Raw genomic sequence first — 131,305 nt, 5'->3', positions numbered from 1 at the left:
TTTTCTATATGTTCTCTGACATTTATCCTAACGATATGAGGCGGTCTTTGTGGAGAAAAAGCTTGTTTAGTGGACTAACTTTGCACTTGAAGGTATGCCCGTTCACTTACGTTTTAACAGGTCTGACGCTACGGCTGTATCTAGGCTAACGGCTAACATGCTAACTATTATTTCTATGCAAATAGTGACTTGAAACAAATTTAGGACGATAGGAGACGGGTTGAAATAAACCGAAATTTCCCTTTAAGGCTGGCTCCAAAACAGAGTCATTCCCCACAGAGCGCTCCAGCGATGATGTTTATCTGTAGGCCGAAACAGCAGTTAGTGTAGTCCTGGCTCCCTCATTTTTTCCATTGGATTTTAGATTATTGCAGAAAATAAACTCAGCAAGATAATCTTCACAAATGACCACAATTTTCTATGATTTTTAAAGCCTGCAATTGCTAGAGAATGAAAAGGCTAGCATTAGGCTATAAACAAACAACACCGCGGTCGCATGATTTAACATCCCTATCACAGCAAGGCTGTCCAGCCGTGTTCGAATTGATTGTAGTCTCATTTAGCCACTTGTTAGCAGCCACCTTTTTGGGACACATAAAAGCATCACAATTCACATGTGGGATATTTACTGACATACTTTGTGTTGTGGAACAAAATGTGAAAGTTTCTTAAGCTTGTGTTAACCACAGATATTTCAGGCATCTAACCAAAAACTCATTAAAAAACCCCATTGACTTTAAGAAGAGGGAACCGAGAGTTCTACAATGCTAACTCATTTCCAGGTGTTAGAAATCATTCCTGGGACACTCTGTAGACCCCCATGTTAACATGCCCAACTCCAGAGATAAACGTGTTTACATTCTGGTATAAAAAAAACTGTTTTGATCTTTCTAATTAATTTCCCCATTCATGACATCTGTTTGGGTGAATTTTTATAGAATAAAACTTACCCATTAAACATGTATTAAGGATTAAAGTTATGGATAATTAGAGCATGGCTGCTGACTTGCCAAGTCGCTAACACAGCTACAACATTGGTTAGGTAATGTAACCACAGCATACACCCAGATTCACAGAGTATGGGTATAGCCTAGCCATAGCTTCTGGTATGGTAACATGGTAACATTTTGTTAACAAAAAGGCCCTCTCAGGAGTCACATGTTCAGTTTTTCTGCTAAGTACATTTTGTTGTAATAGGTCAAAGCCTGTTTTTAACTAGCAATGGCTAGCATTAGCATTAGCACAGTTAATATACTGACCAAGCTAGCAGTTACCATTACTGTTATCTCTACCCTCTCGTCCAAATATGGTCACAAAAAATCCAAGATGGCCATGGCCAAAATGCCAAACTCGAGCCTTCAAAATGTTGTGTTAGAAATGGTATGTCTGAAATGAAGTAATAGATCACTGTTAAAAATGTAATAAGTAATGTAACTTTTTTAATTGCTTCGACAAAGTAATGTAACTTATTGCGTTTGATTACTTTTCTAACTAGTGTTTTAAACCAGGCAAAACAGCTGAAAAGCGCCTGGAATAAATGTTATGTTCTACATACTTTTTATTGAAAACAGTACATTCGGATATAAAACCTTTAATCACCAGCAGTTTGATTTGTGGGCCTAACAGATTAAAACAGGTTATAATTACATTTATTTTGTAATTAATCAGCTTACGTGTAACTTGTTATCCCCCAATACTGTTAAAATGGGAGCCTGCACACCAATGGGTTACATCACAGTGGCTACGTCCATACATACAATTTATATGTATGTATATGTACATATTACATCACATGAAGCATATTTCAGCATTTATCCTAACCAACATTACATCTTCAACAAAACATTTCAGGTCATGCAGATTCAGTGAATTAAAAAGTCGTCTTTAGTAGACAGGGCTGCTCATTGACAAATGGACAGACAGACTTCGGCAAAGGTACTGAGCTTTGAAAAAGAAAAGTGTAGTTTTCCCCAGCGGACCTCTGGAATCGTTTCATCAGGAACCTCCCTCACATTCTCATCTTCTCCAAGATAAATTGGCTGCCAGCCAGCTGGTCTGGATCATTCGGGTCTAAATGAAGAGTGAGACAGAATGGACAGCCTTGTCAATTTGTTCCCAATATCCTGGCTCACAGTGCTCCCCAACCTGCCCACTTCAATCCTCAACACTATTAAGAGCATCTCAATCCATGCAGAAGGAGTGGAGCTATTAAAGCAAAGTTGTGTCAAGACATTCAGCTTTAATTATTAGCATATAAAAATTAAAAGCTGATATTCTGCACCAGTGATGTCAGGTGAGAGGCATTTATTAGATGCGAGGGGGTGACTTTATTATGCGGCAAACTGTGATGCGTGGTTTACTACACAGAGGCTTTGGCATATACCTGTCAGGAGGCTTTCCATTTCATTCAGATAAATGCTCCTGCAGCTCCTCCAGCAGCCTGTCTTCATCACTTTACTCTCCTTTTGGAGAGTTTATGGCAGCTTAGCAAATGGAGGCAGTGGCCAGACAGGGTTTAGAGCAGGAGAAATGAGCGCCATTTCACCAACAACAACTGATATAAATGCTGACATTGTAATTTAAAGGCTTGTGTAACCTTTGACAAAACAGTTTGGTAAGACAACTGGTCTCCAAATAGCTTTGCTGACATTAGGAAAAAACAATCTGCATTTACCTTGATTTGTGTAAACCCATTTCCGTGGACAAACCGCCTGTACCAAGAGATTAATGAGTTAATCCAAGCCATTCTCTTGTCCTCTCTGTGAATAAAGGAAGTAAATAATCATGGATGTGGGTGTCATTGTGCACTTGGGGTCTTTAGTTCTCCTGGACGCTGAGTAAAATGAGAGAACTTTATCTCAATTGTGGCTGATAAACACAAAACTGTTTGTGGAAACAAGGAAAAATGCCTCAATGAATCAGGCTGAGAAGACGATTGGATTACAGAGTGTGTCAGTGGCTCACTTACAGTAGCCACTTAGAGTTTGTTGATGTTTCACAGGGAGCTGGGTAATACTTCATCATAATGTGCTGCTCATTTTTAACAAATAATGTTGTTGCTTTGTTGTCCGTTGTATAATTATGATTACGTAACCAAACTGAAAATGCAGATCAGCAACTGCATTAGTTTTTTATATGGAAAAAGTGATATATCATGATATAACTCAAAAACTGAATGTGAAATATGTGAACAACAGCTGCCATTATTAAAACGTTCACTTCCCATTTCATTTTCCTGTCAAAAAATACTTTAGGGTTTTAGTTTATTATCATAGTCCCATGATCCCATGATGAAATATAAACCTTATTCAGCCCCTTTTACATGATTACATTTGCATGGCTGTTAAACTATCCTGAAAAAAAAAATTCAAATTCAAATGAAATTCTCCTTTTGCTTCCTTATTTTCAAACAGGCTTGTAAATCAAGCTGTGTAGGCGGAGACGAGCAGAAAAGGCTGTTCAGTTCTTATTTATCCCAGTCAAGTAAGCCTGAGAAGCTCTACATGAACTGATGCAAAGAGCCAAACGAGCAGAAAGATCAGAGAGAGGAGAGAATACAAGGAAGACAATGACAGAAAGCAGTGAGTAGTGTTCATTCTGACACCCGTATTTGGATTTAGTCTCAGTTTAGACTTTTTCACATAAGGATATAGTAAGAGACGAAATCGGTTGTCATACTAGTCTGCTCTGCCATTTTAATTCAGTCATATGTTCCTTACTAATATGAAAAATACCGTCAATCTGAACCAACCAAACCTAAAGTGGGATCGTGCGTCAGCTCTATGCAAAGCCTACACCATAGCCTACGCATGCGACGCCATTGTGAGCACACTTTTGCTGGACGCATTTTTCCCACAAATACAACATGCTAATGTTATTAGCACAAGCCTATGGCATTGTACACATTGTACAAATTAGCCTAGCAACTAGCGGAGATTTCCTCTACTCATATGAAGCCAGGATAATTCCCACACAAGACTTATAATGCTATGTGCTGGAAGCTTTATTGTCATCACAATTGATTGTTTCTTAACTGTGAAATTTAAAGTAGCTAAGTAAAAGTTTCCATTGAGGGAAAAATATTTCAGATTACAAAAGTAGACAGGAGGTCTGCATTGCTGCAATGTGTAGTTACATTTCTGGGGAGATACATGTCAGGCTACGTCGATGCAGAGCCTACACCGTAGGTAGCATACGCCGTCGACTTGACGCAGAAGTATAAGCGAGTAATAACGAAGACAAATCACTTACAAGTTAGACAATGTGAAGGTTTATGTTAATACATTGGCAAACAGTCAGTAACAGTGCAGAAATATTATGATGTCCACATAGCTATCTATAATTAGCAACTGAAGCTGTTTGTCATTATTATATTCAAGGACACATCATGCTGTTCTCTGGGAAAGTATTAGTTTCATATAACAGCAAAGGTTGCTGATTGCAACCAATTCAAATTTCTCCTGTGTGCCAAGCGTGTAGGAGAACTACAGGAAAACATAAATGGCCCTACATAGAGCTGGTGTTTGGTTTGTCCAGTCTAGGCTACTGTAGAACATGGTGGACTCTGTGGAAGAGGGCCCGCTCCATATGTGGAAATAAACGGCTCATTCTAAGGTAACGAAAACACAGCGATTCTTCATTTTAGCTGATTATATACTAATAAAAATATGGTAGAAAATTATACTTAATTTCTGCCAGTATATGTAACTATAAAGCAAGGGATCTCTGTCTGTGAGTGTTAGTCCTCTGCATATTTCAAGCACTGTTCATCTGAATTTTACTTCACATGAACATGTGAATGTGCATTCATGTGCATTTTTAAAATTCGGACACGGTTAATGTGAACAAAGTTTGAGGTGGGGTGGCAGTTTAAGGGCTCTGTGGACAGCAGTGCATGTCTCCCTGTGTGTATTTCATTGTGTTTCTGACAGCGAGTTGTGGTGATCGCTGGTATATTTCTTTGCCATATTAACTTATAACCACACTAAAAGATTTAGTGTCGGTGTGCAAGGCGACAGCTGCTGCCTCCTTACAGCAGTCCAGTTAAGTTGGAAAGATAAACACGGATTTCAACTTCCCGGATCAAAGTGAAACGTTGTTCAAACACAAACGCTTCTTTCAAACTGAGACAGCAAGCCACATTTCAGCAAAATAAGCCGTCCTCTGAGCTAGACAGATCACATTGCCCTCTGTGTGCAACAGGGACAGGGTCTACACACCGAGAAGAGAAACTACAAAAACATTCAGTAACTTCAATCTTATTAAGTGTAGTGTCACCAAAATCACGTCGCACATCAATGGTGTCTCCTGTTGATTATACTACAATACTTAGTCAGGAGACGTATACTTTAACATAATTTTGGGAAATTTCACTAGAAAAAAAACTTCAATAAATTCACTCTTACAGCGTGTAGTGTCCCCAGATATTCAGTGACTTCACTCTTTGAAAATCGACAACAGACAAACTGATGCTGATGAATTTAGTTGTAACAATCTTCTAATTTAAAACAAGACAAATTAAATTCAATAGTTTTCTGAATGTGATGTCAAGTGTTTCTGATTTCTTTCTATGCCATACAGGCTCAAAAAATTTAAATGCATTTGTTCAAGGATGCATGAAGCATGGGGCAGGAGGAGAATAATATGAAGTGATGAAGGCACAATGTGCTTAAATTTAGTTAACGTCTATTTAAGGTTTAGCTTTCAATCCTAATATAATGCTGGTTGGTTTATTGAATAATAATGCATCATATTTTTAATTATTATATTTTGCAAGTAAAATCTTAATCTGCAGTGTAACCGGTGACATGTCTCTGTCAGGTTAAATGAAGTAATACAATGTTTTCCTCTGAAGTACAAGTAAGTACACAGTTAGTAGTGTAACGTTGCATTGCATTTTTTTTTAAAGTGTTTTGAGGCCCTTTAGTTATTTTGGGGTACAATTAGTTAGAATAGCAACAGAATTACATATTTTTTATATCTGAACATCATCATAAATCTGTAGCTGTTTGGGTCCAGGTGTGTTGCTCAGGACCCAGACAAGTGCAGTGTGAAGCTGTTTGAATGAGTGTTCTCAAGAAAGCTGCAAGCAGCAATACCACAGGCCAAGCAATCAGCCTGTTCCAAATGGGCATGTTTTGAACGGGTATGACACTAGTCCTCCTAAATGCTACACACTGGACCTTTAAACTGAGAGGGGAAAAAAATTCAGTGCAGGCAGCATCATGCACTTGTACTCTGATGACATTCTACATTAAAGGGTAAATTTACCTGCAGTCTTCATTTATCAGTTTATTCACCATCTGTCTCTGACATCTTTCACTCCAGTGCAATGGAGGTGGACTTAATATTATTTTTGATGCTTGTCACATTAAAAAAATCAAGTTTTAAAAATTCAGCAGCACATCTCTTTCCAGAAACAATGTCTTTTACTCTGGATAATTCAAATGACAACAATTGTCATAGGTAATATTTCTTCAGTACAAACTATTCTCTGAGTATAACAGAGAAAAACGTTTTAAAATTTAATGACCAACTTTTTTTTTAGTTTGCATACCCTGGTCTTGAAGAAACAATAGGACGTGGCAAAGAGCAAGTTTGCTGTTCTCGAACTGGAACTGGAGACTGCACCTAAAAATCACTGTGCTGTGGTGTGGATGAATGATTTGTCTGTTTAAATAGCTCCGAAAATAAACTTGACTGCATTATTTATAGTTATTCCTCTCATTTCAAAATTCATGTATCATGGGTAATGTAATTCAAACAATGAACACCTGTGTATTATTCAAAGGCGCATGATGCGCTGGATGCAATGGACTGTATGGTGCACTGCACATAATTGATTTTAAAGCTTTTAATGTTAGTTGTCAGTTGTGCCTTGAGATGCAATAGCGATTCCATGTAGCATCCAGTCTGCCCTCAGTCCAACATGAAAGGACAAAGAATAGAGCTACAGCATAGGTTCGTGCCACAGTAAACCCAACATACGACAACAAAAAGCGACATGTAAAGAAGCAAAACAAGAGTAAACACTGCTGTAGGTTTCCACCCCTGGAGACACCTCCTGATGGGTAAAGAGATGAAGTTTGATGCTGAACCTGCAACATGTCTTTTAGACTGGATATTACCATCAAATGTTGGCTATTTTGCAAAGGTGAAGATTATAAGACAGCAGCGTTATTTTAAGCAGCTGTCAGAGTTTCAGCAGTTTGGTTGAAAATTGTGTATTTTTGCTCTGGAGTTGGCTTTTCTTTTATGACTGCCGACTGTAAATTTAGATAATATGGACCCAGTAGTAGACTGGTGATATGCTGCCCCACATTTCTCAGATTGGTCTCAAGACCACCTTTTGAAGGTCTCTGTCTCATTTCGGACTCAACTACATTTTTACTCGGTCTTGTCTTGGTCTCAGACAAAGAGGACTCTGGATTTCATTTCAAGACCTATCAAGACCAAAACTGTGGAGTGATCTATAAACTGCCTGCCCAAATAAATAAGTTTTGAAGTTGATTTCAGCTCCTTAGTGTTTGCTTGCTCATAAAAAACAAGGAAATTTTCCACAGACATTTCTCATGATACACTTCTACATACACACATATATACAATATGGCAATAAACGAGGCGAATGAAAAAGAATCTTTATCTCTTTTCTGTGGGTGTTTTTTATGGGAATGTAGACCTTTCAGATAAACTTAAGGAGTCTCTATGGTTTACATCATCCCCATTTCATCATACAGTAAATGCATCATGCAGTGTGGGACTCACGCAGGTCTGGTCTTGACTTTCTCTCGACCCCTCAAAGTTGTAATCTTGTCTCGGTCTCGATACACTCTGATCTTGGTCATGACTTTTTCTTGGTGAAGGTGGTCTTGACTACAACAGTGCTGCTAATTTGAAGCATGTGGCCAGGCATTAGTCATGGACAAAAATGAATGAACAAATATTACTGAAAGACTCTTTTTAGGGCACTGCTCATGCTCAATGGTGCATTCATGTGCTCCGCTTATGGTTGTTTTTCTGACATAGGTGTGTTCATGAACTTTAGGTTGTAATGTGTAAACAACATGGGTGCTACATATAAGAAGTGTTGTATTTTATTGCTCAGAGCATAGAAACTTGCCAACAAGAAACAAAGAAAATGGATCAGGCGGGCCATAAAATTTGATCGGGAATTCATTCTTCCGATTATTCTGACACCACATTAATGCTGCTACGCGCCCCTCAGAGAACAACAGATTGATGGTCAGTGACATTTCTGTAACATAGCCTACCTACATACAAGTGGCATGTTAAACCAATGCATTAATATGACTATTTTAAATGTATTCATGTAAATTTATACATGATGATGACTAATAATGCATTGAGAGAATTTTTGCGGGGTGGCCAGCACTAGTTTCTGCATGTGCATGTACTTTAACAAAGCGTCATGGAGACACTGACTCCATATTTTGCACTGAGTTTCAAAACTTGAAAGGTGCGATACATTTACATGTGTCAACTCGAAGGAACTAATACTGTGAGAAGAAATGGTCCACCAATCACTACCAGACATTACACAAGCACCCGCAAATGTGTAATGTTCGTAATTAAAATGCTTGTGTAAAAGTCCATGCCTTTATTTCAACATTTTTAAACAATATAAGGCTCAAAATAACAGCAGTAAGTATTATTGTACAGCCATCTTTAAACCGTCACTCTGTTGCTCCGTCTGCTGCTCTTTAATTGTGTGTTAGATCTGTGTATTGTAATCAAAGTGGTCCACCAAGGACACAACCTCTCGCCAACAGCCACTTTCTGAATTGTGTGGCAGGCAGTTTGACAGACCCTCTATCAGCTGCACATAACAGGACTCAGGACTTTGGTTTTTTTTCTCAGTTTGATATTGTGCCCACAAGAGAGTGGTAATTAGGCCATCAATGGCAGCCATCCAAACCAATCACTTCATATTCATCTTAAAGCCTCATTTATTTCCAATAAACACTTAAAAACCATTATCCCATTTAAATTTGAGTGGAAATTATTGGACTCAATGGACAAAAATGGACTCAGTGACAACAACAACAACAACAACAAAAGACTATTTTCCCACTGCAGAATAGTTCATCTGTCGCTTTTTACTAAACAATCACTGATTCACAAAGGGGGTAATCTGATATAATGAATGACTACATTAAACAGCCATCCACATGGAACTGCGTAGAGAAAGTGAAATAAGTGAGTGTGAAGCTGTAATCTGTGGGAGAATCCATCTGTGTAATGGCGCACGTATTTCCACTAGATGGCCCTTGCACCCAGCTGTGTTGCCTCTTCAGGAGTCATGTTTCATTAGTACTTGAGCTGATTGCTACTTAATACTTGCCTCAGAAAAGGTGAACAACGGAAAATAGCATGTAAATGTTCTATGAAGAGACCCAGAGCCCACATTTTGACTTAAAAGCAGATGTTTTAGTTTAAAATAATGGTATTTTTAGACCCAGGCTTTACTGATGTAAACAATTACAAGTTAAATTTATTCATCCTATAGTGTTATTTCTCATTATTATGTCAAAGTTTGTTGTATAGTCGATGCTTTTATCCTGCTTCATGCATGAAAGCATCACAAACTACGTAGTAAGTCAGAAATAGCCCTCCTCATTGAAAAACAAGAACACTGTTGTGTACAGTACAATATGTTCTCCTCATTTGAGGAAGTGGTTTGCTCACCAGACTGTGTCACACGCAATCCTCATTTGACGCCAGATATTCAAAGCATTTCACTAAGCAACTTGTTATCATCTGCTCGTGAGCTAAATAACCAAGTGCACTTGTCTGCCCAAATGAGCAATGGCCTGTGCAGTGGCTGACAAATTCAACGCACTAAAGCCAAGAAAGTCTCTTTGTGGGATGGGAGATGTCAGTCACTATCTCATGTTAGACATAAATTGCTCTCTCCGCAATGATGGATTTCCCTCCCAAGGCCTCTCATAAACATCTCAGAGCTGAACGGCTTTTTTTCAGCCTGTGGGCTCTCACTCACAATATTACAAGGTTTCTTTTGTTTCTTCTGGCAGCATGGTACCCTGGGATCCATCCACACTGGCCCACATGGGGATACTGGGTGTCAGAGGACTGCTCAGCCTTGACGTGGCTTCGAGGCACAAGCTGAGCTGTACTGGTGGAGCTGGAACCGTTCCTCTTGGTGATTTATGGTCCGGAGACGATGATAAAATAACGTGGAGGCCCGGATAATTCTTCTAAAGGAAACAGTAGACAGCTCTGTGAGTGAGAGAGGGAGAGGTGGGAGTGTTTTGTCCAAAGTCAAAAAGTCATCGACCGGAGGGCAGGGCGTGAGTGGGTGTGTGTGCAGGTGGTGTGTGTGGCCTGTCCAGCCTTCATCCTCCCTGGGTCAGTTTACCTCTCTGTCTCAACACACTGACCCTTAAATATGGGATATACCTCCTCTCCTTTCACCCTGGCTTTTATGGCCCCATGTAAATCTCTCTCCGGTAACACAAGCTTGTCAGTCCTCCTCTCGCCCCTTTCTTTTCAACACATTTATCCTCATGGAGAATTCAAAGCGGCGCTGCGGCAGGGAGGTGGTATGCAGGCCTACTCGACTTGAAATAGATTGAAAAAGGCCGGGGGATGATCAAAAAGGAGAAAGTCTGGGGCGAAACCTTAGACATGGGAACGGCTGGACACTCGAGTGGGCAAGAAAGCCCCACTCAGATGAAAGGCAGTCGTCCATCAATAAGTCATTAAAGCAGACATGTGGACCCAGAAACAAGAACGCTGACAATCACGTTCGTCTCCACTCCGAGTGTGAGCTCGCATGCAGGGGGGTTTGCAAGGTGAGACTAATGCTTGCCCTGAAATTAATAAAAGATTACATGAAAACTGAGAATGAGTCAAATGAGGAAGTGATGAGCACCATCTGGTGGATTTTGTTTTTATGGCCTTAAATGCCTTTTATTCGCTCTGCATGTGGTGAGGAAAAAAACCTGCAAACTCCAGGGGCTTTCTATTTGTAATCAGGCTCTATTGCAACAGTGGAAAGTCAGCGCGAGGAGGTCACTAACTGCTCAGACAGGCCTCCCTTTAACAACATGATGCTCTGCAATAAAATACCACCCAGAGCTGTCTGTCAGCTTTACGTCTTCAGGGCTGTTTGTGCTCTATGTATAGAAAAGGAGAAATACATGGATGGCAGAACAAACAAAAACACTCAACTTATGACAAACAGCTTTCTCCAGCTGGTGAGGGCATATGTTGTTTATAAATGTGCATGTATTTGTGTAAGTGATCATGCGGTCCTGCTGGGGTAATGTAAGGCAGCAACCTTTAAAGGCCTTTAATTTTATCACTGGGGATCCAAACAAGCCTCTCTGACCCTGATCTGTCTTAGTTAACCCACACGAGATATAATAGTCTGACAGGGGTCACACTGACACTTAGTCATGCTGCAAATGTCACATGTTGAAACCAGGAAGCTTCTGGGGAGAAGCACATAACAAAATTTACTGGGCAGTAAATTCAGCTGCTTTAGCTGGTATAGTGACAGCACAATGTTGGGTTTAATGCCATAAACTCGGAGCGCTGGGAGGGTGAAACCGTAGCAAAGGCGCGGCAGTTGCTACCATCCAAACATATTTTATGATGACTCTCACCTGATATGATTGCATTTTTCCCAACTATTTCAGTAAAAATGTGCGATATCAACCTGAGGACGCCTTAATAATTTAGAAAGTGCTGTAGCAGCTAAGTGTTGTTCATATCACTTCTCCAGATTGCTTTGTATTTTCTCAGTGAGACTGCCGTGAGGTGTTATATGCATGACTTCAAAATTACACAGGAATAACTGCGCTCAACAGGGCTGTGCACCGAATCCTAATCATCTGATAGACTTCAGCTCTAAGCCAGGTAACGATTTGGAATGGCTTTGTTGCACTGATTGTGTGAAAGACTCATGACCAAACGAAGTCATTGTACAAATGTCTCCCCCCCTTTCAGCCATTACTTGTGTGTCACTTAAACTACTTACTATCAGGTCTTTCATGGCTCTGTGCTTGTTAGGGCTTTAATGACTTGAAATTCCCTGAACAAACACAGAGTCAGGGAGGAGGTCACAATGCTCTCCTTTCATTCTTTCACTGCAGGTCAGGTTTGTTTGTTTGTTTGAAGGGCTCTTCCCAATTTGACACAGAAACACTGGCAGAACTCTGGATTAGGGACCTCAATTAACCCTAAGGTCCCAAAATGTAATGCTATTACTGCCAAATCTGTGAAAGTCTGCGTAAATACCTTCATAGGGAAAAGTGGAGCAATAAGTGATGAGATGCAGGATATAATTTGATCCATACTACTGTATTTGGTCATCATGAGAATTTATATGATGCAGATGACCAGACCAAGCTTGAAGTCCAGGTAAAGAGAAAATAAATATGTGTAATTAATTTGTCACACCACCAAATTTGAATTAGGTTTCAAAATCCTGAAAAAATAAGCAGTATACTGTGAGACACTGGGGGCATGTCCACTGAGGAGGCTGAAACGAAGATCTGTGAAGCGACAGACTCTTGTAAGCAGCTAACTCAGTAGCACAAAGCAAACGCACATCCCTAGGTCGAAGAACAAGCCACTGCGCAGCAACAGCCTCTTGTTCAGCAGCTAACATTAGCACAAAGCACACACCCGCAGCAGTGAGCAATTACCGAGCAACTAATTCAGGCTGGAAGACTGAAAAGTACATTAATGATAGCAATTTTTTTAGCATTTTTAATATGATTGTGGCATTTAACAAATCTGTTTTTATGTATCTATTAGAGCTTGTTGAATGTACTGAACTCACCACTCACACACAGGGGGTGAACAAAACGACACTGACGCTACAAGCTCTTTGTAGTAATATCATTTTTATGTAATAAGGGATGTTAAGGATGGCTCCAGTGCATCATCGAGCATGCTTTCAAGGCCCCAACACACCAAGCCAATGGTCAGTGTTTGGCCGTGAGCATCTGTCGCCAAGTAGCCCTGCTGTGTCCATCACCATTGCCCCTCATTGGCCACGGTGACAGCACCGAACGAGCCTGTTGCTGAATGACATCACTCAGTTCAGCTCAGTGCACAAGAAGAGAAACGAAAGTGAGGAAAGTAAACAAACAGAAAAAGTCAAATGGGAGTGAGAGCAAAAGAAATTTGATACATAAGGTTAGATTTCTTTAGCCATTTAACTCTTTAGCATAAATGTTAACTGATGGTTCTCTGGTGCACGGTAAATATGCTCTAATTTTTTGTTTTGTGTTGTTAATGTGCTAACAAGCTAACTAGCTAACTAACATCAAGATGGTCCTCTGGTTTCCCCTTTTGAATGACAAATACAGACTTATGCAATCTGCTGGTGTGTAGAGTTATTTCCTCTCATACGGGCACAGAACACATGTGCTGGCTGCCATAGGCTGTAGTCTTTGCAGTGTGTTCATGTGCAATTTTTTGGCTGAGGCACAGGCAATGTGAGGGGACACAACAGTCAATTCTTTGAAGACAGTTCGGTGTGTCTGGGCTTTAAGGCCTGCCCAAAAATTCCTGGATGGTCAAAACTGTTTAATGGTCGGACTCTACAATGCAGCACTACACAGTTTCCAGTCCTTTCACGTGTCTTTAACAATTTTTTTCTAACATCTATAATGTGTTTTGAAAGAAATCACTGATTTTGTTTTACCCAGACTTTAAATAAATACATTTGAATGCCCAAGTCAATGACCTTTAACCTGGGCTTTAAGGTGAACAAAATGGGTTTTAGTGCCGTTTTGTTGAGAGAAAACTCTTCTTTGTTCATGAAATAGCACCATTCAGCATGCTCTAAACTCTTCAGTACTGAGGATTGCAATGACAGTGGCAATTATAGTGCAAGAACAGAAAAACAGTCAAACTAAGCAATGGTGAAATGATCGCGTCATTGTCAAGAAAGGGAATAGTAATGTATACTGCACTCTGTGTTGTGACAACCGAACTGTGGAAACATATTTAGCTTTTGTTGTTGGTCTTTCAAAATAGCTGCAAGAAGGTGTAAGAAGTTCCAACCTTCAAATGCAACTCTTTTTTAGGAAATGCTTCAGATTGGCCACTATTTTTTTGTCGTGTTGTGAGCTCAGTCATCTCGATAGTTGCATGGTCTGTTTTTAAGAATCTGGCACGCAATCTGTTCTTCTGCTTCCGGTCTAAATGAGACTTCCTGGATTACTAAAGCTGAAATAAAAAACAAACTACAAAGGATGGCGCCTTGATGTAAAGGGCCATTTTTTCCAACTGGCCAGTCGAAGAATTACATCCTGCAGTTTTGTCATTTTAATGATGATGGCAAACTCTCAGAGAACGAGATGCTAACTGTGGACAGGAAACATTCAACATGGATACAGTTCTTTCATCCACATCGGTGTGGACGTGGGCTGAGTGTGTTAAGTGATGCATCATGAATGACTGGCAGTAGGACAGCGCTGGTCTTTTCCTGCCTAGTGAGCAGCTAATGGTGCAGAGAGCATATCCCAGTGGGGGAGACAAACCCTGTGGCCCTGCTATGATGCCAGATGTGCTGTCAACTCAGTATTGTCTGCAGCAACAAAGCACACACACCGGGCTCACGCTCGTAGGGTATTCAGAGTCAGAATGAAATAACTGCCTATTAACGTTTATGCTGCTTGCGCCTGCCTGCCTACTCTGAGCACTACAAAACTGTAATGTATTCTCATTTTCACCATTTAAGACTCATTTTTCTCAAAACAAGATAAAAAAATCTGTCAGTGGAGTGACATAATTCCACATTTCCTGGTGCAGTTTCCTTCATTTCAGAAATTTACAGGATGTGAGTGCAACAGCCTTGACAGAATATGGCGGATCAGTGCATTGCTATCAAGAAAATGACACTTAATTTGAGAAATGTCTCAAAGAAAGCAGATTTGTGTTGAAAACAGGTGGAATTATCTGAATTTTTTCCACCTGTTTTTGATCTTAGGACTCAGTAATTGGGCAAATGACTTGTTGCGGTTGGAGATTTGTTTCTGCAATAAACTGAAGTGACCACACACACACATAATGGGAATATCTTATGAGACATACACACAGAGAAAGGGGAACACACCATATACACACAGACATGACACACCCAAGGACACACAGATACAGACACACAAAGAAAACATAAATACTGACACACATACACCCTCCCCCATTACTGAGGGAGGGGCGGCCATCTGCCCTCAGCAGCAGCAGCAGTACAATGACCAGATCAGAGGAATCCACTAATGAGCAAAACTTTTCTGCTGTTAAAAATTCATTATGCCTCTTGCTGTCAAACAACCTGCAGCCTCTGCAACCACACTACACATTACATTCCACATTTATCTGAGGAGGCTGCTCTGTTTGTCTCCCTAAGCACCGGCTCAGCCACTATAGTACTGATGACTAAATCACCTGTGGCTCTTTTTTAAGCAACACATCACAAAGGTCACCTCAGCGCCGGCTAAGACTTGAAATTGTTTGTTGCGTAAGATTTCATGACTAAACACTCCGTAGCCGTGTCGACAAGAGAGAGCTGGTGTTTTGACACAGTCTGACGCCAGCGCGGCAGCACAAGGAGAGAAAAACAAGCCTCTCTGCAGCAGTCGATAGTTCATCTTCCCAAACCCTCTCACGCAATCTGAGATGAGGGAAGTGCGACTCGGGCAGACCATGGCTGCTGTATTGTCCCGTGATCTGTGGCAGAGCTGGGGGGTGGAGGTTTGGGAGGGTATTGATCTCACTGTGGACATCTGTGGCATCTATCAGGAGGGTTGTCAGTCTTCAGAGAGAGGATGTGAGGGCAGAGCGGAGTGGTTTTATGTGTGTGCGTGTGATGAAGCAGGCAGACGACACCAGCAAGACAAACAGGTTCACCCTGAGTTCACAGTGTTTCTCTACCAGTCTGACATAAGCAACTTGTTTTTGTTTCTCACTGTCCTATTTCAGTTTATTTCCCCTTCTTTCTGCCCGCAGCCCTCCCTCTCTACCCTCCAGTCTCCACTGCTGTGAACTGAATGTTTGTATGAGAGTGTTAAAGTGTTTACTTGCATGCAAAGAGTTAACAAGATGTGTCTGAGTTGTATTTTTTAAAAAAGCAGCAGTAAGAGAGATAAGCGGACTATCTGCAGCTTGTATTTAATTATCAAGGCAGTGAAAAATGTGCTTGCTTGGGCCAAACTTCATAGATGGTGCCAACAAAATACTGGGTTGATGCTTCACATTCTTCGGAGATGCAGCCAAGCCGTCGGCTACATATGCGTTTATTTGTAAAAGATTTCGTCCAGACGTTTGCCTGAAGTTAGAGAGATTATCTGATTATCTGAACAGTAAAATGTTGCAACATCAGTAAACAGCCTTACTGACACTCAGAATATAGATTTAATAATTTCTCTCTTTGCTGTGCACAAGTTTGGGTTAGGTTTAGAGATGTTTTGGGAGCTTGGAATGAAAGCGTCTTATGTGAAACCACATCACATTATTAAAGGACAGAATGGAGACAGCTCGGAGATGGATCGAAAGCACTTCTCAGAGATATGCGTTATAAAAAACTTGATTTATGACATTTCACTGCCTCAGTCTTACAAAGCCGGTGTACTATCATTATCTATGAGGGAGAAATAGAAAAGCCCCGCAGATGATTTAGAAACCTGATGATGGAAGAAACTATCGTTCTCAACCTATTATGATGGCAGCCAGCCGCTGGGCATTCAAACACAGTAAATTTAATGAATCATGGGGGATGAGAAAAGGAGAGCCCATAAGGAAAAGTAGCTGTGCATGATGCCAGGAAGGGAAAAAGGTAAAATGCAGTGGGTGTTGCATGAGTCACCATCACTGGAGCCCTGTCAGAGACTACAGACAATGTTAGGTGAGTAAGACTAATAATAAGTCTGAACAACAGAAAGGTGAGCGAGATCAGGTTACAGGTGCAGGAGAAAGTCTGCTGCTTCATGTTTACCCTGGCGATACGTGCCTGTGAATACATGCAGGGAGTGAGGTCCTGTTTAAGCTGAACTTCTTGCATGATAAGGTGTGATTAAATTTCCATGTTAACATGAATAAAACCAGTTAATGACTCAGCCCAGACATAACACAGAAACGAACACCTTGTCTCTATTAATAATAGAGAAATCAACAAATAAATCAGGGTTGTATTCTTAAAGGAATACGGGGATTTACCATTTTGGGCAATGTGCTTATTCCCCTACGCTGAGAGCTAGATGAGAAGATCAATACCACTCTCACATTTATGTGTTAATTATGGAGCTGGAGCCAGGAGCAAGCAGATTTTATTTATTTAGCACTCTTTAAAACAAAGTCACAAAGTTCTTCACAGGATAAAGTTGCAGAGAAGGAAGACACATACATATACATACATTTACTAATACAGAGGACACACATACATCACAGCCATTATGAAGGGAAGGCAAGTTGGTAGAGATGGGTTTTAAGAAGTAGTTTGAAGCAGTTTAAAGATTCAGATGATCTAACAGAGGGAGGAGAGACAGTTTAAGAGGGACAAGGCCCTGATGGCAAAAGCCCAATCACCCCTGGATTTACAAGGGGAGCAGGGTATAAATAAGAGACCTTGGTCAGATGATATGAGTGGCCTAGAAATGGTTTAGGGATGCAAGGGCCCTGACACACCAAGCTGACAGTCGGCCATTGGTCATTGTCGGTGAGTGTCTGTTACGGTGTGTCCTACACCAGTGGCACTAGTTCGCCCTTGACAGCTTTTTTGGGGGGCCGAACCAGTACTTTGAATGAAGCCCATTAGTGAATGAAATCACTCTGATTGGCAGTTCAGCTCAGTGCTGGAAAGGAGAAACAGAAGTGGGGAAGGTGAACAAACGGCTTCAGTCAAAAGGGAGTGAGAAGGAAACAAACATGTTATATTAGGTAAGATTGTGCTTTTAGCCACTGGGCTCTTTAGCCGAAACAGTCCCTAAATTGTTTGTGTTATTGTTCGCAAGCACACAATAAATGTCATTTGTTCTTTCAACATCGGGGTGTGTTGTTAATATGCTAACTGGCTAACTAGCATCTTGAATTCATCCTGTCAGTCCCAGTCAGTTTCCCTTTTAATAGACAAATACAGACTGTTACGCCTGCTGGTATGGCAAGTTATTTCCTCTGATGCAGGCGCAGAACATACATAACAAGGATGGGACCAAGAATTGAGCCCTGCAGAGCTCCACAGTATAAGTAGACTATGAATGCCTCAAACTGTCTCTCTGACAGGATGAGAAGAATGAGAACCAGTTGAGAGCCTGAGATATCAATCCACTTCTGGAGCTGTTCAGCCAGGACGGAGTCATCGATAATATCAAATGCATCAGGACCAAGATGTTCGCTATTGTCAACATGCATGAGGATGTTATTTGTCACTCTTCAGTAGTGCCGTTTCTTTGCTATGTTGGTGACAAAAACTGGATCAGAATTATTGAAATATTGGGACCCTTAATGAGCGCAAGGAGCTTTCAAGAATTTTGTTGATGAATGGCAGTTAAGCTTAGCATAAGGACTGGAAGCAGGGGGAAACAGCCTAGTTCTGTCCACACGTACAAGGCTGTTGCCGCAGCGGCCCGGGTTCGAATCCAGCCTGTCGCCCTTTGCTGCATGTCATCCCCCCCCTCTTTCTCCCCCTTTCACACTCACCTGTCCTGTCCATTAAAGGCAAAATGCCCCCCCCAAAAAATATCTTTAAAAAAATTCTGCTTTATTCTGTTATAACTCACTAATCAACTGACCATATCATTCTTGTTTAATGCAAACGAAAACCAAAGCATAAAGCGGGATTTATACTTCTACATCCAATTGGGCTACTTTATACAATGTAAAATGCTATAGGTTTGTGCCTGTAACAGTAGTATGTTGTATTTGTGGGGAAAATGTGTCCAAATTGTTGCTATACAGCACTTGACAGAAACCCCACCGCTGACCAGTGTTCTGGGGGTGTAACTGCAGAGTGACACAGACACGCCACAAGTATAAATGCTCACAACGGTGTAGGCTATGTGTGTAACTGCACAACTGTGTGCACAAGTTTTACAACGGTAATCTATCTCTTGACAGAGCACATTAACTTCCTGGAGTCCCCCGCTTGTTGCCTTGTAAGCTAACTCTTTCCTTTTGCTCAGAGAATGAGCGTATAACCCAAAAATGTTAAACTACTAAGATTTTGTTTTTAATTGTTTTGTTTGTTGATTTGATTTATTGTTGGAGTTTTTTGCTACTTGGGGGCTGTGAAAACACGTTAATTTAAAAATGATATAACTTAGCTGCTGTTAGTTTTTAAATAGAGTAAACACAGGAAAAGTGAAAGTCTTTACTGATTGAATGGTACGCAACTGATTGAGTTGTTTTGGTAAGAGCTGATCAAATTTAGATATGCCACAAAAATGAGCTTCAGGGCTTCCCTACCTGTCTCCTTTAGCTAAGGACACATAAAACTCTCTTATGACAGGGAAAGTAATTTTAACTGTGCCAAAATTCTTTGGTTCAGCAACCCACAGCCTCATAAAGCAGGTGTTCCTGATTGACGAAGTAATGCTGTGAATTTTTAAACAAGGATTTTGGTTTTGATACAGTACATGTGTTTTGTGTTACTTGTTTGTGAAACTTTCGATGGAAAACCCTGCCTGTATTAAAAGTAAACACAGGACCTAACTCCATAAGCTATGTGATTTTACTTTGTCAGATTTTTCAGAAAATGATGATGTGTATGTTTTTATTGGGCTTATATGTGTGGCTTAAGATAACAACAGGAGAAACTTGGATATAAAAAATTCTAACTGCTGTCACATGCCATTTCATCTCATGACATTCTCTATTTACATGGAAAAGTGGTGATGAAAGGAAACAGGAACTTGTGTTTTTGATTACGCAGATCAAATGTTTCATAGTTGGGTGTGAGTGAAGTGCCTTGTCTACAGTTTTCTCAACAAGAGAAGCTGTGAACAGTAGGAAACCAAAAGTCACAGGACATGAGGGGTGGTACAAAAACGAAATCATGATCTCTAATGTTCAGCTATGAAGTTACTTCTCTTTGTACCCCAGAATACGACAAGTCCCTAGACATTTATTTCCCCTAAGATGCTCAGGATATTAAAAGAAGCCTCATCTCCAGAGCATCCTGTCTTAACATCTGCTAATGTATATATATCAAAGTCTCCTAATTTTGTCAGATAACATATAAAACCAGATGGAAAGCTCCCAAGGGGGACAGGGGCCCTCTTTAATTCAATTACTCTGTGCACACACACACAGGCTCACGCACTCAAACACACACATCAGTCCAAGACATAAGCAGCGAGTGGATACCACAGAGAGTAGTTCTTACAGATCCAAAGCTGCCCTGAAGGCAAGAGGCCCATGATGGATCAGACATTGATTTGATTTGAAGTGAGTGTGAAAGCCGCCGTCCGTGCCCTCTGCCAGAGAGGTGAACCATGATTGAGCAATGGCTGTCTGGAGGGTTCACTCAGGAAACTGTAAGTGGACAGGCTGGACCTGCTGCTAACAATCACCTTTTGTACAAATCGCCTGGAAATGAATTGTTGATTCACAGGGTGGAAACAAGAAACGAGTCCCAGCTGCCAGCTATCCCACCTCTCCATCTCTAAGCTGTTGCTTCTTGGACACACAAATAGACACACTGTAATACATATGTGGAAAAAATATTTTAGCACAGCAGTCATTAAAGTTGTATTAAACAAGAGTTTAATTTTAAAGTACAAAATCTTTTTACAGTCTTTTCACATGAGAGGAGAGGCCCCCATACCTGAGATTCTCCTGTTTGCCAATAATAAAGTCATCTTGGTTACTCGTCTGAAATCTTCTCCACCTACACAAAGTGATGAATCACAAGTTCTGAGTAAAATAGAGAAGTGTCTGCTAAACAGCACCAAGCAGTTACAAACAAAACTGTAACCACCACAGTTAGGGCTGTTGCCTCTCTTGTTTGTCTTTTCACATAAAGCATCACAGAATAAATTGGGTCAGCAACATCCTGTATGCACTGGTGAAAGAAGTACTCACATCACTTATTTAACAAAAGCACCAACACCATACCATAAAATGCTTCCTGCAATAAAACATGCAACACTTACATGTTTTTGTTGGTAGAGGTTGAGATACCCAGCACCCTATCACGGGCCAGATTTGGCCCAGGAGCCAAAAATTGAGTATCACTGGTCTAGTGTGTAGGATTTATTGCAATAATACTCGACTTACTGCCCACAGACCAGTTTGGGTGACATTTTCTAATTCACAATTTTTATAAAAAACATATTCACATTGAAGATTTTTTTGTACTTTGAATGTAAATAATAATACCAGAGTGCATAAAAAAACATTAAAATAGAGCTTGTTTATGTATTTAAATAAATAAAAGGTGTCAAGGAAGGATTTCCCGGGGCCTCCCAACAGAGGTTGGGTTTAAAAATGTATAAATTAGTTATTATATTATTAGTTTATTAACTGGCCTCCTGTCATTTTGCAAAGAAGCTCCCGAGCAAAGGAAATTTGGTACCCCTAATTTAGTGGCATCTAGTGGTGAGATTGCAGGTTGCAACCAACTGAAACTTGCCCCATGTGCCAAGTGATCAGGAAAAGGACCCATTATGTAGATATATATGGCCCGTTCTAATGTAGCAAAAGCACAACAATTCTTAGTTTCAGGTGATTATACATTAATGAAAATATGGTTGTGATGATGTTTAAGGTGACAAACACTGAGTATTTAAACTATGAAACGTAAAATTTACTGATTGTTCCTGACACTGTGGACTGGTGTTAGGTGTTTGTCAGAGTGATGGCCATGTCTGAAATCTGAATCTGAAAACTAACTGGTAATTAAATTGTCAGATAAATATAATGGAGTAAAAAGTGCAACAGGTAAAGAAGAAGTGAACAGTAAAGCAGTAAGTAGCAGTAAAATGAAAATACTCTGGTATCTAAAAATGCTACCAAAGTACAGTAGTTGAGTAAATGTCCTGAGTTGCATTCAACCACGGCCTGAGTTTCTTGACGTCATGTAACTAGCAAATTAGACTTTTACTGACTGCATCTTATTTGACTGCAGAAACCTACTTTGCATTTTCCTGCTACAAATGAATCAGTTTATTGTTGATCTCAGTTGTCACAACAATGATTCAATACGCAACTGCAGTTCACAAAAGCTTTTACATGTACTGTTTTGGTTACCTCAGGAAACCCCCTGTGATGCACAGGAAATGTGCTTTGCACCTGCAATTTGTCTGAAATAAACAGAAGAACAGAAACTAAAACTAAATATTTTATCAAAAGAAAATTCGAAACAAGAAAAATCCCGGTACTATCCGCATACATTTGACTGACAGGTAAACTCTGGGACAGAGTGGAAACTCTATAGCAGAACAATGATGGAGACAAAATAAGGTAGGGATTTTAAGGACTAGCAGGTGGAGGAAGTAGGGCATGGAGGTTACTAGTTAGTGTGCAATAAACACTTCAAAATACACAAAGTTTATCTCGGTACAAGAGCAAAGTAAACAGAGAATCACAGCAGAGCATGGAGCTAACTGAAACACAAACACCACTCTCGCTGTCATACAGATGTTATTGATGATAACCCAGAAGCTTTGTTGACACTCCTGATAATGACACATTCTGCCAGCTGCCTCAGGGCCGTCCTCTCTGGCCACCACAGCTCAAAGCAAATATCCAAGTGTCTCGCTGCTTGACAGATAATAATCAGTCTAAACAATATGAGTTCATAGGAGCTTGCTCCCACCTGAGGCCTGAAAAACCTCTGTCTGTCCCCCAGAAAGGCAACACTCTATCACATCCTGCTCTTCAAACGCACAGTGTTGATAAGTCGTGTGCACTCGCCGCTAATAATTCATTAATGGATTTTTCCTGCCTCATTGTTTGTCACAAAAAGAGCGTGTTTTGACCTGTTCGGCCTGCTGAGGCTGAAGGGAGACCATTATAATTTCCAACTGCATAATGAGAACAAACAGCACAGCAGAAACAAGACTCAAAACAAACAATGAAACAAACAACACCTGTCATATCCTGATCAATAGCCTTCCTGTGGGAATACAGTGGCATGCTGACAGAGTGACCATCGCCCATCCTATTTCCTGTCATAAACAACTCTAAAGCACGGGCCTGCTAAATAATCAAAAAGTCAGAAAACCGGATGCTGGTGTAGCACAGCAAATCCAAATGTATTATTTACCCCACATCTTTGTTTACACAAAAACACAATAATCCTCACAGATTTGGGGCAGTGGGGGGTAGGAAAGGCAACACTCTGTATCAGCGGAGGGATCTACAGTCATTGCAGTCTTTAGAAAAGAAAAGAATTCAATTGTGCCGAGAAAATAAACCCAAAGGCAGCCGAATACAAAGGGCCCACGGGTCCCAAGTGAGCGCCTTTAGGATCTGACCGAAGAGCTGGCTCGAGGAGGAAACTCTATCATAGGGTTGAGGGAGCACAGAGGGTTGGTTTGTTTAGCTATAAATCCTGGTATTTTTTTATTCACAGGGGGTCTCCCTGTCTGCCTCGATACAAACATGAGGACAAACAATACGAGACTCCTTTCATTGGCATTATGATGTTCTGCTTTTTGAAATAATACGCATTTCAGACTGAGAGTTTCCTTTTGTTTCCACATTCTCAGTTCAGATCAGCTGAAGAGCTCCGACATCACTGGCAAACAAAAGACACTCAGCAAAACAGTGAGTGTACCTGTGTTTACTCCAGGAAAAATAGAAAGTTGGCACTTGATTTGAATTGCTTCATAAGAGGCTCCAGTTTGATGAGTAGACGATGATTAACTCATGTGACTCATCAGCTGAGAATGGGACGAAAACAAAATTTCTTGTGCTAAAAGACAGTGATGGTTTTACTACCCACTGCCCTTTCCTGATGACTGTAGGAAGAGGAAAATAAAACAACTATTTGTTTTCTTTTAGCTTCAGGCATTCAGTGTAGACGGTGTCATCTTTCAGACAAGGAGGCACCACAGGGGCGGTGAAGCGTCCCTCTGGCCAAGGCTGATAGATGTTCCTCCACTGATGCTTTGTTCTGGTCTGGTGGTGGACACTTGCCCACCTCGCACCAGGCCAGAGCCTTATGTCACTCGTCAAAGGAAGCTCCGTCCATCGCCGAGGATGCTCATGTGCACAAATCAAGCTAGTCGGTTTTCCATCATAGGGTTTAAATAATGAATGAAGCCCATCTTCTTGGGCTGAGTGGTGCTATAAATCAGCACTGAAGGCAAAGTGCCGAAGGGGACAGTTTTGTACGCACAGAGCCTCTCTGGAAAGGTTAAAATGTTTAGGTTTACTTGAATAATCTGACACCAAGAGGCGATGCTCAGTGCCCCCATGTTTACTCTGGTGCTGCTGAAAAAAAGATGCTGAGTAAGAGAATAGTAAGAACTTCTTTGCCCTTTTCTGCCACAGTGTCCTATGAAACAGTCTTCGATATCACAGTGGGATTTATAAAAGAACAGTTAAGCCCATAATCAAAAATACACATTTTTCCTGTTACCTATAGTGATTCTTATTAATCCAGATTGTTTTGCTGTGAGTTGGCGAGTGGAGATATCGGCTGTAGAGATGTCTGTCTTCTCTCCAATATAATGGAACTAGATGACACTCGAATTGTGGTGCTCAAAGTGCTAAAAATAATAATAATCCACAGACCTTGTTGTGAGCAGTTTCATTTCTTTCTTCCAAACTGCACCGCTAACTGTATTATTGGGCAGACGGAGGTGTGCAATAATTTGATACTGCTAGCTCACCTAGCACCACAGCGCTAGCTAACATTTCAGCTCAGCCGAGGAGGACACCATTGATGTTTACATCTAACACTGTCACAAGTAAGAGCCTCTCATCCACGAGTAGATGCACTCTTCCTTCTATGAAGCGATACGGTTGCCACTACTGTTTTAAAAGCCACCACTCTTGCAAACTAAATCCAAAGTGAAACTAAAGTTCATTATTCAAAGATATATCTTAGCTAAATTGGTCCTTTGCAGACTGAAATACAACCATACACATGCCTGATTTCAAATAATATTTATGATGATCAATAAAAGTGTAAGAAGCTGAAAAATAAAGCGCTGAAAAATAAAGCGCCTGTGAGACAAACTGCTGCTGACATGTAATTTTAAAAGATTTTCCGTCAAGACCCTCGACAGTAGAAGTAATGAGGCAGTCTGACTTGGCAGCAGGTTTATTCCCTCTCTCCCTCCTCTGGTCACTCGACTCTTGAAAGCTTATCTGTTGTCATCTGGCCTATTGTCCCTGTTATCTGAGGTGATCAGGGCTGAGCTGAGCCTCTGTTCGCATTTTCAGTCTCCTCCACTGTCCAAACAGGCCAGATGGAGGACCTCCACCTGCAGAGATCCCTGAAAGAACACTGGCTGTGATCTTCTGTCGAACACAAATGCAGCAGAGGGATCTCCCAGTGTCTGGAGAAAAAGTAACTCGAGGAGCTCATTCAAAATGTGATTGAAATTCTTACTACAACAGGTCTGTGATATGCTGAGGTGGTGACAGTTATATAGCCTAACCTTGTTTCTTTCGAGAAAAAAAAACTGAAAAGGATAGGCTCTTAATTTAACATCTAAACTGTCATGCAAATGAATACATTCAAAGCATCTAAGCAGGATGGTTTGCATTGCTTTGTATAGTGCATACACATGACAGATGAACCTCTGTGGGGCACTGGAGGCCGTTTGCCAGAGTTTTAATACTGTTGCAAGGCAAAACCACAATGGAGACGTTGGTGAAAAAGGAAAGGGAACCCCGGTTGCATTTATCATGGACCTACTGAAAACACACTTCCTATGCAACAACAAGCTGCATTTCTCAGTTGGCTTGTGGCTTGCTTTGGATCTGTGCCACACGTGGAGATACTATATTTCTGCTCCAGGGCAGTGTCACCCATTTCAGTTTTTATTGGTTCATGCTCCGTTGTCTAATTCTGCAGGGACTCCGTGTCAGGACAGGCAGGAGCAGGATTCGGGGTAATCAGCATGGAAATGTTTTAGAGTAAAAAAATCTCCTTCTTCTAGTTGTTGGCCACCAACGTTGTCAGAGTCAGACTAGTGGCGGAGTGAGCTTGCTCATATTCCAGTTAGACAAAATGAAAATAAATCACTTGTGTGTTGCTACTGTGACCCCAAATATTTGCATTTGTCTCCCAAAATAAAACATGAAAGCAGCAGAGGACTTTTATTTTGACAGAATTAAAGACATTAAATCGATACAGAAAAGGCAAAATTTGTGTATAAAACCTCGAAAGAATGCAGAAAATTAAGTGCTTAATGCTCAGAATTTTCTGGCAGAGGACTCACCTCCCGCCCATCCCACCAACCCCCCTTTAAATCTTACTATGGACCCTCAGAAACAGATATCAACACCTCCATTAATATCCACTAAAGTTAGATACCCCAGACTCTTTCTGTAATTTAAGACTCCAATAAGTTTTCGCTCAGATGAGTTCAAACAAAACCATTGCAAAGACTTTGCTCAGTGGACTGTGCCAGGTTATGCCTCTTACAGACAAATTAGAAGTCAGATTTTCTCCAGGGAAGTAACTCATGCATCCATCCAACTTCCAATACAATTTGAATAATTTGTCATGGAAAAAAATCACTGAAAAGCTAAATGATTATTACTTCATACTATGTCAGCAATATTAATGTAATTTCAGTTGGGCAGACAGGCTGTTTCTGCACACCCCTCTGCATGTCATATTAAATTCACTGGGCCATTGTGACCTTGATCGAGGTCGAGGAAAGAGTTTTAAAAAGGGCAGCAACGCAGCACAGTAGGAAGTTTAAGTGGGTGCCTTCCAAAGATAAGCAGCAAGCTTTGTCCTTTAAGTGGGTCTATTGTTCACATTAAGCTCCTTTTTCAAACACAAACATTTAAGCAAGCAAGCAAACCGGATGCTTTTACAAATATTTCTTTCTGTGTGGGAATATAATCATTAATATTTGTCTGTGCCAACTTTGTGGGGGAAAAAAGTTTCCACTAGTACTGACAGCTTCTACATGTCTCTCAAACCAGGCCTCATTGAGAGATTATGGTCACTTCTCCACAATATTTGCATTCAGTATTTAAGTCCTGTGATAAGTTGTGTATTAGAGCATCATATTTCTGGTGTCATGTTTTTACTCGCTGAGGCTTGATGCATCTCGTCTTGACAGAAGACAAAACCCAAACAAAGGATCGGAGAGAATGAAGGATGAATCTCTCACCTCGGCCCCCCCGAGACTTCACAAACCAGCCATGTAGAGACGGGAAAATGAAAACACCCTGATAGAGCCTCGGCTGATAGATAGATAAAGAAGTTATGCATTCCGGTGTGAATAATGAACATGCGTCATGCACAAAAATGCAGAGACATTCAGATCATCCTGAGGCATTTAAAAACAACAAAATCCATGATTCAGACCCCCTACTGACATTATGAAGGTCATAGCTTTCCATTGAGATGCAAAAATACACAATATACACCACCATGTAGATCTGATACTTACATTACTACAGAGGCAGAGTAAATAATAGTGTGGGGGCTGCAATGTGAGACAAAAACAAACACCATTTTAATAAGTAGAGGATGTTTCTGGTGCAGTAAATCAAACTGCTGGTGAAAAGGAGCACTACAAATATCCCTAGAACAAAAAAAAGAGTTGCACTCCTACAAATATGTCTGCCTACAATGCATTGGCAAGCACACACTTCTTCTGAACATGTATTGAGCTGAAATACACAAGCCACTTTTCAGTGCTCAGACAAGAGATTAAAGGTATTTGAGTTACCCAAAAACCTTTTGTGCATTTATGGGCAACACCCAAAGTCAGCTTCAACAACAAAGGGTTGGATGTATTTTGTATGTGGTGATTGTAAAAAAAAAAAAAAAAAAAAAAAGAAAAGAAGTGAAGGTGATATTTGAACAGAGGTATCATTATGAAAAATTATCCCGTGCCGACTTGTTGAGGGGGCCGGGATGAGTTGGAACTGGAGGGCTTGGTGTTGACTGAACAGCGCTGCTCATTCTTCTCTTTATCTCTCTGGCATTCTTCTGCCTCATTTCAATAGCCATTCTTCACCGAAGAGCCCCCTTCGCTGCCGTTCACACTTCTTGTGATTTGTATTCTAAGTAGCTCACAGATCTTTTGTATTCCGGACCGATAGCTATCTGAATCCTCACACTGACAGTGGAGGCTGCAGATATCCTGCTGAAGCCATGAAGAAATAAAAAAGGTCTTATTTATTATGAGGAGTGAAATCTCCTTTGTTGAAATCCTACAAAACGATAAGCTCCATGTACACACAGACTCTGCAGATGATGAAAGGTAAATTGCAAAAGCAGATTGATTGCAGTGCACTGATTACACCTAAAAAGCTACAAGGCAGGGTGCCAATGTTGCACTGGAAATGGTTCTTTTTGACCTTTTCTCAAATGTAATGAAGGTATGTTGAATAAACCATCAAAATCATCAAAAATCATCAAAGATACTGCAAAACAGGTGAAAACATTAATAAGTTTGTGTCACCCATCCATTTATTTGTACCAAAGCTACAGTATTTTGATGAATCCAGGCCTGATTTTGTAATTCAACATCCAATTTCAGCATTTTCCTAAAATCCCTACACATGCCACTGAGTTTTGATTCATGCACTCTAAGGACTGTCTATAAAAAATAAATTACAACAATGAGTTTATAGTAAACGTTTCTCATTTAAGAAGGAAAAAAAATCCCATGACTGCTGCATTGTTGGTGGTGATGTGCTGTTTGTTGAGTTGTAAATATGAGAGACATTTCGCTTACAAATGTATGTTTCATGTAAGGATGCCAAAGTGATCCAATACCATGCAACTGCACCATTTCAAAGACCGCACAACTCTAAAAACATAGTACTGAATTTAAAAACAACCTTGGGGAATTCGAGTGAAATGTGTAGTTTTTAAAAACACATGAGCGCTTCAGGAAAAATACGACTGAAAATGAAAAAAAAAAAAAAAATTCAGAAACTGAGTTGGTGGAATTCCCCTCTGTGGTGAAAGGGATTTGGGGAATGTAAAAGACCAAAATACTATATGTGATTCAACACACAAATGAAAACCAGGAGTTCTGCTTGCAGACAGATAACAGAGAAACTGTCTGTGTGTCTGAATGACGTTGATAAGAGCATCATACCAATACAGTGGCCTTTCTCTGAGCTGCAGATTTCCCCTGTTCCTCTCCTCAGGAGTCCAACTGCAGGAGGATCTGAAGACGACACACACACAGGATTAGTCTACAACCATCTGCGGATTATCAGATTATTAATTCATTAATGTTTTGTTATTGTATTAAAGTAATAATCACCGAGCTCCTTATTTGTTCATTGTCTGCATTTTTTTCTACTCAGCACTGAAATTGGTGTGGTGTTGCAATGGACTGCTTGTAAATCAAACTCTGTAAGTGTTTCCTTGGGTTTTTGCAGATGTGTCCCATGCTAACTACCCTTATTTCAAAAGGAAAAGAAAAATGTATCCTCACACCAGGGGATTTTAGTTGTACCAGACACCAGGAGTTTGGAACAGCAAATCCTTCATGAAGTGCTGACAGATTTAATTGAGTGGAGCAAAAGAGCCTTTTTAAATTGTTCAGCTCAGTGTCAAAAATATTTTAATCGTATGAAACTACTTTGCATCAGAGATAATATCTTGGGCGAACACCATGTTAGTCATTTTCAGTGTTATTCTGTATAGTCACAACACAAATAGAAGTGGTTTTCCATGTTAATAATGGCAGGTTTTTTTTATGATTCAGCCATGACGGCAATCACTTGCTAAACTTCCTCATTTTTGTGAGCATAATACCATATAAACTGTTATCACAGGTCACTGCTGATGTTATGAACTCAGCTGTGAACTGAGGTGAGTTTTGGGGGCTTTCAGGCTATGAGGTTTTGTGACGTACTGCCTTTAACAGAGAGGTTTGAAGTTGCAAAACCTCAATCAACCAAATCAAAGGGACAATTCATCCCAGAATCAATAATACATGTTTTCTCCTACATGTAGTGCTATTTATCAATCCATTTTGGTGTGAGTTGCCGAATGTTAAAGATATTGGCTGTAGAGATGTCTGCCTTCTGTCCAGTATGAGGGAACTAGATGGCACTCAACTCTACCAAACTATACCCACCAACCGCATCACCATGCAGGAGGAAGCATGCATCTACTACTAGCTCAACTAGCAACACTGAGCTAGCTAACATTACATCGTCCATTAGTAGATGCACATGTCCTTCTGCATGCTGACACAGTTGGTGGGTGTAGTTCGGTAAAAAGAAAATAGTTCCCACATGAAACTGTTCACAGCAAAGAGTAACCGGGTCATGATTTTTGGAAAGAGACATCGCTGTTGAGTTTTTCAAATGTAATTTCTTGGCACTTTGAGCACCACAAGCTGAGTGCCATCTAGTTTCATAATACTGGAGTGAAGGCAGATGCCTCTATGGTCGATGTCTCCAACACTCAGCAACTCACACCACAAAAGTCTAGATTGATGAATAGCACTACAGGTAAGAGGAAATATGTATTTTTGATTTTGGGGTGAAATGTCCTTTTGACTAAGCTTGACAGGAACAGTATAGCCAGTGGAGAAATGTTTTCAGTGCTGATATACAAAAAGAAAAAAGCATTATCTGCTAATGCACCATAAATGCATATAAATGTCATCGAGACAAGAAAAAAATGTGTTTGTGCTATGAAAATGTGCTGACTTCCTGATGTTTCCAAAATGTTATGTTGTCATGCAGCTCTAAAAATCCCTCTTTATCACAAGCGGGGGACATCAATGAAATCAATGATGCCGACTGACTCATTGAATCTATCCTTGTTCTCATATATCAAAGACATGAGGCAGTATTTGCATGCCACATGCAGGAGATTCAGTTTCAGACAACTGTCAACTCAGTCTGAAAAGAGGGGCAGGGAGTTTCGTTTGGCCCAGCCCTGTCATCACTACCTTAACTGAAATCAGAGAGGGTCGGTAAAGCTGTGAGAAAATGAATGCTCTACACTCTGAGGCTCGATAGCCGTTTGATAGAAATCCCACATTACAGGGTGTGTGGTTTCTTTTCAAATCCACTGGGGGTCATTTAGCACTTGGTGGCGTAGACATAACAGCATTTGAGAAGAGACAGGGTGTGTATAAAGGTGAGGACGGATTCAGACCTCTGCTGATGAAAACTGTCATCAGACACAGTTATAAAGTGATTTGTAGGAAGAAATATGAGGCTGTGACAAGTCCCTGAACACCAATCTAAATGTCAGTCCTCGCTTCATGCAGAATGGGGAGGGAGGTGCAAAATGTTAGACTTCATCGCTGGTGATAAATTACAGAGAAGCATGTGTAATCCTAAAATTGCTTTAATTTTCCAATAACTCACCTGGATGGACAGCTGTAATACACAGTGGTGGAACGTAACTAAGTACATTTTCTCAAGTACTCTAATCAAGTGCAGTTTTGAAGTACTTGTACTTAAGTATCTTCATCTTATGCTGCTTTAAATGTCAGCTAGGATAGGCTCCAGCCCCCCCCATCACCCCTAACAAGATAAGTGGTTATGGTAAATGAATGTAAATGAATGAATTAATGAGTGTATACTTCTATAACACTACATTTGAGAGGGAAATATTATACTTCCCCCCCCACTACGTTTATTTGAAGTTACCTGTTACTTTGCAGATAAAGATTAATAATACAAACTACTAGTCCATACCCATTGAGTACAAAAAAACAAAAAACAACAGCATTGGTCCACAGGGGGAGCCACAGCGATCGGTCGCATTTTAGCGTGGTGATCGGTGAAACCCTTGAGATGTTATACACCTTTATGTGATGAGCCACGCCCTCCTGCAACAGACACACACACAGAGTTTTCGTCATTATATAGTAAGATAAATCAACAAGTAAATGATGATATATTATTATAGATTAAAGCTGCCCAGCAGTATATGAAGTAGTTGAAATCATCTATATATCATCATCTATTTTAAGTATGTTTTGATGCTGACCCTTTTGTACTTTTACTTAATGAGATTTTGAATGCAGGACTTTTACGTGTAACGGAGTATCCAACACTGTATTATTATTTTTAATTCAGTTAAAGATCTGAATACGTCGTCCACCACTGGTAATGTAGTATTAATAACAGTTAACATTTTGAACTTTGCAGCATGTTTTTCGACTGTAGTAACATGGCAAGACTCTTCAGTGCATAAGTTAATCATCATATTATCAATATGAATATTTCTTATTATAGTTATCAAATTCCTGTGTGATAGTGTATCTGTGATCCTGATGTGGTTTCTGACTCCAGTGGCATCTCTTTAACAGTTGTTGCAGTGTCATGTTGTTTGTCTATCAGGCGATTCTTCCCCAAATGTATCACAGGATTAGGACAGCTCTTGTTTGTCAAGATTTTGACTTCCTATTGCATGTAATAAGTTGATACAGAGGAGAGCAAAAATCACCAGAAATCAGTTCTAGAGAAATCTAATCCATTTGTCCTTAAATAATTGTCACAGTGGCCCTTGTAGACCTAATATAATGACTCACTCCTAAACAAACAGACCTTTCCACGCTGTCCCCAGAGACTTGGTTCAACTTTTCTTTTTTAGGTTGATGAAATAACAGACACGGGCTTTTTTGGGGCAAAAAGTTTCACAAACTGACGCCCACACCACAAGCAGAGTAGTTGGTTATATAGTGAACCCGTTTTTGGAGACGAGCGCGTGCTGCTCCTCCTCCTGTCGGGGGAGGGGTCAGGAGCACCGGTGGTATATAATGACTTCTTTTCTTACAGGCAACAAACTGATCACCCTGCTTCTTATCCGAGCCCACACTGGTCCGAGCATTAGAGTATGGACAGATTATTGAACATGACGGTGAGTTTCTTTGCTGCTACTTTTTGAACATGTGGTAGATTAATCTGTTTTTGCTTGAGGCTGTTGAAAGACAATTGATGTTTGATCTGTTTAAGCATCACATGTGCTAATAGTGGTGTTATTCATTGTGCTTTTTTATTTTAAATGAACACGTTTATTGATGAAATGATATGGAGAAAAGTACAATTGAAACTTTTTACACAATTGCAACTTTAGATACAGGTTAAAAGATGTTTTTAAGAGAAATTGGGTTTTGTAATGTGAACGACTGACCAGATCTCAACTTACGTCTAACTTTACCATTTCTTTTTCTTGCAGTTCAACTATTCATATGACTTTGATGACAACAGTACTGACAACATGTCAGAGGAGTCTGTAGACTACATCATGGACTATGAGGAGCCATGTAGCACAGCGCTCAGCAGCGAATTCAACAAGATTTTCCTGCCAGCAGTTTTCGGAATAATTTGTATTCTGGGAGTCTTTGGCAATGGATTAGTTGTTTTTGTCATGGGCTTCCAGAAAAAGGTTAAGACGATGACAGACAAGTACCGGCTCCATCTCTCTGTGGCTGATCTCCTCTTCGTCATCACGCTGCCCTTCTGGGCCGTGGATGCAGCCAGCAACTGGTGCTTTGGAGGTTTCCTCTGCAAGTTTGTGCACATGATCTACACATTGAACCTGTACAGCAGCGTACTGATCCTGGCCTTCATCAGTCTGGACAGATATTTGGCGGTTGTGCATGCCACCAACAGCCAAGCCACAAGGAAGCTGCTTGCGAACAGAGTGATCTATGTGGGTGTGTGGCTGCCTGCAGCTGTGCTCACTGTACCTGACCTGGTGTTTGCCACCACGCTGGACACAGGGTCTTTCTCAAACTTTCTCATCTTCGACGAGACCATGGAGACTGCAGACTCCCGGATCAGCTGCCAGCGCATCTATCCGCAAGAAACCAGTCAAAATTGGATAGTTGCCTTCAACTTCCAGCACATCCTGGTGGGCTTCATACTGCCCGGTCTGGTCATCCTCATCTGCTACTGCATCATCATCGCCAAGCTGTCGCGAGGTGCCAAGGGCCAGGCTCTGAAGAAGAAAGCGCTGAAGACCACGGTCATCCTCATTGTTTGTTTTTTCACCTGCTGGCTGCCCTACTGTGTTGGCATCTTCTTGAACAACCTGATAATTCTGAAAGTGATCTCTCCCTCTTGTGAACTTGAGCAAGCGCTGTCCAAGTGGATTTCAATCACAGAGGCGCTGGCCTTTTTTCACTGCTGCCTGAACCCCATCCTCTATGCTTTCCTGGGAGTTAAATTCAAGAAATCGGCCAGGAGTGCACTGACAGCGAGCAGCAGATCAAGTCAGAAAGTGACTCTCATGACAAAAAAGCGAGGGCCAATTTCATCTGTGTCAACAGAGTCCGAGTCCTCAAGTGTTTTGTCAAGTTAACAAACAGTCAAACTCAGTCTGTGACTTGATACTCTCAGGAGAGGAAGAAAAACTAAGCTTCAGTTTCAAAGAACTTACTACATTTTGTACAGATGTAAAAAGAAAGAGTTTTTATACTTTTTGATTTGTTTGCCTTGTTAACTGCGATTGTGTGTCTTGTGTTTTTATCGCAATTTGTGCAAGTTTTATGTTCCTCAAAGCAGATTGTGTCCTCAGGCAGTGCCTCATTTCCACTCGTTCAGCTTTACAATCAAGATTCATTTTCTGTGTTTTCATCTTTACAATCTGTGCTGCTGTATTAAAGCTCAGGCATACGGTGCCCTATTCTGTTTTTAGGGATAGTAGCTGCTCTTGGAAACCTGTATATAGTTTGTAGCATTTGTGTGTTCGCACTTAAGTTGTGTGACTATCTGAAAGCTATTATTTATTGCCGTCGTTCACACTGGAAGTTTTGTAAAAGAGAGAAAATGCATGCTGCTTTTTTTTTTTTTTTTTACCATTTTAAATTTGTTTTTTTATGGAAAAATAAAAAATTCAGTGCTTCTAATACGACTGTGTGGTGTGCATTTTCAACTAAAACCAGCTCCTCCTTCCCTCAGGGGGTGGGGGTGGGGGATGAGGTGTGTGTGTTGGAAGGGTGGGGTGGAGGGGGGGGGGGGGGGGGGGTCCTAACACAAATGTCTCCACCTGATCTGCCTAGAAAGCAGAAGGACGACTGAGCAGGCAGGCCCTGTAATTGCAGGAACATCTGTGCACTTTTACATCTTAAGCAGCCATGACACAAAAGCTAAAATCTTTGGTTATAATTAGCACCCATATGGCTCCTTAACAAAGAAAATAGCATGTTAAGTTCTCCTTTGACTCATTTTCTTTCTTTTCAGTTTGCAAGATATACTGCCTCCATTATATTTGGCTTGTAAACAAGTGTTATCCTCATTCACTGCACAGAGTGGGTCAGTGGGTCAACTTAGCTATCTCCCAGCTCACAAAACAAAAAATAATAGCATTCAGGACACTGGTTGTATATTCTGACAATGCATATAGGCAGACATAGTCTTTGTTGAGCACTCGTGCAATATATCATCAGCAATAAAGCTGCAGAATTCTCAAGTGACAAGATCCAACATAAAAATGACACGTTTTGCGCACACACATTGACATCAGTCTCACTGAAGGCTCTTCTATTCTCAGTACATAGTAAGGATTTAATCTGGGTTGACTGGTGACAGGGTGATGTTCAAGTTGGAGACCAAAGGAAGCTGGCAACAATAGATCCTGAGGAGAATGAAGTCTTCAAATGGCCGCCGTGCAATGCAATGCTGGCATCCATTCAAGACTCCAATGGAGCAACATTTCCATTTCTTTAAGTGTAAAAGAAGGTGTGAAGTGCCCCCTTCAAGCCACAAGGTTAATGGATAATTTGTGGCTCTGGTCTCTCACAGTGACACAGGATGAAACAAAAGGTGCTTTTTTTCAGTTGGAAATGTTCCCAGATGATTCGGAATTAGCATACGAGCTGCGCTGCCTCAGTCTGTGCAGAGACAGATATGTGATTAACCCTTCCAAGTGTTGAGATGAATCTGTCTTCATCTGCTTCTCCTTTTACTGTCACCCAGAAAGGTTGTGAGAGACTTTAGGGTCAGATCAACCACCATATATGCAGAACTGTACTTCATGTAAGCTGATATGTGAGGTTAATATTGACCTAAGACACACATCAGATATCCTAAGTACATGTTTTTAAATAAAAGTGCACAGATATAAAATATAATCAGAAAATCTTTACTGTTGCAAACTTCTGTCCAACAAAAGACTTTAAAAGAGATTAAACCATAAGCATGATTTGAACAGAGGCTATCTAGCTGGTCAAGACAACAAGATGAATGTGGTTTTACATTACTAACAGTTCACCATATTTTTTTAAAGAATTTTACTGATTATTCGGCTCCCATTGATGTACAACATGCCATTTTCTAAATACTTAACTGTTATCACCATAACAAACTATAATGCTTTTATCTTTATCATCCAAAGTGTCCACTTCAGTGCACAAACAGTACTCAGAGCCCATTTGGGAATAAACCCTTGGGTGCAATGAGGTGTCCTTTCATTCATAATTAAAGCTTTTGCTCGCTGTGTGTGATGAGAAAATATTCACGGTTCAGCAACATACACATCTAAATCTGTATACTGCCTCTTCAGTTCTATCAGCTTAAATATGTGTTTATTTTACATAGACCAGGCTCTTCTGGCATGATAATATTCTCATGATACTGTAGCCATCGCCTCCTGCAAAACATCAATATCACCTTCCTGTGTTATATTGCAAAAGTCCAACCTTTCTGACGTCTTATATATTATTCAAAACAAACTCATATGTGTATGTTGAAGTAGTGAGAAGTTTCTTGTTTGCATTATGGGTTAAAGGGCAAAGCTGTTGAAATGGACAGGAAATGTAGTCTTCTGGTGATTCATTATCAGTGTGCATCAAGTTCCTAACTGCAACTTGAGACCATGGTCCAGAATGTGCAGCGCCTCATTCAGGTTTTGCTGTTGAGATGTACTTAATTTATGAGAAGCAGTAAGTGCAGAGATTATTTTAAAGGGCTAATACAAACTGAGCATGAAAGGAACACAAATACCACAGGTTCCTTTTGGGCAGTGACATGCTCCACTAATGGTTACATTGTTTTGGTTGGAAAGTGAGCAGCAGGAAGGCTGTTTCCTGCACCGGGAGCTCCTGTGGCCAACAGCCTGAGAAAAGCTTTGATGACCCCCCACTGTATTCAAACCACAGTCACTAGCTGTGCTTGGCCGTTCCTGCAAAGGTCAATGGATACCTGGATGCACTGAGTGCACTCGACCGAGGGCGTGAAAGTAATTTCACGGAGGGTGTCAGTTTTAGTGTTCATGTGGATATGTTAAAACTAAGACATGGCCACACATGCTGGTGTTTGTGTACATGTTTTTTTTTCTTGTATACATCCAATGACAAAATAGTGTAACTAGTATGTAATTATAAGGTTCTTCAGCATTAGGGCACCTTCTTAACCAAATACTTTAGACCACAGACTACAATTTGCACAGGGTAGTTGGGTGCTAATATTCCTCCCTATTATTTTTTTGGCATCTGAAACAGAAACACCCAAACAATGCTGTACCTTGATAAACAATATACTCAGCTGTGTATGGAGGATACACGCAGGTACAGGGGGTACTCCCACCTCATTTTCTGGCTGTTTTCAGCACACCCGTCTATCAGCCAAAAAGCTGGAATATATCGGAGAATATACCCACTTTTCCCTCTGTTACCTATAGGTAACCTGTGGCTCCGGAGCCACATGTGGCTGTTGCGCCCCTCTCCAGTGGCTCCCTGTGGCCTTGACAAAAAAATGATGTGAAAATGAACAACATATTGATTAAAATAAAATGAAATGAAATTAAATAAAATAAAATAAAATAAAAATAATAATGATAATAATAATGTAGTTCAGATGTCTTTTTCTCTACATTTTGCCAAACCTCTGCAGCAGTGGCCAGTCTTGAGTCTCCCTATGGATTCCAAATCCACAAAAGGAAAAGTCTAAGAGGAAAATAAAAATGATAAAAGTGTGTGGACAAATTTGTTGTCTTCCACTGCCATAACTGCAAAGTTTAAGTACCAAATAATCAGAAATAGCCCACAGCAGAGTAGTAAAGGTTGATAGTAAAGGTTGCTGACCCCTGACCACACCATTCCACACCATTTATTTCCCTTTATTGCAGTTTTACACGATTATCAATTCACATTCAATCTGGTCCTTTTTTAAAGAAATGTCCATTTTCTAATGTTATTTGAAAATGTCCCTTTTCTAAAGCCATTCAGGTTTTTCCCATTATTTTGTCTATTTTGTCGCGCGCAGGAATAACAATATAAGTCAGCCGGAACTACCCGTCAGACACTCGTTTCTTGCCGGAACCCTCAGCATCCGCCATTTGGTGCTCCGCTGAAACAAGTCCTTCCTTCCTGTGCACGTCCATGCTGTGAACAGCTGATGTGGTGCTTCTCTCTGACAGACAGCCGTGAAACATTTCGTCCTCATTCTTCAAGAACATAACCCGACATGACTAAAGAGGAAGCTCAGGGGTAAGAATGAAGTGAAAGTTGTGTTATACGTCTCACAGCAGCTCCAGCACTCTGCGCTTTAACTAGCTTATGCTAACACTAACGTCGGTACAGTTAGCAACTAGCTAGCATTACCTACATAAGCAGCAGATTGCATCATCTGACAGTTCAAGTAGATGCATCTCAAAAGCTTACCTGTATGAACAGAAAGTTTAAATAGCAACAATATAAACACAAAATGAACCAGCATGCTGGCTGGTGTGTGTGCAGTCTCGGTTTTATGTGCTTCATCACCATATTACATTAAAGACATCTTGAATCACATCCATCTACACATGTTAGGTTGTGTTCAGCAGGCACATCCCCCTGCTGTAAAGTTACACCTGTCAGTTTCGCCTCTGGGTATGGACCACGTCCTTTCCAGTGTTAAAATCGTAGTTATAGACAAGGAATGTTTGAGGTGTCAGTAAAGCAGTGTGCCTTAAATAACTTCAATTTATTGCAGAAAATACACTGAGTGATTGCAAAAAGTAAATCCTGGGTGATGCAAGTCAATGCAACACTAGCCCTGCACTAAATACTACATTACTTAAAATGTTAAGATTTGGTTAATAACTACTTCTACTTGTGTGTTACCTCAATTTTATGGTACAAAACAGCATTATAACAAAAGCTGTTTCTAAAGTTTTGTATACCTCATTTACAAATAGTAAGGAGAAGTATAAGATCTTGTAGCACCTTACAGTATAATACAGATCAGTACGATAGTATTAAATAGTAGCTTCAATAATTACAAGTGATTTGAATCAAACCTTGTCAACAATCAGGGTGGGACGCACCAGATTGGCTACGATACTGATATGATACTTTAGTCACGAGATGATACAATTTCAATTTTCACCGTGTTGCGATATGCTGAGTATTGTGATGGAGGATAGGATAGTTGGCACCGTGTGTAGCCATGCAAAAATATCACAATAACATATTGTCCTTCCCCCCACACCCTTAATCAACGACTTATTTGTTTCACAAATGTAAGATTGTAGGGCTGCTGCACTGGATTACATTTCATCGTAAAGAACTTTAAATTGGAATTCTGTGTACTTTGGATGACTAAGCCTCAGACAAGGACTGATAGCAGAGATTTTTTTAATGTGCAACTGCTCTCTCCATTTATTGCCTTTTATGAATACACCTGTTTCCGTTATGATGTCTGTTATTCAGTAATGGCAGTTAACTGATTGTTGTGAGTTGCCAAATATCACTCGCCATTTATGTTTCACTTTGCAACATATATTCATTGGTCTGCAAGTACTTAAATATGCAAGGTAAAGAATGGAGAACCACAAAATTTGTTTTCATACTGATTTGATAGCAGATTGCAGACAGCTGCTCCAGAGAGTCAGCCCATCTCACTTGCCTCAGGGTGAAAAAGATTGTTAATCCAGTTTAACAAATCCAACCAGTTGGTGGAGCACATAAAGACCAGCCCAAGTGCTTTAATAATCTACGTCCTAAATTCACCTTCAGTTCAGGTTTGTAATGGCACTGCTGTAACAAAGGGTAGCAATAGGCGACTCATATGCGTTCCAAAAGAAATGTATCACCAAATTTAGTTACTTTCAGGTGTTACAAACAATTTTGTCTTCAACTTGTTGGAACAATGATAGTTTTAAATTTAGCCATAAGGGAAGTAAAAAACTTCGTGTGAAGTCCCCGCTCGGAAGAAAAGGATATCATGTTTTGTGATTTTTTTTGTGTCTTGTTTAGGCTTTATTGCTATGTATAGTTGGCCTTTGGTTCTTGTTATTTCCTGTGTCTACATAGGAGCAGCTCCCATTTTGCTCACAGGCTTCCCTCAGGTCCAGACACCTGGTCATAAGGAAAACCAAACAGCACTCACCCATTCACCTGCAGTCTTAGCACACATTTATAACTCTGCAAGTCGCATTTGGAGAAGTGTAAAGTCCACACTGTTTATAATATTAAGTCTGTGACTACTTGGTTTATTGCAGCTTATTTTATTTTACAACCTTTTGTTCTTTGACCTGAACTATTGGCATATCACTTAGTCATTGGGCCACAGCTGCTGCTTTAATGGTGCCCTGATAAAAACCAGCATGCATCACTTGAATGTTTTATTTCAGTTTGAAAGGCAGTGTTTTCATTTCACTAAATATGTGATTAAATATTATTATTAAAATCCACAAAAAATGTGACCTTGTGCTCTATTGTGTTTAACTACAGCCTGTTTATGGCTGTTTTCGAAGGTTTGTATTAGTTTAAATAATTAGATTCATGTGCATTTCTGCTGTGCTACCCGCTGTATTGTGATCTGTTATATCTCGATGAGTGTGTATTTAGTCTACTGTTCTGTTGCAGCCACAAAACAAACTTTACTTTATAGGCTAATGTCACGCATTTATCAGCACTGACACTGTTGTGCTGTGTTGCAAGGCAGTGACATTTAACAAATAAAGACACCTTTAGGTTCAGATAAGACTGAATGTTATCATAATCGGATAATCTGTATTCCTCACAAATTCTATACTAGATTAGAAAGTGCTGCTGAGACGACTGTCTCCTTAAAGCCTTATTGTTTATCTCGCTAATCTTACTTTCTGACAACTCTGCTTTTAGCCGTCCTCCAAACTCCCATCCCTAAATTCACACAGGCTACAGATGTTTTGTTTGAAACAACAATGGGGATGCAGGTAGCACAGACTTAAAAGCTGGAGGTGGTGATGGCTCTGAATGAATTTTCCCAGGCGGTCAACAACTTCCTCGTGGGATACAGGAGGAATAGAAGGTGGAAGTTGACTTAAATGTTTATGTTGTGTACCTCTTCCTGTTTCAGAGCGGTGGAGGAGGAGCAGCAGGCTCAGTCAAAGAAAGGCCTGAAGAAACAGCAGAAGGAAGCGGAGAAAGCTGCAAAGAAGGCTGAGAAGCAGGCCAAGCTGGTCAGTGTTGTTTTTTTTGTTTAGTTTTTTCTGTTTTGTTGTTTCACATCCGTCGCCCCCTCTTACAGCTGGTAGGGCTGTGACGTGCAACTCTGCAGGGCATTGTGGGTCCGGGAGGGTCGGTTAGCTGCAGGGGGGGCAAGAGTATCCATTGTTTAAGTATTCCTGTCATTTTGGTTTGTTTATGTCCACCCAAACAAAGTGCTATTTTTTCTACATGGAGTGCATGACATATAAGCAGCTCTGAACATGCAACTGCATGTTAAGATAGACATGGACATGTACACAGTACCCGGGTGCGGGAGCCCTTCTGAGTGGAGTTTGCATGTTCTCCCTGTGTCAGCGTGGGTTTTCTCCGGGTACTTCAGCTTCCTCCCACAGTCCAAAGACATGCAGGTTAATTGGTGACTCTAAATTGTCCGTAGGTGTGAATGTGAGTGTGAATGGTTGTCTGTCTCTATGTGTCAGCCGTGTGATAGTCTGGCGACCTGTCCAGGGTGTACCCTGCCTCTCGCCCAATGTCAGCTGGGATAAGCTCCAGCTCCCCCGCGACCCTCAAGAGGATAAGTGGTTAGAAAATGGATGGATGGATGTACACAGTAAGGGCCACTGTCACAACAACGTCCTTGCACTTCAGAAAGTCTTGTGGACAGGTGTGTCGGATCATAATCTCTGACTGTGATAGAACCAAATATCACACACACACCATCAAACACTGAATTATTAATGTCATTAATGAAGTCAGTAAAAGAAAAATTGTGTAGGATTTTTTTTTCTTTTTATACAGTAAAGATCTCAAAGAGTCGCTCATGACCCCATCTGTAATAGACTCAACAGAGTTATTGCCATCAGTGTTTGCAAACTGAGAACAGTGTTTCCTCAAATCCAACAAAGCATGAGGATCCATTGCCAGTGCCACATTTTTTTGTATCTCACAGACCTATCTGAAGTGACACAGTGCATATATCTCCACCTTATCACCACATATGTCAATGGTTTCGTGTATTTCTGAGCTTTTAAAAACTTCGGGATGCACCTGTCTGATTTTTCTCTGTCCTGATACTGACGCCGATATGCAGACTCAGGGTATCTTCTGATAACAGTGGTCTCTTTTCCTCAAATATCCAATCTGTGCAACACTTCCTTGCTGTATTTGTCATGCTTATAGGGCTGGTGCATATTTAAACTGTATTTTTTTTGAGACATTCAACATTGATCATACATATATTTTCGTGCTGTGGCATTACTTGGTGTTGTGTACAAACACAGACCTGACATTAGATCGGATGCTGCACTTGCTTCCTGTGTTTCGACATGACAGCTCAGGTAAAAGGTGCCAGCTTTCCACAGCTCATCTCATCACTTCACCTGTGTGTGTATCTGTCCTCTCTCTCTCTTTTTCCCCTCACAAATGAAAAGTGACCTGCAAATAACCAATCCAGTTGCCAAAAGTTGGTTGTTAATAAGATTTAATGCCAGTCCTATTTTTCTGAAGAAAACCGTATGAGCTTTATTAATCATTAATAATGTTAGTCAGATTTATCATGAATGTCCTTTGTCGATGCAGTGGTTCCAAACTACTTGCAGACAAAAAAAAATGTGCAGCATAATCACCACATCCGATGTCACAGTAATGGCCTACCGCTGCTTTCAAATTAAAGCACGGTTGGAAATTAGCACTGGCCACCAGCCAAATGCTGGTAAAATATGCAAGTGGTAGTTAGATTTGCTTCACTCACCAGCCAAAAAAACAATGGTAATCTATTCAGAACAGGGAACTGAAGCCGTTGTATCCATCCATTCTCTCCTCAAAGCCAGAACACAAGAGTTGCTGGTCTACAGCTGGCTGGATTTGTTAGTTTGTTTGGGTTATTTTGTGAATTTAGCGACTCTAAACTAGCCCTATAAACCGTCAAAGTCATTCTGTTACCAATCAGAGCAGCAAGTCCTGTTTTCTCTGAGGTAAAAGTACTGTATTTGTTAAAGATGTCTGGTGGCTTCTAAGAAAGCATAGATTCAGTTCCCCGTAGGAGAGGGCTGTCTGACGGCAAGGTAAAGCCATGAAAATATTCTCAATGTAGTGTACACTATAAACTGAAATTGATTTTTTTTTTTTTTCTTTTTCGGCAAGCCTCTTTCCGGATGTGCAGCAGTCTGTCTCTAAATTTTTCCTTAGGCAGTCCCTCAAAGCAAATGCATCATCTAGCTTGACACTGACTTATCCAAGACTAATTAGACACCCTGTGCATCAGTGTGTCATGATTCAATGGGCGTTTATAGGTGAAAGCAAGAAAGTCTGCTGAATTTGTCCAGTCAGTATGTCTCATGGAAGAAGCAGGTGTTGTCACTGTTTAATACCTTGGCTATTGCTGCCTTTATCAGTGCAGCCTAGGAAGCACTGCCTAGGGGGAGACCTGAAAGCTGAGTTGAATGTTCATTGAGTGAGTGTTAGCTTTGTTATTTGCCGCCGTGCACTTTTTGTGCTGACACTTGTCACTTTAGTGGCTCCGGTGTGGGTTGGTTGCTTCATGGCTATAGCAGGTCTATATCCAGTTGATCATAAGCTGCAATATCATCCATCATGTGAGTGGATTATCATATCAAGGATGGGCGATTCCAATTCACTCCACCGCCACCAGCCATTTCCATACACCAATATCAATTTGCATAGGAAATGGAATTGTAACTTTGCCAAGAGTCGATCTCATCGCACTGTGGGAGTCATTTGCCTAGGAGTCAGTGCAGAGATAAAGAATCTGTCCACTTATGCTGTTTCTATTACAAAGCAATATCTCCGCCTGCCATTACTCATTGTCTATGATGTGTTCGAGCAATGTGTAAAAGGGGCTGTGCATTCCAGGGATCTGAGGCTTGGCTCCAGGACTGAGCTATGATTTATTAATTTTATTCAAATCCCTGATAGCACAAGATGAAAACACAATTTACATGACTGCTGTAGCAAAACGGTTTAAGTTGCTCCATTTGAAGTCAAATGTTTTTGAACATTTTTAATGTTTTGAATTTAATAGATAGTCCTCTTGTTGTTGTTTCCCGGCTATTTGCAATGCCCTTTAAATCCCTGCTGCCTCTTTGTGTTTCAGGCTGCAGAACAGCAAGGTGCAGAGGAAGATGTAAGTATCCCCCACGGACCGCAGTACTCATCCTCTAAGACCAGTTCTCTGCCTTTCTGTCTGACTTTGATTCTACCTTTGCTTCCACACCTTTGCAAGAGTTTGTATGTAAATACCTGCATGCTGGAATCTCTCTGTTTCCTGTTCAATAATTTTCTCCTTAGCTCGTGATAAGCCTCATTATCTGTTATGTTGGTCTGTTATCTCAGATGTGGCAGACAGACTGACGCTTATGAAATCAAAGTGGCAGAGTTGCCTTTGAGAACAATAGAGAGATGATGTGCGCACGCCAAAAGTGGTGTGATGTTTTATTTAGCTGTTTGATGAAACGGCTGATGTCGGCTGCTAAGATGACGAGCTTTTATTCTTTCAGGACTTCGCCAAGGACAGATATGGTGTGTCAGCCATGGTCCAGTCCCAACAAAAACTGGGTTAGTATGAAAGTTACATCCTTCACTCATCAGTCACTCAAACACCCTTTCATTGTGCTTTTCAAGATTTTCAATGGAGCAAATGACGAAGGGTTGAAACCTTTGCTTGGCCTTGTTGTGACCACAAGGTTATTGACCATATAGACACATTTCTCTGTCACATACGGTGGTAAATTTGGTATTTTAGGTATAGTTTAATTAGATAGAATTAACATTTTGGCCTGCCCCTGTCTCAATTCATCACATTTGTCTGATCAGTCTCTTTAGATATTTTGTAATATATTTCATTATGTGCCGTCTGTCCTTGTTCCCACAAATGTGTCAGCACAGCGAATGAAAGATGTGCATTTCAGAAAAATGTACTCATCCATTGTCACACACAAATTCACAGAATCCGATTACACGGTAAAGACAATAAACAGAGAGACTTCCTTTGGTTTAAACAGACGTCTGTTTTACTATCATTTCCAGGTACCAGTGTTGAGTGCATTCGGTTATTTTTTTCATATCTGTGTGCTGCGTTATTCTCAATTTCCTGTCAATCATTTGACACTTAGCAGAAATGGAAGTCTCTTATAAACTCATAGCTCTAAAAGCTTTTTTTATTTTTATGTGTGTTGGCTCTGACTTACCTAGGAAAGTCTTTCATTTAAAGATTTGCTTGACAGTGTATTTTGAAATAGTTTAATGTCTGAAAAAAGTTATTTATGCAATTGTAAACTAGGCTGGGGTAACAAGGTCAATTCAAGATCACTTCTTCCTTCTTCTTGTCACAAGGACATTGCAAGTCATTCATATATCATCATACACGTGTCAGCCCCGTGTTAGGGAAACTTAGGATTAAATTGACACATTTCACCTCGACATCCCCTCTCGAGGTGAGGAAATTAACATGATGAAAAAAGACATGGCGTCCTGAAATGGAGAACTTGCAGCAACTGTCAAATTATGTTTTGATACAAGTCGACATCCTGATCCAGAACTTCTCAGATTACCTTAGTCTGGCTGTCAAAAGTTACAGATAACACGCTTACATCTGATAAACATCATGAAAAATGCTTCTGGTCCCTTCTCTCAACACGATTGCAGCGCTGATAATTGCAGCGGCTAATAGTGTATGTGATGGCTCCTGGATGAAAGAGGCAGCAGGCGGACCTGTCGAGGTCGTCCATCTGTCTGGATGCTCTTTCAGCTTCAGTGGCAGCAAACAAACTAGGGCCTCGCTCACCTGCATGCCAAGCTCAGCCATCGGGACAGGGTTGGAGGTGCGGGGGTGCGGAGGGTGAGGGCTTTCATGTGGGTTTGACGTAGAGTTTGCAGCCAAAAGGGCGGCTCTGTTACCTCTGGTGTAGCCTCGGTGTCTGCTTCTCCTGCTCGCTGATAATAAGGAGAAAGCATGCCTCTGAGTGACACAGGTGAAACTAGAGTCAATTTGTCATATAGCCCACAGAGAATGGGTGAGTTAGACAGCTTTTCAGCAGCCCTCCTAGTGTGTCTTATTTATTAGGCACGTCTGTAATTTGAGCAATTTATTGTGTGTATGTCTGCACACGCACATGCTTGCTTATTCACATTTCTTTCTGCCTTTGGGAGTGTGCAGAGGAGAGGAGGAGGGGGACTTGATTCTTTACACAGAGGGGGGGAATAGAGGCAGAAAAGTCCTTTGAAGTAATGAATTCTTTGTGTGTGTGTGTGTGTGTGTGTGTGTGTGTGTGTGTGTGTGTGTGTGTGTGTGTGTGTGTGTGTGTGTGTGTGTGAGCCAGACAGGGTGTTGGTGCGGATCCAAGACCTTACTCTTGAGAAAGCTGACCAGCTGATCTGGCTGCGTGCCCGAGTCCACACCAGCAGAGCCAAAGGTGAGCCCCCCCCCCCCCCCCCCTAATCTTTGTTCACCTTTTTTTTCCAGTTTAGAGTGACTTTGTTTTGTGCAAAAGACACAAACAGCCCATATTAGATGACCCCTGTGCTAATCCTAGGTGTACTATAGTGAAATGTCTGAAGCTTTTGCCCTCAGGCCAGTACGCCACGTCACCCCCTTGTTCTAAAGACCAAACGGCATCACCGGTTGCCTTTGACTTTCCTTTAGAGTTCCCATGACCTAGATGACTGATATTACTCTCTTCAGGCTGATCAACACTGAAGTTCAGAAGCTATAAAAGAATCAGGCGACTTTTATTGCAAAAATACATAGCAAACTGTATCTTATAATTAGTCAGGCTCACTAAATGTAGGCTGTGTGTTATCATTGTCAAAATCCCCATCACTGTGTGAAACTAGACGTAGCCAGACAAACATAGCCAGACCCATCTATACACTTTGTTTTAGCGCTGTGCATGAAACAACAGTAACAATCTCGGAGCTAGCAACCTATACACTTAAACACCTTTTAAAGTTTAATGTGGCATTTTCTTAGGGGGGAATTTAGCCATGTTTGTGTCGGTGCGCCACCTCCCACATGCAAATGTTCCACCAAAACAACTTCCCTCCAGACACTGTTTTGCAAGGGCACCGTGGCTGCATCCTGGACTCAGCACCTTGTTGTTGGTTTAAAGAAATACTAACAACCAAGAGAGTTTTTTTTCCCTTACGTGCATAATTATGATGGGTTCATCCAGACCTTTCTCCAGCGATGGCACAGTACAAGACAGGTCTAGCTATATAAACTAACTATTTGATAAGACACCCCCCCCCCCCCCCCCATTTTCCACAATATATTCCTCTGTGGGATTGTACAGACACTCGCATAGCAGTTTTTTCCCCCATTCCTTCCACGTTAAGCAGAGTTTGACAACCTCAGGGTGTTTTTGATATCATTGTCAGACGAGCATGTCGCTGCCAACTGGAAGCTCAGATAACCTCCATTTGTCGGGTTCCAGCTACTGGCAGCCATGGAGTTGCTCTAGTGGAATACAATGAACCCACTCAACCTTGCCAGGTTATTAAATCTCTGTATGAAACGCAGAGCCTTTTGGCTGCTTAGCTAAACGTGTGATTACAAATAAACTAAGGTCTCAATGATTATCTTTTTGCCATTTCCTTTCAAGATAACTTCCAGAGTCAAGAGTCACTTCCCCTCCACTCATGTCTCCATTCTCTCTGCTCGCTGTAAGGATGTCCGTGTGAGCAGAATAACATCCTGATTTGGTCTGGGATGAGGTGCATCTGTTGGTGGGATTTTGGCATTGCTGTTATCCCCACCACCCTCCCCCTTCTCACAGACAACAGACATCAAAGTACCTGGGTGGTCTGACTGTCTACTGCCCCAAGTTTTTGTTGGCTAACTTGTTTACACTCTTCCTAGGTGTGTGTGTGTGTGTTTGTTAGGAAGGTAGTAATCACCCTTTCTCCACACAGTGCTCTTCAAAGAGAAGCTCCGTTTACAAATGTTTGACACTTTACCTGTAGATGACAAGGCAGATCCTTACAGCTGGGGGAAACCTTCTTCATCTGGAGTCACACGTAGACATTTGACTGAACGATGAAGGCACATTGCTTCAGAGAGAGCGCCTGAGCTTTTATTGTGACAAGCTTGTTAAGCTTGCATAATAGAGATCTTAACAGCCTGGCACTACTCACTGTTGTTGTTGTTTTGTTTTCAGGGAAGCAATGCTTCTTGGTCCTGCGTCAACAGCAGTTCAACGTGCAGGCACTGGTCGCAGTGGGAGATCGTGCCAGCAAGCAGATGGTCAAGTTTGCCGCAAAGTGAGTACCGAGACTGCTCTTCCTGTCAGAGAGGGCACAAACAATGGTGGGAAAATCCGAGGCCCTAATCGTCCACCGATCCATTTTCACACATTCTTAGCAAGGTGGAGGGTGGGGGAATCAATCATTTTTCACTTGACAACAAAAGCTGGCTGTTAACAGGGCGGGATTACAGCAGTGTTTTAATGGAGCTGTTCCTGTCGAGATGGCAGATACAGCAGCTTGGATCAGAGGAGGAAGACAGTCTTAAGAGCCAAGCATCATTATTCATGTTAGCAGCCAAACTCCGGCCCATTACTGGTAGTCTATGAATGAACTCGTCTATCAGCGGATATGCACTTTATTAAAAGGGCTCAAGGGGAGGGGTTGATAATAATGCTGTGTTAGACTGACGTGATGAATTCTAAAACTGGACTTTAAAGAAATATTTCACCCACAAACTGACCATTTGTATGTCAGTAAGTCATGCCGTGTTACCTTGCATTTGTGAAGAAAACTTTGTTTTTCTCACATGCTGCCATGGAAAATGGCAAACTCTCACACAACTCGTGCATTATAATCCAAGTCTCATTTATCCCATCGTATGCTCAGTACTTACAAACATGCATTTTTGTTAAAAACCATAGTATTGGAGTCTGGCTGAGAAGAGTGTGGATGAGTTTCACTTTTAGTTCAGTTTGAATAATGTGTGTGTGGGAAGTACTGAACATACGACTGGATATATGAGACTTGGATTATACTGCACGAGTAGTATGAGAGTTTGTGAACAGATGTTTTAATATAGATATGTTGTTAAACGTATGTTTGCCGTTTTCCATGGAGGCGTGTGAGGAAAAAGTTTTCTCCATGAATTCAAGGCAACACTGCATGACTAATTAATACCAAAAGGACATTTTGAGGATGAAACATTTCTTCAAATATAACATTTATGACATCATTCATGTATTGTGTTGAAACAGTGCATTCATCAGATGTTTGGAAGCATCTGTTTTCCATTACTACCACTGTTTGATGACTTCAGTATATTTGTATATGGGGTAAACAATAATTATCATGTCTTACCTTGATGGTACCTCCTCAGATATTGCTAAATTAGTCAAAGGGCAACACCCACAAGTGTAATCTACCAGACCAAAATGGCAGTTAAGACATTGGATAATGAAGAACTTAAGCAATGCAGAGATTGCAGCTGTATTTGAAACACGCAGCTATCAAAGCCTTACAGCCTCTCAGAAACAGAACAGACAGACAGAACAAGTGTCTGCGGTTTCATCCTCCCAGAGAATCTTACAAAAAGTCGAAAGAAGTCAGTGTGATTAAAACTGTTAACTAAGCAGTGTCAAATGTGGGATGTGTCAGGCTCCCTTATTGTTCTAGACAGTTTGACCTTAGTGCTGAGACCACTGTGGTTTGACCATAGGAAGAGTGTCTCTTCTCAGCTTCTCACTTCCCATGATCATTTAGGACTGAGCCACAAAATAAGGATGTCTGCATGTCCTTAAAAAGTCTTAAAATATCTACATGCAAATCTACTTCCGTACGGGGCTACACATATACTACTTAACTTTATGCTTACTTGCAATGCTTAAATAAGAAAAGGATAGTTTTTCCAAAACCAGTCTTATATTTGGTTAAAATTATCTTAAAAAGGCCTTAAAAAGTGTTTAAGTGAAGTGTTTGATAGCTGTAGACACCCTGAAAACAGCAGCTGCAAAACTATCTGTATTACAGAATTTAAAAACGGGTATATTAGATAGCATTTACAACAAAATAAAAATAACTGTAATTCATGTAATACCTTGAGAAACATGGACATACATTCAGTAAAGCCAGATTAATTTCAAAACATGAAGAACTTAATAAAATAAGTAGCTGAGGAATGATGGAGTTTACGCACACACCTGCCTCAGTCATATGTAAACAAGTCGGCGCTACTAAATGTTTGATGAATACTCAAATATGCATAAATTACCATTTTTCACACATTCATTACTCTCATGTTTTGTAAATGAGACCCTTGGAGCCTCTTTGTGGTTTGTTTCAGTGTGTTGCGGTTTACAGGGAACTGAACCCAAGCACAAGAACATTTTTCTAACGAGGGCGAGGTCACCGCTGCACAGACCAGAGTTTTGACCTCTGCCGCATGAACACGCTGACCCCACTTTGTTAGAAGCGTCAGAATCCCCTAGTAGTTCCCCACGGTCACTCAGCTGACCTGCTCCCAGCCGTCTTTGAGATTCAGCTTCTGTTACGCCGCAGTGCTTTGCAGCTTCAGCACTGAACACCAGTGACGTCAAACTGCATGTTGTTTAATGTTGTGGAAAAGTTTGCTGAATGCCACAGGATATTGTGTTAATGATATTGTACACACATGTTGGTATATTTTTGTAACTGTCGCATGATTTATTTTATGCCTAGCAGTTTCTCAATCTGGTTCTGCAATGTTGTGGTAGGACAGTTAGGTTGTTATGTAATACATTGCCACCTAACAACGGAGCGAGTGAAAGTGATGACACGGTTGCCGAGACAACATGGTCTTACAACAACACCCAAAAATAGCGAAGTCATGCCACAGCGTAACAGTTTACCAAGAGTGTTTCGGATCACGCAGCAGGCATCGAAATGAGTGGTTTTGATATTTAAATCTTTAAGAACAGGTGGCACGATCGGTTGCTGTGGCTTTCTGGCCCACATGTGGTCTCACACACTTTGGTGCGATGATTGACAAGCCGAGTAAGACCCCGGATTACAAGTAAATCCTCTCATAATCATGCGGGGGGCAGTGATGACATTGCTGGGGTAGTCTCCTTTCACATATTGTATGTCCAAGTCATCCTCTCACTCACACAATTTAATAAGGTGATCTTCACACTCTGCTACCTTTACTCTGCTCAAGTACCTCAGGAGTACCAAGTGTAAAGCAGAAGGGAAGTTTGGCTGATATGGCTTTTAGAACTGGAATAACAGTAATCATGTCTGACTGTTGTGTACCGGGAAGTTTGTAGGTTTAATTCAATCCTGACTCACCTGATGCAGTCAGAGCTGATTCAGAGTCAGAGCAGAAGAATTGCTGATTTAGATGACATGTTATAATCTTAGCATGCCGTGTGTGTGTGTGTGTGTGTGTGTGTGTGTGTGTGTGTGTGTGTGAGACCTTCATTAGTCAGCAAGAGCAGTAGCCCTAACACTGTCTAAAATGCCAGCTATATGTAGGGTTGCAGCATATACTGGTGTCAAGGTATACCATGGTATGACAGTTTGTGGTTATCATACTGGGTACATTTGCCGATCTTCGGTACTGAACTATTTAAGTTGTTTTCAAAAGGAAACATTTCACGCAAACTTTCACTAAACAATGTTTCAAATTAAAATTATAGTAATAAAGCATTTCAACCAGAAGAAGTTGTCATTCCTTTAACCCTTTGAAACCTGAGTAAGTTGGTTTGATTTTATTTCAAAAACATGGGAAGAAGGCAATCGGCAACAAAAAGAAGAAATGACCCCCCAAAAATTTGCAAGAAATTAGTAAAAAAGAGAAAATTCAAAAATAGTTTTATAATTTTTTATTTGTTTTTTGGGGGGAATTTGTGGGACATTTCTCACCAGGTTTTTCCCCATGTTTCTGAAAGATTTGCTCATGGTTCAAAGGTTTTAATACTTGTGAAAGGCACCTGAATGAAGCACAAGAAAAGTGATGTCGCTCCAGACTTCAGAGGGTTAAGGGTCATTGTACCTGATAATAATAATTGAATAATTGTGCAGTACCATCTACAGTTATACCGTGAAACCACAATATTTTCTGAGACTGTTGTCATACTGTAAAAATCTCATACCATTGCAACCCTAGCTGTAAGTAGACTAAAGGGTTAGTTCACTCTTATTGAAAATGTTCTCACTTACTTCTACTGAGATGTAGCGGTGGAGATTTTTCTATTTTTTTGTGTGGAGATTTTTAGATATCTGTCACTGAGATTTCTTTGTTCCACTCCAACACAAAGGAGGTGAATACAATTTCATAGCAGCAGTTTTGGATGGAGTGTCTCCCCCCAAACTGGACGTAACAGGACATTAAACAGTAGTAGGTTTCCTGCATCAGACTGAGAAACCGTAATGTTGTTCTACTGCAGTTTGTTTTAAAGAAGGCTTGTTTTTACAGCAGTGGTTTCTTCTGAATCTTTAATCTTTGTCTGTCTTTTTATTCGCCTCAGCAATAAAGCAGTCAGAAGTCTTAGAGCATAATGAGAGTATAAGTGACATGTCAGGTTCTGAGGGTAACGTTTGGCACCGCTACTTGTTTGTGGGAGAGTGACAGGATCGATGTAAACATCCACTCTGTGTATGGTCTTTCACCTTTTGAAATTGGAAAGTCAGTCCAGTGAGCTCCCCTTGCCTATTACATTATTACCTCTGCCAGGGAGGTTATGTTTTCAGTTCGCCTTGTTTGTTTGTTCATCTGTCAGCAGGGTTGCAGAAAAACAACTGACCTGATTTTACGAAAACTTGGTAAAAGGATGTAGCATGGGCCAATGAAGGACCCATAAAATTTTGGTGCAGATCGGAATCACAGGGCAGAAACACGAGTTATTTTCACTTTTGTTAACACTGCGAGATAGGGCATTGGCCTTGGCTGAGGTCTGCACTCTCCAAGTGCCCTTCTGGTTTGGTGATGCATTAGCAGCTGAAGTAATTGGCCATATGTGTCTTTCATGGTCAGAGTGCTGTTGTGTTCCTGGGACACTGATTCAGTATAAAAGCAGCCTCTCCCCCTCTTTTTCTCTCCAAGTCATATATTTTTCGTCTCCGTGTGATATTGTCAACTCTCAGTAACTCTCAGTTAATCAGTCTGTTTCCCTCAGTGTGCTCTGAACGCGTTGCCGCCAGCCTCTGGGCCATGCAGCGGAGGTTATTAATGTGGGGGATTTATTTATCTAACTGATCTACGACTAGAGGGGAAGGACTATGGCGGCAGCTGTCGTGGGGCTGAAGGGACAGCGGTACCCCAGTGTTCAGTCCCTCATTACTGCTTTTTAATGAGGAGGAGTGAAGGATTACAGCGGGTTTCCCATCTGGCCTTGCGCTGCATGACAGTCACTGTTGTTCTTCATATCTTATGATGATGCTCTAGGTTTCAGTGAGAAGCCTGTATTGCAGCCTGAGATGCTGCATTGTTTTGAAAAGCCAAAAATTAGAAATCGGTTTCTCTTGACATGCTGTTGTTTACTTTATAAACTGTGATGGGGGAATTCTTACCGCTGTGGTCAGAATCAAACTGTTTTTGTAGTAGAGCTGGGTACTTCCCAGGAGCTGTGAAATGATGTAAGCTGCAACGCTTTTGCAACACCTTTTCTCAAAGCTCCACAATCCCCCTCCAACTTCTCTATTTATTTACTTCTCCTTTTTGATTGATTGGCTTTTGAACCGTGTGATCATGCACATTACTACGATACAGCCTATCATCTGCTGTGGAATTAGCTGGTGCTGGTTTAATTTAATAGTGCGCACCCCATTTGATAGCGGGGTTAAGTTAGGGCCTTTATACCGCTCAAAATTACAGTGTGATGCCACCAGATGCAGAAAATAAAATGGGCTTCTTTTTGAAAAAACAATATAGTGACAGGAATCATTTTAGGGTCCCAGAATTTGTTTTGAAGTTTGTAAAATTGTTGCGTAATGGCGTATTTTTTGAGCAATTCCATATCAGACTGCCAAATCTGTCTCAAATAAGATATGTGAAACATTTTCTTCCCTGTCGCAACCTGTTTATTTGAGCCTAACGTAAGTAGACACATGTTTGTGTTGAGCGTAGAAAGGAGGATAGCAGTTTTATTATGAAAGCCACAAGCCTGTGGCATCTCAACATGCCCCTCTCCCTCCGGTTAGCTAATGTCACCCCACCACCTAGCTCAAAAGCACTCAACCCTATCCCACTCCACCCCCCCCCCTGCACATCACACCATGAAAAATGAAAATGCTTGTCTGCATGCATCAGTCACACTTTAATGGAAATATTTTTCTCAGGCAGTTAGCTTCCCACACAGATGAGTTTGTTTTCTAAGTGCTATCTGTTGTTTACACTCCACCCTCCCAACTGTCTCCACCAGCATCACCAAGGAAAGCATAGTAGATGTGGAGGCGTCGGTGAGGAAAGTGGAGCAGAAGATCGAGAGCTGCTCCCAGCAGGACGTGGAGCTGCACATCGAGAGGGTGGGCATGCTATTCACTACAATCATCAAACACACACAGTTCTTAATACACAACACACTCTACGCTCAAACTGATCATTAGTTACTCCAAAACATCATGTGTGTTTATGTTGTAATTGCTACACTATACTAGCTGCATTTAAGGTAGCGAATACATAAAACTTCAGTGATGGAGAACAAATTATTCTCCAATATAATGCAATCCAATGCAACACCACAAACTCTTTTGATACTGTCTCTAAAATAGGAAAACCCAACATAAATGTGATGCAAGATGTACAGTACTGCAGGGCTCCGTGGATTGTATTAGATTCTACTGGGTTTTTTCTGTTTGTATTTGTTAGCAGCGTGGAAACTCACAACTTTCCCACACACAGTCCTTCACACGTAGATGAGGTTTTAACAGATGAGGCTGTCAGTGTCTTTCACTTTGACTTGTTTTGTCTCTGCATGGACTCCAGGTACTTTCCGTTGTCAGAACATCTTAATGGAAACGTTGGTGGTTTGACGCCTTCTGAATTTGAATGCTCTTCGTTTCTTCTCCCCTCCCAGATTTTTGTCATCAGCCCGGCAGAGCCTCGTCTCCCCCTGCAGTTGGAGGATGCCGTCAGGCCTGATGGAGAGGGGGAAGAGGTGAGGATGAGTGTACAGGTGGATGAGAGGGCATGGAAAGCGCATTTCACCTGATGCTATTTTCTCTGCTGTGCCTACTAATGTGAAGTATTGGCTGACAACCTTGATCTTATTCACTCTTATCAGTGGAGCAATACACCGCAGCTCACACTGATTGAATGACATTAGGTAGGTGATTAATGCCCTTTTAAGGATCCATTATGTGTTTTGGTTTGGCTGGAAAAGAGAAAATCCAACCAGCAACAATCTAGAAGTTTTCGATTGGAATAGACTGTGGTACATTCTCAAGGTGAAACTTTTTTTTTCTGTCAGGTGAAAAGAATCAGCATGTAATGCCAATAAGACAGCTCAGTCTCAGTCAGACAGAAAAAACATCTGTTACTCTGCTCCAGACTCTGCTTTAATTTAAAAAATTCTGACATCAGCCTCACCGTGCGAGACACAGGAACTGACTGTGTGAGAGCCCACTGTCTCACAATGTTCATGATTATCCATGACTATACGTGACAAAAACGTAATAGACAATTAAGCCTTAATGTATCTGTACACTTTATGTTACATTGTTGCATATCCATGTGCGACCTCACTTCGTCCTTCAGAGAGAAAAGGTGTCAGTCAGGACAATAGAGATTCCCGTTTTTGGCAGACTCAAAGATTGGGTAATTAAGCCTGGTTAAATTAAACAAGATCGAGAGCAGAATGGCTCGCGCTGATTAACATCACATTCAGTGAGTAATATCACCTTGTTTGACTCACCCCTTCTCCATGCAAACTGTGATTTCATCCCGCCGTGTTTATAAGAGCCAGCAGCCGAGGTTTAGGGAGCCTTCTGAATTCCAATTAAGGAGATTTGTGCATCAATGCCAGATCATTTAAGAGAATCGTGATGCATTCAAGAAGTCATTATATTTCCCACCCACAGTGTAGGTGGTCATAAATGGTCATTAAAGGGGATCTATTATGCTCATCTTCAGGTTGATACTTGTATATTGGGTTGCTACTGGAACATGTTTACATGCTTTAATGTTCAAAAACACCTGAATTCCCCCTCTGTGTGAAACACTCTTTTAGCACCTGTCGTTTTAAGTCCCCATTCCTTAAATATGCTCACTTTGATCTCATTGGTTAGCAGTTTTCAGTCTTTTGTATCTCTGCATATCTGCACCGTCATTGCAAGTGGGGAACGACTGTAACAACAGTATAGCAGCACATTCTACTGTGAAAAATCAACGATAGAAGCCTCTAAACACAACTGTGTATGTTCCAGCAGGAATATGATCTGAAATCTGGGATAAAGTAACACATCGGCAACCAGGATTATATGTTTCCCCGAGGTTAGCAAATGTAGCAGTGTATATAATGCAAACACTTGCAGTAGCATGCCTGGAGTAGATAGCCATATTAGAGATCCATCACGAGCTGACGCCATCTTGTAGCCAAAGTAGAAAAAATCTTGTTCAGAATCGTCTGAAGCCTGAGGTTTTTGCTTAAGGGATTACATTCACATATGTCTGCCTCATTATTTGAAACTTTGGCCACATTTGATATGAACATCCAACACTGTAACATTATATATGACAGAAAATAAGGAAAAGCATTATAGGTCCTCTTTAAACTTTGAGGCTGCTTTTTTTTTTGGAGCATGAATCACTGGCTTACCCGTGAGTCAGTTCAATTCAGGCGTGATTGGTTGGTGATTTGTATGGCTATTGATGTGTGCAAATACCGAAAAACTTCAATTAATAGCCCGGGCTATTGTTTGTGTAAATCCCTGAAATAAACAGGCTTATATTTGGGGCGGGCCTTTAATTCCTTTCACACCAAACTGTCGCTCAGCAAAGATCAGGAAATATGATCAGATTGTTCATTTAAACCCGTATGAAGACTGCTTGTTTAAAAATAAGGCTTCAGATAATATCAGTTATGAATACTTTTAATCTAGCTCCAACAGCACATCAGAGAGAGAATGAGTTACGGCACTCGAGGATTAGGCATACCGACACAACAACACTTTATCCTGTTAAAACAATACTAATTTTTACAAAAAACACGTTTGATTCTTTTGATCTGAGGCCCCTTACGGACTAGAGGAATTCAAATAAGTTACAGGGTAATTGAGGTATGGACGCATAATCCGAGGTAGCCAACAACCCGGTTTTATACATTCAAAGAACTGATATAAAAATGAACAGCTTGGCAACCAGACCAGGTGTCTGATTGAGACAGGAGATTATTTGTCAAAATGTGCAGCCACACCAAGCTAGTAAAAGGGACTGAGCTTCTAATTGACATTTTACAGCAGCTACTGCATTTGGCTCAGTGTGTTGTCAAAAAAGTTGAAAACATTAACTCTGGGCAGATTAGGAGAACCAGTTGGAGTCTTCAAAGTTGCTGTTGGAAATGCTGCATCACTTTAACAGGTGGATTGATGCTTTAGTAGTGCTCCTGCAGTACTTGAATGTAGTTTTGTGAAGTTTACATACAGCAGATATTTTATCAAGCTGTCCCATCTGTCTCTGGGAAACAGAAATGTTGCTATAATTCCAACTTGTGGTCGGAGAAATATCAAAAATGTGTGGTGGCTGTCTTTGGCTGGCATGTTTGTTTGTGAAGTGAAAATTGTGACCTTGAGAACCAAAATACCTGTTGGCAGAGACATTGAGCTGCATATCAGTGAAAACACATATTTTTCTGAAGAATCTTTCATAGCTCAATTCAAAGTTTTGTCGTGATTACCAATAATGTTGCAGCCACAGCTGTTGGATGCAAGCTTTCCTATTAAGAGATTAAAGCCGTCAGATCAACAACATTTGTAATGGATGCGGGTAAAAGTATTGCCACACCCCAATATTTGCTCTGATATCAAATTTTATATTATCATATTACTTTGTAAATGTATCACAAGGAAAACAATATATGGGTGTCACCATACCAGACACAGCTGAGAGCCGGCCCATGTTTATCCAGTAAGCCAATCTGTGCAGCTGCAGCAGCATCCCAGGTGCTTTCTGCTGGGGATTCAACATGTCAGTCACACACTTACAGCAGCACCTGCCTTCCCGAGAGACACGGGCCTTAACAGCCCTGTCTATCTGACTGTATGCCCATCTAACCTTTTGTCCCTCTGTGTGGGGCTGTTTGGAGCAGGATGTGGCTACACAGGCTATTAGCTCAAACCCCAGCGGGTCCTGAGGAAGCCTGACATCCATGACCCTGGAAGTAGAGGTTCCTCCCGTGATGAAACATTTATACTTTTATTTGTTTTTTTTATTCTTTTCTATTTTATTGCTGTGTTGTCCCACATTGTAGATGTATTTTGCTGCAGTTGACCCCGTAATAGTCACTACAAGGAAGAAAGTAACTGTATTTTTTGCTTGTTGGTGTTAAAGCTTTAGGAGCATGGTTGTTGTACAGTGTTTAAATCAGGAAAAATGGCATGTAGATTATTGTTTTTGCAGGCTGATAGTCTGCCAATAGCTGGTATGTGACCTAGGAATTTTCTACAGAAAATGACTTGTATCAGATGTTTCCTTGTAGTGCCCTCCTTGTGCGATTTGAAAAGCCTCTGAAACGCATTTACACATCACTGGCCACAAACACTCCTGTGAAAAGAGGAGAACAGAGTGGGAGCTGCTAGAACTGCGACATTGTTGAATATTTCATAGTCTGAGGATTTTTGGTGATGTGATAATGTTTTTGTTTGCCCTCAGGAAGGCAGAGCCACAGTCAACCAGGACACCAAGCTGGACAACAGGGTGATTGATCTCAGGGTAAGTTGCTACCAGAGCTGAGGAAAAAACAAGTGGAAAAACACTGAATTTTGTGACATAGCCCGCAGAGTGTCTGCCTCGATGTATCTAATCTCGCAAGTGACATGTTCACATTTGAGGCTTGAGTGGTTCAGGAGTGGTTGTCTGGTGAGATGAAAAAAGGTGTTGGTTTAGATATTTGAGGCAACACCTGTTTAAGTTAGCCTTTTCAGACCTGGTTATTCAGTGTTTCTGTTAAAGTTGTAAGTTTGATTATTCCTATTTAAATATACAAATGCAATAGTTATAATAAAGTTCTTAAATTTCATCTAGTAATATAGGAAGCTTAAAAAATTAAAACAATTAGAGGAGAAATGTTAAGTATTTTTTTTACAATAACAGGAAAGCAGACAACCTCATAAGCTTGTAAAGCAAAGCACTTCACCTTTAAAGTGAAAAAGACATGGCTGTGATTTTAGTGGGTTGATGCTATCAATCCCCTGCAGTGTGGGAGATGTGCTAAACCTATGCCAGCAGCAACAGAGACGGAGCCACAAAGCATCTCATTGTTTTGATCTGTGCCTCCCACGTGTATGATGCAGCAGGCAGGAAGGCACTCACACCACAGCACAGAGCCGCAAAGCTCACGAGCCTCAAAACAACACCTGTTTCTGTAACACTGTGCACTTTGAGCTCATGGACACGGGTCTGTCATCAGTTGGGCTTTTTAGAGCCTCGCGAAGCTGTAAAGTGGTTCCCACACTGGCAGACAGACGCTCCAAAAGGGAACCATAAACCTCCCCCAATAATAATTTAGCTCCTACGGAACTCCCCTTTTAACTTGACCATCCTTAAACATAAGGCGCTAAAACACAGTAGAAAAGTTAACTTCTATCCATTTTAATTTAGCTTATACAAGACAGTTGGAGTCACAGGTTGGCAGTATTTTGGGCAGTCACCCTGACTAGTTAGCTGGAGTTGAGTCGAGTCAAGTCAAAACCTCTGACACAATTACTGTCAACCAGTGGGTCTCAGATTCATTATAATTTAGAAATTACAAGTTTTGGTAGTTTAAAATTTTTCTTCACATAAATAAAAAATGTCCAATTATTATGCATAGTGTTAACGACCAGTTCTGTTTGAATATCACTGTGTCAATCAAGACACAATTGACCAACGTGCTTTGCCACTGTTATCCAGCTAGCTAATGTTCCCTTGGATGCAGTGACACAAAATAGATCCATTTCTAAAACTAAAAAGTGATGTGTGAGACAACCCTGTGCCAGTAAAAGCTCCAAAGCCTGTGATGAGGAACTATCACCTTGATTACAGAAAAAAATTGGATTAATCATTTGTTTTGGTCATAACAGCAGACAGTGGCATAACACATACTTAAAGCCCAGTTTGTTATGTTTCTGATTTATTTGGGAGGGTGTTCCTGAGATTTTTTTAACCGTAAGTAGTGGATCTTTACACACAAAAGGGTGATAAGCACTGCACTAACAGTAGTTCTGCCAGCACCTCAGCATCACAGACATGTAAGAAATACTCTAACTGTACACAAACATCAGCCCAAAGCACAAGAGAACCATGTGCTCAAATGTAAGGGCTTAAACTATCCATTTTTTATGAATCTGCCAGTGATGTTCTCGATTTGTTAGGTCTATAAAATGTGAGAGATTTTTGAAAATCCATACCATGAAGCCCAAGGTGATGTCTTCAAGTTGCTAGTTTTCTGTAAAAAGTCTAAAGAGTTTACTGTGACATGAGAAAAAGAAAAGCAGCAAGTGAATATGTGGCATTTCCCCCTTGGAGTATGGCGTGAGAAATTAATTACTGAAGTAGTTGATTCATGTCAAATTTCAGTGAACAAAGAGAATCCGTTCGTTCAACTGTTGTTAAAATAATTATCAGCCGGCTGACTTACTAGAGAGATGAATAAAGGTGAGCCCAGGAAAGAACTCAGGCGAATATTTGAACTCTGATTTTTGTACTTTGAAACCTGCCTGTGGTGGATCGTCACCACAGGCAGATTTCAAGCCGAGGTACGCCAGGTTTTATAAGTCCCTACTCCCCACACTGTTGGGACACCATCAGACGACGTGCCAGTTTCAGAGAACACTAACTGCCACCCCACACACCCAATTTAACACCTAGAGACATGCTGTAAACAGGAAGTGCTTTCTAATTTCTGAATGTGGTCCTGCACAGACTGGTTTTACATTGGGTTTCCCAGGTTTAACACGGGCCACAGCCCAACGTGTAACACGCAACACAAATGAGTCATACGAGGTTCACATGGTTAATTTGGTTCACTGCTTTTTTAAAGGGTTCTAAAAGTGTTTTTGAAGCCGGAAAGTTTTTCTCCACTTCTTCTTTTTGTCAAGTATTCAGATTGGGACTGAAGGAAAAGTTACAGCCAGACAGCCCTGAGGCATTGTCTGCAGATTAATGAGCATGCCAGTATTTGAACATTATCACCTTTCCATTCCGCAAACTGTTCGTCAGACAAGGCCTATTCAGGGCTGGACAGCCACTAGTAATGGAAAAAAGGGAGAAATGAAGCCTATTAATTAACACAGACCTGTGCATCCTGAATTGAACAGACCAGGGTTTGTCTTCAAGAAGGAGTATAATAACTGGAGTTGAAAGCCAGTCGGGCTAAATTGTAGAAATCTTAAGGTCATCTGAGATGAGTCAGTTGATGAAAGGGAGTGTCCTCTTTTGTTTTTGACATGAAGTTTTGGGGGGATTTTGGGCTTAGGTTTTTTTTACAATAATCTCTTGGTTTAGTTTGAGCTGTTTTTGTCCCCGCCTTGGTTTCAGCATTTACATTTATAATGATAGGTTTGAAGTACCTGGGGCTCTCGCTGGCTTTGAATGCATATCTCGCCCTTTGCCAGCAAATAAATATTTCACCCTTCATGTCGAGAGGAGTTGCATGAACAGAAACTGGCGGTCTTGTTTTCACACATCTGCTATAGTTGTGTAATAAATCCAATGAATCACGCAAAGTGTGGTAATGCCTCTGTGTGTGTGTGTGTGTGTGTGTGTGTGTGTGTGTGTGTGTGTGGCTGTGGCTGTGTGTGTCTGTGTGTGTGTGTGTGTGTGTGTGTCCTCCCAAAGACAACCACCAGCCAGGCCATCTTTCGCCTGCAGTCAGGAGTTTGCCAGCTCTTCAGAGACACCCTCACTAAAAAGGGCTTTGTGGAAATCCAGACCCCCAAAATCATATCAGGTACAAACACGCTCTCTGTCATGTTGATCCTGCCCCATGGTGAAAGTAAGACTAACATGCGTTGAATCATTTTTGATTAGATGCTTCAGTAGAGGCACGCTTGTTTCGATATCGCCACCCACAGGTGTCCCATGAGTCATCGTGTGACAGTTGTAAGGTTGACTTCCTGTATAAACTGTCCTTTTTTTCTCTAGACTGCAATTCATATCAAACTTGAAGCTCAGTTGAAGCTCAAAACAGAACTATTTCAATGAATAACGGAGAGTTTCTGAAGCCAAATACAGTCATGCACATCTGATGTGCAAGCAAACAAAATACAAGAAGGTATAAGAGAGAATTTTTATTGTTTTAGACCTATCAGGATTTTAATCCAGCCCACTGGGAATTCTGATGCATCGACCAACTCTCACATCAGCTCCTCAACTCACATTTCCACCCAGCGCCTTTCTAATTTGACAGGGGAGGCCTTCCTTTAAGCTGGCTCCCAAAAGACCTTATCCCACTTCACTGAAAGAAAAGAAGACTGGAAAGATACGACTTTAAGATTCAAACTGAAATCTTCCCTCTGACATTGAGAAAACACTGTTATTTTTGAGCTTTCCTCGTACAGTGTTTCTCTTATCCTGATATCACTTTCTCAACATCAGATGTGAGAGATGACTTGCTACTCTACATGTATACAATTAACCTTGTGGAAAACCTTTCCACTTTCCAGCTGTAGAGAATGAATTGTTAAAAGCCTTGAGAAAATGCTCAGTAAGGTGTATATGATGTATAATGAAAGTTGTATACTAGTGAATAGAACACGTAGACATAAACGTGTACACTAATCTCCAGCCCTCGGCCTCCCACCTGCCTCTCAGATTTGAAATGTGATGAAACTTGTGACACTCTTAGTTCCTCTTTTCTTCAAGAGCCAATGATATCGACTTAGCCTCACACGACTAAATTCAAAAGTGGCGCGCTTTTATTTTGGCGGCACTTGTAAATCAACACTGTGTGCCCCTTTTTTTTTTTTTTTTTTTTTGCGAAAACCGCATCTTCCTGCCTGCCAACACCCACAGTACACACAGTGAACATTTTGTGCCGTGTGAACCCCCACCCTGCTATTGACGACACGCTAATATCAGATTATAACCTCTGACGTGTGTGCCGAATATGGAACCGCAGATATGTTATGTAAGTTGGCCGGAGCAAGGCCTGTTTGTTTTGAAAAACGTGCGTGGTAGCTCTGTAGTTTTTTTTCTGATGAATAATTTGCATAGTTTTTTTAAATTGATTTTTAATAGAGGCCATTTCATTACAAAGAACTCAACGTGCTTTACATTTAAAAAGATGCATAAAAATATCAAGCAAGTGCAACATGATGGCATAACAATAGTGAAAAACAACACATATTTATACATACCCATAATACCCACATACACAGAGACACTAACAATGTTCATAGCTCTGAGAAAACAGGAAGGTTTTGAGCTTAACTTTAAATTTAGACACAGTTTTTACAGACTGCAGCTTATCGGTCAAAGCATTCTAGGGGACAGGTCCAACTGACTAAAAACATCTTTACCACCCCCTGATCTTATTCTGGGTACAACCTTAAGGCCACTGTCTGAAGACCTGAGAGGTCTGATGGGGGTACAGTGAGTGAGCAGGTCAGAAATGTACTGTGGAGCTGTTCCTGTTGGCCCGAAGCAGTCATAGAAATATTCTTATTTGCAAAAAAAGAGAGAAAAATGACTGTAAGCTTACTCATTAGAGTTCCAACTGAAACATCTACTGAACAGGTGACATATACATCATCATTAGGTGGAGGTGTCTGGGTTTGTGAAGTGAGAAACCTTCAGTTTCCTGCAAAGTGTGTCAGCCCCTGCAGTCAATGGTCATTTTGTGTCGTGGGGCTGTAAAAACCTCATTTCCATATCTAAAAGTTGTTTTTGTCCACTTTCAGCCGCCAGCGAAGGTGGAGCAAACGTCTTCACGGTGTCGTACTTCAAAACCAGCGCCTACCTGGCCCAGTCTCCCCAGCTCTACAAGCAGATGTGCATCTGTGCTGACTTTGACAAGGTCTTCTGTGTGGGTCCAGGTGAGAATGCCTCCCGACTGTCCACTCGCACTCTCATTCACTTATGGCACACGAAATGAAACGAGCGGCGAGAGTGTCGTGAAAAGCGCAGACCCTATTAACTGAGATGACAGTTTGAAAATGGCCGCAAATGCATTTAGATTGTTAAACTTTAACAGACCTCCCTCTGTTGCTCTCACTGTGGTCAGAGCTGCTGTAGGGTTTAGTGTGTTAGTGACACAATGGGACTTGTAAAAGACTTTATGGTGCTGTACTAAGTTTAAGAGACCCCCCCCCCCCAGCTCTTTAGGTAAGCAAACACTGCCCCCATCTGATTGAATACGTACGTAACGAAACAACATGCATGAATACAAAACATTACAAACCTTTCTTTTTGATTTTAAGGTGGAAACATGGATAAACAAGGATAAATAAAACATTTGAGAAAGGGGTGCTCATTCGGTATTCTACTGACTGGACCAAGGTCTTTGTTTGTTTCTTTGTAGCTCCACCGGAGAAATCAAAGGGCTTAAGGTCATCACTGCTTCAAAAGCAACAATGTACTCACCACTGTTGCCTTAGTTACGGTCGCACCTATTCGGCAAGTAAGGAGAATTGGGATCAACTTTCCTCGAAATCCCAGTGGCTAGAAGTACAGTGTTTTTAAATGTTGCTTTCACAGCTATGGTACCACCATCTGAAATCAGCTAAAGAGGTCCATCAGGGAACAAGCAGATGTAAACACAAGGCTGGTCTCATGAGCAGATGTCATATTAGTTATGTTTGGAGTTGTTTTACATTTGTAAATGTATGCTGAGGTCAGGTGCATAAAACTGTAGCTTCTACACTCTGTGTGCATACCAAAGCAGACATATACACAGACAGATTTATAAAGCCATACATATGCATGGCTGCGTTTTATAAATCTTAGTCACTGTGAATTTGTGTGCTTGTGCATGATCCCTTCAGCCATATGTGGGACGCAGACGCACCTTTAATCAACTGCTTGCATGCATATGTAGACACCGCTCCTCCCGTCTGAACACCGGTCAATTAAAAGAGCAAAAAGAAAGAAGCTCAGTTGCACATTAGTGAGACTCTCCAACGTTGCCACAGCACTCATTCCTCTGCACAACCATAATTCACAGCTCTGGCTAATTATATGTAGTGCTCATAATGTTAATTCATCATACAAGTACCTGCAATCAGTGCTCATGTAGTTTCTAGCACTTATCACTGGGAGTTAACGAAGTCCTTCACAATAAAGGAAACAACGAAACGAAGGATAACATTAAAGTTCCTACAGTAACAAATTCTTTGGTTTAAGAAGCATTAGTTTTTCGCCTACTTCTACTCTTCCTACAAGCCTCTCTCTGGTGAAAAAATACTTTTTGATGAAGCACAAAGTTGCATGTTAACACATTGTCCGAACTTTATGAGATTTTAATGCGATAGTGCTAAATTTAGTGGCCAGGTTGTTACCTTGGTGACCCTTTGTACATTTAAGGATTCAGTGCCCCCTGGATAAGATGACACTTAATAAAAGGCAATTTCATTAGAAGATGTATTGCAGCCTGTCATCTCTCCTCTAATTGTGCCTGCTTGGTTCAGACGTTTGATATTAAATCTGCATCATCTCAGTTTTCAGGGCGGAGGACTCCAACACCCACCGTCACTTGACTGAGTTCGTGGGTCTGGATATTGAGATGGCCTTCAGCTACCATTACCACGAAGTGATTGACTCCATCACTGACACCATGGTGCAGATCTTCAAGGGCCTGAGAGACAAGTAAGATTAGGATTCATATACAGCTCTGATTAATAGGTTGACATTTTTGTTTTGACTTTTGAAAAGGTTCTCTCGGTATTTGCTTTACTCGCATCTTCAAGAAGCTGAAGTGACGTTACACAAGAAATTGATGCAAATTTCACCCCATAGAGGCTCAAGTTTTATTTTCCTACTCAACACAAGAGGTGAATTTTGACAGGACCAATTCCTGGGTGGAAATTCAGATCGTGGCAACAAGTCAAAATATTGTATTTCATAACAAAACTACTATATCAACTGTTGAATACATATCAAGTGTCACCCACTGCCGTCAGCTCTGTCGCAAATCTGTTGATGTGGCTTTATTGCCTCCTAGTGGTGTGAACCAGTGCAGCATGTGGAGAGAGCTGTTAAAGTAGAATGAATGGGTAAATAAAAACAGTGGGTAAAGCTCTTTTGGTTTACCCAAAGTTGTTTCTTTCATCCCACTGTCATGGCAGCATGGCTCCGAGACAGCACTGACAGGAAATGACACAAGGAGAGCCTTCTTAGCTGACGCACAGGCTGAATGAATTGAAGATGAATTTTAAAACTTATTCTGCATTTTAGTGGCAGTTTATTTTAACCTATTGCTATTTTTATTTATTTATTTTTTGCTGACATGCTGGGGGTTCTGTAGCCATGCTTGTATTGTTGAAGATAAACATGTAGGGAGATTTGGCTGATGGGCTCAAACATTGAATGGATGGATACATCTCAATTTCTTCACCACTTCATATAAGAACATTTTGAATGCTGAACTAAATGTACGTGGGAAACATTGCTCCAGAGGTCATATTAGGTTTCATGTAGCTGCAGCAACAGCCCCCTTTATAGTGCAAAGGTCAGTCACAATTTGTCAGTTTCAACAACAGCCACTGTTCCTCTTTTTGTTTGTTTGCTTTTGTTCTCATGACTTTCCAGACTGTTCCTCCTTGACGTAATATGTAATTTTGCATGTGCGTCTGACTGATGTTCCAGTACTTCACGCAAAGTTGACTTGCTGTCCCTGGAGATCTGTTAGTTGTCTCATTTTACTTTGAAAATGTATCAAAATAGATGTCTATTTAAAATGTTCATGTTCAGCCCCTTTGTAGGGTGTGATTTAGTCAGCATTGTTTTTTTTACATTTAAATGGGGGTTTTTTTCGACCTCCATTAGCTCTGCTTTGCTCTGATTGTAGAGCATTTTATTGGCCAGCAGGGATGACGTTTGAAATTCAAACACTGTACAAACTGTAAGAGGCCTTTCTTCTAGTATTGCACAAAGTTACCAGCCAGCGTGGGCTGTGACCCTTGTTAGGCTAACTACCAAAGGCAGATTATTTTTCTGGCATCTAGCTGTGTGTGGGCAGGAATTCTGAACCTTGGGTTAGTAGATTTTAATGTGTGTCTGTCTGCATCAGCTTCCAGACAGAGATCCAGACGGTGAACAAGCAGTTCCCCAGTGAGCCTTTCAAATTCCTGGAGCCCACTCTGAGGCTGGAGTACACCGAGGCCTTGGCCATGCTGCGCGAGGCCGGGGTCGAGATGGGAGACGAGGAGGACCTCAGGTCAGAATACATCACACGCCCTGTGTCCCACATCCCACTCATTTTCGTGTCAGATATGAAAGCAGAAATGCATGTAGACACGAGTTTAAAGAGAGGAAATGAAACCTCAGACTAGTAACTCTGCAATATTTTAAATACAAGTCATTCTTGTGATCTTTTTTTTTTGTATTAAATTATTTACAGCACAGTTGAGAAGTGCATAAAAACTGTTTTTTGTTATGTTGTAAAAACACTAGAAGAGAATAAATAATTGTACAATATTTACTTTTAGGCATCACAGGTGGACATGTGACACAATAACACAAAGTTATCAAGTTAATTTCTTTTTGGTTGTTCTGTAGCACACCCAATGAAAAGCTGCTTGGACGTCTTGTCAAGGAAAAGGTATGTTCAAATGCGTTTCATTCATTTAATGTATAATTTAGTGTAAAGAAAAAATAATGAATATTAGTGGTTGGACACTCACTGTGGAAAAAAAAACAGCAATTTGCACCTGTGTGGATGGATATTAAAGTAGTATTAAAGTATTTAAGTATTAAAAGGTCATCTTTTGATGGGTTGCAGCATTAAAAGTCAGCACTTATCAGCTGCCTTCATCAGGTTGCTCCAAAAAACAAGATGATCTAATTATTGACAAAACAATTAATGGATTGATTGAGAAAATAATGGGCAGATTAATTGATGATGAAAACAATCGTTAGTTGCAGCCCTAAAACTGTAGTGGAAAAAAGGAGATACTATTGTCTTGATTCATCCACAGGTGTCTGGTCTATCCAGCAAATCTCATTTAAAACAACTATTAACTGTTTGTATCACCTCTTTCTTCCTCAGTATGATACTGACTTCTACGTGCTGGATAAGTACCCACTGGCTGTTAGACCCTTCTACACAATGCCAGATCCAAACAACCCTGTAAGTCTCTCACTCACTTATACATACACATGCAGTAAACACACGCACTGGCTTCATAGTAAGAAATGTGCAGTGACAAATGTTATGTAAATCTTTGCAAATGAGTGTTGTGGTTGACCTGCGGTAAACCTGCATTGCGGCCAGCGACAACTTTAGACTTGCAAAAGACTCTTTACCCGTCTGTCCTTTGCTGGATGTACTGGATGATAAAAAAGCACACTGGATTTTGTTGCATATGTAAAGCTCCTTGCAATGTAGCCATGAAGAATTTAACTTAAAGGGATAGTTTGGATTTTTTAAAGTGGGGTTGTACGAAGTGCTTATCCATAGTCAGTGTATTACCTACAGTAGATATCGGTCGACATGCCCCATGTTTGGAGAAGCAGACAGGAGTGCCATCACTGAAGCAAAGCATTGTACTGCTGTGGGAGGGGCAGCAGCAAAACATCTTTTAGCCGATTAAAAAAAATATATATATTGGTTTCATATTTTCAACACTTTGTTCTGCCATTAGACAGCTCTGTCCGACAGGGAATTGAAGCTGTTCTATTGTTCCCTTCAAAGCCAGACCCCTTTGACAAAATTGTTTTACCTTGCTGAACACTGGAGTTATTGGTCTACTGCTGCCTCGATCGGTTAGTTTGTTTTTGTTATTGTTCACTTTGATGTATCGAAACGAACAGCAGAGTCACACGAGGCAGCAGTAGACCAGCAGGTCCTGAGTTCAGCAAGCTAAAATTGCTGTTGGAATCTGGCTTTGAAGAGAGCATAGATAATTTCCTGTTTAGCTCCCCGTTGGAAAGGGCTGTCTGACAGCAAAGTAAAGCAGTGAATATATTCTAATAGTATAGCACATACTTAATCAGAGAGTTGTTTTTTTTTCAGGTGGTTGAAATATATTTTCCTGCTGCTTCTCAAAACTGGGGGTGTGCTGACCACAGTATATGTATGTATGTAAATGCCATGTATGTCATACACTGACGATGGATCAGAACCGCATACACCCCCACTTCAAAAATCCAGACTATCCCTTTAAGTACTGACAGAATTTTTTCATATCAGTGTCACAGAAAAGCCACTGCACTGCTAATCTATGTTGAAAATACTCCAAATTTGGCTTCTAGTTCCAGTTTGTCAACCAGTTTAGGACAGATTCTGGAGTTTTGTACTGATACACACCCTGACTGATGCAGACTGCACACTAAACTCCCAGTCCGTCTTTTAATGTCCAAGTCTTTATGTTTTGTCTGTTTGGTCTTTTCCTCTCCTTCCATTTAATTCCTGACCTCATAGGTGACGTTTGCTTTTTATTTTCTGTCTAGAAAAACTCCAACTCCTATGACATGTTCATGAGGGGAGAGGAGATCCTGTCTGGAGCTCAGAGAATCCACGATGCTCAGCTGCTGACTGAGAGAGCCACCCATCACCAGATTGGTAAGAGTACAGAGTGTGGAGATCGCTCTGATAAACTGAGGGGCATTGAGGGATTTACATATAGCTTCTGTCTCCCTCTGTTGGTGAGCAGCATGAATTGCAGCACCAGAAATTTAATTGGATGGATAGTTTGTTTTAAGTCCATTACAAGTTTTTAAGCAGCTTTTTTCCTTTCATGACAGATCTGGAGAAGATCAAGGCGTACATCGACTCCTTCCGCTATGGAGCTCCCCCACATGGTGGTGGAGGCATTGGTAAGAATGATCTTTTTTTTTGGAGGAGGAGGAGGAGTACACAGGAGACAGAGGTTTTACTAAAAACACATTACCTGTTTTAAAAGAATATTATCAGAACGTTTTTGTGGTGAACATCCTTTTTAATGAAAACAACAACCTTAAAAAGTCAGGCTTTTCAACTACTTGGAATGACATCATGTCTTTTGAGTTGAAATATGCCAGTGCATTTTTTGAGGTTGGTGTGAATGCAGCCTGTTTTTGCAGAGTCTTTTTATTGTCAGCTGCTCAGAAATCCCTTTGCTGGACACAATATTCACAGTTATTCCGATAATTGACATTCACAAAGAACTCATTGAATGTTTTTTTCATCGTGAGCCGCGATAAAATTGTCCCAGTCCAAGCTCCAGGTTGGTCTTTAATGGCAAAAGTTTTGCTAAGTGACTGAACTGTCATCTCTTCCAGGCCTGGAGAGAGTCTGCATGCTGTACCTGGGTCTCCACAACGTACGTCAGACCTCCATGTTCCCACGTGACCCCAAGCGCCTGACGCCTTGAACCCTCAACCACGTAGACAAAAGCAGACGCCGGTGATGGGAAACAATACTAATCCACAATGCAGAAAAGGGGGAGAGTATAGGAGCTCGTGCCACCCTGTGACTCTAATGTGCCACTATGATTAACCATTAAGATGACAGAATGAAGCATTTACAACAGTAGGGTGTACTTTATTGATTGCTGTACATTGTTGTCTAATAACAACAGATAATATACGTAACAGAGTGAAGGGGGTTGGCCAGTGATTTCAGGAAGTTTCTATGAAGCTGCACACACTTAATCCATCTTTCAATCCAGTCAGTGTTTGTCTAAGTTCTTTTCTATGGAGATGGTAACTACGTTAATACAGATCTGAGTCCCTCCTACTACCAGCACAGAAGACTAACGACTTATGATTGTGGTCTCCAGCAGTATGCCTGTAACATCAGGTGTTTTGTATGTCATTAGAGGACTAAAGACAAATAATTAAAAACTTCTAAAAACATTGATTACTTGGTTTCCATTTTCTGAATATGTTTTACGTGTGTACTGCTTCTGAATTCAGTAGCAGTAACGCTTGATGCAAGTAAGAATGCGTTGTTTAAGCATGCACATTTTATGCCCCTTTCAGTACAGGTTCAGTGTAATCTCTCATGGCTACATGAAGCCTGCATGACCTACTTAAGCAACACTTGCTGAAACAAAACGGAAAGACAGAATATTAAGTAGCAACCATACATATGTTTGAGTTTCTCTCCTCGTTCACAGTTAGGTAAGATGTCTTCATTCACTGCCCTGCTTCATACAGCACAAGAATAAATCAAAGTGCTCAAGTGTTACTGATGTAAAAAAAAAACTTAATACATAGCTAAATTAATAGTTTGGAAGTTGAACAGTGATGTAGCTAGTAATGAGACATCCTAACTGACACACTTTTGTACGTGTAGCATTATGTTTAACGTCAAACACAATATCCTGTAAGTCAAAGTAGATGTGCTCTTACTATGGGGCTTATTCAGTGGCAGCTCCACTGACTTGAAGGATGAAGAGGAAGATGTGAACAATGTCGATGTAGAGAGAGAGCGCTCCGAAGATGTACTCCTCTGGGCTGAGCGCCAACTCCCGATTTCCAATAAGAAGCTGGGTGTTGTATGTTAAAAACTAACACAGAGAAACAGAAGATGGGACAAAGTTAAGTAAAAACTAATAGACATTTTTCCCTGTTTACCTCAAATATAGCCACAAGCATTAAATTGCATTCAAAGATCATTGTGACAAATTATTTAAACAACAGCCAACTAAACTGCCATAACACTTTGATATTGATTTTCTTGTTCCCTATCTGAATGACTCCTAATGTCCATGTGACCCCTGGCACTTCCTTGAATGCTCCTACCAGGACAAAGTTTCCACCTGCACACAGTGAAGACAAAGGGTGCCTTTCCTTAATCCTACGTGTCTCCTCACTTCCCACTCCATATTGCCTTAGTTCCTCCAAGCGAAGATATGAGAAAGGGATGCGAGGAAGAGATTCATAGCATAGACCTTTGTTTTCTTGCTCTATGGTGCATTTAAGGGATTGGTACATTTTCCGGAGGAGAGAGGGCGCAAGGAAGTATGATGAAAAGCACCCTAAGAATCTAAAGCTACACTGGTGGCTCTGTGAGACTGGACTTACAGCACACCAGTGCTTTGAGCTGCCGACATGCTAATGTTTACTGAGTATATTAGCATGTTAACATTTGCCAGTACACCCAAGTACACCTGAGGCAGATGGGACTGTCATTATTTTTAAAGGTATTTGGTCATAAATTGTAGCATTGGACAAATTCAATTTCTGTCATGATAATGGTGCAAAATAAAAGTCTAAGCAAAGTTACTACATATCCTGATGATAACCTGAATGTCATGGCAACACATCCAGTACTTGATGACACAATTCACTCAAAAGCAACACTTATGTGAACCTCTTGGTTGGGCTAAAAAAACATGTCAATGTCAAAGCACCACCACGGCCATTTAGATACATCCTCTGGGAACTTTTAATGTGCAACATTTTGTTCCCACCCATGACTCTGTCAAAGTATTTTACTGGATAAAACTTTAAACAACTGGTGGTCCAAGAGGAAAGCCCTTTCCATTTCGCACCACTCTCAGGCCAAAACGAAGCACAGGAAGAGGGTTCCTGGTTTGAACCTGTGTGGAGTTTGCATGTTCTCCCTGTGTCAGCGTGGGTTTTCTCTGGGTACTCCAGCTTCCTCCCACAGTCCAAAGACATGCAGGTTAATTGGTGACTCTAAATTGGCCGTAGGTGTGTGTGTAGGAATGTGAGTGTGAATGGTTGTCTGTCTCTATGTGTCAGCCCTGTGATAGTCCGGTGACCTGTCCAGGGTGTACCCCGCCTGGGGTAGGCTCCAGCCCCCCTGCAACCCCTAACAGAATAAGTGGCTACGGAAAATGAATGATAGCATGTATAGGCAGATTGCTGTGAAAATTATTTATGGCCCCATGGCGATAAATCATATTGATGTTATATAGATATTACTGATAGATAGTTCTGATGGCCTTTTGCCTCAGCATCAAGACAAGCCAGATTAATCTAACGCGCTATCAAATTCTCAGCATGTTGTAAGAGCTGGGGAACGCTCATGTATTACAAGGTGCAAGGATCACTGTGCCACTTGTTAGTCAACAATAACCTTGTAATAAACACCAGACTCAAACGCTCCCCTTAAATTCATGTGGGCGTAGACTCACCAGAGTGTAAACGATGGCTCCAATTGCAGCGTAGAGCATATGCAGCCAAGGGACCTGTTGAGGGATATAAGAAAGGCCTCTGAATGTGAAATCAGTCACAGGGATACACCCTACTGAGCTGCAACTCCTCACACCGAGACACACGAGCAGACAGAATAAATGAAAGAGCTGGACCAAAGAGTCCTCACATATTGGAAGGAGAGGACGATAGCCGTAACAATCCCGATGATCAAGAGCACGACGGAAGCGATGCAGAGAAACCCCCCGCAGGAGGTGAAGTCCACCTGTGATGAGAAACAAGTCATTAGCGGGATGAAAGTGAAGTTAATTTGCTTCAAGCCAAATGAGGCAGCAGTCAAGATAATTTGAAAGAGGATCAGAATGAGGTTAAAAGAAAAAATAAACGCTGGGTGGACGTGCCAGCTGAAAAATGTAGCTTATTCATCTCGAGTTGCATCAGACGGAGAAGCTGGGTTCATGTCTTATCCCAAAATGTTATAAATATTTAAAGGAACTCAGTGCCCCATTGTAATGCGAGACAAAGGCGTTCTTTTACACTGACAACAAAGACATCCTCTGACAAGCCACGGGCTACTGAGCTACACAGAGACACAGTTTACATCTCCATCTACCTTGGTTTGGAAGCAGAAGACTGTAACAGCTATGCAAACTACTGCTGTTATTCCCATGGCGATTAGCACTGCCTTTGTTTCATAATAGCTGTGAAAGATACATATAGTGATTAAAACATCAAAATATCACAGGGTGTATTACACCATCTTCAAAATGTGCTGTATATGTGTATTGTGGGGTATTGCCTGAGTTGGAGCCAAACCTTGAGATTGTTCCAGACATGTAAGACAGGGCGAGAGTCTGCGAGATAACATGAAAACAGTAAGAGGATTTGAACCATTTCTTTCTTACTGGCTTTATTTTGTTTTATTATTCCAGTCACTCCTCACAATATATATATCTTAGTTTGGCCATATGGATCCAGTGGACCGTACACAAAATGGACTCCTGACCCCTACAAACAATACTCACAAATACTCCCAGCAGCACAAGATTCCATGGGAAACGCCTCCTGAACACAAATTGTGATGAGCATTTTAAAATGTAAACAAACAGAAGTGCCATTACTGGTTATGAATATGTAAATAAGACATAGCATTATCAGTGGTAAAAGTGTTTTCTAACTTGTTCAGAGAGGCCGTGCTTACCTCGGCCCTTTGCAGCAGACCAGAATGCAGTAAACCAAAAAATAAACCACACTATGGAGAGATAGAGCACAACAACAGCATGTCATGATAAGAATAATAGCACAGAGGAAATAAATGATTCTGTGGAGTAGCTCTATCTCCTTTTTTTATCTAATTGCACTGAAAGTATGTGATGTTCCCTGAGTGTAACTCACAAAGATGCCCAGTAGATGCCAGGGTATCTGATGACAAACAGCCTCACTGGGTCACTAATGAAAGCACAGACATAAGGGATCACTGGGAGTTAACTGTTGCTCACCCCCAGTCAAGATACATTAAGCTCTGGAATATTAGACTGGGATGAACAGGGACACTTACACAAACGTAAAGACAGCAACAACTGAAAAGGTGACGGCAAGCTGCACTGTTAAAATTAAGTAAACCTGCCCACAAACACAAAACCAAGCAGTTCTGTTGAGCACACAAAGAAACATTTCAGTGGATGTACAGGATTGTCATTGGCTCACACATTAAAAGTCTGATGATCAATAAAAAAGTTTACCTTTTTAATGAAGGCATGCCGAATAGCTGTGCTTTCCCACTGCGTGCTCAGAAAATCATCCATGTCTCCTGCAGAATCGGGAATAACAATTTTATACTTATTACACTTGAGGCTAAAATAAATATAATGCAGGATGTGATTAACTAAAGTCCTCTATCATTTTCTCAGAACCTTGGTTTGATGCAGGCACTCCAGCAGACAGAGTCGGTATTGTGGTGGGCACCCCAGATGGAGAGAAGCCAGGGGCTGCCCACATCCCAGCTGCCGGGTAGACGCCCTCCTGGCCCCAGTAGCCAGGCGGGCCATGGCACATGCCCGGACTGGGGCTGTAAGATGGAGGTGGTGGAAGAGGGGAGCCATGTTGTGGCTGGTGAGGGTAGTTTCCATACTTCGGATGGTGCAGCGCGTCCTCATAGGATGGAGGGTTATCAGTTTTGGATGTCATGATCTCACCCTGAAGAGAGGGTCATGAGCTACATCAGAATCATGGTCAGTATATACACAGCTATCCAATCAGTTATTATGTACCTACACTTTTCAGTTACTTAATACAATCAGGTGGTTATATGACACCATCATACAACAAAATTAAAACCACCTTGTAACAAAGATAACATCCAAATATCTGTATTGGTTATCTGGTGGAAAAAGCAATGTGCATGCATAAATAATGCACAATATAAAATGACCTAATCATGCTAGAAAAGTCTAGCAGAACAGTGACACATAAAAGAAAATATACAGACAAAAAGAAGAAAGAAAGCTATTTTACTTACCTGGCTTTAGCCTGAGATGAGAGCACTGTTCCCTCCTGTCCTTTCTCTCCTTGGAGGTTTGCAGACTTACACCACAGGAGGGTGTCATCTTTGTAATAGGATATGTTCGCTGAAACTTACACTGTTACTGATGCGTCTCGGGAAACACGGAGACTCCGGTTGTTCAGGCTCCTGTTCAAAATAATAATAACCTACAACTGAAAAACAAACCCCACAGACTGTTGTGTCTTACAAAGCTCTAGCTGTTACTCCCAACATAGAGTTTATTTCGTTCTTTTTTAAAGCAGTCATCCTGATAATATTTTCCTTATTGGACTATATTTCCCCTAAAAGTTGCCCCAAATATTATTACTATACAGCCTACTGTGTCTCACTTTGAGCTGCAGCCACAAGGATACAGCCTAATATGAATCAATGTCCCATCAGAGACGTTAGGCGTCGCTAAATTATTTAGAAGTGACCGAAACTTGGCTCGACTCCATATTGACGGCGTTTACAAATAATTAATTAAGGTGGAATTAAGTCACAGGCGACATGCAAGACAGTGAGGGCTGGGCTAAAGCCTTAAAATTACAACTTTGAGTATGAATGTGTCTGTGCGGACATGGACTCAACTTTATGGAGAATAATTAAAGTTATCATGATTATTATTACTAGTAGTAGCCTAGTAGTCGTTGTAGCAGTAGTACTAGTAGTGTTTAAGAAATGTCTTAACCCAAAACGTCACAAAATTTACATTAATGTTAAATGTAATAAAAACAAAGTAAGTGTATTAGTTTTTTTAATCTTCTTTTCTTTCGTCATGTCTGATATTTTTGTTTCATATATGATGTTAAAATGATCATTTTTCAGTGCTATAAAATGAAAAATTAAAATATATATCTGTCTGTACAATTACAATGCAGTATTAATTTTGAAATATTTTTTATTTTATTTTTGTTTTTTTCGAATACTTTATTCAACAATACAATGTACTGAAAACGTCAGGTATAAAACAAGAACACAACAATAAACGGGAGCTGAAAACAACTGAAAGTAAATAAAAATTATATTACTAAACATTAATTTTCAATTCTTATAATAGATAAAGTAAGAATTGCCATTATGCTAAAACAAACAAACAAAAACAACAAAAATAATTTAGAAAAATTATTTTTTCGAAAGTCGGTGGTTGGCGTGTCACGTATTACGTCATCACGTCCCGCTCAGAGGCTATGGCGCTTCCTGACTGGATGGTAACACTGGTAGCCGCCGCATCCTTCTTGTGTTTCTTATGCTTATGTGTCCGCTACAGACGCAAAGGACAGCTGCTGTGGAGGAAAGCGTTGATCAAAATAATGGCCCGCACGGAGAAGCCGTTGTTCCGAATCGCGTGAGTATAAAATTTGCTTTTTTAATAAAATAACATTTTGTTGCTATCATTATCGTTAGCGTAGCTGCGTAACATCTAGCCATTCAAAGGAGGCCGTCCCACCAAACTGCATTCAAATATGTCCCAATTTTAATGTGCTCAGCCAGTCGACAAAAGTACGCTGACATTTTGGTCTGAAGCCTGTTTTTAAAGTGGTAGTAGCTACTGTGTCTTGTTCGGCATACATATGAGCCACAATCATATGTTTTAACGAGCAGTTTTTATGATATTAGACTTTGTTGTTTATAGTAACATGCTGAAATTAACTCATATTAGGTGAGTTTAATGAGTCGAAAAGGTGGTTATCTTAGTGGTACTTTAGCTAATGTAGGTTGCACTTTACCTATGCTAAATTTGCAGATGTTTTAGTTGAGTAAATGTGACCCCCTTGTCTTTTGAATGACAGTGACTACATAATCAGCCCCTGCTCCCAGACACGATGTTTCCCTAGCTTTTTGGTCTGTCTCCCAGGTACACACTCTACACCAGGACCAGACTTGGCTACATGTACTACAAGAGACAAATGAGGAAGGCCCGAGAGCATTACCCTGCTGGACACTCCACAGCTCAGCCCGTGGAGTTCAATGGTATGCAGCAGTCTGGATTTTACAATTTTGTTGGAAAATATTAAGTGCCATTAACAAAAACAGAGAGGCCATGTCTGTTGGTGTTCAGGATAATAGTATTTTTATTACCATAAGTACAAAGGTGCTATAATTTCAATTTATTGTACTTTTACAACACAGGGTTGCACAACTTAATGCAGTTGAAGTTCCTTTTATGCTACACAAGAAAACAAACAAATGTACTTTGATCCTTATATGTATATCTTTTTAATATGGCTACTTCTACCATACTATATGAAAAAGTTTAATATTGTCCTGTATACTTAATTTATGATTTTTTTTGTCTGCCCACAGGTATCAAAATAATTCCCATCCCAGTACTGTCTGACAACTACAGCTACCTTGTAATTGACACAGCCTCCAGTGTTGCAGTTGTTGTCGACCCTGCAGACCCTCAAACAGTTCAGGTGAATTCCTCGACTGACAGTTGTGTGCACTGTGTATAGATATTATTTTACAGCCATTTTTTGTCTTTAAGGGGCTTTCGGATCTGTGTTGTAATGATAGACATTTTCCTTTGCACTTAGCCCTCTTAGTGGGGCAGATAACCAAAACAATTGTGCACATTGTGATGAAAATAATTGGGTATGGAGCCATCTTGAATTGTTAATATGGAGGCCATGGCAGCCATTTTTCAAAGTGGCCACCAGCAACAAACGTTGTCTCATGTGTGATGGATATAATTTGATATTGAGGACACAATTTGTTAAATTTATTTACCATACCATTATGAATTGCCTTTATCATACACCCCCACCCCACCCCCCATCATGGAAAATTCAAGATGGCCAATAGTTTTCAGCTGTGAGGTGGACTGCAATTTACAATGGTATAGTAAATAAATTTAATTACGTCCTCAATATCAATCCCACATAAGAAAACTGTTGTTGCTGGCGGCCATTTAGAAAAATGGCTGCCATGGCCACCATATTGACAATTCAAGATGGCTCCATATCCAGTTATTTTCAGAATGTCTTTGGCTATAAGTGTACCAAATTTCAGGCTTTTATCACAAAGTGCACAAGTCCTCCCTATTTTTGAGCTAAGCTAGTCCACTGTCTATGTTGCAAGACAGGACAGCTTGACTTGGCTTGTAGGACAACAGATTGCCGCAGGAAACTTGAGGCAAGCCAAATATTTGTCAGAGCTCATTTCAACATGTTTTGGGTTAAAAAAAATAAAGGGCATTGGCTCTATTTCAGTAACATTTTGACAATGTGTGACATCTGTGACAATCATGGCTTTTGCTTATTTAGTTGGGCATTGTAAAACGACTTTTCAGTTCACTTCTTTTTTTTCTGAACTTAGAATTTTATGTATTTTACTCCAGCTACTGCTATTGATTGTCAATAGCTGTAGTTGTTGTGAATGAGCATGTTTGTGCATTCTCAGCAGCAGCCACTACGAGCACACAAGTAAAATTACTAATTTCATACTGTGCCAACAGCCTGAAGTATAATATTTTGCAGCTCAGTGGGCTTTTGAATAAAATGCAGCTGAAGTGTTGTTTTATATGGTGTTTGAAGAAGAGTCTAACAGCACATGTATTTTTTCAGGCAGTTCTTGAGGAAGAGGGAGTGACTCTGGAAGCAATACTCTGTACACACAAGCATTGGTGAGTTTAACAGTTTGAGACATGCGTTATATTTTAATTTGGGATTTATTATTAACATATTAAGAGGGGGGTAAATATACTATAAGACAGATCATAAAAACAGTGTACTATATCAAGTGAATATCGGTAAACACGCAATTGCTAGTGTTTATATTTTAGCATGTATAATACCCAATCAAAAGGAAACACCCACACTAATGCGAATACATTTGGACATAACATTTATACGTCAGATAATCTTTCTAAACTTAAACTAACATAAAGAGTATGTGGTTGAAATTGCTTAGTGTGCATTGCTGGCCAGAACAAACGCTCAATTTTCTAATGTGTCCACAATACTGGCAAGCGTCTGCTTTCTGTTCCATTTACAGGGATCACAGTGGGGGAAACAAAGGGTTGAAAAGGCTTCACAGCTCATGCAGAGTTTATGGAAACGCAGCTGATAACATTCCTGGCCTCACACAGTAAGTCCCTGCTCGCACACTGCTTACCACAAAGTCTGTCAGACTGTACCGAGTCTTGTCTTCAGAATCAGAATCAGCTGTACCGGCCAGGTGTGTGTGCACATATGAGGAATTTGATTCCAGTCCCTAGTTTCTATACACACAAACAGACGTACAGCTTGGTGCTCTTTCTCCTGCTGTCTGTCAGCAGTCATAGCAGCTGACTTCATGGTACATTATCATGGTATGATAAACTGCTCCCCCACGCCTTGAGGCCAGATAACTAGTTGTTATCCCATTTGTTTAGACTGGCAAGTACGTTTTAACGTTGTATGATTATTTATTGTTAAATAAATCAATTGGCTCTAACTGTAGCAATTTACTTCCCATTGACCCTTTCCACCTATAATTTCCTTGTGTCCTCAGCCCTCTCTCACATAAGGACTCAGTAACAGTTGGCCGTATGCACTTTAAGGCCCTCTTCACTCCGGGACACACAGTGGGCCACATGATCTACCTCCTGGATGGCCGGGCGGTTGACGCTCCCTGCAGCCTCTTCTCTGGTGACCTGGTGTTCCTCTCAGGGTGTGGTAAGTTACAACAGAATAGGATCCATAGAAATTATCATATAGAGCTGACACTGTGGTTCACAGCAACTTGCTTTTATGTTGAACACAGAAGAGGACCAGAAAACACACAACAGAGATCTCTGTGATGTGTCAACTTAATGGGAAGCAACTTTTCACATAATCTGGGTCTTTGTGAGCCACATTAATTGACCACTGACTAACTGTAAGAACATAATGAATTGTCTGTTTGCTAATGCTAAACTAAATAGGTGTCATGTTCTCAATAGGTCAGTGAAAAGAAATGCATGTCCTCACTTGTCCTCATGCAGAGATAGGATATGTTGAAACATTAAGTTTCTTTGCATTTAAATTTTTAATTCTATGTTGTGCCGATGCTGTGATTAACGTGTGGTTAGGTTTAAGCACAAAAACACTTGGTTAGGGTGAGGAAAACATTTTTTGGGCTTAAAATACCCAGTGTGGTCGGCAAAAACATGCCTGGAAATGTCCTGATGTGTTGTTCAAATACTTGCTTTTGTTGTTTGTTTGTCTCGAGCAGCGGTCTGCTGCTGTCTGCTGCTTGGCAGCAATCTCGCCTAGGTACCACTGCGATTCACCATCCCCTCCTCATCCTCCTCTTGATGAGAAACGCAGCTCATATACATATCATCAGAATTACGTCACATTGGAAACATTGACATGATACACATGAAACGTACAAATGTAACCTATCCGTGGTTTGCAGAGACACACGATACCAACATTTTATTCTGGCGACTGAGCTGGCAAATACCTGGTGGCTTACCTAAACCATAGACCTCAAGACCAGTTGTTTTGTATGGCTCCTATCTGTCTCGCACAGGGAATGCATTTGGAATTCATAGCTTTGGCTCACACACCTATTTTTGATGCTTACACACTTAAACACACAGAGCTCCTCCGCAGGCACTCGAGCAGGATGTCCAGTAAACAGAGAATGTATGTTGCTGTCATCCCTACTGAACACTACTACATGCAAATCATACCTCTTTCTGTTTTTGTCCAAGCATGCAAATTAATTTTGCTTTTATAATCCCAAGTTAACATAGTCTGTAAATATCCTTACAACATGGCTAATGTTGAATACTTCCTTTTTTGGGTTGTGTTTTAATGTCATTGTTACTTATATGGTTTTAATGCTTTTACCTCCCTGTTCCCCAGTGGCTGTAAGGAATTTAATTTCCAGGAAATCTACAGGTTTCTAAGTCATCATAAAATTACTGAAATTAAAATTCTTATAAAATATGAATAGCCCATGGAGGTTTTTAGTTTTGTTCATTATACAATACCAGCACCTTCTGTGCTATTTGGGGTACTGCAGAGCAGAGCTACAGTGGCATACAACCAGTTTTATTAAGCACAGCTTAATGTGCATTTACAAGTATGCGTGAATAACCTCTATTACCTCCGATGACTCAGAAATGGGTCATATTTCCAACTGACCAATTCATAGTGTGTTCATTTTAAAGTCTGGCCTTCTAAATGCAAATACAATACCATCTAAAATTTGATGTTTTCTTGAGTTGAGTAAAACCTGTTGTTGGTGTTGTTTTCAGGAAGGATGTTTGAAGGCAGTGCCACAACAATGCTGTCATCTCTGGACACAGTCGCCTCCTTGAGTGATGATACGCTATTATGGCCCGGTAGGAAAATCATCTCAGTTGTCAGGGGCTCTGTGTCGGGGTTTTTGTCACGTAGATGGTGGTGGTACTTTTATAGAGGTAAAGTTAAAGTCAGACTGTTGTTGCATGGGGACTTCTGTAGAGTATAATCTCTAAAATGTGGTTATGCGCGTGAGCATGATTTTTGTTGTTGTTTTTTTTTACTCTTTTGTCCACTGGCTACCCCCCCAGGTCATGAGTATGCAGAGGACAACCTACTGTTTGCTGCTGAGGTTGAGCCTCGCAACGCTGCCAGGGAAAACAAATATCAGTGGGTGCTGCTGCAGCGAGGCCAGAAGCTGTGCACGGTGAGAATGATATATCGCCATTGTTATGCCTCTGTAGCACGCCGTTCCAGAGAGGATTCATGTTGTCCAGCACCTGGGAAGAAGGGTTTATCACCTGCCTACAGTGTATGTGTTGTCAGTGCCCGAGCACTCCTCTCGTCCAGGCTCGAGTCTCATCTGTGATACAGTCTGCAGCAGAGCAAAGGGTCACTGTTGAGTGAAGTGCCTATCCAGAATTTAGATTAGTTTTTATCTGACATCTATACAGCATGGCGCTAGAGGCAGTTTCACACATTTGCAATTTTTTTTAACCACAAACGTTCTGGCTTGTCTTAACAGGAAAATCGCAGGTGTTACTGCTAACATTAACGCTGGCTCTGTTGTATTCTAGTGTCCCAGTAAGCTGTAACAATACCAGGACCCTGAAGCTGAAGCTGCTAGATTAAAGTCAGCTAATATTAATTACGTTTTTCCCCTAGCTTTTTGACAATGTTACAGTCTATTAGCTGCGTACTTAAATTTGCTTTGTGGTGGGGAAGGAGGGCTTTACATTAAATGCTGCTTTCAACTTCTTTGATCAATATATCAATTTGATCAAGCCTCAATAGACACATTGTATTTAAGACTTCATTCATATTTACAAAGAATAGAATAAGGCACAAATGAGATAAGAGGTCATAAGTATTGGCAGTAAAAAGTACCTGAATCTAACAATAGAAGTGCAAAATGTAAGAAATATCAAATATAATACAGTAATGATAAAGTACAACTAACAAGTGTGTAAAGCAGCCAAAGTCCAGTAAAGGTGCAGTGTGACACATATGGAGTGCTGTGTATGGTGTGGTAGGTGTAGGAATACTGCACAAAATCGCTGGCTTGGAGTGACATGTAAGAAAATATTGCATAAACTCCAACGATGGCAGCTCAGTCTTGCCAGACTGAGGAGACGTGTGAGTTCAGCAGTGCCACAGCTTTTGGAAAGAAGCTGTTTTTCCGTCTCGATTGGCAATCACTGTGGATTATGCTCAATTAAATGCATAAAATGGAAAGCTAAAAGGTGATTTATTGTTGACGAGGAGACATTTTGCAGCATTTGAATCGGGGCAGAGGTGCAGAAACGCAAAGCCGCGCCGGTGTAAGTTGGCAGGAATCACTCGTTACCCCACAATTCTCTCCTGCAAACGGATGAATGGCATGTGAATCATTGTGGCTGCCGGAGTGAGACAGTGCATATCAATTTTGAGGAGGGCTGCTTTTTTTTTTTTTGACGTGCTCTTCATTTTCAGAGTCCCTCCACCATTGGAGAAGAGAGGCAGTACAATCCTTTCCTGCGCAGCCACTCTGCGGAGCTCCATCTTGCCCTGGGCCTCCAGCAGTTCCAGGATGAAGACTGGACCCAGTTTAGAGCTCGGGTGCTGGAGGAGCTGCGAAAACACAAAGACCTCTACAACAGAAGATAGTACAAGAAACACTACAGCTACACCGGCGGACAGGAGCCAGCTCATCTGTACTGGACAGTGGTATGTTGTAAAGGAACGATGAGCGGAGCTCTGAGGTACTGAAAAAAAAAAAGGCTAAATCTGTTTAAAGAATCTGGTGAAGGGGCATTAAGTAATTTTTGACCTTTATCAACCTGGATCAGAGACCACTAGGAGCATAGTCTCAATTTTATCATGACATGATACTAATCAATAAGCTGATTACCTCTCCACGTACTGTACATTATGCTGATTTTTTATTTATAGACAGAACAATGATCATTCATTGCCTCTTTTACATAGAGACATAAACACTAATGTAGATTTGCATGAGTAGCTTTCTGTTAGTTAACAAATAGTTACAGGCAGATTTCTGGTGTGTGAAGCAGATCTGCACACTACATGGGTTAATTTAGCATGTTAGGTACTGTATTTTTTTACTGCACAGCCTGGTTTATATGAGCTAATACAGTGTTTTAGAAACCTTACATTAAGATATTAGGTACGCTGTTTCACATTTTTTATTAGTTGCTGAAGAGTAATTAGCTTCTTTATGGGAGTTGTGATTTTGGGACTTGAGCATTGAGTAGAATATTTGATTTTGTCGTTTTTTTTCAGCAATAATGGTACGGTTAATTTAACAAATCAGAGACGCTCTTTGCTGTCAGTAGCACAATGTACAGAAACAAGGTTGTACACTAGCCCTTCATGTGAATCTTTGTTAGCTGAATCTAAGAGCCAGTTAAATGTTGGCTTAAAAGAGATGATGCTGACGTGAGGTCTTTATGATGTGTTTTCTTTCCCCAACAAGTTTTATGTTATAGATCCCAGGTATTAGAGGTGGAACACATTTTCTACTTCAACCTTTATTTGTACCTTTCAGCAAATTATTTTTTGCCGAACCAATTGTTCATCATATAGAACTGTGTTTTTCAAGTGTTAGTATTTGCACCATGTGAAAGATGTGACTGGTATTGTAGTGTATGAAACATGACTGAATTGCTGTTGAAGGGATGACTGGTTTCTAGTGTTAGAATGTAGAAAATTAAACGCACAGGGTGATGTTGAATCAACCCATCTGCTGGCATACACACCCATATCTTGAAATCACTTTTGGATTTTTGTTTAAAATGTGTCATATTAAAGAGTAAGACGGTGATGGATAATCTTTCATTTTCTTCCTAATATGAGAATACAATGTGACATTGACTGGTACTCACTTTAAAATTCCAGAGGGAGTGTTTTTATAGCCAATTTGAAGACGTTGGAAACCAAAATTGTACATAATTTTTTAATATATTGAAGGAATTATTATACAGTGACAATACGATGGAATAATTTCAGTATAATAAACTGTTTTCTTCCCCTGTACATTTGTTTCTGTTGTGTCTTTGTGTGATTTTTCTGTAAAAGAAACATAATGCAGCCACTGTTTAGGTGAAGACGGGCCAGAAAGCAAAGGAATAAACCTTTAAACTTTTGAGGAGCTCCGAACGCTCTTCAGATTCCTCCGTTTCTCCTGCAGTAGGGCTTGTATCAAAGCACCTTGTCCCCTGGTGATTGTCGACTAAAATGTTATTCTGTTTGTTTGATGCAGACTCCCATCTTATTTGCATATGTTTGAGTTATGAATACCACCACATGGGAGTCTGTTTTACTTCAGGTTACGTTTTAATGAGGAAATATGAAAGTAAACTCCTTCATTAGAGCCCTGTATGTGGTATTTGTTGTCTTTATGAGTGTTCAAAACTGACAGCTGAGTTATTTTTCCCACTGCTGTAACTTCCCTCAACTGAAATTAGAGAGTAACCTACTTTATGCACATGCAAAAGATACAAAGGTAACTGAACTTTGTGTTGACAAAGCAGGGAAATGAAACAGAACAACCAGCAGTAGGATAACAAATCAGTGTTCTGTGTCTTGGGTCCACCTCTGGTATTCAAAGTCATCTTTATAAATCAGAGGGACACTGTTGTTTGTAGAATTAGCTCTCAATACTTTAACAAATACATTAATAAAAACATTATTTAACCACGACCAGAAACTGCTGCCTTGACTAACACAAAGTCAGTCTATCATAAAGCCATGTACAAAATACAATCCACCATCTCTTCTAGGACAACGGGCATTACTATTCCCTTTTTATTTTATTATCATTCCTCCGTTTAGGTCTTTTAAACCAAAGACATTTTGACATGTCACAGTAGTAAAAGCACAGGTGTAAATAATAAAATTAATGATGGCTGAACTCCATTGTGAATTTCGCCCCAGGGATAAATAAAGCGTCTAACTATTTAGCTGCTTCAGAGCACTCCTTAATGTTCGTAGTAACACCTGTGCTTTCCCTGCCATAAGTCAGAATGTCTGCTGTATAAAAGGCCCCTATCACTGATGCAATTTTTGTAAATCAAATAACTTTTATAACCATGATTGTACAGAGGAAACAAACATAACTTGACAACATACCTCTAAGTGACAATTTCACACAAGGAACTGGTTTATGTTTTTGCAGCAGTCTTGAATGTGAAAAATCATTAAATATAACTGCTTAATATTTCAGGAATTTATCACACATACAGTACACTTTCAAAGCATTTTTACAGGACCATATTAAGTAGCTGTTGCATTTATTAAACAAGACCATTTTTGTTAATGTTTTTGAACATCAGCATTTGCCAAGTGGACAACAGACTGTCACTGTTTAAACTTCGTAAACTGTTTTCTGATTGTTTAATACATTTAAAGGAAAACCATTAATTTATCTTTTAAAAATGATAAATACAGAAATCCCTTTGTTCGATAGTTCTGTATCCCCTTATTGGACTATTAATCAGTTTTATTTATTTATTTTTTCATTTTGGATCCTTTGCTGCTTCTTTTATTGATCATTAAATACAGATAGATATTGCATATCACCCAAATAACACCCATTGTAACAGGTGTTCTTGTAATGTGTATGTTGCTCTAATCCCCTGGTTCCTAACCTGAAGGTCCTGACCCCCATTAGAGGTCGCCAAAGCTTCATGTGGGGTTATGAGGGCTTCTTAATTTTAAGGGATGTAAGAAATTTGTTTTAAATATACAGTAGGCCTATATCTCAGGATTTCACTCATTTCTGTAGGAAAAACTAAATTGGTTTAATTTTAAGTTTAAGTTATAATATCATTTAGCCTGAGATATACACTTATGAAAATCTCACAGGATAAGGGCATTGTGAAGACCTAAACACAACCTACACTAACAGAGCCTTCAGTCTCTGCTAAACGGCTTTGCCCTGCATTAGAAAGGTATGCAGTTAAAATAACCACTGAGCTAATGGAGAAGAAAACACTGAATTTGTCATATAAAAAGCCTACTAGGTAGGATTGTTAAAAATAAAAATACGTAATACAGACAGTTGTGTAAAAAGTTCCCAAGGGACTGTTCTTTACCTATGAGGGAGAGGGTGGTGCAAAAAGTGAGAGGCATTACACCATTAATCATAACCAGAACTTGGACACAACATGTGCAATAGATGCTTCTGTCAGCAAAAACATAACCAAGACTGAGTTTAAAATAGTGATATTTCAACCAAAACACTTCTATGTCTCATTTAAAATTGAGACTTTTTTTCAACTTCAGGATTTCAACTTCAACTTTTAACTTTCAAACATCAAGGGTAAGTTTTAAAAATCGAATAACTAATGTATGGGGGTTAAGGGAGGCTCAAGAAAAAATATTTTTAGTTTTGGAGTAAAAAAAAAAAAGTTACACCCCAGCCACCCCTGTTCTGTGGTAAGTAAAGAACAGTCCCTAAAAATATAAGGAAAACTCTGTAATTTTCACAGGAAATAATCTGCTCGAAATTCATCCAAATTGCTCGTTTTACACAAACTTCCTGCAGTTATTGCCTTCACTCTTTGGGTGAATTGTCCAGTTTATCTGTTGTTCCGTGCTGTTATTGTTATGCAGTGAATATAAAATGAAATATCTATAAAATATTACCTAATGATAAAAAAAGTTGTCCTTTAAAAGGGAGAAAGGTTGGGAAACACTGCAAACCGCCCCCACCTCTCTATAATCTCCTCCACTCCGTTTCATCGCGTTTATTCCGCTCCCTGTTTTCACTCTGATCTCGTCGACGTCACAACCAGGAAGTGGATACGGAAATACTCACCAAACGGCTACAGGTGTAGTCTTCAGGCAGGACTTGTCTGTCACAAACCATATCTTCTCAGTCAACATGTTGAAGGCTGTTATTTTAATTGGAGGCCCTCAGAAAGGTGAGAATAAATCTCCTCCTTGTCGTGTTTTGTATTGTCAGCAGTGCTCGGTTAAAGCGAAGCTAGGTGTGCTAACATGCTAACAAGACATCCGAAGACCCGCTGAGCTTGTTTATATCACTGACGTGGCATAATGAGGAGGCACCACATAAACATATGGACACAGAACATTTTACTGTATAGCCTAATATTGTTATGACCACAACACTAACTGACAACATGTAAATAACAACACTGTGTGTGCAGGTAGCGTTACCCTGTGAGAGTTAGTAGTGGCTCATTTAATCACCTCATAAACCCATTATCTCTCATAGCAAGTGACCGTACTCCAATTTAAGAATGCCGGCTTTTAATATTACTGCTCATTTATTACAGGGATACGTTAAGAAATGCTTTTAATGGTGGCGTTAGGACACACTCATAAGTTCGGCGTGACTTCAGTCCACCATACAGTTCAGAAATACTAACAAGAGAGTAGAATAAAACCAAGTTGAGACACCTGCCTGTCCATAAGGATGGTGATTTAAAATACCACATTTCTGTTTTTTTCTTTTTATATCAAAGGACATGACATCACCTATAGTATAGTGTAGGGCTCTGTTTAGTTTTGGTGCATATTAGAAACATGACAAAATAGTGATCTGCATTTTAACCTGATGTGCATGTAATCGCTGCCATTGCTTTGCAGGCACAAGGTTCAGGCCGCTGTCATTTGAGGTGCCCAAACCCTTGTTTCCAGTAGCAGGTGTACCCATGCTGCAGCATCACATTGAAGCATGTGCCAAGGTGGGTGTAACTGCAATACTTCAGTACTAGCAAAGGTAGTTTACAATGTAGGGCAATTGTGGAAGTAGATTGTTTGAAAGTAACATGGATATGTCATATTGTCAAGTAGCAGATTGCATTTAGTTAGTAAACAGATGCTAGTGTTAAACCTCAATTAAATCAAAGTAAAATGAAATTTAAGTTAAATCATTGTGTTCTCGCATAGTGGTTCCCAACTGGTGGGTCTCGTTCCAAAAATGGGTTGCGGGTCCGTTCCGAATGGACCGCAAGTGATAAGCAAACATGTCTGGGTTGTAAAAAACTCTTTCTCTGTCTTTTTTTTTTTTTTTTTTAAAAATATGATGAATTTCCGGCACAGAGCTTTATTTTTTAAGTGCTGTTTCCTGCTGTAGAGTTAATGACTAATGGACAGCTACTTGACAGAGACAGTAGTCTAGCATGACGACATGGCCAAACTATCATGCTGAATGTATTCAACTGTGTGGACCTTGAAGGAATGACTAAGGAGAAATCTGGGTCTCATGGCTGAACCAGTCGGGAACCACTGTTCTAGCCTAACTGGTTGTTAAAGTAGTGAAGAGCATGTCCTCCCAGTTGCTGGTTGGCGGTAAAAATTTCTTTAAAATGCAAGAGTAATAGATGCCAACAATGATAACGAGGTGCTGATCACTAGCAGTAGACTTGATCATAGAAAACAAGTGTTGCACACTCTGGCTCCATATGCATTTATTTTATTTTCATGACGTTTCGGCTTTTGGGCCCTTAATCTCTCAGTCCAGTAATAAACATCTTTTCTGTTACAAGGTACCGAATATGAAGGAGATTTTGCTCATCGGCTTTTATCAGCCAAATGAAGAACTGACCAGATTCCTGTTTAATGCACAGCAGGAGTTCAAAATTTCCATCAGGTAAACAACAGAGCTCAAAAACTGGTAAACAAAAATAGCTTTTAGCTACCTCATTAAACAAGTACAGGCATACCTAGTTACTTGCATACAGTGTATAGGTATATTATATTGTGTAAGTGTAATAGTAGGAGTTATGAGAATGTACTGCTAAGGTCTAAAGTTACACTAAGACATTATGACATGACAAGAATTCTTCTTTTTCTTAATTACACATCATTCATTAAACAGTAGAGACCAGTTGCAAACCTTTTTTATATTTCTGTTTCTCAGCTGCTCTGAACTGTGATATTTGACAGAAGCACTGTACCTAATATATTGCTTCTACTTGTACTTTTTAAGTTAATGTTTTCTGTACAAGTGGTGGTACTTTTCCTGCTGCGGTGCACTGCTGCTGCCGAATGACTGCAGGTATGCTGTTCTTCCTGATTCTGCACCACAGGTATTTGCAGGAGTATGCAGCCCTGGGCACTGGAGGGGGCATCTATCACTTCAGAGATCAGATTGTCTCCGGCAGTCCAGAGGCTTTCTTTGTTCTGAATGCTGATGTTTGCTCAGCGTTTCCTCTCGCAGAGATGCTCAGCTTCCAGAAGGAACATGGAGAACCAAACAGCTTTGTTATCCTTGGGACAACGGTGAGAAATCATTATTGACAGTTGTTACTGTCTTTAATAGAACTCGTGAAATGTAGTCAGAGTAGAGCTCCAAAAAGTTTTTCTGTTATTTATTTTTTGTTGCTTCTGGCATGCTGAATGTAATGAAATATCAGATCTGGGTTTGTTGATTTCAAAAATTTGATGTATCCTAAATTGTGCTGCCATTCTTCTCTCATCAGGCAAACAGAAAGCAATCCATGAATTACGGCTGTATTGTTGAAAATGAGGAAACAAATGAGGTATTTAACCCTTCCTAGTTTATTTTCCTTAATACTCACTAATTATTATTTAGCCTTGAAATAACAAGTACCCCTTTTCTTTTTCAGGTCTTGCATTATGTGGAAAAGCCGAGCACATTTGTGAGCGACATCATAAACTGCGGCATATACCTCTTTAACCCCGAAATCTTCCAGCATATCGGCGCCGTCTTCCAGAAGAACCAGCAGGACATGCTGTTGTGAGTTGAAGCTCTCCCTCACGGGGATCTGTGAGTGGGAATGCATGTTAATACCATTTATTCCATCTCTTTGCTTCTCTTCATTTGTCCTTTTTCCTTCCCTTCTCCTCCTCGCCATGATTTCTGTTTGCTCACACAATCATCAGATATCCATATGATGGGTAAGTTGGTACATTTAGGCTGCACGGTGTAGTCATAGAGCACTTAGTGTATGGTGTGAGCTGTAGAAAGATAACCCATGTTAAGGCTGAAATTTCACAGGCTGCTTTGTGAATGTTGCCTGTGCCCTTTTTTGCTATGCACTTTTTTTGGCCAAATTATGCACCTCCTGTTTTGCAAGCAGCTTGTCTTTATGTATTTATTGATTTATTCTGTCTTTGGGCAAGTTTTGTCCTTGAGATGGGCACTACAGGGTCTTTGCCTGTCAAAGATTAAAGGAGGAGTTTGACGTTTTGGTAAACATGCTTATTTATCTTGCTGTAACTTTGTACTGGAGTGTTAGATGAGATGATTTATGCCACTCTCATGTCTGTTTGGAAATATGAAGCTACAGCCAGCAGGCAGTTAGCTTAGCTTTGTACAAAGACTGGAAAGCATGGATGTAGACTGGATACAGCATTGGAGGCGGGGCCCTATATAGTCCCATGAAAGTTGCTCAGAGGCTTATGAAACCAAAAAAGTTTGACTTCCACAGTATAAAATTACCCAGATCTTCTGCATCGTTGGGCCCATTGAGCACGTGCACTAGAGACTTTTCCAGCTTAGCAGCCAACTTCCGGTTTAGCCCTCTGCTAACTTGGTTGGGGATAAAATGTAGGTGGATTTTGTTACCTTTGGACAGAGGCAGGCTAGCTGTGTCCAGTCTTTGTGCTACACTAAGCTATCTGGCAGCTGGCTGTAGCTTCATATTTAATGGAGAGATATAAGATGATTATCAGGCTTCTCACCTAACAGCCACAAAGCGAATACAGTTTTCCCAAAATGTCGAAGTTTTGCCTCAAGTCCTAGAGTTAAGACAAAACATCCTTTGTCTGGTATAATTTTTGTTCAGAAAAAATCAACCTATTGTAGCTCGCTCTTTTGAGTGTCAAACACTGCATCCTGCATTTTGCAATGGTCTGTTCATCTTCTTAAGGGCAAGCACTCAACTGACTTCCTCACATCTATTTTTATTTACTTTTAAGTTGTCCCTGTTGTTTCTCGAGGTTAGCTAGCAAAGACTTATAAGATGTCTCGCAGTTGGTGAAACTTTATGTAACACAGTTGCCGATGAGAATTATGTAACAGTCTTCTATCGTATGAGTTCTTGCTTTGATTGTTAGTTGCGACACTCCCAGCTGTGTTTTTCTTCTGAACATGAGAAAAGCTTCCTGTCTGATCACAGCCTAAATGTGCATGTGGACGGACTGGTTGCTCACAGAAGCCATAATAACACATGGGATCAATACAGGGATTTGATTTTTGTTTTGTTTTTTTCCCAATTTGTGGAAATGTGAGGAATTTTTTGTGTTTTCAAATGTTCACTGTGGTGAAGGAGACCTAACATCTGGCACCCCGGTGACACCTGAAATATATTACAAAAGGTCAAACCACGCTGTGCATAATTCACCTGCTGACATCAATAGCACTTAAATCAAGCCGCGCACTGAATCAGCAAAATTGTCGAACACATCAGAGATACTTGATAGAAATGAGATGGTTTATACTGCAGAAATCTCTAGGGGAGCGCTTTGCCTCTAACCACATCCCCTCCTTTTTGCTAAAACTTCGATTATGGGTGCAATCCTTTAAAATATTCTTTTCATCAATATTTAACACTCTGTTTCATCTTGGGGCTCTCACAATACACTATGCCAGAGACCCTGATTAATGTGGAACACGTAGACGAACACGAAGTTTTGGATCACTACTAGGTAATCAGCTTTGGTTTTAACCCAGCACTGACACCATCAAAGTTAGTATCATTGATGCATTTTAACTCACTGCTCTCATTTTATTCTAGGGGCGATGTAGGAGGGCAATAAGTTCTTGTTTATTTTTTACTTGGCTTTAAGAAAAGTTTGGAGCTATTGGCTCCACTTGGATGGTTTGAACCGGATATTACAGAAATATGAAAGACTTTTTGAGTACAAGTGGAGTAATGAGAAAAGGAACTCATCCTTAATTCTTAAAAGTATTGCTTTTTCTTTACTGGCACAATTTCTAGTACAAGAAAATGATAATACCAACAACACATACTGTATATATAAATTGTTTATTAGGTAGTCAAGCAGAATGAAAAAATTGGTCACGAAAGACTTAAATAGGTTTGTTTGTGCTGTCAGTGTCACTAGTGACTGTAGATATAGAATCCTTGCCTGCAGTGTCTCATCATCTGCCTACTATTTAGGTAGTCATACAGTACATCCACTTTACTGTAGGGACAGCACTTTGGGGAAATCAGCTGCCTCATTTAAAAAAAATAACATTTCACTCAATTTTTCAAAAAATATGGGGAGAAAACATTGATATGATGGCAGCAATACCCCGAGAGTTTTGTTATTGCAGTGAAAATTGAACTAGCTAAATGCAATTTTCAGGTTACAGTGTATTTTTCTGTTTAGATCCCAACTCTGTCTTGGATTTCATTCTAACCCCTAACTCTGTGCACAAGATTGTATTTTAATAAATGAGCCCCCCAGCCCTGGTTTGTAACTCGGTGCCATAAACTGATGATCTGTCTCCTGCAGAGAGGAGCCAACCAACGGCTGGCACCGAGCAGAGGCCATCAGGCTGGAGCAGGACATTTTCACTGCCCTGGCAGGGCAGGGCAAACTCTACGTGTATAAAACCCTCAGCTTCTGGAGCCAGATTAAATCCGCAGGGTGAGTGCACATGTCAGAAATGCTGTCACATTCAACAGGACATATATTTGTCTTAGTGACAACCCTGCAGCCTGTAAAAAGGTTGGAGGAGGAGAGAGACATTGGACTGTCATACATATCGGCTTAAATGGTATTTATGAAAAATGACGGTGTGGTCAGATTGAACACAGCTGAACACTATTTTTATTCCTTTTGAAGGATTCCTTTGTTAACATTTAAACATTTAAAATGTGCTTTAAACAGCAGGACCATACATTGCTGCCTCAATCCAAAAGAAACATTGTGATATTGATAGTGTAGATACTGATGCCTTTTTTGAAATCTTTTCCCAGATCTGCAATTTATGCCAGTCGGTTGTACCTCAACCAGTATCACACAACTCACCCTGAAAGATTGGCTTCAAATAAGGAGGGAGGTCCCAAAATAAGTGGTAAGATTCTTTCATCTCCTTTTGTTCCTGTCTTGTATCAGCGGCAAATCTATTCATACTTTCTCCCCTTTCCCCAGGTAATGTCTATATTCACCCTACAGCCAACATTGACCCCACTGCTATGGTAAGCATCCTTCCCTATTGTGTCACACTTTGCACCGTAAATACACAAAAATGAGCAGGAACCTTTAACAGATAACCATTTTATGAAAAATATCCAGCTGTTATTAAAGGTTAAGTGAAATACAGGTGTATCATACTTTTTATTTTTCCTTTATCAACCCAGTTGGGTCCTAATGTCTCCATTGGCACTGGAGTGACAATTGGTGCTGGGGTCAGAGTTCGAGAATCCGTCATCCTTCATGGTGCAACTCTACAGGTAAGCCCCTGTGAAATGTCCTCTCTTTCCCATTACTGCCTAAAAAGGACCAGCAAGGGCTTGTTGCAACACAGGACTCACCCTAGAGCCTTTTCCACATCTGTACTGGTTAGGTATTTGGTGTCTTGCCATGCATCTCATTGAGAGTACACAGTAGGTACTGTCTAATATGAAATGATAGTGCTATTTTCAATTGATTGCTACATAAATAGGTGAACTGTTTAATGCAGTCTGGCTCACAGGATATAGACTGTGGGTATAAAGCCTTTTATTTGCTACCTATTTCAGTCTCAAAATCCCTGTCGCTAAGTAAAACTATTCTCGCTGTTTTTCTCAACACGTTTTAGCGCTGCATGTGAAACAACAAGTTAAGAGGTAGCAACCATGCGAAAATGTCTTTTACAGTTTTATGTGGTGTTTTCTTTTGTGGGTATTTCTCTATTTTAATGCCAGGGCTCGCCTCCTCACCAAAACAAGTTCCTTTCTGACATGATCTTACAAGAGCGCTGTTGCTGCATCCTGGGCTGAGCGTCACCCAAGACATTTGCGATTAGTTTAAAGAAATACAAAAAAATATACATTTTTTTTTCCCCCTTAGTGCTGAATTATGATGGGTTCAGCCCTCGCCTTTCGTTTTCCTCAGAGCCTAACAGTGTCTAACAACACAAGACACACTACATTTTGTTTTCCACAGCTGCTTTGGTTGTTCCATCATCTGCCATTTCTGGTGCTGGAGAGAGTAACTGCAGAATGATCTTTGGTAACAGGAAAGCTACCGATAGCTACCAGGGAAGCAAAAGTGCCATCCTCTTCCTGTGTAGGTTGTGTAATGGTTGACGCACCTCCTTTGTGCCGTAAATCTTCCCGTGACATTAAACCTGCAACATACAGAATTGCATAGTGAAAACAAACATTGTGCAATCAACACTGACTTCACAATGATAAGCTAAAGCAAAGACCTGTCTGTTTCCACTTCAAATAAGAGCAGTCTTTGCTGAGAATATTAACTTCACTCGCACTGTAACCTTCAAGTTTGGAATTAAAGTGGAACTTAAACTGAGTGAGCTGAAGGCAAATTTATCTGGCCATTCACTGCCGGTGACATCTTAACATTTTATTAGAAACATTATCCACACTTCAACAGTGACTTGTCTAGAATTTATCTTTAAGCTCTTCTGTCACTCCAGAAATATTGTTGCCTGTGCCTCTCACAAAGATGTCATTTTTAACGATTTGGAGGCTGGCATAATTTAATCCAATGTCTCCAGTGATGACTGGGTGCCTTCAAAATGAATTCAGACTGCGGGTGACTTATTGGCTTTTATTGCATACTGCCTACAAGGACAATTTGTTAGCTGAGCTATATTTCTAAATAAACACTACCTGTTTTTAATCTGAACTTATAAGTACTCTGATTTGGCCCTGATCACTGTTTTTTTTTCTCCACATTTCTAACACAGCACACATTATGGACACCTGAAAACCCATGTCGTTTTTTTCCTGTAGGATCACTGCTGTGTTTTGAACAGCATTGTGGGATGGGACAGCACCATTGGCAAGTGGGCAAGAGTAGAAGGAACGCCAAGTGACCCAAACCCCAATGATCCTTTTGCAAAGATTGACAGCGAGACCCTCTTCAGAGACGGAAAACTCACACCCTCCATTACTATTCTTGGTGAGAGTGCTCGGACCTGAAGTGAAACTTGCCTTCCTCAGATGCATTGATAATTATTCATTGTATTCAGTATCGTAATTGTATTTTTGTCTTCAGCGTTTTGTTATAGTTCTTCTTTTTAAAAGTTAACGAGGGGAAATGCTTCTGTTTTCTAAATTTTGGTTGCATAGACAAGGGTTACTCCTGGGCCCATGCTGGGATCGGTCCCAGCAGTTGTCTAAAGCATGTATTTGAATAGTAATGTGACATATTTGTGCATGCATTTGTCTTTTTCATTTTCTAGCAATAAGAGGCCAACATGGCACAAGCATCACTGAATTATAAATCTGCCATCGTCTATGTTTTCAGTGTTAATTGTTTTGAAATGTTTGCACTGCACTTCCCAGAGATCACTTGTTAAAACAGTACATCCATCGATGCATCGTTGTCTATTACTGTCTATTCATTTTTGATTTTCTGTAAGTTTTATTCAGTGATGCTCCTCTTTAGCTCCTCCTGGACAAACCAGAAATTTAAAATAGGTCACATCCTATACACCATAAGTGTGAGTTACTACTGATGTATAATTCGTCCTCTGTACTGTACCACACTGCACAGACTAAATACAGCCTTGCTTTTTCTCCTCAGGTTGTAACGTGACCATCCCTTCCGAGGTGATAATACTCAACTCGATTGTCCTCCCGCACAAAGACCTCAACCGCAGCTTCAAAAACCAAATTATTCTCTAGTTAATCTTCCTCAAGCTTCTGTCCACTTACTGTCACCGATGAAGGATGCTGCTGGACGCACACCGGCACTGCCTCTGAGTTACTGTATATAAGATGTCAAAAATTAAGATAGGGGACATTCATTAAATAGTTTTGAAAGATAGATTTTTATATATTTGTCCTCGAGCCTTTATGCATCATTGGGTGTCAGCAACGTTCGAGAGAGGCTAATCACGCATGTTGATTCACCTTGAAAAGTGCTGTCATGCCAGAGGTTTATATTGGTTTTTTATTAACTTTACCGAACTGTAAAATTACTGCAGACACTAGTGTAATATATTTGGTTGGATGTAATATGATGTTAAAAAAAAAGTTTATAGACAACCATGCTGTTTTCTCAAGGGCACCCTTGATAAACTTGAGACTTGTTACTTCAGCATGAGAAGAGGAATTATTAGAAAATAAAAATCCCTGGCTACTGACTGTGGTTAATTTTTAGAGGTGATTATTTGTGTGGGGCTCTGATTAAAACCGTTTAGCATCTTCATTGTTTGTCTCAAAAATTGACTGCCATCAAAATAAATCAGCGGGCTTGAGATTTACATTGCAATCAAGTGATGTTGCCTTTTAAAATGTGAACTTAGCAGGGGGCCTTGAGACTCTGCCATATAAGCAGCAGATACTTAAATTGTGCATCCGCAATCACTGGAGGAACTGTTCCAATTTATGGATACAGCACATTAACATTTACTTATTAAGCCCTCGAGCACTCATGATCACTTCAGCACTTTTGTTCCAATTATTGCAAAGAGAGTGTCTATTAAGGAGCGATGTAAATTGTGATACTGGAACTGCAGTATAATATATTTTAATCAAGTCTCCTCACAAACTACCCTCCAGTGAAAGCGGAAAAAACAAGTTTAAGTACATTTTTTTTAATATAGTTTATTTCAGGTTTTATATGTAGGTGCCTGTGCTTTCCATTGTTGATTCAGGTGCCTTAGAGCTTCCAGTAAAACTGCCTCATGCCAGTCGAGGGCCCCTCATTACACTGTTTTTACCCTCTTGGTGGGATGTTCAGTAATTGGGCTTAAACCCCTGATGCTCTTCACATAAAAGGCAATCCTAAAATTCATTAGATCAGATAGTGTTTTTTAGATTTTGGCTTCTCTGCTCCTTTAGTTTTTGTGACAGCCTTTGTTGCCTTTGTGGGGTTTTTGAAAAGGTTGTTGTCTTTGATTTCTTAATTTTAGGTTATGTTACATTCATTGTTATCGCCTGACAACATTTAGAGGTTTACTGATACCATTATTGATTAATAGTATAATTTGACATAAAAATGTGTTAAATGACTGAATGTGTTCATGTTTGTTATTATTAGTCTTTACACTGTGACGTAATGCACAGTGCAACGCTCTATGTTGACAAGCTTAAGTAGGAGATCTGACATAACAGGCATGTTAAAATATTGTTCATGTAGAAGTATGTGTGATACCTTTCTTCTCATGAGCATTAACACAAATTAATGGCATTGGGAATGGTAACAGTACTAGTGTTATCTAGTCAAACTTGACTAATATGCAGTGTTTATTTAAATAAACAGTGTTGTACAACAGTCCAAACACCAGCAAATGTTTGCATTGTAGCTTTTTGCAATTATTTCATTTGTAGGGATATGTTGAAACTTTATGTTTCAATTTTCAATTTTATGTTTTGACAGCACTGTGGTTAACATGTGGTTATGTTTAGGCACAAAAAAGCACTTGATTCAGGTGAGGAAAGGTTGAAATACCTTGTTTGATTGCTACAAGCAAGGCTAAAAAGGTCCCGACCACTCATTGAAAAATACCCACTTTTGTCACCACAAGCATGGCTAAAACCTTCCCTACCTGTTGCTAAAAACACCTGCTTTTGTTGCTTCAAACATGGCTAAAACCTTTCCCTACCTGTTGCTAAAAACATCTGCTTTTGTCGCTACAGACATGGCTGGAAATGTCCCAACCCTCTAATTAAAAATACCTGCATTCGTTGCTGCAACAGCTGGAAATGTCTTGACCATTTGTTAAAAAATACCAGTGTTTCTTGCTATAAACATGGCTGGAAATTACCTAAATTGTCATTAAAATTACCTGTTTTTGTTGGTGTTGAAAAGGGTTCTGCAGGTTTACAGTCGTAGTGCCTAGACGTCACGCCATCCACCATCCCCTCCTCCTCCTAAAGAGAAACTTAGCTAATACAGGTTATCTGAACTACGTTGTATATATGAAAAGTACCAGTGTAACATAAAAGTGGTTTGCAGAAATGTGCACTTCCAACATTTTACTCTGGTGACTGGGCTGTGAACATGATGTTAAGGAATTTCTTTTGTATTCAAAACTTCCTGCCTTTTTAGTTTTTGAAGAAAAACCTGTCCAGGACATCAAAGAAGTGTCTGTATCCAGAGTGTACCACGTAATAAAACTTCAAAACCCCACTGGTGCTGTTACTATCTTGATATCCTTATTTCCTCCACACTTTGTTTTCTGTGTAATGTGAAAGATGCCAGTCGCGAAGCATCTGCACGGAAAACACTGTCAGTTCTTTTCAGGGGGGGACAACATGTCAAACTGAGACACAATCAACATAGCAAAATGCTTCTGAGATGCTGCAGTTCAACAAAATTCAAAAACAAATGCAAATTGCAGGGCCCCCTGTGATACTTCTACAACGACTCAATCATCTCTTGCCTCTGATTTACAAACTGGGGTCACTTGCACACTGCGCTCCCAGGGGTAAAATTGGACAGAACCAGTCAGCATCAAACAAACTACTCAGCAGCCATTACAAGTAAAAGACCTGGTGCTTCACTGATGCTGAAGCCTTAGATTTTCTAGGCGACATCCAAGTGGTGTTGGATTACATATTTTCGCTCATTGATAGTTCAAAGATTGTTTCTCTTAAAGGGGAATCAGAGAAGAAGCAAACACATGATGAAGCAGTGTAGTCTAGTAGATACTGTGGATGCTTCATGACCACAAAATTAGACATACAGCACCAACACAGCCTGCATGTAAAGCTCAATAGAAGTATTTATTGAAGGGCAGCAGGATCAGACTGAATTACACAGAAGGTGTTGTATTCCCATGACATATTAGCTACTCATTTCAAGCTTATATACTAACAGCTTTTGTAATCTGACAAATCATTGTTGCACCAGGAATAGTGTTTAACACAGGGCAGTCAGTACAATATAACAGGTCTTCTGTAAATGAAGCGTGAGGGAAGCCAAAGTGTCTCGATTAGCCTCTGGAAAGTCTCCTGTGACTGGATGCGTTCTGTTTTTAACAGAAATCTCTGGTGAGGGCACATGTTAGAGTTATGAGCTGATCAGAGGGCAACAAGATGTGACAGGACAGGCATTCTGTAACTAGAAAGGGAAATGAGGGAATGAAACTAGCCAAGGTGCTTATAAATTTTCACATCAGTGCCAATTTAGTAAACTAGAGCTGCTGGAGATATCAGGGTGTAAGCATACAATGATAGACAAACATACACATGGGATATGTAGAAGCATGCACACAGGTGAAATGCATTTGGGCAAAATGATCTTTCCCGAACTTATGCAGCAGCAATACTTACCTTACAGCCTGCAGGCCAGATAGAGTACTAGGTGGCATGACGACCATTTTCTAATTCACAATGAAAATAAATGGATTCACCCAGGGTACTTTTTTGTACTTTGAATGTAAATAAGGTGCCAGAGTGCATAAAAAGCATTAAAATAAAGCTTTTGTGTCTAGATTTGCCTCTTAGCAAAGATGAGTAAGGACAACAAACATGGAAAGGTTGAAAACAGGCAATTCATTTGTAATATATACACATAATTGTTACTGTGTCTTTATTAACTGGCTGCTGGTCTTAGGACATTTTGGAAAAGTGGCCCTGGGGTAAAGCAAGGTGAGTATCCTATACAGGAATGGCAGTGTGTAAAGAAAAATGCTGATTGATGATTGATATAATTGCATCTATCACACTGACATTTTGGAAAGGAAATAACCTGCACTAAAAGGATGACTAATTATATCGATTACCATTAACTCTGCACTCCATTTCAAGGCAACTCCCACTCTGCTGGATCCATTTGTCCAATAGATGCCAAAGCCCATCCGACCTATTATGTGGCCACACTACCAGTTGCTTTGAGGCCATGTTACATTGATCCAGCCTGTGCGTGTGTGTCCCTCTGAAGGCTGCGAGATACTGTATCCAAAAAAGGACTCGTTGTATGAGTCTCATATTAGGATAATGATGCTTAGACGAGAGTGCGTCTTGATAAACAGGTCTCTCGATCTTCAGCATTCAGCTCTTATGCTTGCCGCTTACTGAGTTCCATCCAACCTCTATTTGTCATTTGCCCAAAATGGTTTTGGCTCCAACCACTGAAAATACTGAGGTTAGTAAACTTAAATTCCAGACTTCAAAAAGTCTCTTTAAAAAATGTATGCAGACATTAGTCACTGTCATTGTTGTATTTCTCTCAGTGATTGTTTAAAATGGGCTTTGAGGCAGTTCCAGTGCCACTTAATTTCAACGTGAGAGTGATGTGCTTTTAGAAAGCCTTGAAGCTTTTTTTAATCACGTTATCAAAATCTGTATTCTTTGTGCGGGTGCTTTGACATTTTGAGAGTGTGATGAGAGGCTCTTTAAGTTTTTCTTAAGCAATCCTTGACAAGGCCACGGAAAACAAAAGTCCACTTTGAGCATAAACAATGCACGCCTCCCTCTTCAGCTCCTTGTTCTCTGTTAAGTCTTTCCTCAAATATGAAGGAAAGGAGACAAGGAACTCATAGATGAAGGAGATCAAACACTATAACGGCTCATACAAGGTAGGAAAACACACTCCCACTGTTATGGACATTACCTTGAGATACCTTGAGATACCTTGAGTTTTTACAGTTCAAGATCGGACGTTGAAATAATTTCCTGTAGCACTAAAGCACTAAAATCAACCAGTGCTACCACAAATATGGAAAAAAAAATTGGTTGAAGCCTTTTGTGGTTCAAGAGGGAGCAGCATGAAGTCTGATCAATTTGTTGGCTGTGGCCGAATACTACAAGTTTGAAAATGAAAAGAAATCTTGGGGTGTGGAGTTAGACAGAAGTGAATTTACCAGACATCCATAGCCGGCTCCTCATCTCTGCTCAAGGCTGTAACGGCTCGAGGCTACAATAGCTGTTACTTGTATAACTCTAGGAGCCTTCCCTATGTTCCCAGGGTTATGTGGTCCCAAGAGCCTAGTCTGGCCTTGTGTTGAGTTGTTTGAGCATCTCTTGATATAAAGCAACATTGTAAGAGACTGGTGAAGGCTGTCTCCGCAGCTGAAATTGAAAAAAAAACCCAAAACAAAATGAAGGGAGACGAAGGTTTCAAATGCAGTTTGAATTGTAAAAATCCATTCAGCCACTGTGGAATCATCAATGTCTACATACAAAAAAACTTGGTTGGCAGTTTCAACATAATGACCCAGGGACACAAGCACTGAACATTTGACATATAGTGGAAAAAGGCTTTGCATGAAATCCTTATGATATGATTTGATATGATTTGGGGACCCTGGGAACATAGATATGCTCCCCATAACACACACAGATGTCCAACCAAGTTTAGTAATGGCTAATATAGGTGCCAGGTTTTGGAAAGAAAGAAGGATGCACAGAACAAGAAATATTATAAGAGTGCAACACTAAATTTATGGAGAATGCTAAAATATCTGGTGTTGTAAAGAGCCAAACAAACAGACACTACCACAGCTGTCCATGTATTTCCTGCCTTGGTAGCTTGAATGTAGAGACATTGATAGTGATGCATTTCCAACTTTGTACACACAGATTGTAACGTTTGCTTTGAAATAACCAACCAAGAGGTTAAAAACCACAGTGGACAAACCCATGTCTGTTCATATTAAGGGAATAGATAAAATATAAACAGCTTCAGTGCTCGTTGTTTCCTCCCAGCTACTGTATACGTGTGTGCGTGTGTGTGTGTGTGTGTGTGTGTGGGTCTGGCAGCACAGGCCAGATTGACTACGGGCAGCGGTCCAGGGATGTTTCCACGTGAGAGGACAGGTGGAGGGTTTGCGTGTCTGTACACTGAAAAGGATGATGCCTACCAGAAGCCTAAAGGACTGACAAATGAGCTGTCAAATAGAAACTGACATCTCACACTGCTCAAATTCATACGGTAAAGAAAAATAGCATTTGGCTGTCATGCATCACCAGTGAATACTAATGTTGTGCTAAACTGTGCTCTGAAACATCAAAGAGCGCCAGTTCCCGAGTTCCCCTAAGAGGTGTAAAGCTGGCGTTGTTGTTCCTCACTCAGCAGATGTGCTGTGTTCCAGAAATGTTAAGTCAGACTTTTTGACTTCTGACTTTGATAAATGCGGTGTAGTGCCCCCTGAAACAGAAAACGCCAACTAGATGACAAACTTGTCTCGGGATTGAGGGCTTCACGTTGCATTTACGGCACAAACATGACAGCACAGTCTGTCAACACTGTGCAGGAATACGGATTTCAACTTGTTCATAATCCTTAAAATACAAGGTATCTTTCACTACTGAATCACCTGACATATGAAATGTGTTTTCTTTGACTGTCTTTTCTTTATCTCTGAGCTGTCAGTTATATGTGTTGTTTGAAAGTGTTTGTTGTGGGAAGAACATTAGCTTACTTATCATGGAGATCTTGCTATGGTAAAGATTGTCTACATCATAAATGTGAAGTCCGTCAATGAACCACCTCTTATTCTTTATGTACACAATGAGGTTTATTAAAGGCATAGTGCACCCAACTCACCCATATGCTGAGGGAGGCTCAGGTGAAGTTTTAGAGTCCTCACATCCCTTGTGGAGATCCGAGGGGAGAGGAGGTAGCAACACAACCTAATGCAGGCTGACGGCGCCCCAGATTCAAACGTCCAAAAACATATTTGAAACCACAAAATATCTCCATACTGCTCGTCTGTAGTGATCCAAGTGTCCTGAAGCACCGACATAAAAAGTTATTTGGAAAAACGTCATTTGAACTCTGTTTATAGCCTCATTGTAGCCTGTAGCTCTGACTGCCTCTCTGTGAGACATGGGCACCGCGTTCATGTGTGTTCATTTGCTTTCGCTGGTCTCACTTCAATTATGTGTTTTTGGACGTTTGAATCTGGGGCGCCGTAAGCCTCCATTAGGTGGAGCTGTGTTACTACCCCCTCTCCCCTGGGATCTCCGGAAGTGATGTGAGGACTCTAAAACTTCACCAGAGTCTTCCTCGTTATATAGGTGAGTAGATAATGGCTGAATTTTCATTTGTGGGTGCACTATCCCTTTAAGAAAACCGTCCTTGAACATGTCTGCACCAACAACTGAACACCATCTGCTCATTTCAGCCACTGCAGGCCACACTGAGTCAGGGTTTAGCAAGATAAATACAGCTCTGACACATTTTTGCTCAGATGCTGACAGTCTGACTAATATCGCTGTGATTCATAACTTCATAGCACTAAATACCAGCATTCAAAAAAAAGTCTGTGCAGTGTTGTAGTGATTACACTCCACCAGTTGGCAATTTTCGTCTGACTTTGAATGTAGCATTAGTTACAACTCTTGAAATATAAGTCACGCGGTTGCCATGCAATTTGATTAAAACCCAATTTTCATGTTTTGCACCTCCATTTGTGTTTTTGTGCCTTTCACTGTATGCTTTGGCAAGTTTAATACTGAGGAGCTAAGCCAAGTCAGAATCCCCACATTGAAAACAGTCTTAGTTCCACTTCTCAGCAGACTGAACTTTCATAAACTCAGCTGCTCGCTCGCTCTCTCTGGTCAAATACCTCTTAGCACAGGATTTAACACAAACAATGAGAGAAATCATTAAATGCGGAGCAGTACGACTGCATGAACGTGAAATTGTGTAAACTTTTTTTAAACTGAAATGCACAATGCTGTGATAAACTTGTATTGTACGGCACAGCACACTGTAGTCTGTCAGCTCGGCTCCTTTCGAAACTGCTGTTGAGGGTGCATAGAAATCTTGTACAGGGATTCATAAATGAACAAACAAACAAACAAACCTAGGGTTTGATACTATAATGTAACCCAAATGACTGACAACAATTCACACATCAATGCAATGGCTGTGGTGTCGTTTTTATCCAAGCTGGTGCTGTAATTGCTGTTACTAATTAAACCCATTGCCACTTTTCCAGCTTTCCTACTGTCTCAACTTGTTCTTACACATTTAATCCAACAGTGTAGTGTCAGCTTTTCAACATCCAGCAGTCCAACACATTCTCACTCCGACCTCGTCACATATCAGTGTTTGATCATGGACCTTCAATGTCCAGATACGACGTGAAAGGTACCCTGGGTGCGGTGGTTGTTGATGTTCTGGGATGCTATGTCAAGTTCTGCCTGTCACATGCATTGTCTTCTGTCAAAATACACTTCCTTTTTCACAGGAAATTTAACATAAAAAAGAACACGGTTTGGCTTTAGAATCTTACGGGATGCGAACACCTCGCCCCTGGGTGAAAGTCGGTGTTTGTTGGATCAAGCTGTTAAACTATAACAGCAACTGGCTGCGTATCATGCTGATGTTATAGGACGGCTTTTTTCGTCAGTGTCCCAAGCGCCGGATTTTGACCACTTTGGAGTGAAGCATTCACACTGCAGTTTCTCAAGAAACAAATTTCTTTTGTTTCATTATACTCTGGTGATTGCGAACAAGAGGTGGCACGGTGGTTTAGTGGTTAGCACTGTCGCCTCACAGCAAGAGGGTTCCTAGTTCAATCCCAGGAGGGAGTCCTTCTGTACGGAGTTTGCATGTTCTCCCCGTGTCAGCGTGGGTTTTCTCTGGGTACTCTGGGTTCCTCCTACAGTCCAAAGACATGCAGGTTAATTGGTGACTCTAAATTGTCCTTAGGTATGAATGTGAGTGTGAATGGTTGTCTGTCTCTATGTGTCAGCTGTGTGATAGTCTGGCATCCTGTCCAGGGTGTACCCCACCTCTCGCCCAATGTAAGCTGGGATAGGCTCCAGCCCCCCCACGATCCTGAAGAGGATAAGCAGTTTTGAATATGGATGTGCGATCAACATACATCTCTCATATCAGTATTTGCTACTCGACTCTTAAGTCTAGAGTGAATTCATGTCGTCCATATTTTGGAAAAGTTTCAAATTCTCCCTGCAATATGTCAACACATGTAATACTTTAAAAGTCTCCTGAGCTCATGGTTGCCATCTAATGTCCACATAGTTGAATCCCACCCTCCACTAACATAAAAACTTGGCTGCTCCTGGGAACATATTTGTGCAGGCAGAGTATGTCTAATTATAAACAGTGGTGAATCAGACCAAACCAGCGGCTGATGAAAAGAGTCGAACATTTAGGAGGCCATGATGTTTTCCGCAGGAGCTGGCGGATCAAAGAGCCAAAACAGCAGTTATCCTCGGACGAATGTTTGACAGGTAGCTGGAGAGAGGGCTCAAATGGGATGCCTGTGTTGTTTTGTTTCTGTAAGTACGTCCAAAAGCACTGGAGAAGTCAATATTGTATAGAAGCTCTGTTACTATGTGTTTGATATCATCTGTCGGTGCCCCACGGCGGTCAAAAAGCACATTATGCAACTTAGGGAAGGGTATTCTTATTTTCTCCTCTATTTATTCACAAAGAGTTTCAGCTGGATTCCCTGTTTCCCAATTTAACATAGACCTTTGTTGTGTTCTTTTCCCATTCCCCCCTAATTGGGCCTGTAAAGCCCACTGAGACACTGTGTGTGATATTGTAGCCGGATTCAAGACCTCTGAATCATTGCTATCTCACATCTAAGACAGTATATAAGCCTATAACTTAATATATAGCATAATAACTAAGTGATATTCAATGACAATTCAGTGTGGTGATCAGTTATGGTGTTGTTCTACTTTACTCACAGTTTGTGTGGCTTAATGCTGCTATTCCCAGCCAATCTGTGTCCAGCTCCAATTTAGATGTAAGTTAGAATGAAACCTCCCTTTAGTAATTGCATCTTGATACATAATGACATCTTGCTAGCACGTCTATGCGTCTATGCTACAATTTAAACATGTCTATTATAGCTGATGAGTGTGAAAAAGAGCCCGTAAATGACAACATTTCGGTAATTAATCACAAAGACCATTTAAGATTTGTTTTTTTTGCAAAAGGGCAGTGCATCTATTACTGTTTACTGCTCTTGTGCAGAGTGACATCAGCTCCCTCGTGATCCCAATAAGCCAGTGGAGATTCTGCCCATCATTCAGACATGCAATGTATTCGCATTCATGGACAAGAACCCATCAGCTGCAACTACAATTGCTGGAAAACCAACAGGGTACCGAAAGTTTGAGCCTGCCCTCAGGTTAAAAAATACTCAAATCATCCACTTGCTCTTGAATGGTGCAAGGGTTCGACTACAGGGTAGAACATATCATGCAGTGATGCAGTGCAAAAATGATAAAAATGATACACCAGAAGATGAATTCTTGACTACTGCAATATTAGCTCTGTCCACGTTTCAGCTGACTTATTACCCCAGAGGAAAAAAAAAATCTTTACTTCATATCCTTTTGATAAATAATAATAAATCCAATATTCTAGCCCTGCAGAAATGTAAGGTAAGGGCATACAGTACAGGTGAAAACCACGGTTTTCTAGCTTTGCTATCTGACAGCCTCACCATGATAACCTAGCTGCCTCAGGTTTTTTTTCCCCAGTACATTTTAATATCCACATTCATCTGGTTGTTGGTTTCAGTTTCAGCTCTAGAACAGCTTTGGCTATGATTTCATCAGCAGCTCTTTGTATTTCATGAGCCGCAGCTCAGCATGAAGCTTTGAGTTACCTCAAAGTCTTAAACCACTCGAGATACAGGAAAAATCAGAGTGAAAATCCATTATCTATCTTAGTTTAAAACATAAGGGACATCAGAGCCAAGACAAGGATTCTCCACTCCACATGCCAGTCACGACATGTGAGGATTCACCTTCTTTATCCTGCTAACCCCATCCAGATCACCCTCCTCTCCAGTCACCATCTCACCCTCCTTTACTTTCTTGGAGGTCACTGACCAGAAAAAAGAGCCAATCACTGCTAGGACCAAACTCACTGCTTGTCTCTTTCTCTCCACATGTCAAGCTGTATTTTTAAGCATCTTAATACATCATCCAGAGAGACTGAGAAATGCAAGGCATCATTATGAACAGTAATAATGCACTGGCCTTATTTCATACTGTTGACAGGCTGACAAACCCTCCCATGTCAGTAGCCCCTGAAATTCTACCCTCTGAGTCATGCAACGCATTTGCCTCCTCCTCACTGACAAAATTAAAAAAAAATAGACAAGCTGTCAGTACCTTCATATCAGGTATTGGTTCCATATTGCATCCACTTAAAACCAATTCAATTAGCATGACACACATTTGATCCTATTAACTATGAAACCTTGTAAGAAATCGTGCAACACTGGAAATCCTGCTGCCTTGATTTTCTACCTATGGGCTTTTTCAAAAGTGTTTTAACTGCATGGCATCAGATCCTGCAAATAGTCACTGGTGCATGAAGTACCTGAAAGCCACACTTGAGTTATAGTACAGATATCTTCCCAGAAAATGACCTTTGTAGAAGTAAAGTAGCCCTTTAGAATATTACTTGAGGAAAAGTCTTAAAGTATCTGAGATTTACTGAACTTAAGAATCAAAAGAGATTTTACAACAATAAATGCAATAAAGTGTTGAAAGTAAAAGTACAAGTAAATTTTGTTTATAGAAAAGCAAGTGGTCAGAATGTACACCACCTTAAAAATGGAGCTTACAAAGAAAAATTAGGTATTCACAAGTTTTTATTTCCCTCCCATTTCTTCATTCATCTGTCCATCCCTCCATCCTTCCTTCCTCCCTTCCCTATTTTGTAGTAAGTAAGTCAGTAAGATGCTTAGGGGAAATGTAATGGAGTAAAAGTTGACAGAAATATAAAAACTCAAGTAAAGTACAGATACTCCCAAATAATACTTATAACAAAGTATCATTACTTCGTACACCACTGCAAATAGCCAACACTTCTCAGGCGCTGAGACTTATATTGCTATGAAGCCACTCTTTAAGAGGTGTAGTATTGTATTTGACTTTGTGTATGTGTAGGTAGCCTACTTTATTTAAAGTGAACAAAATGAAAGATTAAAAAATCTTTTTAAAAGTTTGTTTGTAAAACTTTACTGTAATACTTTTAGCTTAGCAATAATGTAGCCCCAGTGCATTTCTGTCATGCTGTAAATCACATATTTACATTTCAGACTTGTGCACTGATGTTGTGCAGTAGAGGGAATATTTTTTATCCCAGCTGGATAGAGGATGTTCTAACAATAGTGTCTTAAAACCTTTGTGACTACATGTAATGATCAGTGAAACATGAGACATACATGTTTAGTGCTAGTAGTCATCAGAGTTGGGTATAACGCGTTACAAAGTAACAGAGTTCTTTGATTACTTTTTGCAGTAACGAGTAACCTAACGCATTAGTTTGCTGTTTGAGTAATCAAATAGGCCTACTTGTGTACATTTTCAAACAAGCCATCAGTTACTTCTGTTACTTTTAGAACGCTGGTCCTTCAGCTCCGAAACAGCAACGGCTGTCGTTTGGTTCTAATAACGGAGATGACGTTAAACCTATCAGTCTGAAAGAAGCCATGAAGCTTGTGGCTGCTACGTGGTAGAAGAAATACTGCCATTGTCTATGGTGGAGTCTAAAAAAAGGTGGAGGAGGACTCGCTGACAGACAGGTCAGACTCAGGACTTGCATTATGCCTGGTACACACTACACGACTGCCCATTCTGAAAGTCACTATGTCACATTACACGATTGTGGAGTCATAAAATCGTGCCGTGACTTGGCCGACAGACATGACACACTACACGCTGGTACTCACCAATTATCCCCGGTCACCTTTCATGACGTGTGATGTCATCGGGTTATTCTTGTCTTATTTTCATTACTATTATTTGAGTCACTGTGTCTGTTCATGTGCCAGCCTAAATGTTGTTGTAGTCACCTAAAAGCGCCAGCAGGTGGCAGGAGCTACATTTGAAGTAACGTTACCGTACATAAACTATCAAGCTACTGTATCCTCCACAACCAAGTTCCTACAAATGTTTCAGAATAAAAGCCTATTTAGAAAATGGAGGGACTCTCTAGCCGAGGTTATAAGGGGCTTTTAATCTGAAAGAAATTCAGGAAGTGTTGAGTGAGTTTGAAATGATGGTGCCATATGTTAACTTTACAAAGACAACAGAGCAGATAAAAAGTAAATATATAAACACACAGAGGGATTAATAAATAACGGACCGTCTATAATGTAGTTTGTTTCAAATGAAGCTGGGAGCCTCTGCAGTTGTGGTGAGTAAAAGCCCCGCCGCTATTTGTTAATGTTATTACTTTATGTCCGACCGTGAGGATGTACCATTGTTTGCTAGCTTGATGCTAATGACAGTAACGTTAACTCAGCGGGTTGACAAAGTGCCTCTGCTGTTTCACACCATCATTTCCCCCTTTTACTCTGTGTGGTAACATCCCTAGGAGGAAATATTAAAACGCTGGGGTGTTGTTGTCATATAGTTGTCTACGGCAACAGATCGTTGTGTGTTTCTACTGGTCAAAGTGACGGCTGTGATGGGAGAATTGGATCTCAGTGAAGGGCAAGTGGTCCATAACTTTAATTTTGAGGACAAAATAATGTAGGCTTAGCGCCCTGTGGTCCATTGCCCAATAGGAAATGTAGAATACTCAAAAGTACTTTAAAAGTGCTTGAATTACTTTTCTCAGGGAGTAACGTTGGAAGTACTTTAAAAGTACTTGAGTTACTTTACTCAGGGAGTAACCCAGTAAAGTAACTGGTTACTTTTTAAAAAAGTAATGCAGAAAAGTATTTTTAAAGTAACCCTTACCCAATTCTGGTAGTCATAGACATAGAAAGGTAGCTAACATTATTGGTACAAATTAACATTACAGATATTTAATGGAAAACACTGCAAACAATCTCTTCAACTTAAATTTTCTAAGAACATTTGTCCCCTACAGTGGCGATTTAACTACTTAGCTGTGTAGGACATAACGTCAGAAAAAAACAAATTAGCAAACTGTAAGTTAATTCAGTGTTTTTAAACAGGCCGCATTCTCTCCTCCTGAGACCCCGTGTCCTCATATGAGGAAATTGCATTTTTGGTTTCCTGCACCTTATACTTCATTCTGCCTAACTTAAACCTGTTGTCCTCTATGTGGACACTTTTTTGTGCCATCTAGTGGTAGTAAGAGCACAATACACTAATCCATGTAAAAACAAGATGGCAGTCATCTCTGCCAAGTCAGTCTGCAGCCGATCCCGACACAAAAGCGGACAAGGGTCAAAACCTGACCACATTTTATGGTTAAAACTTGTTTATTTATAATTAATAATGTTTGTAGTTTGATATGGCAACATTTTTTTTTTTTTTTTTTACCAATTTTAGCAGCGTGAACAAGCTAAGATACTGTTAATTAGGAAGAACTCGTTTGAGGACATTGGGATTTTATTTTCGTCTCGTTTGAGGACATTGAGACTTATTGTTGAAAAGGTGTAGTTTTTTAATGCTTATCAGGTCCTACTGATTCCAAATAGCTAGGAGACATTAAAAATGCTAACCAAACTAAAGTTCGAGTCTCAGGAGGTTATTGCATCATAAAAGCACAGGTGTAATTAATATCATTTCCTATTGGCTCTAGGATCGTGGTAGGGAGGTCACTGGCTAACTGGGACAGTGGAGGGGAACTATAATTAATGTCATTCACAACACCTGTGCTTTTCCAGCTGTGACAAGTTATGCTGCCATAAAAAGGGCCAGTAAGACACAGGTAATGTTAAATCATATTGTATATAACTTACTAGGGCTACCTGTTTATGTGTATCTCATGACATAATTAGGCCAACATCCTCGAACCAGCTCATTGTGCTTCAAATAATAAATAGCATTTGGTAGAAAATGTAATATAGAGCATTCATCTAACTAATTAATTACTAAATGTTTGCGCTATGTATTGACAGTCTAGCAGATGTGCCTCATTTGCTGCCATTTACTTTTGTCTGATAGAGCTCCATTTACAGGATTTATTGCTCATTTTTCCATGATGTTGAAAACTCAAAACTGCAGTTATAATGAAGTGTGTAAAGTATTGGGGTTAAGTGGGTAATTTTGAAATTAAAAAACATTTTCTAGGGGAAGACCTCCAGACCCTGAAACTATAGCTCTTCTTCTCAGTCATTTACTTGTTTTTAGTAATTCAAAAAGACTGCAGGGGTGGTCTGCACAACACCACATTAAGTTAAGTGTGTATTCAACTTTGTGTAGTTTGGTGTAGACCCCAGTCCGTAGAGAGAGCAGACAGTCACACAGATACTCAGGAGTAACCACTGACAGTTGCTGGAGAGCAGAAGGTCCAGGCAGCCACGCAGCTAAGTGAAGCCTTGATAATGTGGAGCTGGAAAGCTTCTTGATTTATGCAGTGGGGTAGATGGTCCAAATGTATCCTCCTGCAATATTTATTAGACATGCACACCATCACTCTGCATTCTGAATGCAATAGTGGTAGGTGGACAGGGCACTATGCATTGCGTTGCATAATGCAGGGCTGTCACATACACATAATGGAAGATGGCAGTGTGATTATTTGCATCATTTCCATAAGATCATAATTTTGCACATTCTGTACATCTAAGATTAAAGCGTCTGAGGAACACCCTGTCCTGGGGGGTGTTTGCTTCTGCTGTGCTTGCAGCAGCTGTCAGACAGCTCCTGCATTAAAATAGACTTATGTATATTGATGTGTTGTCAAAGTATAGTTATGTTCACTAACACATCAGCTTCCCTTCCTCTAAGTGAGCTGGTTACTCACACAGAATGGACCGCACATTGTGCAGTCACAGTAATATGTTCAGGCCATACCAGTAGCAGTGTGTGTTACTACTTATATTCTTGGATATTCCATTATGTTCAAAGCAAGTTTATAGCAAACACATAACCTATAGATACCCCTGGTTTCAACTACTTGCTATAGTTGCTGTTGAATTAAACTATACCTATACTGTGAGTATTTCACCAGTCAAACAGACTCCAGATGAGGTTTAGTTTGCTCCAAATTAGTCTCTCACAGCCACACTTTATTTTAGCTCTGTGCCACTGCTGGAGAGCCCTTGATGCTGCTAAGGTACTGCTAAGTGTTGCAACATTTAGCTCAGGCTGAAGTTTATTGCCCAACATTAACTGCTGTAACGGACTTACAGTAGCAGTATGTATAGTACTAGTGTCATGCAATACTTATCCATGGTCAGCGTAGCTATTACCTACGGTAGATGGCGGTCAGCATGCCCCAGTAAGGAGAAGCAGACAGAAGTACCAGCACAGAAGCTAATGTACTGCTGTGGACGGCAACCACAGCAAAATGTATTACAGCCACCTAGAAGAAGGGCCGTCTAAAAATATCAATAACAGTTTAAGTATGCACTATTCAGGATATCTTCACTGCTTTATTTGCCTTCAGACGGCCGCTACATTTCCTCAACCGCTTCTTCACATTCTAACTTCCTACACATATGCCCAACTGTGCTGTGCACTTTATTATGCCGTAGAGCTTTTTGTGTCAGGGAGTGCTTTTACGAGAGCAGATTCAATTTGAACTTCTTTTTTTTTTTTTTTTTTGGAAAGATTTCACAGATGGTACGTTTTTGCAACAGCACTTTCTGAACCAAACACCTGATCTGTAGCAAAGCACAGCTGCACTTATGCGAAGGAATATAGAAGTTCTATGGTTGTGAAAATATAGTGACAAAGAAAAGGGCTGTCAAATGGCAAAGCAAAGTAAAGGTGAAAATATTCTACATATAGCATACATTACTTAGCTTCAGTGCCGGTACTCCTGTCTGTTTCTCTAAACTGGGAGCATACCAACCGCATCCTAGTTAATACACTCACTGTGAATAAATGCATTGCCCCACATCAAAAAATCTCAACTGTCCTTTTAGGTTCCATCATGGTACATTTTACATGACTGCACAAACTGAGCTTTGCTGATACCAGAACAATATTATACAAACATTTCCTACTGATTGAAGGTAAATTATCTTTAGATTGCTATTTTAAAAACATCTATACAATAAATTATAGAATAGATTGCCTTGTTTATTTTTATTTATTTGTTTCTTGGACTGTTCTTTTCACAGATCTCCAGAGGTTCACCATCCAGTCAAGCTGCACTCTAATTTCTCAGTGTGGCTGAGGCACAGGGCAGTGCTACTACAGGTAGGAACAAAATTTCTTTCCTAAACTGGGACTCCTGTTCAGCATTATTCTTGTCAAAGATTGGGTTTAAAGGTGCATTTCTTTGTACCCAGTAGAGGGCACTGTGGGTATTCATTGAGGCCAGACATGTCTTGTGTGTCTGTGTGTGACCCCCCCAGTGATTACAGTGTTTGAGCAAAGCTGTTGTATTTGGTTGACTTTGTGGCGCTCAGTAAATAAGATGCAGGGTAGCACTGGATGCTTTTTTTCACGTTTACTTAACTTCTAGCATTCCCTGTGCTCCTGTAAGGACAGCAAAACACATAAAATTAAAATACATCACATTTCTTATTGATCTAACAAACCTTTGCAGCAGATTAAAAGGCTGGGATCCCACCGCCAGATGCAGATGCATGCCTAAGCCTAAAAGCAGGTGTTTGTTTAGTCTTTGATATATTCATGAGGACACAGAGTCTTATCACCGGGATGTTGATTCAGACATGTAAACTTAAATATCTCATGACTCATGCTACTGCCTTTTCGAAGAGAAGCAGCGTTGTGCCGTGCGAGCACAGATACAAACATTAATATAGACCCAATGTGCAAAATGTCTTTGAACATTTCTATAAAATTTTAAATGAATGGTATAACTCTGCCTACTGTGATGCAAATGAGAATTGATACATCAGAGAAGAAGAATGATTTGAAATCTTGCAGGTTAGTCTCCACTCCACTAGTACTTTCATCATCCAGTCTCTATAATTCTGTCTGTTGGACTGAGAAACGGGCAGAGTTATATGAATGGATCCTTTGGATCCTTTGTGTGGAGTAATTTCTGATTTATCTTTTTCTTTCACCTCCTTTTTTTCTTTCTATCCACACCCTACCCCTTACTCTTCTCCTATTGCACATGAATACACACACACAGTCACACAGACACACACACATTTTATTATTGGTGTCCTTTCCAGTCTCCTCATCTGTCATTTCCTATGTATATAATCCTACTGTGATTATAGAAATAGAGTTTTGCTCTCTAAATTAAATGCTTTTGCCGAGGCTTGTTTATAAAAAAAAAAAAAAAGTCTCATTTTGATGGGGAGAGACGTGCAGAATCTGTTATGCTCCTGGCTGTACAAAACATTGTTTAGAAAACACTCAAAATTATCAGCAAGCAGCAACGAGACACTGGATTTACTTGGCACGTTCATTTAAATAAAATGGGGTTTATCTATATGAGACGTAAACTGACATTGCTGTTAATTGTCTCCTTTACTGCAGTTGAGTCTTGAGAGAAAAAACATTTGTTAACAAGTTGGTTCACTCTGCATCCATATGAGACAGACTTAATGTGATATCAGATAACTGGCATCATGATGGCTGTGTTATCTTGCCTCATACTATGAAAATAACATCATTCTTTTGTTGTTTTCACATTGGGGCAGCATCGCACACAGATTCCTTAATTTTTTAAGGATCACTTTGTTTATTGAACTCCCAAATGAGAATCACAAAGGCAAATTTACAAGAATATGATCTAAGATCTGTGTGCTGATAGTTGTCTTGATTCACCACAAGACAATACTCGCTGGCACTTGTCCTTGTGAGCTGCTGTGTTTCACCTGCTTGCAGTGAGATTCACTGCAAGAGCTTTCCCCTCTCTATTACCCTCGCAAGTGCCCCCGCCAATCCAGTAGCATTTTCTCAGCTAGCCCTTGCTGTCTTACCAACACAACCAGTTGTCAGCTGGTGGGTGCCCCTTCCAAACTTTTCTGACTTTTTATTTGATAAAGAGAAGAAAGGCAGGGGAGCAAGGGAAGATGACATGCAGCAAAGGGCCTCAGCTGGAATCAAACCGGGGCCGCTGTGGTAAGGAGTCAGCCTTCATACATGGTGAGTGCGCTTTAGCTATTGGGTCGCCCCAAATTTTTCTGACCTGTGGAGATTCACTTTTAAGATATAAGTGTCAGAGAAATTCTTAGTAATGCAGTTATCCTTTTTTTAAGATATATGCTTAAACAGGCAGTCTTGTAATTACTCATGATTTAAAGCATTGATATTTTATTTTTCTTTATAACTGAACAGAATACATGGAGCAGTTGCCGTCATGTGTAGGCCAGGATATGGCAACATTCAGCACTGTTAGTGGTCATAAAGAACAGATTACAACTGCAGTGATTGTGATAAAATGCTGTTCAGCCTACCAGCCACTCAGCCCTCGGGTGACTCATTTTTTTTACCTGAAAACATTTTCAGTAAAGTCCTTACCAACACATTGTTACAGTTGACAGATAATGGCAGCCTACACTTGTACAATTTGACATGATTTCACAAGACATAAAGGTCTCTTGGAGTCTGTTTCTTCAAGATCCACAGTGAATTCATTGATTCAGCTGTGTAGGGATCAGACAACCAATATCACAGTGTATATTAGCCATGGACTGTACTGCGCTTTATGTTTGATTATCTGTCACTAATTTATCAAGCATTCATTTTTCATATTTCAACAGTGTCTTACTGCATTAACACAAGCTAGCTACAACAAATGAACAGAGCAGACAAGAAAACAACGGATCACTGCACATTGTGCAATATAATCCACAAAACATTTCTGTGGTGCTGAAAATTCAGCTGTGGTGTATCACCACAGCATTTTTTTCTGCACATATTTCACATTGAGAAATTGAGGGGCAGCCATGTAGCTTGCCTGCACCCAATGCAATTTGGCTTAAGAGCCAATTATTACACTGAGACAGTCAATTGTTGTTGTTTTTTTTCAGAGAAAGAAAATAATCTGTATTGGATAGGGATGGTTTTGTCTGCGCCGTGTTTTTGGACCTCAGGAAAGCATCTGACACTGAAAATCATAGAATTCTCATGTCTAAGTTTTCTGCCTTCAATTTTTCTTCAGATGTGTTTACATGGATTGAATTTTATTTGTTAAATCAGTCTTATTATGTTGAAGTGCAAGCTCATCAATCAGCTGCCCCCTCTCTGTCTGCAGGTGTTCCACAGGGATCTGTTGTGGACCCATTGCTATTTACATTAGGCATCAATGGTTTACCATGACACTAACCTCCAGTATGCAGATAACACAACACTCTAATTTATGTACATAGTATAGTATGACAAAAGTTGCGGTGTCGAGGCAAATGTCTTGTATCAGCAGAGACAGGTTGTATCAGAATGCAAATACCTCAGAGTTCTGATTGATTCTAACCTTTCCTTCAAGGTTTGTAACCAGGTCAAATTCAGTCTTTCAAATTTCAGTTTAATTTGAGATTACATGTCAGAAGAGGTGGCCAAGATGTACATGTATTCTATGGTAATTTTCCACATTGCTAACTGTTACTCGCAGGCTAGCACACTGTACTCTAAAAACATTGGGCTTCATTCACCAACCATTCTTAAGAAGAAATTTCTTCTTCAAACTCACTTGCACAGTTTTCATGAAGATTCTGACATTCACCAGTGTTCTCTTATTTGAGATTTGTTTGTAGGTAAGAGCAGAATCAACGCACATTGAAAAGCACTCCTATGCACATTTCTGCTGACATATTTGTGCAGAATAATTAGTTATTATATTTCCTTCAATTCTACAGATGTATAATAATATAGGATTTATATTAAAATGATATTTTATAAGTTAGAATATTTTTTTTTAGAATAAATAAATAATAGTTTTTACAAAAACCATTATAGTCTTGTAAAGTAAATGCTACACTAACACTTGAATTCACATCACATCACTTATGATAATGGTAACCATGCCATCTAATAATTAGTGAATAATCATGCTAGATAATATCACTGGCAATCGGGATGGGCGGGACAAAAAGTGACCAAGCCACATTCCGAGTAAGTTATTAATAAATTACAGAAATACTGCCTGACATTGTGTGAGTGAATGGTTTAAGAACATGTCAATCTGATGTATCTTAGGATCTCTCTTAGGAACAAATTAAAAAAAAAAAGATATTGGTGAATGACACCCATTTGTCTTTGTGCAAGCAAACACTTAAAATCGTAGTGACAGTTAACTAAAAATTTTTCATCACTGCCCGGTATTAAAAAAAAATGCAGTGTATATGCTGACTTGGGAATATTTTTAAAATGTAGATGTCTGTCTTATGCACAAAATTATACATGGCTTGACCCTCCTCTGCCCAGACGGTTAAGAACAACTGCATGTCAGTTCACAAGGACTGCAGCAAGAGGGGATTGCATTATTCCACAGAGAGAAATGCTTTTAACCAGCCTGTGTTCTCTGTTAAAGCTGCTTTAGAATGGATCTCTATTCCAGCAACTATTATATAGCACTGGAGCTGTTTAACGGTTTATTTAGAGCCTGTTAAAAAAATAATAATGATAATAATTAGCACTGAGCTCTGATGGCTCGAAAAATCAATAGCATCTTACTGTCATCAGTCTGTCTGTGCTGTGAACTTGCCTTGCTGTCTGCTGTCACCCATCACTAGCTTGCTATTGCCATTCTGTTTATACCTACATGTTTGTCTTGTACTGTGACTTTGCTTTTATTGTGCCAGAGGGATTTGTGTATTATGAATACTGCATGTGAGATTTATGTCTGTGCTTCTGCTTCACATGTTTCAGTTTGTGTCTAATACTGCAGGACAGTGTCTTATTAAGGCAGAATTTCTATTAATATCATTGCGCCCCATTTCATTGCCTTGGATGTCAAACATTATGTGCCTCTGTGTTGCATGTTTTAAATATGACCTGCCAATATGGTATGTTTTTTACTTACATTAATAATAATAATCATTAATAACAACAACAACAACAACAACAGCAAAACAACATAATAACTGTAATAATCCTAATAATAATATATTTTTATCATTGCTCTGCATGCGTATAAATGATCTCAATTCTAAAGTAATTTTAATCTAATATTCTGTTTTAGGGTGACTTTGTATCTGCATCTGTCCAGGGACTGCAGATGAAAATCAGCCTTTTGTCTAACTCTGGTGCATTACAGCAGTGTTTATCAAAGTGCACAGTCCCTGTTGAATAAACCAATAAATAAATAAACAAATAAAAATAAAAGGTTTTGTCTGTCTTGATTATTTGTGATAAAAATTTGATGTGAACTTATACTGCAGTATAATAAGCACTTGCAGCTCTTCACCAGCTCCCTTTTCTAAAGCCAAACCATGATCAAATACCGATTTGAACCACCTTCTAACCTCAACTAAAACCTAATAAGCCTTAGACATACTTCACAATATCAGATGTACACAATTTACTTTGCAAGAGGGCTTTTACTGGGACTGGTGACTTTTCATTAGGATACTGATTTTGATACTTGAGGGTTACAAAAATATGATATACTAGTCCATACCCATTGAGTACACAGTTGCCCACGTACAGTTTCACATGGTGTGTGTTTGGGATACAGGTCATAGGAAATTGCAACTGAACCCATTAAGAAGAGCATTGTATTCAGACAGAGTTTTTGTGAATTTGATCGTATAATTAACGATTGCTTTATTGAAATTACAGTAGTACCATTGCCAATAGTGGGATAGTTAGTGGGCTAAAACTGTACATTAGTAGTTGAGGTAGCACGTTGAAAGGCAGATAGTTAAAGTGTTTATATGCTGTATTGACTTAAAAGTGGGGCGTACTGGTAGTTCACATGGGAAAGGTGCGGCTAGCCCTTGTTGCAGCAGCATACCATACCATGACTTAGTCATACCAAAAATTAGAAAAAAACAACAGCATTCGGCCACAGGGGGAGCCACAGCGATCGGTTGCATTTTAGCCATTTTTAAGCATTTTTCTGTTGTTATAGCACCACCCAGTTGCCAATTAGAGTTAAATTTCTCCAGTCACCTTGAGGTGTCCTGTTCTACATATCTACCAAGTTTAGTAAAAATCGATATGGCGGTTAGGCCTAGATAAGAAATTAGCTCTCTAGCGCCCCCATTTTGTTTGATGGGGTCAATAATGGAGGGGTCCCCTCAGATTATGTGTGGTCATATGCCTACAAAGTTGCGTGGTGATCGGTGAAACCCTTGAGATGTTATACACCTTTATGTGATGAGCCATGCCCTCTGCAATATTCATTGCCTTATAGAAGCTCAGTTTTAGTAAGTTTTCCAACTTTTGCCAAGAGGGAACTTTAGATATTGGTCGGAACCGGACGTTATGGGTTCTTGAGGCAAATTTATTCCTCATGAGGAGAGGCATCTCTGTGCAAAGTTTCATGTCTCTACGACATACGGGGCATGAGATATGCCCATTCAAAGTTTGTAATTTCAATCGGTTGCTTTAGCGCCCCCCTTTGGCCACTTGATGTAATATTGCTTCATTCGCATCCTCCCATGACCCTCTACCACTGTGCCAAATTTCACATGGATTGACCAAGTCAGTGAGGAGAAAAACGTGGAACAGACACACCAACAGACACACCCACAGACAGAGTTTTCGTCATTATATAGTAAGATAAGATTAGCTGATTTATTGTATTTTTATACATACATTTTTTTTGATAAATATCCCTTATGTGATTGGGTAAGTGGGACATTTACAGTTGACAATGCTCCCGTGTGGTCAAACTATTTGTGACAATAATTCTGAACTACCTTAAACATATATTTACAATTATTTTGTGATATGGGTAAACTAACCAACTAAAAACAAACATTTGTTCATACTTCCTCAACTAAAGTTTAAATGGCCAAATATACTGCGCACACATTCAGCATGTCAGTGCTGCTCAATTGGCTACATCATTTTCACCATTTAGGATCACACCTTGAGTGCCCTGTTGGCTGAGAGTAAAAAGCACTCATCCACCACGGCAGGAACACCAGTTCAATCTCTGGATGAGGTGCTTCTAAGTTTGGCTGACACCTTTTCAAACACTGTGCTCCTGATGTTTTCTAAAGAACACAGGAGCAAAGAGTTAAACTCCAAACAAGTGCGGTTTCTGAAAACAGTTTTGTGCCCGTTGCAAACGATAGCTTGGTAACATTCAAAGCGTGTTTGTTCTTTGTAGGTACAAAACATTTTCCTTTGTTTGTGATTAAGTCATATAGCCCCAGTGTTACTGTGAAAACTGCAACAGCATCTCTGTTGAGTACCTCATTTGCTTAACAAAAGTGTTCTTTGCACCTTATACTTTATTTCTAAATATAGTAAGTCTGCTTGTATTCATGACATTCCCATTGCTAAATCATACTGGTTTTCCTGCTAAAAAAACACTATTTCCATGCAAATAATTAAATGTTATCAAGTCTGATCTAATTTGGAGTGATTCTTGGCTGTCAACCACAGGTCATATGGCCCATGTAGTCCAGATCTTGGGTGTTTGTTGTCATGTGAAATGTCAGACATCAGTCTCAAATTAACAGTTAAAATAAAGTATTTAACTTCATACATTACTAGAAAGAAGAAGACAGAAACAAGCTAGGGACAAAATTCCCAGTGTCCGGAGCCAAAACTGACTAAGAATGTCACAGGACCTCCTTTGAGGAAGGCAACTCAGCAAACACTTAAGACTGGTTCAACCATATTGTTCAACCATGCTTTGGCCTATCTGCATCACGTCTTTAAAACGTCTTCAGCTGGACAGAGAACACTGACAAAAACCCTGCACTTTGCCAAGAACAGAAATTCACTTAGTAGAGTACTTTGCTAAACGCTGCAAGCCCTTGAAACATTGATTTGTGTGTTTGTGTGTATGTGCATGCGTGTTGAATTTGTTTGCAGCACCATTATGAAGGCAGTGTGTTATAAGCAGTGGAGGTGAAAGCGTGGCACTCCAGAATCCTCTGGGAGCCATTACTGGCATCGCTGATGCAGGAAATAGATTCAATGTAGAAAATAATACCCTTGAATAATTAATTAGATGAGTTTTAAATCAACAGCAAACACACTGACTGCACAAGGGGACCAGGTAAAATTCCAAGTGTTCTTTAAGAATGCTGTTAGATGCTTGTGAAACTTAAAGATAATCAATAATAAGCTGCGGGTATGTGGTTAAACTTAATGATACACTTTTAAAGTCTGTAATTCATGTTCCTACTGCATTTATTTCACAGTAAGGGCCATAGCCATTTTCCAAAATAGGCTCCAGGTGCATTTATAGGTTCAGCAAACCCAAGTTATGAGTTAAAGAAAATGAGCAGGTACACAAGCTTAAAGGGACAGTTCCCCCTATGATTTAAATATACATATTTACATATTTTTCCTCTTACCTGTGGTGCTATTTAAGTCTAGATTGTTTTGGTGTGAGTTGCAGAGTGTTGGAGATATGGGCAGTACAATTGTCTACCTTCACTCGCATACAGTGGAACTATATTTATTTTATTTATTTATTAAAAGGATCCCCATTAGCTGCCACCTAGGTGACGAGCTAGTCTTCCTGGGGTCCAAACAGATAAAACAAAACATAACATACATAACATTATCAAAAATGCATGTACATTCACGGATTACATTCCATATACATTAACAGATTATTATACACTATACATTATTATATGGCATCTGGCTTGTGGTGAAATCATGACCAGGTTGAGATAATCCACAGACCTTGTTGTGAGCAGCTCATATAGGAACTGTTTTTTCTTTCGACCAAACTACAGTCACTAATCATGTCACCATGCAGAAGGAAGCGTGCATCTAGCGCTAGTTCACCTAGCACCACTACGGTAGCTAACATTACAGCTCAGCAAAGGAGGATGCCATAATGTTCACATCTCATGCTGCCACAAACACGATCCTCTCATCAGCGAATAGATGCAAGCTTTCTTCCGTGTGATGATATGGTTGGCGGCTGTAGTGTGGTAGAAAAAAAATAGTTCCTACACAAAACTGCTCACAACAAGGTCTGTGGATCATCTTGAGTAACCAGGTAATGATTTGTGGAAAGAGAAAGTTATATTTAGCTTTTCCAAGTGTATTTTTTGGTGCTTTGATTTTGAATTTTGGGGTGAACTGTCTCTTTAAAATAGTATATCTTACTAAAAACTAAAGTGCACATTATGTTTTGTCAACAACAGCAAAGGTTCATTCCTTCACTGCATAACAATCATGTAAATGTTAACATTATAACCACTGCTTAGGTGTGTAACCCATTGATGATGAAAATATAATTTAAACATGTATTTGTATTTATAGGATCACCATACAGATACATCAGCTACTCTCCCTGGGATCCACACATAAACATAACAAACAGTGAGTATGAGAAGAAACCCTCTTTTACAGGGTCATAAAATAATATTGGTGTTTAAACACAACCCCTCTTTGATCTCTTCCCTCTTTCTTCCCTGGCTTTTTCTTTTAAGTGAAAAGAAATTAGCGTGTTGTATCAATATTTTGAATCTCAACAAAATGGATTCAGTGCAGCTGCTATCTTTGATAAGTATCATCATTTGAGAGATGTCTTTGTCATCACTCACTCTGTCTCATAAACTTCAACATGCATCTCTAAGTTCACTGGTTCACTAAAAATAAACTCTGGTCCATTGTCCCAGATGACTGGAACAACAACTGTGGTTATCAGCTGTCTCTGTAAATCCCAAGTTTTTCAATTTGGATGACTTCCAAAAACAACCATGTGTTTAAATGAATTGACGATCTTATGTACAGTATCAGACAGACAGACAGACAGACAGACAGACAGACAGGAGGAGTGCGTTTCAGATGGTTGGAACTATTGATTTAATCAGAGGAGTTTTGTTACAAAAATATATGCTCCAGAGGAGTGAAGAATAAGTACAGTACTTAAAACAAGAATGTTGCTTCAGTTCTTTTTAGAAATTTGTAACACCATGGCAATACAGTTGCAGTCTGGGCATTGCTCTTTATAGTGTTTCTTAACTCAGAGTCTTGAGATACAGAAGAAGTCTTTTTCACAGCAGATATTTCGACTTGTCATGGCAGGAAAAGCACAGGTGTTACCAATAACACTAACGATGGCACTGCTCTACTCAAGTGTGCCATTAAGCCATGACAGTGTAACAGTGAGCTTGCATGCGCCACACCAGGACCCTAAAACCAAAGCAGCTAAATGGAATTCAGCCATCATTAATTTTAAAATGTTAACCTCTGGTTTTCCTACTGTTACAAATCAAACTGTCTTTAGTATTAAAGGTATAGCTGTCAAATTAAGGTGCTCACAGTGGCCAAGAGAGCTCAACATGCTGTAGAATTGCATTCAGGTGAGCAAAACTAGAGAATGCAATTTCTAAAGAAATTGCGGGTGCTGATGTAACTGATGCAACACTGCAATGCTGGCTTTAAACGCTGAAAAATACCATGAATGTATGAATGATGTGGAACAGTTGAATGTTTTATGAAAAGCTGATGCTGCACTGCAATGTTGGCGTAAATGTGTATGAATGATATTGAATAGTTGAATGATACCAATACTGTGGAATATCTTAAGGTTTTTGAAAGGCTGACGCTACACTGCAATGCTGGCTTAAATGTGTAGGAAGAAGGTGAATTATAAGGAATAGATGGAAAGGTGGGAATGGGCTTGATTAGCATGAATGTAATTGAAAAATTGAATGATACCAATACAGTGCAATATTTCAAGGTTCTTGGAAAGCTGACGGTACACTGTAATGCAGGCTATAAATGTTGAATAATACCATGAATGTATGAATGATGTGGAATAGTTGAATGTCTATGAAAAGCTGATGCTGCACTGCAATGCTGGCGTAAATGTGTATGAATGTCATTGAATAGCAGAATGATACCAATATTGTGGAATATCTCAAGGTTTTTGAAAGGCTTTTTGAAAGTGTGATTGCGTTTAATTAGTATGGACGTCATTGAAAAATGTTTAAATGAAGCTGAAATGTTGAAATATGTAGAAGGAGTTAAACAACAAAACAGTGGGCGTAATAATGATAATAATAAAGAATTTCCAAGTTGTAGAATAACATAGGTTGTGACTTAAAAAAAAGTCCAAGTAGACAGGCAAACTGTTGAAACCAGTGGTTCATGATTATAAGTGACAGTTGCAATAAGTTCCATGTGCATAAGCGAATTTCACTTGTCAAAGTTGCTACACTATAAGTTTTAAAAAGAAAATTGAATCTAAGTAAAGGAACTTAATCCTGCAATTTATAGCATGGTTGATAGTAACAAAAACGAATGTGAAACCATATTATTTTTCTCCTTTAAGAATGTCTCATATTTCAACATCACACAGCCTGCAACTTGTCAGTAAAGCTGTCCAAAAATGTACAAACAAAATCCACTGATTTGAGCAGCTGAAGTCTTTTTTTCCACTCACCCAAGAAGCTGCATCAGTTCTGTTCAGTCGTGAAGAAAAACACTCAACATTCAATACTTTTTTAAAGCTGTGAGGTATAACTGGTTAGATATCTTCCAGTCAATACTACATTGAGTTTGTTTGATATATATATGTTAAGATTGTACTACCCCGATTACTAAAATGAATCTGGACATGTGATCACTCTGTTTGATCCAACACTGAAAGACAGTAGGACTGTTACTGACTTTCAAGGTCAATGTGAATCAGTCAGTCCCCTTTGGAGATATTGGTGCTATATTACTTCCCTCTGTTCATCTGAGATGTTTCTCTTGAGAATAGCACTTTTTTTTCTTTTTAAAAAAAAGTCATCTTTGTAAAACCAGGTCGCAGTGCTTGGGGACAGGGAGGTCCAGTGGGGTTGGGGATTGAATGAAGAAAACAACAGGACTGAATGACTGATTATTTTCTTACAGGCAGCATGAGAAACAGTTGTAATCTTTGTGAGATCTCTTTGTTGAATGTTGAATAGTGAGTAAGCGATGTTTCGTATATTAATGACTTATGAGAATAGTCAGTTTGACAGTGTGGCAGTGACATCTACACACACAGTAGTATGTTTAGTGCTTTATACTGTATGGATGTGGTTAAGAAAATGACAGTTTACAATAAATGATACCAAAAAAATGGAGTACATCTTATTCCAAAATGTACCAAGACATCCGTGCAATCTGTCCACCCATGTACATTTCTTCGGTGAGGTTTTCAGGAGCATTTTTTTTGTGGCTTTGGATAAGTGTTGGCTTGTAATAAGATCATGGTTTTGTGTGAGAGTCCACTGCAGATACAGTGCTACAGTGTTAGTCTTGTAGTCTTGGGACACCTCTCCAGATCTAATGAACTCTCAAGACTACATGCTGCCTTTTAAGAGGACTTCAAAACTGCTTGCATTAGACTGTAGAAATTATGATCCTGACTGGTCATTGGGGAACAACGTCAGCTTCACCTCAGTTTCTGAACTAAGAGTACAAAATTTGCCTCACTTTAAAATGGGTGTAATTCAAGAGGATAATAATACCGAAGCAAATGGAAATATGGACATAGACACAGACTGTATAAAAACAATGGACATAGTTACCGGAACATCACCCATTGGTTTGTGGATTCCTGTTTTGAAGTTTCAAGTTTAGCAATTTAGCCATTGCCATCTTAGATTTTTGTAGTCCAAAGTAACCAATTTTGACAAGAGGGTGGAGCTGTGGAGAGGCGAGGAGTGGATCTGACTCATAGACCGTGGTGATGCCTCACAGACATCCTGTCACTCAAAGCAGACCCGCCCTTAATTATGCATGAAATGTAAATGGTTGAGTTATAGAAGAATTCACCCCTTAATGCCGTTGTCATGACTGAGACCAAAACTGTTTTTTGTACCAGGCTGCTGTAAAGTCGGCATTTTAACGTGAGGGTCTATGGGGACTGACTCGCTTTTGGAGCCGGCCTCAAGTGGCCCTTAGAGGAACGGCACTTCTTGCCACTCCCACGTTGGCTTCATTTTTCAGCCACTAAGGTTGCCGCTTGCCCAATTCACATTTTTTTCACAACAGGGTTTCCCTCACATTCATTTACTTGACGCAGCCCCCCACAATATCAACATCACCCGCCACATATTGATTTTCTATTTTTGGAGTTGCTCATCCCACTGTCGCCCTCTCACGACGACAAACACATTGAGTGCATTTATAAAGAATCGCTCCTGGTGCCAGAGTGCACTCTGGGACCATTTGTAAATCCAGAGAGCTGTTGGAATATATATACCATTCGGATATTCAGAGCACCACACTCTCAGAGCGCAGATACTGTACTCTGTACTGTACTCCGTCTGAGGAGTGCCCAGAGGAGGACTGCCATGTGCTTCACTTCACTGTTGGTTAGTTCATATAGTAATAGAATGCTCTATTTCTTCAGACAACAACACTCTCATTTTATGCATATAGTATGAGATTGGATTCATGGACCTCAACCTACTTTGGATGAAACTGGCTGCATTCTTGCGATCTGGCACTGGGTCGAACTTGATGGCAGCAACAGAAAGTTTGCTGATCGTGCATGCCCCACACCTCATTAAATGATATCTAAACTAAGTATGAAAAACACCAGATTATGTCAAGTCAGTTTTTATTTATGTAATGCCAAATCATAGCTAAAGTTATCTCAGAACACTTTCCATGTACGGCAGGTCCAGACCATTCTCCTTTGATTTACAAAGAATTTTAACAAATTCCCAACAAGAGCATGCAAACTGTGCCACAGTGGCAAGAATAAACTTCCCTTTAAGAGGCAGAAACCTCGAACAAAACCAAGACTCTGTGGTAAGCGGCCATGTGCCTCTACCAGTTAGTATAGTTTCCTTGCCTTTGGAGAGTTCTGATGCGTCCAACATATCAATGCGCCATTTTAGTCACAGTGGAGGTTGTCAATTTTTCCAGACAGCAAGTCAGTGAGGCTGCATACAGTTGGTGGTAAAGTTTAATGAGTGAGGGAAGTCATCCACACTCACAAAGCATAAGAAATAACTAAAGCAGACAAATTTAAAAGAAAAACTGAATAAAATTCCATAGGTAGCATATAAGAAAGAAACAGGAAGGTCATTGGCAACTGTTATGTGGTACCCATGAAGTACCTTAATGGCTTTGTCACCACAGTTCTTTCATCTAAGACAAGCCATAGATGTAGAGTGTACACTGCTGTATTTGCCACATTTTAGCCTCCTATAATGGACCTTGCTTCACGTTTTTTGGCATTCCAGTAATTTATAGATTCCGGCAGTCTCTTTCCCAGGAAAGTATATGGAAAGCAAATTCATGAATATATTTTCAAATAGTTTCCAACCCCCCTAAAATGGTCTTAAAATGTGCCTCTCTTTGCATATATTTATAGTCATTTAAGCTGAGTCTTGCAGGGGGGCAATGTAATTCATCAAATCCATCATTTTATTACTGTGGATAGACATGAAAATATTAATTAGCTGGGTGTTATAATTTTGTGAAACTAATTATATAGACAGAACATGTTTTTTCAGTCTATTTGGGATGATAAGAGGTAAAACCATGGCTGCTTCTGCTCAGCTACTTCAGGGCAATTTTGGAGCATTATGGAGAAACTCAAATCGAGTGAGATTAAAAAATCATTATCACTGTTTAATGAACATCCATTGTCATCCTGTGATTTTAATATTTATACATTGCAGCAGTAATAAACAGACACTAAGAAGATTACAGATTATTATTTTTCTCTATTTTGCTGCCTTGTCTAACACACTGTGTTATAATGTATGCTCGTGACCACTGATGGCTTGACATTATTGAATAAATTACACGATGCAATGTAAAAATGAAGCTGCACATCCTGTCTATGCACAGATATGCTGTGTTTGTGACTAACTTGCCTACGATAACAAAAAAGTGACAATCATGTTGGTGAATGAGCTGATAACAGTAATGGCATGGAAATGATGCAGCAGTCAAGCGACAAATAATATTAAGAAATGGTAATAATTTAAGTTTTAAGTGAAATGATTTATCATAGACTATTTAACATACTTTAAAACACACTGGTTTAGTCTAAGAGATAGGGCCTATCCCTGAAGCAGAATTGACATGTCATCTAGATGTAAGTGGACTGTTCAGTTGGTGTTTGTAGACAAGAGAGTTAAATCCCTAATCTGTGATGACATGGAGAGATAGCCTGGGGCTTTATCAGGAACAATTAGAGGGAGACTGAATTTTCTTAACTTAATTAACAACTCTGAAATGAGTGCAGCAGAAAGTGTATTTTCACAATTCCAGAGTTAACATACCAGGATAAATTGCTTGAACTGTATGTGAATAATTTAAGGAAAAAAAAAATAGTTTAATAATGCTTTGAAGGAAACTGCAAAAGGTCATTATGGAGGTCTTTGGAGAATTTCAAACTGTGCGCTCTGGACATTGAATTAATGATTATTTTCATTGTAGCAGTTAGGCTTTGTGCAGAGCTTTATAGCAATAAAATAATAAAACAAACAGGAATATTGGGAGGATGTTGCCAAAAGATGGCAAAACAAACTTTATCCTGAAAACTCTGTATTATGATCAACCATTCCTTGTATAGACCATTCCAGCTTAAGCACAGTTTCTGTTAAAATGCTTTCTTTATTCATCGTTTTATGGCCTGAGCATCCACTGCAAAGGCAAAAGTCTTGGACCTGGAAATTAAATTGTAGGCAGAAGTTAAACTTTAAGGTGGTAATTAAAGTCACCTAGGCCTGTCATCAACAGGTTTATATACAGTCTGTGAAGCTAACCATTACAAAAGATGACATGAAGCCTCTATAAAAAAAATAATAGTGCAAGGTAGACCCTACTTTTTTCAGTTTTAAAGGTACTGATGAGGTTTCAGAAATTGAGTGCCTATCACTTATATTTTTATGAGTAGAAGGCAGGTATGTTGAGGTTGGAACATAGTCAGTGCGGCCCCCCAGCTAAGTCTGCTAAATACAATACACACACCCACATAGACCTACTTGTATGAGTTGACCTGAAGTTTTTTCATCATTAGCTTGTGATCACAGGGTAAAAATCCATTTTAGCATCCCACCAGTGCACTAATCTCTCAATGTTAACACTATAAGCTAATGCAGCGACATCATAATCAAACCTGCAAACATGTTGCCTTTTGAGGATGATAGCTGTTTTTAGCGTCAGCCAGGTCATTCATATGAATTGTGTAGATCTTGGGAATTTTGGGGTGGGGTGGGGGGTGCTTAGTGAATGGGGAGATAATGACTTCTTGGCAAATGAGTCAAATGTGCGGTGGCGTGTCTGTGTCACTCTGCAGTTACACCTCCAAAACACTAGTTGGTGGTGGAGGACTGTGTTAAGTGCTGTAAAGTTTAGTTCAAATCAAACTTTATTTATATAGTTGATTCAAAACACACATTAAACACACATTAAACATGGCTTAATAGAGACAATTACAAACACAA

At 40.1% G+C, this 131,305-nt stretch overlaps 5 protein-coding genes across 6 annotated transcripts; 4 read left to right on the top strand and 1 right to left on the bottom strand.

Moving 5' to 3' along the window:
* The first annotated feature begins 32,848 nt into the window (after positions 1–32,848).
* On the top strand, positions 32,849–34,987 carry LOC126393576 (C-X-C chemokine receptor type 4-like). Its single transcript, XM_050049796.1, has 2 exons — positions 32,849–32,992; positions 33,311–34,987. Exons 1-2 carry the CDS (start codon positions 32,969–32,971, stop codon positions 34,436–34,438), a joined length of 1,152 nt encoding a protein of 383 aa, XP_049905753.1. The 5' UTR covers positions 32,849–32,968; the 3' UTR covers positions 34,439–34,987.
* Positions 34,988–38,412: 3,425 nt separating this feature from the next.
* dars1 (aspartyl-tRNA synthetase 1) lies at positions 38,413–71,638 on the top strand. Its single transcript, XM_050049786.1, has 18 exons — positions 38,413–38,564; positions 41,401–41,503; positions 44,605–44,634; positions 45,008–45,065; positions 46,829–46,921; positions 48,665–48,767; positions 54,869–54,971; positions 55,523–55,603; positions 59,314–59,373; positions 62,479–62,590; positions 64,542–64,676; positions 66,297–66,444; positions 67,868–68,014; positions 68,356–68,398; positions 68,846–68,926; positions 70,249–70,360; positions 70,543–70,614; positions 71,059–71,638. Exons 1-18 carry the CDS (start codon positions 38,542–38,544, stop codon positions 71,148–71,150), a joined length of 1,596 nt encoding a protein of 531 aa, XP_049905743.1. The 5' UTR covers positions 38,413–38,541; the 3' UTR covers positions 71,151–71,638.
* A 129-nt stretch (positions 71,639–71,767) lies between these two features.
* LOC126393579 (protein lifeguard 3-like) lies at positions 71,768–76,478 on the bottom strand. Its single transcript, XM_050049801.1, has 12 exons — positions 76,424–76,478; positions 75,819–76,101; positions 75,648–75,715; positions 75,464–75,528; positions 75,301–75,354; positions 75,107–75,157; positions 74,931–74,970; positions 74,722–74,759; positions 74,519–74,606; positions 74,075–74,170; positions 73,887–73,940; positions 71,768–72,290 (listed from the first exon to the last, which is right to left on the bottom strand). Exons 2-12 carry the CDS (start codon positions 76,090–76,092, stop codon positions 72,141–72,143), a joined length of 978 nt encoding a protein of 325 aa, XP_049905758.1. The 5' UTR covers positions 76,093–76,101; positions 76,424–76,478; the 3' UTR covers positions 71,768–72,140.
* A 1,154-nt stretch (positions 76,479–77,632) lies between these two features.
* On the top strand, positions 77,633–85,923 carry pnkd (PNKD metallo-beta-lactamase domain containing). The gene is made up of 9 exons (XM_050049800.1): positions 77,633–77,795; positions 78,306–78,421; positions 78,755–78,867; positions 80,017–80,075; positions 80,447–80,539; positions 80,945–81,108; positions 82,683–82,769; positions 82,980–83,095; positions 84,361–85,923. The coding sequence occupies exons 1-9, from the start codon at positions 77,638–77,640 to the stop codon at positions 84,532–84,534; spliced, it is 1,080 nt and encodes a 359-aa protein (XP_049905757.1). The 5' UTR covers positions 77,633–77,637; the 3' UTR covers positions 84,535–85,923.
* Positions 85,924–88,668: 2,745 nt separating this feature from the next.
* On the top strand, positions 88,669–99,026 carry gmppaa (GDP-mannose pyrophosphorylase Aa). 2 transcript variants are annotated; one of them, XM_050049787.1, is made up of 13 exons: positions 88,669–88,814; positions 89,503–89,600; positions 90,405–90,508; positions 90,948–91,140; positions 91,341–91,400; positions 91,488–91,618; positions 91,765–91,779; positions 94,348–94,482; positions 94,815–94,912; positions 94,990–95,036; positions 95,199–95,291; positions 96,798–96,966; positions 97,594–99,026. In XM_050049787.1, the coding sequence occupies exons 1-13, from the start codon at positions 88,775–88,777 to the stop codon at positions 97,692–97,694; spliced, it is 1,284 nt and encodes a 427-aa protein (XP_049905744.1). In that variant the 5' UTR covers positions 88,669–88,774; the 3' UTR covers positions 97,695–99,026. The 2 variants fall into 2 exon arrangements, with proteins under 2 accessions (XP_049905744.1, XP_049905745.1); XM_050049788.1 differs by lacking the exon at positions 91,765–91,779.
* Positions 99,027–131,305: the final 32,279 nt, after the last annotated feature.

This window comes from Epinephelus moara, chromosome 7 (genome assembly GCF_006386435.1).
Source record: "Epinephelus moara isolate mb chromosome 7, YSFRI_EMoa_1.0, whole genome shotgun sequence".
Classification (NCBI taxonomy): domain Eukaryota; kingdom Metazoa; phylum Chordata; class Actinopteri; order Perciformes; family Serranidae; genus Epinephelus; species Epinephelus moara.
Note: the sequence above shows the minus strand (reverse complement) of the source record. Positions and strands in the feature narration are given on the sequence as shown.

Coding starts and splice junctions, on each gene's coding strand:
- LOC126393576 (XM_050049796.1), top strand. CDS start 32,969: ATGGACAGATTATTGAACATGACG. Junction 32,993..33,310: donor ACAGATTATTGAACATGACG/GTGAGTTTCTTT, acceptor TTTTTCTTGCAG/TTCAACTATTCATATGACTT.
- dars1 (XM_050049786.1), top strand. CDS start 38,542: ATGACTAAAGAGGAAGCTCAGGG. Junction 59,374..62,478: donor ACAGGGTGATTGATCTCAGG/GTAAGTTGCTAC, acceptor GTCCTCCCAAAG/ACAACCACCAGCCAGGCCAT. Junction 68,015..68,355: donor GGAGACGAGGAGGACCTCAG/GTCAGAATACAT, acceptor GTTGTTCTGTAG/CACACCCAATGAAAAGCTGC.
- LOC126393579 (XM_050049801.1), bottom strand. CDS start 76,092: ATGACATCCAAAACTGATAACCCTCCATCCTATGAGGACGCGCTGCAC. Junction 75,716..75,818: donor AGTGCCTGCATCAAACCAAG/GTTCTGAGAAAA, acceptor CCGATTCTGCAG/GAGACATGGATGATTTTCTG. Junction 73,941..74,074: donor TCGTCCTCTCCTTCCAATAT/GTGAGGACTCTT, acceptor ATCCCTCAACAG/GTCCCTTGGCTGCATATGCT.
- pnkd (XM_050049800.1), top strand. CDS start 77,638: ATGGCGCTTCCTGACTGGATGGTAACACTGGTAGCCGCCGCATCCTTC. Junction 78,868..80,016: donor CAGACCCTCAAACAGTTCAG/GTGAATTCCTCG, acceptor GTATTTTTTCAG/GCAGTTCTTGAGGAAGAGGG. Junction 83,096..84,360: donor GAGGCCAGAAGCTGTGCACG/GTGAGAATGATA, acceptor CTTCATTTTCAG/AGTCCCTCCACCATTGGAGA.
- gmppaa (XM_050049787.1), top strand. CDS start 88,775: ATGTTGAAGGCTGTTATTTTAATTGGAGGCCCTCAGAAAG. Junction 94,483..94,814: donor AGCCAGATTAAATCCGCAGG/GTGAGTGCACAT, acceptor ATCTTTTCCCAG/ATCTGCAATTTATGCCAGTC. Junction 95,037..95,198: donor ACATTGACCCCACTGCTATG/GTAAGCATCCTT, acceptor TTATCAACCCAG/TTGGGTCCTAATGTCTCCAT.